General features: G+C 44.0%; 8 protein-coding genes and 1 long non-coding RNA gene across 13 annotated transcripts; 4 read left to right on the top strand and 5 right to left on the bottom strand.

Annotated features, from left to right (window-relative positions):
- Positions 1–2449: 2449 nt before the first annotated feature.
- Positions 2450–2856, bottom strand: LOC134074634 (uncharacterized). The gene is made up of 3 exons (XR_009937875.1): positions 2762–2856; positions 2598–2668; positions 2450–2494 (listed from the first exon to the last, which is right to left on the bottom strand). It is a non-coding gene; the product is annotated as an uncharacterized LOC134074634 (long non-coding RNA).
- A 9408-nt stretch (positions 2857–12264) lies between these two features.
- Positions 12265–23723, top strand: LOC134074479 (L-amino-acid oxidase-like). The gene is made up of 8 exons (XM_062530449.1): positions 12265–12291; positions 14262–14317; positions 15248–15477; positions 16846–16958; positions 17067–17271; positions 18532–18600; positions 19048–19184; positions 20881–23723. The coding sequence occupies exons 2-8, from the start codon at positions 14287–14289 to the stop codon at positions 21674–21676; spliced, it is 1581 nt and encodes a 526-aa protein (XP_062386433.1). The 5' UTR covers positions 12265–12291; positions 14262–14286; the 3' UTR covers positions 21677–23723.
- Positions 23724–33004: 9281 nt separating this feature from the next.
- On the top strand, positions 33005–40438 carry LOC134078134 (L-amino-acid oxidase-like). The gene is made up of 8 exons (XM_062533829.1): positions 33005–33030; positions 35055–35106; positions 35563–35768; positions 36052–36164; positions 36267–36471; positions 37023–37091; positions 37946–38082; positions 39664–40438. Exons 2-8 carry the CDS (start codon positions 35085–35087, stop codon positions 40436–40438), a joined length of 1527 nt encoding a protein of 508 aa, XP_062389813.1. The 5' UTR covers positions 33005–33030; positions 35055–35084.
- Positions 40439–49551: 9113 nt separating this feature from the next.
- Positions 49552–56129, bottom strand: srd5a2a (steroid-5-alpha-reductase, alpha polypeptide 2a). Its single transcript, XM_062542229.1, has 5 exons — positions 55075–56129; positions 52669–52832; positions 51714–51815; positions 50888–51038; positions 49552–49855 (listed from the first exon to the last, which is right to left on the bottom strand). The coding sequence occupies exons 1-5, from the start codon at positions 55347–55349 to the stop codon at positions 49789–49791; spliced, it is 759 nt and encodes a 252-aa protein (XP_062398213.1). The 5' UTR covers positions 55350–56129; the 3' UTR covers positions 49552–49788.
- A 7666-nt stretch (positions 56130–63795) lies between these two features.
- psen2 (presenilin 2) lies at positions 63796–81368 on the top strand. The gene is made up of 11 exons (XM_062542199.1): positions 63796–64023; positions 64326–64498; positions 65443–65657; positions 67546–67687; positions 69275–69342; positions 71584–71804; positions 72651–72749; positions 73974–74045; positions 74640–74756; positions 75056–75171; positions 79503–81368. The coding sequence occupies exons 2-11, from the start codon at positions 64367–64369 to the stop codon at positions 79656–79658; spliced, it is 1338 nt and encodes a 445-aa protein (XP_062398183.1). The 5' UTR covers positions 63796–64023; positions 64326–64366; the 3' UTR covers positions 79659–81368.
- Positions 81369–81583: 215 nt separating this feature from the next.
- On the bottom strand, positions 81584–83269 carry dpy30 (dpy-30 histone methyltransferase complex regulatory subunit). 2 transcript variants are annotated; one of them, XM_062542209.1, is made up of 5 exons: positions 83192–83254; positions 82568–82608; positions 82362–82409; positions 82080–82231; positions 81584–81697 (listed from the first exon to the last, which is right to left on the bottom strand). In XM_062542209.1, the coding sequence occupies exons 1-5, from the start codon at positions 83199–83201 to the stop codon at positions 81625–81627; spliced, it is 324 nt and encodes a 107-aa protein (XP_062398193.1). In that variant the 5' UTR covers positions 83202–83254; the 3' UTR covers positions 81584–81624. The 2 variants fall into 2 exon arrangements, with proteins under 2 accessions (XP_062398193.1, XP_062398201.1); XM_062542217.1 differs by lacking the exon at positions 82362–82409 and having other exon boundaries at positions 83192–83269.
- Positions 83270–83311: 42 nt separating this feature from the next.
- Positions 83312–102565, top strand: spast (spastin). Of its 2 annotated transcripts, XM_062542172.1 has the most exons (17): positions 83312–83812; positions 89221–89304; positions 89603–89686; positions 91227–91310; positions 92662–92843; positions 93121–93263; positions 93782–93875; positions 95008–95082; positions 95706–95777; positions 96077–96152; positions 96799–96890; positions 97240–97319; positions 97949–97991; positions 98349–98428; positions 98742–98812; positions 99012–99052; positions 99448–102565. In XM_062542172.1, exons 1-17 carry the CDS (start codon positions 83464–83466, stop codon positions 99571–99573), a joined length of 1776 nt encoding a protein of 591 aa, XP_062398156.1. In that variant the 5' UTR covers positions 83312–83463; the 3' UTR covers positions 99574–102565. The 2 variants fall into 2 exon arrangements, with proteins under 2 accessions (XP_062398156.1, XP_062398164.1); XM_062542180.1 differs by lacking the exon at positions 91227–91310.
- A 1073-nt stretch (positions 102566–103638) lies between these two features.
- Positions 103639–121419, bottom strand: ugp2a (UDP-glucose pyrophosphorylase 2a). 2 transcript variants are annotated; one of them, XM_062542190.1, is made up of 10 exons: positions 121260–121419; positions 119039–119163; positions 116498–116605; positions 108452–108643; positions 107378–107511; positions 106491–106788; positions 105850–106047; positions 105048–105290; positions 104456–104560; positions 103639–103917 (listed from the first exon to the last, which is right to left on the bottom strand). In XM_062542190.1, the coding sequence occupies exons 2-10, from the start codon at positions 119135–119137 to the stop codon at positions 103810–103812; spliced, it is 1485 nt and encodes a 494-aa protein (XP_062398174.1). In that variant the 5' UTR covers positions 119138–119163; positions 121260–121419; the 3' UTR covers positions 103639–103809. The 2 variants fall into 2 exon arrangements, with proteins under 2 accessions (XP_062398174.1, XP_062398168.1); XM_062542184.1 differs by lacking the exon at positions 121260–121419 and adding an exon at positions 120328–120549.
- A 542-nt stretch (positions 121420–121961) lies between these two features.
- mdh1aa (malate dehydrogenase 1Aa, NAD (soluble)) lies at positions 121962–136665 on the bottom strand. Of its 2 annotated transcripts, none has more exons than XM_062542154.1 (9): positions 136503–136665; positions 132488–132586; positions 132148–132244; positions 130047–130222; positions 127840–127962; positions 126664–126840; positions 125843–125956; positions 123094–123183; positions 121962–122518 (listed from the first exon to the last, which is right to left on the bottom strand). In XM_062542154.1, the coding sequence occupies exons 1-9, from the start codon at positions 136554–136556 to the stop codon at positions 122396–122398; spliced, it is 1053 nt and encodes a 350-aa protein (XP_062398138.1). In that variant the 5' UTR covers positions 136557–136665; the 3' UTR covers positions 121962–122395. The 2 variants fall into 2 exon arrangements, with proteins under 2 accessions (XP_062398138.1, XP_062398145.1); XM_062542161.1 differs by lacking the exon at positions 136503–136665 and adding an exon at positions 133349–133509.
- Between the last annotated feature and the right edge of the window lie 6779 nt (positions 136666–143444).

Genomic DNA, 143444 nt, shown 5'->3' with positions numbered 1-143444 from the left:
TCTCCTTGAGAACAAACACTTATGAGTCTTGGAAAGCTTTTCCATTTACATGGGGATTTTGCCAACATTTAATATCAGAGTCAATAAAATGAACAGAGCATGCATGAGTAACCTGTAACCTACCTAACCCTAATGTTGTGATAAGACCTTAGCAGAGTTAACTTGAGTAGACAGGCAAGCATAAACACGCACGCACGCACCTGCATGCACACACACATAAACACGTACACGCATGCACAAACACACCCACATGCATGCACGCACACACACACACACACACACACACACACACACACACACACACACTCACAAGTGAACATACACACACACAGACACATAAAACACACACAAACGCAGGCAAGTAGACGCACACACACACATCCCTTTACCCCCACCACACGCACACAAGCGAAATTTCTCAGACATAGAAGCACAAAAGCAAGCGCACACATGCACACACTAATTTACATACATAAAAGTTGCAGCAGGGGATGGAGTAGGAGATGGAAACAAATTGATTAATTAATTTTTGCGGAGAGAATGTGCAGGACTCCGCGGCAGTCATATTTTGTACCGCTTTGTGGTACATCTTGTTTGATTTAAACTGAAAGGAAAGGTCAGCGATATAGCGGTCTCATGCCACATAATCATTTTGCTGTAATAGCACCTGTAGTTATTTTTGCTGGAATTTTTTTTTTTTTTTTTTCGTGTTCAGGTGTTTCGGGAATAGATGTGAATGAGCTCCTGTCCTTACCCGACTGACCAGCAGAGCACATTCAAATTTTCTGACAGGCTCAGCTGGTTTCACCCAGTCTACATTTGAGTCTCCAGACCAAACCCTGTGAATACCCTGTTGTACCTTCAAATAAAGGCTTCAACCCCATTTTGATGATAAACTTACTCATAATCTATAGGATGGCATCATTTGTATTGCCAGTGCATGTTGTACCATGCAGGGACATTCATTCATCACCCTTCTTTGACACACAGGATATGGTAATTAATGCTAAATGAGTAAATAGTTCTTAGATCGGAAAGAGTAAAAATATAAATTCTTACATTATGATGCTCTGAGAGTGGGGATCACATTGATGATAGAAATGCGCTTAAAAATAGTTATTGTGTCTTATCTGCCATGCTGTTCAAATAATAATGATAATAATGATAATAATAAACATTTACTTGTCATTATGCCTCAAGTGTCCTTTTGTGTGTGTTCCTCTATGTGTACTGAAACTGTAACACAAACACCATGCAGCATCAAGGTAATTGGTTTGTGATAGTAGTTCGTAGTAGTTTGCTTTAATGCATGATTCAGACAATGGTTTTAAATTCCACCATTGGGCCAATGTGAATGATCCAACACTAAATCATGTATTGTAATATATATGGGTATAGATGGGTATATTGTATATGAATGTATGTGTGTACACACACAAGTGTATATATGTTAATATTGTTTACACAAGAATGATACAATAAATTGTAAATGTAATTAAATGAAGCAACATCTGAAATGACTTATTTGACACACAAACACTTCTGTAGGTAGTGGTAAAAAAAAAACAGATCTCCTTGGTCCCTAATGGTGCTCATTACATCTAGATTTTTGTGTATGCGCTCAACAAGCATGTCCTCCTGCGTACATACCACAAAATCACACCACTCTAAACCTGTTAGGAGGATCTGACCTTGTACTTGCCAATAGTACTTGTGCTGCCTCCTAAGCTGCAAAGAACCTTCCGACATCTTCAGGTAGGGACAGTCAACGTAACTCTTGATGTTTGGGCATTTAATTTCCAGCAGACCGAATGGTGGGATTTCAGAAGGATCGAACACAACTCCATCAGGGGAGCATCCCAGCCATGGAGCATCAGGGTGTATAATGAACCCGCAGGGTGAATAGTTGACATTTTTTAAACTGCAGTACTCTTTCACAGCAACTGGCTCCATATCAATTCCTTTCCTCATGTCCTTCGTCAAGACGGTCCCCCTCAAAATTCTGTGTGCCAGATTTTCAGCTGATGTATGACAGCGAACATGGCATGCCTCGTGAAAGCGTGTAGATGTAACTCGCATCTTTCTCAGTCGATGCCATTCCTGGCATGAGCTCTGCTCCCATGTTGCAGCTTCAATCCTGTGGGCCATGTGGAATGACACTTCTAGCGATTTCATATGTACATGTTCCTCCTCTGACAACACATAGGCGCATGTGGTTGGCTCAAGCCTATAGCCTTGGATGGGAAGGGAAGGTTGGGCAGAGGAGTCTGGGATGTTGATGATTTCCCGCATTTCTGGTGTTTTTTGCTGAAATGACAGCACACTCCCTGCCTGGACAGCCCCAAAAGCTGACTGAACTAATGGGACTTCCGCGGACATGCCCATGGTGGTCACCAGAGGTGCAAGCAAAGGGGGGAAGTCTTTATATGCTTCTGCCACTCTCAATGTGGCAAGATCTGGCATTTCCCCGTCAAGTGCTTTGTAGAGAGAACTTCTGAAAATGTTGAAGAGAAAAAATGAAAAAACAAACAAACATGCAGCATGTACATATTAACCACATCAACACATAGCTTAAACTAAAGGTAATATGATCTCACCTCACACATACAGCCGTAGAATTTTGAGGTTTGCGGACCTCCATGTCTCCCACAGGACCTGGCCTAACACCCTGACAGCAATGACAGCAATGACATATTTTGACATGGCATCACAATAGCTACATGTGCATAGGTACAATTCACATGACCAACAGATGACTTACCATGGTCCTTGGCTTATGCCAGCTCTGCTCAGTTTCTGTGCAACTGTGCACTGGGGGTACAGCAGGGATGCCTAGTTGTGATAGGTGTGCTGTTTGATACAGTAGTGCAACCAAATGATTGCATAAGGCACACCCTGCCACACATGAGCAGTGGGTGCTCACCAAAATGACAGGCTTTGAGTCTTTTAACACCATCTAGGAAGAAATTGAAGCTTAGATGAGAAACACCTCAACAAGAGATACATATATAAGCATTGTTTTGTAGATGAGAGCCACATAGGCCTACCCATTCACATCCATAAACAGTAGACTGTATCATATACATTTAAATAATGTTACTTATCAGCTGGGCAACTTATCAGCAGGCCTAACCATTACTGTACCCTAACATTGACCCTAGTCACCCTACTCTCAATTCGTGTGGCTTTTCATTTTTCCTCATCGATCTATGACAGACTGCCCTCACGCTGACCTCTCCTGTCACCTTGTTTTTCATTGACACTGTTAGGGAGAAAGATGAACATGCATTTTGAAACTGGGTTACACTCGTTCTTACACTGTGCTAGTTTGTCTGTTTTGTTAATAGCCGTTTTCAGACAGATTTAAGACAGTAAATACACACACTATGTCTGAAAACGGCTAAACAGTATCTTTAAAAAAAAATAGCGAACGTTAACAAGATTAGTCACGTCAGTTTGTGTTTACATCAGCATGATAACGTTAATTAGCTACTTACCCTCATAGATGTCGATGTAACTGCTTATGTACATCTTAAATACTTTTTCTCTCTTGCTGTTGGGAGCGGCACATGATTTGCTTATGAGTCGGTGTATATCGTTTACTGTTATACGGGGTAAATCCTGAAGACAACGAGTGTAAAAAAGCGCCATAGCTGTCAGTGTCAGAGGGCTCTATTATCAGGATCAAATGGGCATTGTCAGAAGTCACTCGCGCCAGTTTCTTTGGGGGCGGTCCTAGCGCAAAAGGCTATAATGACTGCGTGAAAAGTGAACATTGCGCTCAGCGCAAAGTGAAAAGGGGTTGTCTTAATTGAGTTAATTAGTCGTGGGTGTCTTTTGGGCGTAGCATGCAATAAACCAATTAGATTTCACACTCTCATTCCCTTTAAAAGCCTGGCGCATTGTTCAATGGTCTGTTGGTATTATCATGGAGGAGTTACCTGGGCGTCTACTCCAGAAGAGACCGACTTGCTCGTGCGTGAGGCATGATGGGCGGCGCGTAATGGAGGCTTGGGAAGGCTAAGGGCTCTATTATCAGGATCAACTGGGCATTGTCGCAAGTCACTCGCGCTAGTTTCTTTGGGGGCGGTCCTAGCGCAAAAGGCTATAATGACAGCTTGAAAAGTGAACATTGCGCTCAGCGCAAAGTGAAAAGGGGTTGTCTTAATTTAGCTAATTAGTCGTGGGTGTCTTTTGGGCGTAGCATGCTATAAACCAATTAGATTTCACACTCTCCTTCCCTTTAAAAGCCTGGCGCATTGTTCAATGGTCTGTTGGTATTATCATGGCGGAGTTACCTGTGGACGTCTACTCCAGAAGAGACCGACTTGCTCGTGCGTGAGGCATGGGCGTGAGGCATGGGCGGCTTCCTAAGCCTTCCCAACTTTTATGCTGGGAAATTGTGAAAATAATGTACATGATGTGTGAATATTTTTTTCTAACACGGATAGTTCCGGTCCTTGATGATGATTGGCTGAATCGCGTTCGATGCTGTTATAAAATCCAACACAAACATACACCTTGACCATTTCGTTAATGCACTACCACAACTTGCACAAAAGTTAAAGTGGCTGCGTCTCGATGTTGCATGGCAACCATTCATATGGAGGAAATATTTATTGGCGGAAGAATGATTATCTATGAATACGTCAACGTATAGTTACCGTTTTAGAAAAGCAATAAGCCACTCGAGTCCGTAGTTTAGGCTACACTGATTTTAGAACAGCTAAGGGGGGTTTTAGGCCCCTTGTGTGTGTGTGTATTCACACCAAATTGGCATGCCATACCGTACCCACCCAATATGCACAGCATCCCATTAGCTGCCTGCCATCAGGCTATTTACAATCTTCTATTTTAAGAAAAAGTCAGTCAACACGTTATCAAAATTAACTTAATGCGCTATAGAGCTATATCCACGCGCACACATTTCGTCTGAACAGGAGAGATTACGCACGCAGTCGCGCAACTAGGCTACGTGTTGTTTTCTTTTACTCCGCTATCAGCACACAATGTGAAGCTAATTCACTAACTCAATAGCCTACTCATCATGGATATTGCAAGTTCTTTAAACAAACAAAACAGAAAGGATGGAGGATGGAGGCAGCTAGAGAAGTTATTCCAGATGAGCAATAACAAGGTAGACAGTTGCCAGAACACTACAGCTGTTTAATGCCAGACGTTAAAGGTATGCTAGAACAAAACTAACTGAAGGTAACTTAGCCATAGGGCTGTGTAATGTTGTCTAAATGAGCAGGTCACTGTTAGACGTTATTGTTGTATTATTGCATGTGGATGTTGTTATGCTATGTATGCTACTTTTTGCTGACCAATACACGAACCTAAAACCGAGAAACGGACAAATATTATTTAATGATATTCGGGCTGCGTGCGCTCCTGCTGATGAAAGAAGTGCGCACTGTGCACTCTCGATCCATATCCCCAAGCCTCATGCGCTCATATAATAGCCTTTCAGCTATGCGCTAGTCACTAGTGATTTCCGACTAGGTTTTTCCTGGTCAGTGGCGCACTTACTTTCTTCATCCATATATTAGCGACTGGCGAGCTTTGCGCCGGACCACACCTCTTCTCTTCACTGACACGCCCGTTAGGGCGCAATATCATCTCCCATTTAGAGAACGTACATTTGCGCTGGAAAAATGAAGGATGCGCTCGCAGAGAATAGTAATTAAAGGTTGCGCCAGTCGCGAAAGCTCATAGGGATGGGCATATCGATCCTGAGTATCGATAGATCGATACTCACGCAGTACTCATTTGGAATTTATTTCCTTTAAAAAATATCGATACTAACTATAAAATAATAATTGGGGGTGTATGCATCACTTTCAGCTGTTTTGACGCCTTAATAAACTTACTATGTGACGGGACACCCCTGTATTGGCGACGTATTGAGCTGGTCCATGTCATGTGATAGGAGACGAGCGAATGAGCGTCAACGTTAGACACAGCCAGAGCCCGCCGCTCAGCACGAATGCAGAAACCAGAGGAAAAAACAGCAAGCGATATACGAAGCGCTGTGGTTATTTTTCACCAGTCGATAAACTCACGGCAAGGTGCCAAGTGTGTGATTAAAAAGGTTTCCCACAGCAGCAACACAAGCAGTTTATGAAAACGTTTAAAGACGACGCACCGTGACAGCCACAGTGAGATTGAAAAGAGACAGGCGAGAGTCTGCAAAATGCGCCTGTCCAGTTACATTTGACAGTGTGATAAAGTTTCTAAATATTCCGATCACAGTCTAATTTTAACAGACACTTTAAGCCTACCTTACACTGACAGATTTTGACTGGGAATTTGGAAAACTGTTCCAAACGCACATCTGAATCCCTGCGAGGTTTTGTCATATAAACATATATACGTGACACCATTAGAAACATTTAATCAACTAGTTTCCAAATATAGATGTTAAAATGATCGCCTATCGATGGCGCTTTGTAAAAACAATAAAAGTAATTCCTAGGATTTTCAGTCCTCTCACCTGCAGCTGACCCATTCAACTTAATTTGCATTTGAGAGAGCCATTCACCAAGAGACACATTTACTTATTCTTCTGACTTTCTGACTTTTTTCCAATTTGTAGTAAAATTGCTTAACATTTTTTATGTTCTTCTTACTTTTATGTAGCCAACACCTTTGGCCATACTATTTGTAAATGGTCTGTAATTGTCTTGTGATTTGTTTTAAATAATAATAATAATATTTTTTACTGACAAAAAATGCTAATAAGTATCGGTATCGGTATCGATATCGATGAAAATGCAAGAAAAAGTATCGGTATCGTATCGAATCCTAAAAGTGTGGTATCGCCTAGCCTGATTACCATCGACTTTCAAAGGCTCTGCGAGACTTTAGTCTGACCAACAGCCTGTGCTAACACGGTTTCTTGACAGCGCTGGTTGACCCGCCTCCTTTAAGTGCCTCGATTTGCTACTGGTAGATGTCAGAAAGCGGATTGCCGAGTTTAAACCAATAACAACACTCTTTCCGCTGCCTTGAACACGCCTCTACCCAGAGCCGTTGGAGCTGCTCAAAGTTGATTGGTTCTCGACCAAAGGGGGCAGTTCCGCAGATTTCGGGAACTCAGAAATCCTTCTCAATGAGCAGTTGACCAGACCAGCAGCAAAAGCCTGAAGGCGTTGCGTCACTGGGAGGGCGTGCCAGGCTAGGTATCGCCCATCCCTACCGGTTGGCATGATAGGGCCCAGAGTCTCACTCGTCACTCGTCAGTGAAGCTAACAGGAAGTTGCTAGCATAGTAGTCTCGAACCCGGAATTGTGACGTGCATGGAGGCTATAGTGGGGTACGAATTGTCATGAAATAATGGTCCCGTAGGATTTTTTTGCTAAAATTGATTTTTTTGTTTTATTTGCTTCATTTGTGGTCCTACTGTTGAAAAATGACGGGGTGCAAATTTTCTGACCCCGTTTTGCCCTTCCTCTGGGGGGCGCTTTCTCACCTTGGCCAGGATACTGACTGCAATCATACATCTACTAATAATGATCACATTTTCACAATCTTGGTGTCAATTTAGGGGTTATTGAGGATGCTGAGTCCATTTATGACAGTTTCATTGTGATCAGAAGTTGTTATGACTCATTTTTACATAACATTGCAGTAATAAAGGCAAATCCAATGGGGCAACGTCACCAAACAGTAAGTGAGCTCATATCTTGGGAACGCTTTGATGTATGTTAACGAAACTTGGTCACATGACAACTGACCCCCTCCCAAGGGTACACAACAAATTTGGTGTAATTTGGCCACTAGGGGGCGCTATAATTAGCGAACCTGCGTTTAGGGGTTACAGTATATCATGATGACGTTGGTTAGCAAAATTCCAATGGCTAGTCATACTCTTCATACTCATATTGATGATCATTGCAAATTTTACCCACTCATTATAAACAATTGCTCATTTTGGATTTTCCTGAAAGAGAAACTAGATCATCAGCAGTCAGAACTTTGTTTGGCCCCCTCATTGCTGCTTACCAATTTTTGTCAAAGATAACAATTTCAACACAAGATATGTCTTTTAATTCTGTCTGATGACACAAAGCTGAGAATCACATTGCTAAGATACAGACAGAAGATACAAGAAGACAAAATTATCAAATGATGCCATTTGTAATGGATCCCTTTTAACCCTATGAGCCGTATTGACCAAGTGCGTCAAAAAACACTCCCACTCTTCTCTGTTACATTGCTCCGCAATTATTAGTTGCAGCGAGATGAAGCCTTTATAACACGAAAGAGCAGAACTGGGGCTTTCCAACGAGACTAAACACTTGTCATTAAATTAAATCAAAGTATATCATTTTTATAGTCTGCTCTCTGCGTTCACCCGCACATCCATTACTCTCGCTTGAATTACTCACGAACCCGGGATCGCACAGACATGCACGCATATCAGATGAAAGAGGAGAAACAGAGCTTTCCATTGATACCAAATACATCCTTCTGTGTTATAAAAATAGACAAAGTGACAAACAAATAATAATGTCATATAGCTTAGGCTACCATTACTCTCGTTTGATTTACTCTTGAACCAAAGATCAGAGAGCTATGGCACACATGTCAGATGAAAGAGGAGACACAGAGCTATCCACAGATACCATGCAACCTTCTAGGTCATGAAAGAGACGAAGTGACAGCAAAATAATAACTTCATTTAGCTCCACACCCCATGTTTTTGTGTATTTTTTGTGGCATAATAGCTTATGTTCATAATCCAACATTATCATGTGTTTCTCTATGGCAAGGCACATTCATAATCCAGTTTTGAGATCCTAGCAAATTCCTGTATGGTATCCAATTCATTTGCATCCAAATTTGTTTGACAAATAAACACTTTTTTGCCTTTACTTTGTTCATTGCGATGCAGTAAAAAGTTATTATAGAGAATCATCATGTGTGCATGTAATGTGTGCCATGCAAACAAGTCAGGTTAGATCAGCTCGTGTCACAAATATGGAGCACAAAAAGTGTCAAAAAATAATTTCTCATCACTAAATCAAAATTGCCATTTATTTCTGTAAGGCACAAACCACATATTTCTGTAAATTGCTCAGCTCTAAAGTATCCCTCCACCATGGTTCTTGTATTATGTAGCATGTGTGAATGGCACTTACAATGACCAGGATAAATGCTTCTAACTAAAGGTAGTGGAAATGCCCTTAAAACAGCCTAGGGCTCATAGGGTTTCTCCTATCCTTTGGATTTGAAGAACCACCTTATTTAGAGAGCTAGAATTTTACATGTGATTTTTCCTCTCATCTCTCGGTTTAGATTTTCTTGCTCCAAATTTCAAATTGAAATCGAGACTTTCATATAACACACACTCTTCAGTTTACTGATAGTGAAACATTTCTGGGGTATTTTGTGTCATACTGCTTGTCACACTTAAGTTGTTTACAAGAAAAAGATAATTTTCTCATTTCATCCGATATTGATTTTCATACATTTTTACATAACAATTTTTAGCTTTCCTTCCATTACAAATGGCATCATTTGATAATTTTGTCTTCTTGTATCTTCTGTCTGTATCTTAGCAATGTGATTCTCAGCTTTGTGTCATTAGACAGAATTAAAAGACATATCTTGTGTTGAAATTGTTATCTTTGACAAAAATTGGCAAGCAGCAATGAGGGGGCCAAACAAAGTTGTGACTGCTGATGATCTAGTTTCTCTTTCAGGAAAATCCAAAATGGGCAATTGTTTATAATGAGTGGGTAAAATGTGCAATGATCATCAATATGAGTATGAAGAGTATGACTAGACATTGGATTTTTTTTGCTAACCAAACATCTTCATGATCTACTGTAACCTCTAAACGCAGGTTTGCTAATTATAGCGCCCCCCATTGGCCAAATTGCACCAAATTTGTTGTGTACCCTTGAGAGGGGGTCAGTTGTCATGTGACCAAGTTTCGTTAACATACATCAAAGCGTTCCCAAGATCAGAGCTCACTTACTGTTTGGCGACTTTGCCCCATTGGATTTGCCTTTATTACTGCAATGTTATGTAAAAATGAGTCATAACCACTTCTGATCACAATGAAACTGTCATAAATGGACTCAGCATCCTCAATAACCCCTAAATTGACACCAAGATTGTGAAAATGTGATCATTATTAGTAGATGTATGATTGCAGTCAGTATCCTGGCCAAGGTGAGAAAGCGCCCCCCAGAGGAAGGGCAAAACGGGGTCAGAAAATTTGCACCCCGTCATTTTTCAACAGTAGGACCCCAAATAAAGCAAATAAAACGAAAAAATCAATTTTAGCAAAAAAATCCTACGGAATTACAATTCGTACCCCACTACTATTGTGAAAGACAAAAAAGGATATGAGGATGTTTATTGCATAGTAATTTACTAATGTAAATAATGCAGTGAAATTGTCAGGTCCTCCACTTATTGTGCATATGGGGGTGTAGGGAGGGGCAGGGTAAGTGCAAAAAGCATTAAAGTGCGTGGGGGGGTAAGAGTAAGAGCTGCAGGGAGTTAATGATGTGTGTGTGTGTGTGTGTGTGTGTGTGGCGGGGGGTGGACACCCAGGACACCCAGGTGGACACCCAGGAGCAACAGGGGCAAAGACAAACTCCCTTGTCCAGGAAGAAACCTTGGGCAGATCCAAATGGTTGTCTGAAGCAAGCACAAGCTGGACAGACAGAATGATTTTTCTGTGCTCTAGTCTAATTGATTGCAGCCACTTATAAGGAACTTCTTCCTGTGCCTCCATTCAACTGGATCTCTTACTTCTCTCTTCCTGATCGCCTGCTGCAGTGGGGGCGTAACTGCTTTGTCCATTCAGGCAAGGAGTGTCTACAGTTACCAATAGTGCAAGATCATCACTGGAGGGTTGGCTCTATGCTACCAACCGCTGTTTGTTTATTTTTTCTCTCCTACCACAAAAAAAAAACAAAAAAACCTGTCCTGCACAATTAATACATTAACCCCCCCAAAACAAACAATCAAAGAAGTGGTAATGGGTGTTAAATATTCCATAACCACTTTATTTCCTGCGTCATGCATGCTGCCATCTAGTGGTTATGGAATATTTAACACCCATTACCACGATTGAAATAGATCAGGATCAGAATCAGAATCAGCTTTATTGGCCAGGTCTGCGTGAACAAACAACAAATTTGACTCCGGTTAATCTTTGCTCTCAAGTACAACACTCAATTACATAGAAAAACCGTAAGAATAGAATAAGGGCAGTGAGGATATTACCGGTCTTTTCAATTTGGTTGCATTCTTTGGGATGCCTTTGGATCCTGCTTGACTCCTGCCAGCAGAGCACTCCGTGACCCTGGCCAGCAATCTTGTCAAACAAGCTTCCCTTGTTTGTGAATCATATGCATTGCACCAATCCTATATCCCTGGGTACTGCCCTCAAGCATCTGCAACTGCAAGCTTTATCCCGTTGCAATGACACTGAGCTCTAATGGCAAGCTGTACTCCCCTGCAATGACCATGAGCTCCGTAATGGTAGGCAGTACTCCTTTGCACTGTCCCCAAGCTCTGCAACTGCAAGCTGTATTCCTATGCACTGGGCCCAAGCTCTGCAACTGCAAGCTGTATTCCTATGCATTGCGCCACAATGTCCCTGAACTCTAGAGAACTACATGTAGCGATCGCACATCAAAAACATAATGCTCAATTTACACTAGAGATCTGCGACGAGATGAAACTGTTGCAGAGGTTTGAATTAAATGGTGCATATTGTTGACCGCAGTTGAGGACTTCTGAGCCAATAGGAATGCTTCAAATTGGTGGTAGTGGTAATAAACATGAGCGAGGCCACATTTATGAATGGGAAATGTTGATTTTGGTAACAAACAACTGACAATCTTACAGTGTCCATTCAACACCAATGGACATACTGTACCTTTATAATGATATTGCTCTGGCTTTTGTCCTCTACAGTAACTGTGCCATTAGTTTTAATAGGCTAAATGTTTGGGATACAAAGGCTGATTTTCAAAATACAATAATACAGTATTTTATTTTGATACATAACATGGCTACTGTATTTTGTAGCTTATTTTGATACATTTAAAATGAGGCTATGAAGTATTCATTACAGTTCAGCTTGCCTGATACAGTATAAAACCTGGAGTAAGATGCTCCTTGCACAAGCAAGCAGGGTAGGTGGAGCTGGGAAGGAGGAAGTTGTGACGAAAACATCAGTAATGTCATTCAGCGATTACGTTCTGAACGTTCAGTCATTTGTGGACAGTGTGACACATGGTCCTTGAAGATCCTCAAAAGGTAAGAACTGTGGTTTAAGATAGAGCAGTTTTGATCATGGAGGAGTAGTACTTATGATACATGTATCTAAAGTATGTTTTTCAAATACAAAATATTTTGTCATTTGTATTTTATTGGGTTGAAGTTGAAAATGGCTGTGTATTAATGCATCAGAATACTGTTAGGTGTGTATTTTTGTAGTTTAAAATATTGCTAAATATTCTAAAAACAAATGTGAAGCAATAAATGTATAGCCACTGACTGGTGCTGCTTTACGCAATAAGCTCTGAGTAGCTGTAGGTTACACTCAATTCAGAACAGCGTGTTGTTAGGCACAACGCCCAAGTGGAGTTCAAGTTTCTTCATAGATAATCATTTGTCTATTAATAAATATATTTCCTCTCAGAATCAAATGTTATCTATCAGCATCAAACAACATCAGGATAGAGCAATTCTAACTTTCATACATTACATCTCTCGTATAGTATAGGGATAAGCTATGAGATGAGTAATGTGTAGTTTTGAGAACATCTCTCGTATACTGTAGTATAGGGATAGGCTATGAGATGTAACAGGCAAGGATAGATTAAATAGACAGACATGGAAGGTTTGCAAAGTGATTTTATCCTCCCATTAAAATGTAATTTTGCATTTTTCATTTTATTTTGATGCATAGCATGGCTACTGTATTTTGTAGTTTATTTTTGATACACTTAAAATGAGGGTATTTGACATTTTATTTATTTCAAAATAGTTTGCAATAATGTATATTTTGAAGCATCTGTAGTCCGAAGCCCTTTACTTGCGTGGGAAGAATACTGTAAGTAAAGATGAGCAAGTTTATCTGTGCAAGTTCATAGAGCGAAAAGCACTGATGAAGGCAGGCAAAAAAATGACTGGTATTTCAATGAACCACAATTACATCATGGCCAGGAGTCGAGTGTGTTAATATTCTCTTCCTTAGAATTCCCACCTACATTCCACAGTGGGGAGAAGTTCACTGTGTCAACAATTCTATTTCCTTATTAGCTGAATATACTGTATTTATCAAGCTTCTCATACTGGAACCTCAAGATACCTACAATAGCCTTTTGATTCTCTTGTTCAGTTCTGCACTGGATTTGACCTTGTGCACAGATATTGACCCATCCCTGCTCATGGACACTCTAAACCTGATAGAGCACATTGTATGCTGAAAATCGCCCTCTAAACCTGATATATTCTGATCCTGATCTGCTGGATGGGGTAAATCTGGTCATGATAGATTTGATATACAGTACAAACCATTCTTAGCTCCAGTCAAGGCCTCATTGTCTTCAGTGTACATGTAACAGCTGTGCTGCTACAACCTTGTTACTCTTTGATACAGTGGAATAAACCTATTAAGTATGCCAATTAACTATCAAATCTATCATGACCATATTTACCCCATCCAACAGGTCTCAGGTCAGCCCTTTGCCTCTGATGAAAAATGTAGGCAAATTGGCAAAGTTTTTGTAAAAGCAGTATTACAATGTAACAACTACCCACAAATACATAATGCAAGTACAATGATAGTACCTGATAGTACATGTTGTTACACAGGTTGTACACTGTGAAGGGCCGTTCACACCAAGAACGATAACGATAACGATAACTATAAACAAATATCGCTCTCGTTAATATGAATGACAACGTTCACACCTAAACTATAACGATAACGACATGAAGAACGATATCGTTGTTGATCACTTTCAGAGCGATTTTGAGAACGATAAAAAGCTAACAGCCAATCAGAACCCATAATATTCTAGCCATCACATTCATTAACATGAGGAGAGACTTTTCTTATCGTTGGCCAGTGTGGACACTTTTATCGTTATGGTTATAGTTATCGTTCTTGGTGTGAACGGTCCTTAACAGCGACACATCAAAATGTGTTACCAGAAAGGGTCATCCATTTTTATTTTCTCTGGTATTTTTCCTTTTCCTCTTCATATGTACCAACAAAGAAGAAACGAAGACAAACTTGCCCAAATGGAGCTTTGTGCTATGAAATGGACATTGTGTGAGTATGTTGTACTTGCATTGTACTGTCTAATTTGATTAAAGGAGAATTCAATTTTTTTAACATGGGTCTGTTTTTATTAACATGGGTCTGCACTGTCGGTACTACCTAGCTCGAGTTGCTGCAGCCAACAGCTAGTGCTCATGGGCGGCGCGTAATGGAGGCTGGAAAATTGTGAAAATAATTGTGATCATGATTAATTGATCATTATCATTGCGGATATTATTGTTTCTGAGACTCTTGCCTATAGTTAATTGCAGTTCCACCCTTGCACTGTGTATATAAGTACAGCCTAAGCCTTCCCAAACGTCAGGACCACCCACCGCCCATGCTAGAGCTGCCAGGCAGCTAAAGTGCTACACTTTGGGGGCATGAACATGGGGCTCATGAAATGGGATATTGAACATGCCCCTAGAGTAGGGAGGCACGTGTGGAATGGGATATTGAACATGCCCTAGAGTAGGGAGGCACGTGTGGAATGGGATATCGAACATGCCCCTAGAGTAGTGAGGCACGTGTGGAATGGGATATCGAACATGCCCCTAGAGTAGGGAGGCACGTGTGGAATGGGATATCGAACATGCCCCTAGAGTAGTGAGGCACGTGTGGAATGGGATATCGAACATGCCCCTAGAGTAGTGAGGCACGTGTGGAATGGGATATTGAACATGCCCCTAGAGTAGTGAGGCACGTGTGGAATGGGATATTGGTTTTCTGTTCTATAGTCCAGCGGTTTGGAGAATCTGATTCTGGTTAAAAAATGTTCAATCATCGACCGTCTGTGTTTTGTTTGTCTAATCCTACAAATTAAATTGTCATTATGCCATTCATTGTCATTATTAAATTGTCAATTGCCTCCAACACTGGTTATAATTCTGTATATTAAGTAAGGGATAATGTCTTGTGTTTTTTCCATTGTCGTGTTCACAGTTGTGGTCAGCATGGTCTTGTTTCCCATGAGCCACAGACACAGCTACTCTGCTGCCATCAGCCTCAAAGAACATCTAAAGGATTGTCTGAATGACACTGACTATAACGAGCTATTTGAGACCATGCAGAACGGCCTCCCCGCCACACAAACACCTCATCATGTTGCCATCGTTGGAGCCGGCATGGCTGGCCTAACGGCCGCCAAGTTACTGAAAGATGCAGGACATAAGGTATGCGAATTTGGGCTTGAATCGAAGCTCTGGATGTCTGCCAACTAGTGGTGGAGAGTACAAAGGCGATTTGTCACCCTACTCGGATCTACCGTCTGTTTTAATCAGTGATGTTGCTTGTCGCCGTACGGCGCCTTGGGCGGTTAGAGGGTTAAAGGTATTATAATTAACTATTCATGGCGTGTTGTTAAAGGTGTTGTAACTAACTCTTCATGCTGTGTTGTTAAAGGTGTTGTAACTAACTCTTCATGCCGTGTTGTTTAAAGGTGACCATATTAGAGGTGTTGTAACTAACTCTTCATGCCGTGTTGTTTAAAGGTGACCATATCAGAGGTGTTGTAACTAACTCTTCATGCTGTGTTGTTTAAAGGTGACCATATCAGAGGTGTTGTAACTAACTCTTCATGCTGTGTTGTTAAAGGTGACCATATTAGAGGTGTTGTAACAAACTCTTCATGCCGTGTTGTTTAAAGGTGTTGTAACTAACTCTTGATGCTGTGTGTTTAATGGTGACCATATTAGAGGAGTTGTACTGTGTTGTTTAAAGGTGTTGTATAACTCTTCATGCCGTGTTGTTTAAAGGTGTTGTAACAAAGTCTTCATGCCGTGTTGTTTAAAGGTGTTGTAACTAACCCTTTGTGCCGTGTTATTTAAAGGTGACCGTATTAGAGGTGTTGTAACTAACTCTTCATGCCGTGTTGTTTAAAGGTGACCATATTAGAGGTGTTGTAACTAACTCTTCATGCCGTGTTGTTTAAAGGTGACCATATTAGAGGTGTTGTAACTAACTCTTCATGCCATGTTGTTTAAAGGTGTTGTAACTAACTCTTCATGCCGTGTTGTTTAAAGGTGTTGTAACTGACCCTTCATGCCGTGTTGTTAAAGGTGTTGTAACTAACTCTTCATGCCGTGTTGTTTAAAGGTGTTGTAACAAACTCTTCATGCCGTGTTGTTTAAAGGTGTTGTATAACTCTTCATGCCGTGTTGTTTAAAGGTGTTGTAACTAACCCTTTGTGCCGTGTTGTTTAAAGGTGACCGTATTAGAGGTGTTGTAACAAACTCTTCATGCCGTGTTGTTTAAAGGTGTTGTAACTAACTCTTCATGCAGTGTTGTTTAAAAGTGTTGTATAACTCTTCATGCCGTGTTGTTTAAAGGTTATAACTAACTCTTCATGCCATGTTGTTTAAAGGTGTTATAACTAACCCTTTGTGCCGTGTTGTTTAAAGGTGACCATATTAGAGGTGTTGTAACTAACCCTTTGTGCCGTGATGTTTAAAGGTGTTGTAACTAACTCTTCATGCCGTGTTGTTTAAAGGTGACCATATTAGAGGTGTTGTAGCTAACTCTTCATGCCGTGTTGTTTAAAGGTGACCATATTAGAAGCCAGTGGGAGAGTTGGAGGACGGGTGGAGACCTACAGGAATGAGGAAGAGGGCTGGTATGCTGAACTGGGAGCCATGAGGATACCAAGTTTTCACCTGTGAGTATAAACCTTCTTTTAGAATAATATCGCTTTTCCTGATTACAGTGATTTAGTCTGTTGCCTTGGTGGACTACACAGTCTCAAACTAACTCTACTTCTCAACAGTATTGTTCTCTGGCTTGCTGATCACCTGAACCTCAAGTTGAAAGAATTCATCATGAATGACAACGAAACCTATTACCTGGTGAATGGAGGACCACCACGGAAGACCCGTGTGGTCAACGAGAACCCAAACGTCCTGAATTACAATGTGTCACCAAACGAGAAGTATAAAACCGCTGACCAGCTGCTCCAACAGGCGTTACAGAAGGTAAGTCTACATGGGAGAGAAGAGTGCTACTGGCAGACATTAGCAGGTAAAAAACAATGACTATAGGAAACAGTGAAGACGGTGAAAACACCTTTGCAGGGCCGGTTCTCCCTACTGTATACGCACACTACACAAGTTGCGTAGGGCCCCGCAAGTAAATGAAGGCCCCCTCCTCTGTCTTCCCTTGAGCCAAGTTAGTGACAGACAGGTAGGCATATGCAGACACAGCGACAGTGTTTCATAAGCTACATTAAGAAGATGAATGTCAATCCGAAAAAAGAAACTTAACGAGAATGAAAAGCAGGAACAGCAGTCGGGTAAACTTTCATTTCATGGTTTGATGTCTACATCTCTCCAGCGCATGTTGCTGACCTAGCTTAGGTCGACCACACAAGGAAGTGAATCCCCTGAATCTGAAGTGAATCTGTCTGCGGCTTGCTTGCCAGCCTTTCCCAGTCATGGCAAAGTTGTGATATACTGCATAATCCCGTGTTCCGATTTTGAATGCGGCGACTGGCTACATTAAAAGAAGAAAAACAAAACCCGCTTCTTTAAATGCGCTCATGATAACGTGCAGCTCGGGATGAAACAGTTTTTTCAGCAGACACATGCGAGAACAAGTCGAAACTAATCTGTGATTTCACTCTTCCCATACATTTAAATGGGAATTGTTTATGGGTTTACAATATTTTAGTCGAGCTTTACAACTGAACGTATGCAAAATGGAAAGTAGCCTTTAGGCCTATTAACTTTGATTTGCTGTGCCGCATGGGTAATAGATACATATCGTAAAATATTGAAGGGAATCAGGGGAGCCAGTTCAGTATGTCTTTGGCTCGTAGCCTACTGCAGACACACAGGTGAAGAACAGTCTAGACCCTTACAAAAAAGAACTGCATCACTTCACATGTAAAACCACACATTTCTGAGTATCAAAACCGTAGTTTTATTGTCCATTTATACATTATATTTACATTTGCTGTGAAGGTCCTTTATGGGGAAAAACATTATATTTGGTAATTTCTGTTTTGGGATGATTGTATTAGGAGCACTGTTATGTCACATAATATATATATATATATATATATATATATATATATTATGTGACATAACAGTATATATATATAGAAATGGTTATATTTTGGCCCTCAGGGTTCAGGTAGTAAGGAGGGCCCCTTAGCAGGATTTTGCCTAGGGACCCGTGGAGGTCTGAACCGGCACTGCACCTTTGTCAGGGTTCTTTATGTTGTATTTCTGTAGGTGAAAGACGAGGTGGAGGCGAATGGCTGTAGAGCTGCACTGGAAAGATTTGACCGCTATTCTGTGAAGGTAAAGTTCAATGTCAATGTGAATCAATTATTAACTTAAATGTTATGTATAGTATAGCCTGTTGCACCATTGACAATTTATGAGAGTATCCTAGACTATTTAAAAGAGTGCATACGAAAACAATTGGGGACGACCTTGAGCAGAACCCAGCTTCTGGCCGATCTGGGGTGCGTTTCCCCAAACTATATAAGTTAGCAACTATTGTTGGTTGCAATGCAATTTCCCAGTACCAACCAACTAAGTTGCTAACAGGTTAGCAACTATGGTTTTGGAAAATGCACCTCTGGTCAACAGGAAAATGGATCTGGTGATCAGAATTGATTTTGAATTGTGTGATCAGTTGAAGCAGAAGTTCCTCCACCACAAATTATTTTGTTTCTTGAACCAATGCTGAGCCTTCTTCCTTGTCCACCCTGACTGCACATATGTTCACTGTTTGTCTAATAGGAGTACCTGAAAGAAGAGGGGGGACTGAGTTCAGAGGCCATCAGGATGATTGGAGACCTGCTCAATGAGCAAAGCCTAATGTACACAGCACTGACTGAGATGATCTACGACCAGTCTGACATTGGAGACAACATCAAGTAAGGTGTTACTTGACACCTCCCCCCCCCTTCCTTTTGTGATCTGCGGTTGTGAGGCTGGTTGGATGTGCTTGAAGTGGGGAAAAATAAGTGCAGGAACTCTAATTTTCCGACATTTCACATTTGTGCGGTGAAAAAAAAAATCAGTTTTTAGGATGTGTTGGTTCAAAAACTATTTTAATGTAATCATTCTTTCAAGCGATAACCTATAGGCCTAGGCTACTTTTTTCTAATTCACAAATGGAATACATTAAAACAACATGAACCAGACCAGTGTGATGGCCTACTTAGGCCTAACAGACTGGGCTAAAGGCCCTAGAACCTTAAAGAAACATTTGGGCTAAAGGCCCAGTTGAAGAAAACTGTGAAATAGGCTGTAGCCTACTTGTTACATTGATTTAATTAACAATATTAACAACTGGCCAAGAACAGAGATTCAAGATCAAAAGTCAGAACAAGAGAGTAAAGTGACTGTAAGTGTTCTTTCTGTTGCTATTTTGGGTCCTGAAATGGCATAGCATCTGCCATGGCTATACAGTATGACAAGCACAGGGTCTTAATACAACTTCTGATATGAAAAATAAATTATTTTGTAGTGGTGGAAATGGGGAGGTATGAAAAAATGCAGAAATTTGATGTGATTTAAAAAAAAGAATCTTGTGATTACCGCTAATTACACAGAGACATTATATACGCCATTGGAATCAGTAGGATCTCCTGTTGCTATAGGGCAGTTACGAAATCGTAACACATAAACGTGTAGGCGGGGTGAAGAATAGGAAGCCAGAGTCAAAGTTGGCCCACGTAAATACTACGTTTGCATACTGTACTCGTTATTATCCTAGCAATATAGTTTATACAGTTACAGCTTTGCAGAAGTGCTTGAGCGTCAAGACCGTTTGATGCAACATGAGTTTAACAATATCATGCTCGTAATTTTGCAACAACGAAGACATGCAGTAAAACAGCTGAGAGGAGCTCTCATGTGTGTCCAACATGCTAACAGCAGGCATACGGAAGACGGAACGGGTAGGAGATGCAAAATCTAAATTATTGTTGCCAAAAAAGCGTTAGCCCACTGCTGCTTACAGCTGTTGTGCGTCACGGAGCTATCCTACATTTCCCATAATGCGCAAAAACTACGGGAGCTCGTCAAATCCAAAAAAGGTAGATTTCTGCAACTGGTCGGATCGAGGTCGGGCTGCTTTCACACCATAAACGAACCGCACCAGGGTTCGATAGGAACCGCTCCGAGACCACCTCCTCAGCTGGGTCTCGGCCCGCTTGTTTGGTCCGCACCAGAGTTCGAGTGATTGTATTCACTCCAGTCAAAAAGGTCCGAACCAAGCAAGAAACAAACTTGAGTTCGTTTTAATCGAACTAAACAAGGCAGGTGTGAATACGCCTTTCATCTCTGTTTGGATCCTAATAAATGAACTGGGCTAGCTACTGTAAGTGGTATCAAAGTAGCGCCCCGCGCCAGAGCCATTGAGTGCACGCATTGAAACACGAGAGATATGTATCAACTCGTCTTAGTTAAGGGAATAACGTAGTTTAATATGAAAAAACGTTGGCGTGTTCCTTTAAACATAAACTTGTTAAGTTTTACCTCTTTTAATTCATTGACTGTTTGGCAAGAGTGCATGCAACAACTAACTACAGTTATATATAAACTAATGGTCTTTTTGTTTTGAAGGTACTTTGAAGTGAAAGGTGGGTCGGACCTGCTTCCCAAAGCTTTGGCAGAAAACATTCGTGTCCCTATTTACCTGAACACCAAGGTCAAACGTATCAGCCAGTCAGAAGATGGGGTCGTTGTCTCATTTCAGAATGATTATCAGCCTGACCTTCATGCCGACTTTGTCCTCGTCACAACCACAGCCAAAGCAGCTCTTTTCATGGACTTCGATCCACCTCTGTCCATTCCAAAGATGGAAGTCCTGAGGACAGTCCACTACGACAGCTCGACTAAAATCCTCCTCACCTTCAGCGAGAAGTTCTGGGAGAAGGATGGCATCCGTGGAGGAAAGAGCATCACAGACCGACCCTCTCGTTACATCTACTACCCCAGCCACAGTTTCCCTGGAAACGAGAAGATTGGCGTCCTGCTGGCTTCCTACACCTGGTCAGATGAGTCCCTCCTCTTCCTGGGCGCGAGCGACGAGGACCTCAAAGAGCTGGCCCTGACAGATTTGGCGCAGATCCACGGCGACTATATCAGGCCTCTCTGCACGGGCGTGCTGGTGAAGCGCTGGAGTGCGGATCCTTACAGCTTGGGCGCCTTCGCGCTGTTCACGCCGTACCAACACTTGGAGTACGCCAAGGAGTTGTTCCGGAGCGAAGGCAGGGTGCACTTCGCCGGGGAGCACACGGCTTTCCCTCACGCCTGGATCGAGTCGTCGATGAAATCGGCAATCAGGGCGGCGAAGAACATCAGCCTAGCGGCACAGGAAGGCGAGTCTGTTGGACATGGAGTCCGAGACGAGCTTTAGAGTATTTAGTTGAGCTATAATCCTTTTCTTTCTTAAAACTTTTTTGTGGTCTCACAGAGCTCTCTCTGAAAATGGCTGTAGCCTACTTTCCAAATGAATTATTCCTTTTTGCTTTGGTTAATTGTAGGAAATATGTCAGTCACATTCTGTTTTCTTATGCCTTTTCTTTTCCTTTTTCAACCATCACTGCGTGAATATAATTTTATTTAAACTTAAAGGAATACGCCACCCCCAGGTGAAATTGGGTCACTCCCCGCAGTCCCTAGAGTTGGATGAGTGAGCCAAAGCGTTTTGTAGCCAACTCAGCCACTGTCCTAATCTAGAAAAGTTGAGGGTTTTCAGATGCTGCGTGGTGTCTTTGCGCCTGGCAGCGGTGCTTTGCCAGTGCTATGCCCGAAAATAGTTACAAATCTAAATTGGTCTAGTTACATTAAATCCCTTCGTGTTAACTTGCATTGATATTTGTACTCGATGTGAATGTACAGGTTACGATAAATAAATATAAAAAATCTTGAGTTATTTGATTCACTTTTGCAACGACATGCTAGCTGGACACGCCAGAATACAACGACTAAGCTAAAGCTAACCTGGCCGTTTCTAGCTTAGGACAGTGGCTGGGTCGACTACAAAACACTTTGGCTCACTCATCCAACTCTAGGAACTGTGGGGAGTGACCCAATTTCACCTGGGGGTGGCGTATTCCTTTAAAGGAAAGGTTAGCGATACTAGTAGGTATCTCATGCCACATATGTGACCGTTCAAAGCGAAATCAGTCGTTTTGCGCACAACGTTATTTTGAGAAAAACAGCAATAACAAACTTCCGGGTTAAAATGTTGAATTTCACGTTTTCGCATAATTCGATTGTATACAGTCTACAGTTTCATATCGTGAACGCATTTCACGGAAAAACATACGTTTTGACTGTTAAACCCGGCGAAGATTCAACACATTTGCTGTCATTCCCGTTGTGCACGCGCCGCTTAAAAAGGTGATTTCTCCTCTTCTGGCATATCGTGACAGGAGAACCATGTCAACTTTGGATGCGATTATCTTAGCGATAGTTTGTGTAATACCCTCGATACACATATAGTTGGAAAGCTTAGTTTATGGCCGTTCACGTGAGCACAATAACTTAATTTAATAAATAACACCGAAACGACTGGTTACGCTTTACAGGGTCACATATTTGTTTTGTTTTCCCTCACTGCTTCCCTCTGCCCCGTGCACCTCTAACAGCACCTGCAGTTATTTTGCTGGAATAAATTTTTTGTGTTCGATGCACCCATGTTGAAGGTTTGTTTGCGGCTTTCTGTTCAGGTCTCCACAGAATAGTCTCTGCAGGAGTCATTCTCTGTACGGCATTCTCCATTCTGTGCAGGTCTCTCTTTGGAGGATGTTCCTGAGGCAGGCTGGACCATAGTAGGGGAGACTGTGCAGAGTTGTCTACTAGCTTGGGTAAAACTAGTCAAGAGGGCCCATAGCCTGCGTGAACCCGGACGATCCTGACTTTTACTCTCTGAACCCGGGATGTCCGGATTGTCCGCCTCTGGTATCCTAAGAAGCAGTTAGACATATCTAGGCTATCTGGACATATCAAGGCTGCACAAAGCCTTAACTTGGGGTATTAAATTAAGTGGTACTGCGATAGCACTTGAAACATTTGTAAAACTAGGCTTTTAGCTCAGATCTGTGCATGTTTTTGGTGTTGGGATGGTGCTGGCCAATCGTGAAACGTGGAGATAGACATATGTAAGGGTTAATGTATAGAACGCTGCTCATTATTGGGAAAATAAGTACCGACAGGGCGAACCAGTTTCACCCCGAAGGTATTTTCCCGATAATGACGTTGAAATTACATAAATACTTAAATATCACTTAATCGATTACACTGAAACCACTAGATCAAATTGGGTTATCACAGCATGAATCAATCTAGTAAAACTAAGACATTTCATTCATGTGCAACCGGTGTACATGCTAAATAAATTCAGCCATTCTTTTTTTTTTTTTCAGCTTCAGCGGCCGCACCTCGGTGCTCGGGCCCTAATAAAAACATGTAACCTGTCATTATGCCTCCTGTCATTATGGAACTCACACAAAAGTGCCCTTTTGTCTGTGTTCCTCTATTTGTACTGAAACTGTAACACAAACACCATGTAGCATCAAGGTAATTGGTTTGTGATGGTAGTTCATAGTTTGCTTTAATGCATGATTCAGACAATGGTTTTAAATGTAGCAGACCAAGAGGGCTCGGGCACATGCGTTGCATTCTAGGAATATTGCCGCCATGTTGGTAGCTCTCCGAACGTAATAATCCATTCATTCAGATGCAGAAGACAAGTAACAGGAACACACTAACAGGTGGGAGTAAATCCTTACAATCGAATAGTAAACCAAGGAGTGACGCTGCCATGGCTGCCCGCGAAGTTTTCACGTCACGTGGATCTCTTACTTCTCTCTTCCCCACTTTCTTTCACTTCACTTTCTTCACTTTCTCTTACTTTGGTATCTCTCCATCTCTCAATTCCAATTGTTTTGACCGCCGCTAGCATAGCGGTCATATAGGGATTGACAATGTTTCTTCTTCTTCTTCTTCTCCCATCATCTACTTCCTGAATTTTTGGTCAACGATTCCCGGGACACCGTAACACTGGGTCCCTGGGGGCCACTCCACCCCTGCGCTGGCCCCCCCGAAGCCCCCCAAAAATGCAGGTTTTCCTAAATAACTACCTGAACCGTGGCACCAATGATGACAAAATGTTTATGGTATGTTGGTCTCAAGAGCCCGCATTAATTTAGCATATAACGAGTCATTTGTGATTTGCACCCCCATGGTAAAAAATGAAAATGCAATATTATACTGCTTTAATCACCTCTATTAGACCTTCAGATGAAATATTATGAACTACACCAAATGTCATGTGTACTGTATGATTAACCTGGCATCCTATGGGAGTATGTTGGTTGGTATGGTTTTGTGCAATTTCATCCATGGGGGGGCTATAATGATTTGTGTTTACATTTAGTGACTGTACACCCATCGTGGTATTGAGCGAAGGGCTGCTGGTTGCTGGATGATACTGTCACAAGAATATGCAGGAATATGCAGGAATACACACACACACACACACACACACACACCAGGGATGGAAATGAGCCACCCGCCAAATGCGTGTAGTTTTGCACGCTGGCGGGTGAAATATGTCAACACACCCGCCACTGTGGCGGGTAAGCAACTACCTCTACTTCAAGTTGTTTATTTCATCAGAATATATCTATCAACATCGATAGATAGCATGGACATGACGATCACAACAAACATTCTGGAACGGAGCGCCTTAGAATGTTGGCTCTCATCAGTCAGTAGCCATAAGAGCCTATAGCCTACTCCTCCAGTTAAGGTGGCAGCTAGATAGCCTACAACCAGTGACTGTATACATTAATACGTTTAGGTAGGAAATATATTGGATATATAACAGATACCAAACTCCGTGTCATGGTACCTAAGTTAAGCACCCAGCCAATTAAACATGACCACGGAAAAAAGTGAACGGGACAACTCACAGTGCCATACCACAGTAACCTAATAACCTAAATCATAGAAGTTAACATTGCAAGACACTTATCTTTTGACGCCAGACATATTTTCCTTACCTTCTTAGTTTTTTTGAACATTCATGTTATTTGATGAAAGCATGTGTCCTTGAACTATGCGTGACTATTTTTCTAAAACCGAATGAAGCCTTATGTTCACATACTTCTTAAAATGACAGGCACTCAATTAGACCTACACCCCACCCCTGAAATATCATTAAAGACAAGTGTAATCAATATGAAGTATTCGAATTACTGAATATTCTGAGAAATTATGCAGATCCTAAAATGCTATAAATTGTCAACAAAATATATAAAGTGTATGAATTCAAATATGAAGTAGAAACAAGACAAGCCATGTTCTGTGTGTGTGGAGGGTTGAGCAGAGACTAGGATTGCCACTGCTCTGAATAATCTGTATCCCGCTTAAGGCAATAAGGTTTCGACTATAGTTTTGTAATGTTTTAGACACGGTCACACTTAAAAACTATTTCAGCTTGTGTAGGCCTATCAGTGCTTTCCTAACATATTGAACACAATACTACGATAATAGCCTACCGAAAACAGTGATAATTTTGGTCACTATAACCGTGGGGTTACATTTTCATGCCGTTACATCCCTACTTGGCAGTATAATGTATGGAATGGTATATTGACTGGTAAAAATGTTGAGTGGCTGGTACAGCCACAGTGGCAGGTGGACAAAAAAGTTAATTTCCACCCCTGACACACACACACACACACACACACAAACAGACATATACATACATACACAGTAGGCATATGCACACACACACACGCACATAAAAACGTACACAAACACATGCACAAACACGCCCACACGCATGCACACACAAAAACACACATACACACCATTACCCACACACATTCACAAATGAACATAATACATACACAGACACATAAAACACACACAGAAAATGCAGGCAAGCAGACACATACATACACCCATACCCCTACCACACACACTCACTATCATGGGGATGGAGCAGGAGATGGAAACAATTTGACAAGTGTGATTTATTTTTGCGGAAAGAATGTGCAGGACTGAGCGGCGGTCATATTATGTACTGCTTTGCGGTACATCTAGTTTTTTAAACTGTTTTATCCCTCATTCAGTCAGACCCAACAGACTTTACAATCAGACTGCATTCTTGGCCGATTTGTTATTGTTGAAATCCTGTTTAATTTGGGCAGTCTGATTGTTTTTTTAGGCCTACTACAACATAAGAGCTCAGCAATGGTGGTTGACTGAAATGGACGTAAATGGACATGACTGAAAAAAAAAAAAAAAAAATGCAGTGTCAGCCCAGCCAGAAATCCAATGCTTTTAGTCAGAAAACAAAACTGAAACACGTTTTATGATCATGGAGTAGAGCATGGGTGCGTGCCCGAGGTCGCCTGAAGTTGCAAGCGTGGTTCTACCGCTACAGACCACTAGAGCGGCCAAAAAAGACACCGTTCGACCGGTAATGACTCATTTAATCATATATAACAGTATGGAACGAATTGATTAACTGAAAAACGTTGCATAGTATACCTTTAACAATAGCGGTACGTTCAAACACAACTGGCTCCGCCTGGAAATAAATGAGCTCCTGAACAGAATTCCCTGCATATTCATGGGTTTCATCAGAGCTATAGAAAGAGAGAGTTTGCGACACTCTTTGATGTTGCCGCCTTACGATCAAAAGTTCCAAAAAACCTGTGCTGCATGGCTGAATCGCAGTAGAGTGGGATGTACTTCTGGATGCTGGAAGGTGTAATCTATTAACTCATTGACAACTGACCAAGAGATTGGCTGTAAATAGTTCCAAAAGTCCCATAACGAGGAAAAAGCCTGGAAAAAGCGCTGCCATTTTTTCCTGTTAGTGGGGCGGCTAAGCGCAGATTTTCATCAGAATCGATCACTTTGCGATAAAAGCATGAAATTTGGTACAAAGGCTCACAAAGGGGGTCTGATCAGATTTAGGACCGTAGGCGCTCAAAATTTGACCCCTGGGGGTCATGGCGGCCATTTTTCAAAATGGCCGCCAAATATGGATTTCGTAATGGGAAAATGGATTAAAAGCTGCCAGAAACATAAAATGCAATAACACATTTCACCATAACACCTGTAAATATGAGCACACTTTCACATAGAAGGTCTTTAAACTCTAAAATATAAGATAATGTTAAAAATAAAATCAAAATAGCTGCCAAATATGGATTTCATAATGTCATAATTAGTCCATGGGCCAGATGAGATGTCCGTAGCCTACCACTGAAGGTGGCAAAGGTTGCTTATACTTTTTGAAAAGATACATGTCTATAGTTAACAGTTTTTTTATGAAAACCCTTCTGGAGTCACAGCTAAATTAGTGTTATCAGCTGTTATAGTTACCCTGCCCATTGAAAAAAAACACATTTTTGGTGCAGGTGCCTATCTTGCTATTGGCCTTTGTTAAAGACATGTTTACATATTTGATTTTATAATGTTAGGTATCATTTAAAGAGGGCAATCTGAGCTTTCATTCAAATCCTTTTGTCAACACTTTGGACAAATACAGCCGAACCTGGAGCTCTTCAAACTTTTAAATACACACATTTTCCTGCCATTTCTGCCTAAATCATATTTTTTCTTTTAATCATGTGGCATCAGGGAGCATCAGAGATACAAAATGCAAGCACTGCAATACTGGCATGACTTTTGGGAGTCAGAAAATGTATAAATACCCATATTATCTCATTCTGAGGTGGTGATTTTCAGCTTTATATCAGGCATGCCGTTTTTTCGAAGAAAGGCAGTTTTGCCAACCTCTGAGGTTTCCTTTTAGCCTAGAAATCTAGACGCACCCTAGCGGCAACAAATATTTTTTGCCTAGTGGGATGGTCTAGGGTCGCACCGTTAAGGCCAAGCCTGCGTTCGGCACCAAGTCAGCCTGTACAATCAGAACGCTCTATCTGAGTCCTTGAGCCCGCCTTAGCACGGTGACGACAGAGCTGCGAGACAGCGAGATAGCAGAACAACCCAGCACATTTACATTGATGTCTATGGCAGCCCCCTTTGCGTTGCATATGAACCCGTGGGGGCACCTTCGGCTTCCGATATTGGCGCCAGGGGGCTTGACCATGCGTCCTCGGTCGACGAGTTGGGTGTGAGACCGTGTTGAACAACCATAGAGAACAACGAAAGATGGATGAGGCTAACGAAGCGCACTCGTTGAATTGGCTTTGGAATTCATTTTAAAGAAGGATGTATTTGCCGTTTTGCCGACCGACTACGATTGGTCACAAGTGCTGGCCTATTGCGTGCAGAGGCAGTTTGAAAGACACCGGTTCATTCCACCCACAGGCTTCAGCTCTGTGAATGGTCCGACTCCAGACTATACATTTCTGTATAGTTTGGCTTGCCAGGCTAGTTTCCTTTGCTATTGGACTCTGACTTTAATTTATACTCAACCATCTTCTGGGCTTTGTGTTTTGTATTTATTTTTGCTCTTGCTGGTCCGGTGTCTGACCACTTCTATTTGATCTGCATCTGTTGCCTGAGCTTCAGACAGTGACAAATGTATTCTTGTTTGTGTGAAGTTGAACATAATTTCTTGTCCATAAAGAGGTTGAGACCAAACCAGGGTCAAAGCTGAAACTCAAAAAGCCTCAAGGCAGGGCCACAAACACTGACCCTGGTGCTTCACATGAAAATTAATGGGTTCTTTGGTTATAGAATTGTTGGCTAGTGCAGTTAGCTGCCATCTCTCCGGAGTTGGGTGCCAAATCACCATGCTCACCTAGGACAGCAGGTCCCTCCACGGCTCGCCGTGTAGCAGTGCCATCAGCACCAGACACCAAATCTGATCGGGCCAATGAGGGGCTATCAGAATCACTACGTGCCACCCTCTCCTCACTCTCTGCAACATCGCTGGGATCAATGCCTTTGGGGATAAAGCATACAGCAAGCCTTCGGCCATTTATGTGCCAGAGCATCCACTCCCAGCAGAGCATCTCGGTCAGGGAAAACCACTTCACACAGTGTATCATCTCACACAAGGCAAAGAGATCAACATGAGCTTTCCTGAGCTCTGCCACACCCCCTCCACCACCTGTGGGTGAAGACGCCACTCCTGATGATAGGGTACCAAACTCTGGTACATATTTCATCATGTACAGAGTCTGCCAAGAATTGACTTCCTTGTATGCGGGTACTCTGTTGATATTTAAAACGATTGAATCTGCCCAGAGCCGCTCTGGATATGCCATAACCAATCGCTAACATTTGGACCCAGGCGACTTACTGAAGGGAAATGAAAATGGAGGGGAAGTACGTAGGAGGGCGGAGCCAGGCTAGTGATTGGGGGCCTCTTGTGATCATATCTGCTGCCCCATTCTGTTCTCCCAGAACATGAACTGCATGGCCTGAGAGGTGACACCTCGCCCATAACAGCCAGCTTTTCACTGTTAGTTAGCTATGGGAGCGAATGCTGCCTTGACGATTCATATAGGCTACCATCGCTGTATTGTCTGACCTCACCAATACATCATGCCTAGCTGGTGAAAATGCTTGAGAGCTAGATGCACCGTTAAAAGTTCCAGCCCATGGTATTTGGTCATCTCCTTTGGTCTGCGTGTCCCTCGCACACCGCTCCCTGACCTAGGAGGGACACATCCGTTGTCACCACATGCCTGTGAGATACCCTCCCCAATGGAGAGGTTCTTGGGGACGCGCCAATAGGCGAGAGCCCTCCAGCATCTCTTGTCCACTTGAACGCGTTTGTTCCGGTCCCTGATAGGGTGTGCATGGAATGGAAGGAGGGGCCTGGAGCCTACCAACAGACCCCAGTCATCGAGGTCATCTTATATACTAATACCCCGTCTCCTGAGGACTCCGCTTCCTGAACGACTTCGGTGAAAGTGCGGGGTGATAGCGCTAGCCCGAAGCATAAGACAGAGAAGTCTCAAACTCTGCCCTCGGACGCAAAGCTAGATACTTCCTGTGCCAAGGGTGAAGGGTGAATCGGAACATGGAAATGTGCATCCTTTACTATTTACAACTATTGTGGCCATCCAATCCCCCTGCTGCACGCTCTGAACAATGCGCTGCAGCCTCAGCATCTTGAACGCAATTTGGGATACGTGCTGATGGGGGCGAGGTAGGCTGCCTGCGCCTCCTCCACCTCTGGCTCGTGGGTCATTCCCTGCTCCTCAGCCCCGTGTAGGCCAGAGATAGGCCCAAAACCCTGGACGGGTGATTGCGCTGAATAGGGGTTCCCCCCAAGAGCACTGCACCTCGCCAAGGAAATCAGGGAGGGCTGAGAGGGGGGTGGTGTCGCCTCTCTGGGCGCTGCTCGTAATATGACCTGTCCATGAGCGAGCTCTGATGCTCCGGCTGCTCAGGCCATGCAATACCCAGCACCTGGGTGGAATGTTCAAGCATTGTAGCTAATTCCCGGGAGAGGGGACAGACTCCTGCTCAGCATCGTCCCCGACACTCTCCTCCAGGTTCTGTTCCAGCGAGCTGCTCTCAGAGGCCATGAGAGATCTGGTCTGACCTGGTCATCATCGTGAGACCCCAGAGAACTGCCAGGAGAGGCCACGGCAAAATTGCCAGCAGGGCGCTCTGCAGCCAGCCCAACCGGCAAATTGGGCTCTGGGCTGGGAGGAGGATGTTGGGATGTCTTAACAGGACGTATTAGGACTTCAGTGGTGATCACGTGATCAAGGAGTGTATTCCCATTGATTGACGCTGAGTAGATTGACTGATAGAGAACCGTTCATTTTCATGTGAAGCACCAGGATCAGTGTTTGTGGCCCTGCTTTTTAAGTTAAAGAAGGGGTGGGTCAAAACAGAGAATGGCAGTTTTTAACCATACTGGATTTCACTTGCTGAACCATCTTAAGCCTGCTATGAACTTATTGTCAGCAAATGTACAAAAAGTTGTATTAAACAATGCAAATGCAGAGCAGCATCACTGCAGTGTACTGCTTTATGTTTCTGTGAGTGAGAATATCAGAGAGTGTAAAGCTGTGTTAATAATTTCTTTGCTTCTTGACCGAGACAAAAGTGGTCATTGAATTTTAGCATGGAATCTTATATGTTATGTTATTCATTGAATTGTGTAAATATACAAAGCTCAACTGCAGAATAGCTGAACTACTGGTTCTTTGTTTTGTTTCTTGTTATGCAGGCCTACATTAAAAAGACAAAAAAGAGAGGAAAAAGCTAAAACAATAACAAAAAAACGCCATATTTGGTGGCCATTTTGAATTTTTAAAAAAACATTTCTTATATTTTAAAGTTTAAATGCCTTCTATGTGAAAGTGTGCTCATATTTATGTGCATTCTGGGGACATGTGTTATTGTATTTTAAGTTTCAGGCAGCTTTTAATCCATTTTCCCATTACAAAATCCATATTTGGCGGCCATTTTGAAAAATGGCCACCATGACCCCCAGGGGTCAAATTTTGAGCGCCTACGGTCCTAAATCTGATCAGAACCCCTTTGTGAGCCTTTGTACCAAATTTCATGCTTTTATCGCAAAGTGATCGATTATTGCGCTTAGCCGCTCTACTATGTGGAGGTCTATGGGAGTGTCGCCACTCTGTTTTATCTACCGCTCTGGGTTTCATGAGGTCCCTTGCCAGTTGCCACAGGTGGGTTAATCAAGCACCTTGCAGTCTGCATTCTGGGAGGGTTGGACTTATGGATCCTGCCTTCTGTTTGGATCTGGGCAAAGTCCTTATAGGCGCGTTCAAGTTCAACTCCAAATGACCTCTTGCAGCAACGAGAGCTGCCGGTGACAGCAGGGGAGGGGATACAAACGCTGCTATGAAGTTGTACACTCTCTACTTCCCGTAGTCTAGACTTGACCATGTGACGAAACATGAGGCACGGATCCGCATGGACCCTTGTGGATATGAAGAGGCATCTAAACACCTGCACATACGTCAGGGATGTAAAAGCCAATTAGGCAGGGTCTAGGCTTCGCAGGGCTCCACAGTACCTAGAGGGCTGCTGCGCTGCTGCTCAGCAGCCGCCTTGCCACGCCTTGCTCCCGCGATAAGTTGAGGCCATGTGATATCAACTGCCGAGTCGAAAACACACCCATATAGACCATCGTGGACAGATTTTTAACCACGTGCATCTTGTGCTGCGCAGCCATCTTGAACGCGCCTCCTGTCAACATCATAGGAAACATTACGTGCGTTCAAGATTAATCTGACAGATTGTACATAAATAAAGTTGTCATTTTTTGATTCCCAAGAGTCATATCTTTCAAAAAGAGTATAACATTACTATGCTACATAGCAATATGGTGCATGCAATTGATTTAGAATGTGGGGGGGTGGGGGATTTGTACCGTAAAAGATCACCCGTCTCCTAACAGGTTTTAACCCTAGAGTGTATGTGTTAAAATTCCCATACAGTAGAGACAGGCAGATTTTTTTTTTTTTTTTTAAATGCCAGTTACCCTGATACCCTGATAAAGTCCCCCTGGCCTTTGGAATTAAAATAGCCCCACATCATCACATAACCGTCACCATACCTAGAGATTGGAATGTTTTTATGCAGTTAGCCTATATTGGCTGGTTTACTATTAGCATCAAATCCACTGCTCCATGAGTCAGGATATTCTCGAAACACCAAAGGAGTTCTTTGAAATCATGTGATGCTCTGCTGTATGCCTATAAAAACAGCATCACTGGAGACTTGGATCAGAAGAGTCGGAGGACCCACATCCAGCAAGACAGCAGCATACGTGAGGTAAGGAACTCGCTGAATTACACAGTGATTTTGGCAAGTAATTTGGGCAGCAGCAAAGGCTGCTGGAACCCTGATGAAATAATGAGGATAACGGATGACACAGCTTTAGGGTTTTTTTTTTCCTTTAAAGTTTACATTGTTGATATTTGACATTGTTGGTTGGTTATTACAATGCATGACCATTTCTGACAATTGTTCAATATATAGGACAGCAAGCTGAAATGTTGTAGCTCAAATACATCTTATTGTCAGATTTGGTGCTTACCTGTAAGAGACAGCGCAGCCTTCGGCTTTGTGTTGAAGTTATGTTGTGCCAGAGGTTAATCACAGCTTTAGCATTATTACGACTGCACTATGTACATATTGTACGGAGCTTTTTCTGCATAAAAGTGACTCTCAGTCTGACTCTGAAGAGATTGATTCGGTCGGACTAGGGAGTGTGCCAGAATTGTGACTCAGGGGGAATCAGCAGGGGGACAGTGCTACTATTTAATCCATTAAGTGGTCTCAAGGGATAAATGGGTACAATGGCATGAGTGGTGTGTAGGTGTGTGTGTGTGTGTGTGTGTGTGTGTGTGTGTGTGTGTGTGTGTGTGTGTGTACGTACACTCAGGTTGGTTGTAAGAGGGCTGCAACAGATTGGAATGGGCAAAAAGAGGGCTGCTACTATTGGCAGCTGCCACATATGGCAGGGGCATTACTACTTTTACTCAGAGGCGGACATCCCGGGTTCAGAAAGTAAAAGTCCTGCCAAGTACTTGATCCAACCATTTAGTGAGCCATCTCATCCTAGTTAGCTGCCAGGTAGATCAGATAATTAGTGATATCACCTGTGTTAAGTGCACAGGTAGAAAGAATATATGGCAGGACTTTTACTTTTTGGAACCAGGAATGCCCGCCTCTGCTCATTGGTCGTGACTCGTGACGTACTGTATGTGATTGGTCGTGACTCGTGACATACAGTATGTGATTGGTCGTGACTCGTGACGTACTGTATGTGATTGGTCGTGACTCGTGACGTACAGTATGTCATGCTCAAACTAGCGTGCGATCTCAGCGTCATCGCTCTCAGCTACTCCCTCTGTCCACTGATTAGACCTGCAAATTTTGGCCGCAGAAAACCTGTGAACATACCGCAGACCCAGGCGACGTACAGAAGGGAAATGAAAATGGAGTAGAATGTGCAGTAGGAGGGCGGAGCCAGGCTAATTTTCTTCATGTGGATATGAATGAATGGTTGTGTGTGTGTGTGTGTGCGCGTGTGTGAATGAATGAGATATTCAAATGCACGTGTATGTGTGCAAAATGACATATCACAAACATCTACTTAAAGTCCATCAGGCCTTTCACTGTTTTCAATGTAAACATTTAGGCCTCTATCATGATGGTCTAAAATGATTGGTCACCCGTGGAAAACTTACTGTACTGTATACTGTAGATCTTTTTGGGCGTGGCCAGTCCACATTCATGTTGATTCCGTCTGGTGCATTGTTCAAGATGGTACTATTCCTTTCAATTAACCAGAGGTATGTTTTGGGCATAACATCCTTTAAAGAGACCCTATGCAACTTTCTGCAGGAGACGATCGCTCCTTGTTTACATCTGGAAGTCTGAGACGAAGAACCACGCTTGCAATTTATATATTTAAATATAGCCTATACATGTATAAATATACACGCTAAAGCTGTCGGGGAAGCTCTGCAGAGAAAATGCAAGCATAAAACGAGCGAAAACTAAACCGAAAGATGAAATCGCCAATCCTGCATAGTTCCTCTTTAATGAGAGTGACATATGTCATTCCCTTTGACAACAAGCAGAGCATCTTAAAACAGCGCATCTGTATTTTGATGATCACCGGTGCGTTTGAAGTAATCTGCATGCATATGACTGGCAATAAGGGTTACAAGGAAATGTTTCATTTGGGGTACCATCACCATGATGCGCTGAGCAAGTCTACTTCAGCAATGAAGAAATTGGCATTGTAATGTATAATTCCCCTTCTCTCTTCTCTCTGTCTCTCTCAGTTAGTACCTGTGCCCTCTCCATTCTCTACCATGAACTTCCTGAAGTGTACGTGTAAGTACTTTCTGAGGCCCAGTGCTTTCTGGGTAATGGGTAAAGTAGTTTATGTAACCTTAGAGATGCACTCATTTTCACACTCCAGTGGCGGCTCTGTGGCTGACATGTGATACTACAGAGTTCTGAAATAGAGCTAGACTGTTAATGGCTCCGTAGAGTAGTGTAATGCAGAATAGAAAGGATCTTAATTCATTTAAGTAGAGTAGATATTCTGTGACCATCATGGCCGTGTGCAGGGTTTTATAGGAATACTGAGATCCAAAATGTAGTTTGCTATGGAGTAGGGGTGGTGGTAAACATTTTGTGCAAAATTCCCAAAATTCCCAAATTCCCAAAATAATGGCTTGATAAATTGGACAGCCCTGACTTTTCTTTTTTTTTTTTTTTTATTGCGTACAGTATGATGTCATCGTGCTATTTCTCATACAGTATCTTTACGATTTGTGTTTGCAGACATGTGTCCCCAGCCTGCTGCTGAATGTCTGAGCCCCCCCAAAAAAGAGCTCGCTGATTTTTTGAAAGATGAGGACTATAACGAGCTACTTGAGACCATGCAGAACGGGCTTCCCGCCACACAAACACCTCATCATGTTGTCATCGTTGGAGCTGGCATGGCTGGCCTAACGGCCGCCAAGTTACTGAAAGATGCAGGACATAAGGTAGGCTACATCTAACAGACCGATCTGTTTATTACAAAGGAAGAACCAAATGTCTTCTTTTTCTTCATTGTGTTAATAATAATAATAATAATAATAATAATAACAATGATAACAACAATATAACAATAATAACAACAATAACTTTAATTATAAAAACAATAATAATAATTCTTCTTAACTCTTAACTTTTCATGCCGCGTTGTTTAAAGGCGTTGTAACTAACTCTTCTTGCCGTGTTGTTTAAAGGTGTTGTAACTAACTCTTCCTGCCGTGTTGTTTAAAGGTGACCGTATTAGAAGCCAGTGGGAGAGTTGGAGGACGAGTGGAAACCTACAGGAATGAGGAAGAGGGCTGGTATGCTGATCTGGGAGCCATGAGGATACCAAGTTTTCACCAGTGAGTATAAATCTTCTTTTAGAATAATATCGCTTTTCCTGATTACAGTGATTTAGTCTGTTGCCTCGGTGGACTACACAAACTAACTCCACTTCTCAACAGTATTGTCATCTGGCTTGTTGAGCACCTGAACCTCACACTGGACGAATTCATCATGGACGACAAAGAAACCTATTACCTGGTGAATGGAGGACCACCACGGAAGACACGTGTGGTAAACGAGAACCCAAACATCCTGAATTACAACCTGCTACCAGAAGAGAAGAATGTATCCGCTGACGATCTTCTACAGCGAGCATTGCAGACGGTAAGCTTACATGAGAGAGGAGTGTGTCATCTGCAGACTTTAGCAGCTAAAGCCTATACCTTACACTGACAGACTTTGACAAGATTTGGGAAAGATTCCTGAGAGACTGTAGCCTGACTAGCGTCTACCACTTCTCAAATGAGACGTGGTCTGGCAACCAGACGTTCATTTTCTCGTATTTGAAAAAATGCCCAGATCCGTTCATTGGGCGCCACGGATGTCTATCAAATGCGTCTGTGCATTGCTCATCATGGTCTTGCTTTCTCCCCTGTTCTGTGATTGGTCGCCAACATCCGGCGAAAATGTGGGCGTTAGTTTCCAGACTGCCTTAGCAGCGTGAAAGAAATCACCTCGCAAGGCAGTATGGGAACACCCAGGCTAGAGAGACTGTAGTCTTTTGAGTAAAGCTTGAATGGGGGGCAATAGTTAAAAGACGACAATCTTTCAAGAATCTTCCTCAAAATCTTGTCAAAGTGTCAGTGTGTATGGTAGGACACAGTGAAGGCGGTGAAGACATCTTTGTCTGATCCTTTGTGCTCTATGTCTGGTAGGTGCAAAAGGAGGCAGAGACAAATGGCTGGAGAGCTGCAGTGGAGAGGTTTGACCGCTACTCTGTGAAGGTCAAGTTCAATGTCAATATATCAATAATTCATTTTATATTATGTACATTATAATAGCTGGATTATAAAGTGGCTGGATGGTGTGGGTCTTAAAAACGTAATGCTACTCACAGAAGGTTCAATTCAGACTCACAAAGATTGGCTGTGAAAAGATTGGCTTAAATCCTGGGTGAGAATTGGCTAAACAAGTCACATGGCTGATTAGAGAAACAGGTGAGTCAGTTAAAAGGTTAATTAGTAGGAAAACCACGGCAAAGGGAAAATCCGATTTGGCGACCTCTAGGGGTGAACAGAAAAAAGTCCAAAATCATAACAGGACCTCTAATGCAGTGGTTCTTAACTGGTCTGGCTTTGAGACCCACAATTTCCCATGTTCATAAAGTCGCGACCCATATATTTATTTAGCGTTCAATCCAACGGATATGGTAAGCTACATGCTATACAAAGTGCCAGTAGACCTACTTGTCTGGAACATGTGGATGTTTGGCATTACATTTGCATTTACCACTAAAATGATGTCTAACATGACCGGTCATATAAGCATTGCTTACTGTATGTCCATGGTAATGACTGACATTGGCTACTAATAAAGCCTTTTGAAATAAAGGCACAATATCAGATCTGATAAGGTAGCATTTTGAATAAAAGCTCCGCAACCCTACCAGAACGGTTCCGCAACCCATTTTTGGGTCCCGACCCACCTGTTAAGAAACACTGCTCTAGTGAATAGTGTGGTTACTGTTATAAGTAGAAGCAGACGTTCCTCTACCACAAATGATTTTGTTTTTCAAGCAATCAAATGTCAAGCCTTCTTCCTTGTCCATTCTGACTGCATAATTATACATTGTTTGTAGGAGTATCTGAAAGAAGTGGGGGGACTGAGTTCAGAGGCCATCAGGATGATTGGAGACCTGCTCAACGAGCAAAGCCTAATGTACACGGCAGCGACTGAGATGATCTACGACCAGTCCGACATCGCAGACGACATTGTGTAAGGCTAGACAGCTATTCCAAACGGCTGCTATCACCGTAGAGTCCAAAGGCACATCTCACAGCATCAGCATTAATGAGAGACCATATTTTCATTAGGCTACTGGAACATAAGGACATAGTCATTCTTCTGGGTCCTCATCTCAATGTGCTCTGTTAAAGGAATAGTTCGGAGTTTTGGACATAGGACCTCATTTCCAACTTTACCGAGGTGATATAGGTCGGTGGAGACCGTTTTTATCGCGTTTAACCCCTTCCTTCAGTTGCAGCGTTCCCCTTTGCTAACGCTGGTTCTGAGCTTACGCATTTCAACGGTAACATCAGTCTGACAGCAACAACAGTCTTACTCACTCCACAGCACACCCGAGACAAGTCAATTAAAACGTCAGACTATCGATATACATGTCCGTGTTGATAGAATAATTTTAGAAATAAAACTAACCTTGCAACTCAATGATTCATTACATTTTGAGGGACTAGTTTCTCAATATCAATCCGCCACTGCCATACAGGGAACTAAGTAGGCTATTGCAATGCGATGCAAGGTTCGTTTTATTTCTAACATTGTTCTATCACCACAGGCATGTGCATCGATAGTCTGACGTTATCATTTATTTGTTTTGGGTGTTCTGTGGAGTGTTTTCAGTGGCAGGCTGGATGTTACCGTTGACTTGCGTTATCTTGGCACCAGGTTAGCACGAGATGAACGCTGCAACTCAAGGAAGGGCAGAAATTCACTGAAAATGGTCTTCACCGACCTATATCACCCCGACTAAGTTGGAAATGAGGTCCTATGTGGTCCGAACTATTCCTTTAATGCTATATCAACATGGACTTAGCCCTGGCTCAACGTTTAACATACAACATACACTTGTTGATGAACACAACCATTGACCTGCTCACCTTTCTTGATGTGAGGAATGCCTCAGTTACCATTTAGCTTTCATGTGCCAGAGGTTAGCTGGTACATATAATTGTTCGGCAAAAATGTGTGGTATAGCAACATTATTACATTCACATTCATATTCATAGGTATTATGTTTAGGAAGGAGCAGACACACAGAGTGTATTTTTCACTTTTAAAACTTGTTCACTCGCACTACATTGCATGCGAAAACACGTAACATCAAGTAGCTGTTTCCATAACAACCAACACTGCTTGTCTCTAGCAGTCTAGCTTCATAATACCCCCCCCCCCCTCACTATTTCAGTGCTGTGTAGATAAATAGTTTTCATTAATAATGTGTACACAACAATAGGTTATTCACATACGTGGCATATTTAATAGAGTATTAAAGTAGTGTGTGACTAATAAAATAGGCTTTTGGCAAGACAACAGCTCAAGTAGCCAGGCAGCTACAGTATAGCGCTACACTCTGTAGCTATGCACAGGCTCATGAACATGTCCCCAGAGTATAGTAGGCTACTGTGGCTGCCTGGAAGCTCTAACTGTTGGCTGCAACAACTTGAGCTAGGTAAAAGGATTTTGTATGTTTTCGAAGTTTGGTTTCACCTCTGCTAATTTATTGAGCGCTTGGCAAGAGTGCTAAAGTAATATATTATTGGTCCTTTTGTTTTGAAGGTACCATCAAGTGAAAGGTGGGGCGGACCTTCTTCCCAGACGTTTGGCAGAACATCTTGATAAATCCGTTTGCCTGAACTCCAAGGTCAAACGTATCAGCCAGGCAGAAGACGGAGTCATTGTCTCATTTCAGAAAGATGAGCAGTCTACACTGACTGACCTTCATGCTGACTTTGTCCTTGTCACAGCCACAGCCAAAGCAGCTCTTTTCATGGACTTCAACCCACCTCTGTCCATCCCAAAGATGGAAGCCCTGAGGACTGTCCACTACGACAGCTCGACTAAAATCTTCCTCACCTTCAGCGAGAAGTTCTGGGAGAAAAACGACGGCATCCGTGGAGGAAAGAGCATCACAGACCGACCCTCTCGTTACATCTACTACCCTAGCCACAGTTTCCCTGGAAACGACAAGATTGGCGTCCTGCTGGCTTCCTACACCTGGTCAGATGAGTCCCTCCTCTTCCTGGGCGCGAGTGACGAGGACCTCAAAGAGCTGGCCCTGACAGATTTGGCGCAGATCCACGGCGACTATATCAGGCCTCTCTGCACGGGCGTGCTGGTGAAGCGCTGGAGTGCGGATCCTTACAGCTTGGGCGCCTTCGCGCTGTTCACGCCGTACCAACACTTGGAGTACGCCGACGAGCTCTTCCGGAGCGAAGGCAGGGTGCACTTCGCCGGGGAGCACACAACCCTCCCTCACGCCTGGGTTGAGTCAGCGGTGAGATCGGCAATCAAAGCAGCCAGGAACATCCATCAAGCGGCACAGGAAGTCTAGCCAGTTGGTCAGTTTTGAACAGTGTAAAACAAGTCCTGCATGACAAACTAGGTCATTTCCGATGTCCATAGTACTCAAGGTAGCATTTTAGTCTCGTCTCGATAACCAAAACAAATACAGTATATATGTTGTCACTGTTTCATTACCAAATATAGCCTACTATATATATGACTTAGTCATGGAAAAAAAGGTCGCTGAAGTTTTTTTATGCAAGCAAACCGCTTACAGAGAAGAATCACAATTTTTCCTAACAATAAACCATGGGTGACAAAAGAACTCAAAGCCCTTCTCAATAGGAAAAAGAGAATATTCTTCACTGGTTCTGACGGAGAGAAAAAGGAGATCAACAAAGAGGTGAAGCGGGCCATAAAAATTGCTAAGCTGAGGTACAGGGACAAAGTTGAGCAAAAGTTCAAGAGTGGGAACCTGCGCGCAGCCTGGCAAGGCCTTAAAAACATGGCAGCTGTGAATACAACCTCCACCTCCCAAAAGGCCATCCATGTTGACAGCAGCAGTCCAGCGTCACTGCCCAACGATCTCAATTTGTTTTTCACTAGGTTTGAGACTGACAACAGCACCCAGCTGGAAACGACCATCACTTCACTGGAAACTGGTGGCTCTGCTCTGAATATTAGTACTGAAGAGGTGGTGAGTGTCCTGAAGAGGACCAAAGTCAACACTGCACCTGGACCCGATAAGATCTGTGGCCGAACTCTGAAGTACTGCGCTAACCAGCTAGGGGGAGTGTTCCAGCTCCTCTTCCAGAGCTCCATTGCCAGCTGCACAGTTCCCCAGCTGTGGAAGCACTCCACTGTCATCCCCCTCCCCAAAAAAAGCACTATAAAGATGCCGAACGATCTCAGGCCTGTCGCCCTGACGTCCCTTGTAATGAAGGCCTTGGAGAGGGTCGTTAAAAATCACATTGTTACAGTAGTGGACTCTGAGCTGGATCCGCTCCAGTTTGCATATCGGGCGAGGAGAGGGGTGGACGACGCAAAAGCTTTTATCATGGACACCATACACAAGCATCTTGAAGCCCCGAACACAACAGCCAGGTTGCTGTTTGCTGATTTTTCCTCTGCATTTAACACCCTGCAGCCACATATTCTAGCTGAAAGACTCACCACCCGCTTCCATCTTGATAACAGTCTCATTCTTTGGATCCTGAATTTTCTAACTAACAGGCCACAGAGAGTGCTGGTTAACAACATTTTTTCCGATCCCATCTACACTTCAACTGGTTCACCACAGGGCTGCATTCTCTCCCCTCTTCTGTTCATTCTCTACACTGATGAATGCCGATCTACCCATCACAACTGCCATCTTGTTACGTTTGCCGACGACACGGTCCTCCTGTCCCTTCTGTCTGGCTCCTCCCAGCACCACAGGTCGTCTTTAAGTGACTTTGTGGACTGGTGTGACAGATCATGTCTGGAGCTTAATGTGACCAAAACCCAAGAGATGGTAGTGACCTTCTCTAAAAGACAGAGGGAGCTGGCTGAGACTGAAGTCTCCATCATTCACGGCGAACCAGTGGAAGTAGTGGAGAGGTACAAGTACCTGGGTACAGTGTTTGACCACCAGTTGAAGTTTGACCACAACACAGATGAGATCATGAAAAAATGCCAGCAACGTCAGTACCTCCTGAGGAAGCTGTACTCCTTCAGTGTGAGCAAAAACATCCTCACAACATTCTATTACTCCTTCATAGAGAGCATCATCACCTTCTCCTTCACATGCTGGCTTCATTCCATCTCACTCCAAAATAGGAACCGGCTGTCTGGTGTTGTCAAGCTCTGCTCCAGAATCATTGGTCTTCCTCTAAGACCTCTCTCCACCCTCTGTGAGCAACAGACCTTGAGGAAAGCCAGCAGGATCCTTCAGGACCCAACTCACCCCCTCTTCTCCACATTTGAGTGGCTCCCCTCTGGGCGTCGTCTCCGATGCCCGGGCTGCAGGACTCAGAGAAGGAGGGCAACCTTTGTGCCCAGGGCTGTCCTCCTGCTCAACTCGCAGCCATCGCTGGCCCAAGAAGTGTGTGGAGCCGCACCCAATCCCAGCCCCGCCCCCAGCCCATGCCCATCCAGTCACTTCAACCCAGCCCCACCCAACCACCCATCACCCTCCACCTACCACTCACCTCCTATGAACTGTGTGGAGGGTTGGACTGGACTTGATTGGCCTGAAGGACATGAATGCATTGCACTTTAAAGTTGCATTATTTATTATTTATTTATTTCATGCTTGTGTGTGTGTGTGTGTGTGTGTGTGTGTGTGTGTGTGTGTGTGTGTGTGTGTGTGTGTGTGTGTGTGTGTGTGTGTGTGTGTGGGAGTGTTTGCTGTTTATTGTGATCTGGACTGCTCAGCGTGCTTCTTAATTGCCCCTTGGGGATGAATAAAGTTTTTTGAATTGAATTGAATACAAAGGGACTGTATTATTGAGGTCAGAATAATAATCATCCACACATCTTGGACTCACTTAACCTTTTACCTGTGTAGCCTAGATGCAGTTCTGCCAAAAACTCTGCTTCCTCTCTCGTAGTCTAGTGCTGTATGAGAGAGGGATGAGCTATTCTGGGCAGCGTGGATACCATGGCGACGATGTCTAATCAACACACTGAAGCTTCAAATAGATACATTTTTCTCACGACTGAAGGTTAATTTATCAAATGTTATTTTGAAGTATTAAAACTCTCTACATAGGTCATCTGGTATAGGCTAATTGATACAACAGGCTAGCCTATGAGCTACGCACAGGCCCATTTGATAGGGTCCAATAAACGGCTCTGTGCATTCAGTAAGCCATGCCTCAAATACGAGAAAAATGAATGCTTGGTTCCCAGACCACATACACTGCAGGTCAGGTATTTTTGGCGACTGTAGAGCTCCCTCTAGAGTTGCAATATATATTACTGTGACGTAGTAAATAACTCTCATGCCACATAATGCCCTTAGTGTAGCCTAGTGTTTTTGCAGGCAGTAAGACCCAAGTGCACGACAATGACATAGATGAGCTTTGACATTTGGGAACCTCTACTCAATTGAGCAGTGTAAACACTAACGAAAACTGACCAGGCACAGAGGGAACATGAGGGTTTAAAAAATACACTGGTGCTTGTCTCAATACTATCATTTTGCTTTCCCTCACTGCTTCCCACTGCCCCGTGCACTTGTTGTTGTTTGACTTGAATTTGCGTGTTGTGTAAAGGTAAATCCCCTGTTTAAGGTTTCTTCTGGGTGTTATTTTTTGTGTATCAAGGACAACATAGTAGCTGCAGTTTCCAAGGTTTGACAACATTTCTGTTTTATTCCATTGCTCTTGCAAAGCAGATGAATAATTCTCCACAAAATAGGAAGAGGTCTCCACAGAACAGGCAGTCTCCGCAGGAGTCACTCTCTGTATGGTGTTTTCCATTCTGTTTGGGACTCTCTGTGGAGGATGTTCCTGAGGCAGGCTGGACCATAGTAGGGGAGACTGTGCAGAGTTGTCATTTAGTCTACTAGCTTGGGTATTATTAGCCAGGGTGAAGGTTGCTTTTTCCAGTAGGCCTATTAGCCTGTTTGGTTTGCATTGAGCTCAATGAGCATCAAATAGGCTAATAGGCCTACTGGAAAAAGCACCATGCCAATCTCTAGCTATGGTGAAGGGTATGTGATGATGTGGGGCTATGTTAATTCCAACGGCCAAGGGAACTTTATCAGGATGCATAATATCCTGGATCCATGAAATAGCTGGCCTTAAAAAATAAAAATCTGCCTGCCCCTATGTTAACCCTACAGTATGTGTTAAATTCCCATAGGTTTACATAGGGGGTCAAATACTTGGTAACGCTTTAGAATAACATGTGCTTATTAGCTATTAACAGTGCATAATAAGCAGTTAACAATTAGTTACTAACAGTTAGTTAACTGTTGTTATCCTTTTATAACATTAACTAACTGTTAACATACAGCTTGAAAGTGTTAATAAGCAGCATTTAAAGGTGCTTACAAACATATTTGTTAACAGTTAACGTGCAGCTTGTAAGTGTTAACAAGCAGCTTGTTAATGGTGAAAAAATACATTTCTTACCTACTTGTAGTAAATTCTGCACCCCCCCAATCTAAAGTGAGAACTATGTAACTAACAGTTAACAAGCCACTTCTTACCTGCTTGTAGAAAATTCTGCAGCCCCCCAATCTAAAGTGTGAACTATGTAACTAACAGTTAACAAGCCTAACATTCTATCTTTAAATCGGTTAAGCTGTGAGAAATGCACCTTCATTGCTCATGCACTGTTAATAGCTAATAAGCACATGTTATTCTAAAGCATTACCAAATACTTCCTTCCCCCTAGCATTTAGGACGAACATTCTTCAATCACAAAGAAAATTGGTGTACTTGGCGGTTTTATTTTTACTCATTTTTTGAATTAAGACATTAAGATCAAGTATCAAATGATGATTTTAAATTCCTCTTTTTAGGCAACTTTTGCATGGTATCAATTCAAACACATTTTCTCCCCACTGTTCATTAGCATTAAGACAGTGTGCATACATTGGAATACATTAACACGGCATACCATCACGTACATGAGTAAAGTGATCTTACCCAATGGACAGTCAGTGTTTTGTTCCCTCATCATGTCCTGTAAACCAATCAAATGTTCTGATGTGAAACAGATTTACTAAAGGCTCAACAATGACAGGAATAAGAGGATGATATATAGCCTGACTCTCGCCAGACCCTTGTAGTTCCGCCATGCTCCACCAGAGGCGTTTCGCTGAGCTCCACACAAGGGTCTGGACGCGAGGGCAATCCAAACTCGTTCCAGTGATCAAAAAATGAGCAACCAATCAGGAGCGCAGAAGCGAGTGTTTGATTCAAATAACAATGGCGGCACGCAGCGAGGAGTCTTGTGCTGACATTGATTCTGCTATTTCAACCGTTTTGTCGAATCTATCGAGTATTCATTCTTTAAAAGATTAACAGAGAATAGTTTTGAAGACATTTATTGGTGGCAAAGATGTTTTTACTCTTCTTCTGACCGGGTTTGGCAAGAGCTTGAAGAAGCCTAGCACGTCATTCAAGATAACAGGCAAGTGGTTTATCGAATCACATGCGAGGATGTTTTACAAGGACCCGCCTTCATAAATACATCTCCTATCGAGAAGTCCCAGATCCTTGAGTGAAGCAGACAGCGCACTACAGGATCTGGCGAAAGTCAGGTTAGATGATATAGGCCTACAGTGCACTTTTTAAAGTCAAACCAACTACACAAGACAGAATAATCAAACTAATTCAATATCAAAGAAAAATAATATATTGAAAATACAACTGAAATAAATAAGACTTACTTTGTTTCCAGTGTTGTATGGTGTATTCCCTAACAACAACAATAGTTGAAGTATTACGTGTGTCACTTTACAGTAGGTATTTAGGATTTTAAAAATGAATGAAATAGAAGCACTTGGGTGTAATGGGAATCCTCTTCACCCTGCTTTATGACATCACAGTCAAGTGGCCACAATGGCCGTGTCAAGGGCGCACGCTGGATAGAACCGTTCTTTCCAGTAGCGTCTCAGTCAGCCTCGGTATGCGTCCCTACAATTGGACAGCACAAACTAGTTGGCGTCACGTGACTCGGGGGGTGGGGGGGTGTTGCTTGACGATTTGCATGACGTGGGGAGCTTGACCTGCGCTGCGCAATGGATTATGGGATATCTAAGGCCAAAAAAGATGCATTGATGCACACTTGGAAATCACACCAAACGAAGTACCCATCTAGTAAGAGTGCTTGATTTTCAGACAGTCTATTCTGACGTAACTTCCGGAAAATGCACGCTGCCCAGTGTCTGTACTTATGATTCAGACACAGCCAATGTCATGGCAAAGATCATTGATTACTGACCACTGGCCACTAGTGGCCAACATGAGCAAACTTCTGGTTATATTTTCTAGTGAACTCATTTGTTCTTCCAAGAAATCACCCAGAAGGTTGCTGCAAATCTGCAAAGTGTAAGGGTTGACCTAGCTGCTGGTCTGCACAATAGATGCTAATCTTACTTTAGAGCATTTTAATACTTCACAATAACATTTGATAAATTAACCTTACATTTTTTAAGTAGTGATAGGTGTACAAGCTGGTTTGGTTCTTAACCAAAATACAAGCTTCCAATACAAGGTGTGTCGTTTAGAAGTCGTCATCGTCTTGCTCTCCTGAGACTTTGATGCCGGTCCCTCCCAAGACACAGTGAAAGAACGCCCAAACCAGCCAAGAGCCAACCGCATTCAAACCAGCCAAGAGCTTTCCCAGAAATTCCCAGTTCAGATAGTGAGCTTTCCCAGAAATTCCCAGTTCAGATAGTGTCGAAAGGAGAATATCATGGCTTACAGTATAAAAGTGCAGATAAGTCTAGCAGAAATAATACTGATGACTAAGCAGAGGGCTTAGTTACTCTCAATGCTTAAGCCACCAGACACAGATCATTGCAGATCCCTCTCATGTCTTAAACACAGAATATAAACTACTACCCTCTGGCAGACGTTACAACATTCCAGTTAAAAATAAGAAAATGTATTTGAACCGGTACAGATTCTCATTTATTCCACTCTCTGTTAACCTCTTGAACTCAGGCCGTCAGCGGAGGTTTCCTGTTCTGTAATGCAATGTATGTACTGTATGTATGTACTGTATGTATGTACAGTATGTATGGAATTTATGATTGCACTGTCAGCACTTTCTGGTGTTACAGTATGTTATACGTATGTGATGTAGCAGCCTGTTTGTCCAAGGCAAATTTCCCTTGGGACACAATAAAGTAATCCTATCCTAAAACAGTGTCAGTGGAATTAGCATTCTTAGACTTGCTTGAAGAGCACTTTCTCCAAAACCTTTAACAAGAAAGGAAGAAACGAGACAGGTCTGTAGTTGGAGTTGGAGTAAGTGTACTTTTCTTTAAACAAAGACATAACCCTTGCCTTTAAGGAACTATTCCAAAACTGAGTGTATTACTAAACACGTACAGTATGTGACGACTGGTAGAACAGCATGTGCGATAGAATGTAGAAGAATAGACAGGACAGGATCCAAAGGGCATGTTGTTGAACGTGTGTGAGAATAATCGAGTTTACTGTAATCAGACCTTAATGTGAGTGCCAGACAGCAGTGTTGGGTATGACTTTGAAAATATATTACACTACACATTACAGAATACATGCCTTAAATGGTATTATGTAAATTATTATGATTGATTACTCAAAGTGAGTAATGTATTTTGAATACTTTGGATTACATCAGCATTGTTTTAGATTTTATTAGCAGTGGATGAAATATGTGAGCTTGTAACCATTAGTGTCACCAACAACCCAAAACCTGCTTTACCATGAGTATTGACTGATATATAAACCTAAGTGCTGGAACACTTAGGGCTCCATTTGGGTTATCAAAAGCGCATATAGCAAAGTGACGCAAAGCTTATTCTTATCTTACAAATTTTGTGCCATGCATTCCACTTTCATTAAAGTTTGTGCCCAGGGGTGTAAGCAGAAGGTGTGATCAGGCGCATGATCCAAAAATTGCATCCCTGTAAAAATCATTATGCCGCTGACTAAGAAAAGCTTAAAATCTATAGCGAAAGGCGCGTGTAAAGCACAGCTGAAGACAAACTGTCAGGAGATGGAAGCAGCCCCAAACAACTTCTCTGCAGGATATACAGTATATTCTCAGGATTCTCAGTCATTCGAATATTAGGCCAAATGTGGCTGGCCACGACCCGTCATTTTATGTGGCCCGCGAGACCTTAAAAGGTCTGATAGAGTTTGTGGCCTGCGAGAGCATAAAGGGTCTGATACAGTTTTTGCGTCTAGGCAATACAATGCACATGTCTGAGACTGACAGGGAGGCCACATCAACTGCACTGTGATCAGTGCAACTGGCCACATCAGATGTGATAATGCGTACTGTAGCCTATGTGTGATAATAGACCAATATTCAAAACTATTTTTAGGCCTAGGCCTACATGTCGTGACCGGAGCGGCTAAGTTACGCGCTCGGTTTAGCCTTCCTTTGAAACGCTTGTTTGTTTGAAGTGCATGTGTATAGTATACTTATGTGAGAGGGGAATCGATGTAAGTTACTTTGATTTCAAATTGGTAGTTGTAAACGAAGTGATTTAAAAAGCATATACTTGTGTGTAGGCTAGTCCTATTATCCAAAAAATCCAACTCCAAATCTTACGAATCGAGTGATATATACCGATGCTAAAGATTTTGTGGCTGGTGCAAATCTTTAAAGTTACATCTGGCCCTTTGAGGGGCAACTATTGTGCTGATGTGGCCCTCTGTGAAAATGAGTTTGACACCCCCGGGTAAGGGTTGCTTCTCTCAGGTTACGTTTTCGATTGTAGCCTACCCATTGAATCTTGATCTTGAATTTCCCTTTGGGGATCAATAAAGTATCTATCTAACTATCTACAGTATCAATAGTGAAAAGAAATAACTGTGTAGAACTGTTTTGCTTGAGCCAAGGTGATGATAGTTTTTCTTTGCCTTTGAGTTCAAATAATAAGCAAGTGCAGAATGCATGTAGTCTCGAACAGGTTTCGGTAAGGCAAGGTTTAAGTTTTGTATATAAAACACATATGGCATATAAGTTTTTTCTATAGGCCTATCTTTTCCGTATGGGTATAGCTAATCCACTGTTGCAATTTGGGGCTAAAATGTACGCCACTGCAAGCTCTGTACTATCAACAAAGAGTACACTTTTAATTTGCAGTTACACTTTTCACTGCTAGTAACACCCCTGAAAGTTGTAAGTCAATGAAACAGTTCCAGACAGACTCTCAATTTTAATTGAGAAGGTCTGCAAGCTAACCAGGCTAAGAACACCCTGTCAAGAAATGAGAACCTATACTGACCTAAAACTTGCTTGGATATACTGTAGGTCTTGTTGACCAACAACAAAACACATTCTACATTCCCTGAGAGGTTTTTCATTTCAGCTATCAATAAACAGAGAGGAAAAGTGAAAAGAGCTACCTTAGAGATACGTACATAGGGTAATACATAGTGCTGTATACACTAGTTTGGATTAGGAAAGGATCAATTTGGTACAGAAGACTAAAACAAACACTTATGGCAATTGTCTTGTTTTAATATAAATAACTGATTTTTTTAACAAAGGATATGAAAAACATTGGAAATCATGTAAGAAGTATTTATGTAAGACATTATGCAACTCTGTACAGAACAAATCAAGTCAGTTCTAATTCCATTTACATTTAATAATATATATTTTTCATTTAGTTATTGATCATTTTACTGTTTTCTCTTTAAATCATTCAGATGATAAATCAAACACAGGTCAATCTCAAAATACAAAGGGGATCAGGGCTTTCCTGGTTTTGGGGTAATCGCTGAATTTCTCAGTGTAAAACCTGCAACAAATGGAGAGAAAAAGAAGAACAAAAAAAAAAAAATGTTTTAGGCATCTTGAGGAGACAGTGACAAATATCATTAGTCTGGGATACCAGACACCTCTGCTGAGCATTCTGAAGTTGTCATGGGCCCAACGAAAGGGACAACCCCAGTGAAATGCTCTAATTGTTCTTTGGTTGATTTGTTGGTGATACAGTTTTTGATGTTGGCATTCGTTGAGTCAAACGTTCCCATCTGCAGACCACAGCTGGTGCTCATATTTTCTCATCTGACATTGCTTAGCTCGATCAGCGAAGCGCTGAGCTCTAAATGGCTATGATAGCAAAGCCTCCCACGGCACAGTCATTTCATCCGTTTCCCATTAAGTTAGTTAAAGGCATTACGGGAAACCCTTCCTATGCGGTATTCCGCGGAACTGAGCATCCAGTTCTGAACATAGGCCACCCCTTATTACGCAAGGGACTCGGCACTGGGCACAGAACGAAAAGCAGCCCTTATTACTGACAGGTAAGAACATGTGCTGGGACATATTTACATGTGTCTGATGGGGCTCTAGTGAAGTGTCACTGCAGAAGTGTCATGGTGATACCTATCCTAACTCAGAGCCATAGAGAGAGAGAGAGTTGTGACACTCTTTGATGTTGCCGCCACACGATCAAAAGTTCCAAAAAACCTGTGCTGAATGGCTGAATCGCAGGAGGGTGGGATGTACTTCTGAATGCTGGAAGGTCCTAACTATCCGTCCTTTTTATTTCCTCTACCACTTAGCTTGAAGTGGCCTTTTATTCTATGCAAGAAGGCTACCTTAATTCATTAATATGTTCTAATTGCACTGTATCTTGATCATTCTCTTTTTGAGAGTTGTTTTGGATAAAGGTAGCATCTAAATGTCAAAATGTATGTAAATGTACCTATGGGGGGGGGGGCTGTATTCATTTTGTCATTGTGCACAGGATAGCCCATGTTTGTGTTTGTCTGAAGTCAGCAAAGTGTCTTGTGTGAGGTGTTCTGCTGGCTGCCGTATACAGTACCTGTGGTGATAGTAGGCCCGCGGTCCAATAGAACACATGGTGAAGAATGCCAAAGAGAAGGCAGGCAGGGTCCATGTCGCTATGGCAAAGCCATACCATTCCACAATCTCCCCAAAGAAGTTTGCTCCGGACACATACTCAAACAGACCACCTACAGAAACAAGACATAATTGTTTTTGGAGTCAGTGTTTATAATGGCCTGACATTTTGGACGGGAGAACACTTTGAAATGTGCACGATTTAAATGTGCACAGATGGAATCCAGATGGCAATGAGGGTGTTTGTAGTGGGAGTGTGTAAAGGTCAAGGATTTTTTTTTTAGGTTGTCAAAAGAGACAGATGGAAACAAAGATGTTTACTTCAGATCTCTTTCCAAGGTAGCCTATTGTTGTCGTTATGAGTCATTTACACTGGAAGTCTACACTTTCACATTCTGCAGATGCACACACATGGGCACGCACACATACACTCTCTCTCTCTCACACACACACACACACACACACACTCTCTCTCTCTCTCAGTCACACACACACACACACACTTCTTCATATCCTCATAATGATAGGATTACACTCAAGGTCTATCAACTTGTAAGACAGTGATAAGATGTACCTTCAGTATATCAGGCTGTATGATATAGTAGACGGGGGACTGGAGACCATGGCCATTATTTTGAACAATACCCCAACAACAACAATTAGGTTATTATAATATGAAAACTTCCCTCAAAAACTGAAATATTCATGTGCTTGGCTTGGCAAAATGAACGTGATGTCGACGGTGTCATGTGTTGGCTTGGCATGAAGTGGGATGCAAGCTGAAGTACCTCTGGGAATTTTGTAGGCGGTTTCCCCGGGTCTTCTCAGGCCTCGTAAAACGTGATCACTGTGAACGTTGATGGCCATTCCGAGGAAAAACATGAGCAGTCCTACAGTTAAGGAAGACCAGCACATGTGCAGTTCACATGTCAATAAAACAACTACTGCTTATATATCTACCACCATCTAGCATTGCAAATAACACAACACAAAACCTTAAAACAGACATCATGTTTATGCATAATGGGCCTAGCACTAGAAAGTTAAAGAGTCATTCATTCTAATAAACATGTGCATTGGTGTGTAACTTTGACAAAAGGCCAAGGTTATGCTGAAGATAACCAAAGAAACAATTCTAAACCTGGTATGAAAACAAAACAACTGGCAGTGGGCCCTTGTACTGTAGCTTCAGTTCAGTGTCAGTCTTAATACATGTTAGACATTCAAATTCCATCCCCTGAGTGAAGGATCGGAGCGGAGGGAGGGCTGGTTGTGGTTGTGGTCTTGAGTCACACCACCTACTCCTCCAATCTCCCTCCCACTCCTTTCCCATCCCTCTGGACTGAACTTATCGCAACATGAAATCTTATGAGTTATGGTTTGTTTATTATGGTATTTGTTTATTTTCATTAGGCTATTGATCATTGCTATTGCATTGGCATTGTTGTTTAATGTTGTCATTTTCCTTATTGTAGTCGTACCGACATTTTAGAACTGTCCACTGTTCATTTCTAACGACTGTATTGTTTTTATTTGTAAGTTGCTTTGGACAACAGTGTCTGCTAAATCATGTAACCAACTATAACCATAAAGGTCATAATAGAAGAAGAAGAAGACATAATTTAACTCTTCCTCCTCGTCCTCCTCACCTGTTACCATAACCATAAATGTCACAGAGGAAGAGGAAGAAGAAGAGGACACATTTCAACTCTTCCTCCTCTTCCTCCTCCTCCTCCTCCTCACCTGTGATCAGACGTGGGTCCCGTGCCCAGGTGTGGTCGTACTGGGCGCAGTGCAGCAGGTTGTGCCCCTGCAGGGCTCCGCACACGGTGCAGAAGATGGTGGCAGACCGGACCGTCTGCACAGGCATGGGCTTGCCCCGCGTCAACAGGGAGAAGACAAACGTCCTGAGGGGAGAAAAGAATAACAAACACATGCGCACACACGCACACACATGCACACACACACACACACACACACACACCAGACACACACACACACACACACACACACACACACACACACGCACACACACACACGCACACACACACACGTGCACACACACACACACACACACACACACACACACACACACGCGCGCACACACGCGCACACACACACACACACACACACACACACACACACACCATAAATTATGGCACATACAGTAACTCTCTGACATTTAGCCTATTTTTACATTTGCCTGACTTCATAAGAATAGTGTTTGCATTATTACGCACATTTGTGCCACGCTTTTTTAAGTACAGCACTTGATATTGCAGGTTAGGGCAGGGTGAGGGGTTGTTAACACATACCAGCGTGAAGTTACATAAACAGTGTTATTTATGACAAAGTGCCGGAGCCTGCTGTGCACGCAGCGCTGCAAGTCAGAGAGATTAACATCAGCGGGGGGGCGCCACCGATTTGGCAAGACGTGAATGGCAAGATGTCTTCACCATTACTTAACCGTGTCAAAAACCATCAACGGTTGAGGAAGAGGCATGAATGGCAAGATGTCTTCACCATTACTTAACCGCGTCAAAAAGACAAAAACCATCAACGGTTAAGGAAGAGTGTGGATCTGAAGCAAGAGGACACCAGAGCACAAGGGGCTTACAAGGCTCTAATATATCAAACCACACACTACTGTAGGTGAACTGCACAACAATATTGACTATAATGACAACACTATAAAGATACAAAAAAAAAGTTAGATTTAGAAGTGTTCGATAATTTGTCTTGTTTTAAGTGTTAAACTTTACACTATAATCTTATTTTTCATATATTTCTTATATTCCATGCAGCAAGATAATCTCACTTGACAAGATTTCTTGAATAAAGATAATTAAATCTAAAAATAAGATTATTGATTTCAGACACCCCTTTTTTTGCAGTGAGGGTGAAATCAAGGGTTGAGTGATAGTAATAGTAGTAACTGCCAACCAGGATGAACATGTATGATGGAGGTTGACTTCAAATGAAAGTCACTAGTCTTTTTGTTTTGTTGAAATAGTGTGGTCTTGAAGGAATTTATTTAGAGAACTCTGTTGCCTGTGTGCGAAACACATCCTAGCACCCATATTTTATTGTATATCAAATTAGCTTAATTATTGTTCCAAGTCATGCACCGACGACAGCCCGCCTTAGGGTATTATCTGTCATAAGAAGGTCATAAAAATTCAGAGCCCACAGCTGAAGAAGCCCTTCATCTCACACATACACAGACACACATGAACACAGTGGAAGTACCATAAAGAGCCAACAGCTGAAAATGACACCATTCATCTCACACAGACAACAGACACAGACAACAGACACACACCAGCACGGTACCTGCGGAAGCACCAGCAATAAAGGGCCAACAGCTGAAGATGCCATTCATCTCACACAGACAACAGACACAGACAACAGACACACACCAGCACGGTACCTGTGGAAGTAGCGTAAATAAAGGGCCCATATAGCTTAAGAAGTCATTAATCTTACACAGCCAACAGACACAGACAACAGACAACAGACACACACCAGCACGGTACCTGTGGAAGTAGAGTAACTAAATGGCCCATAGCTTAAGAAGTCATTCATCTCACACAGACAATAGACCACAGACAACTGACACAGACAACAGACACACAGCAGCACGGTACCTGTGGAAGTAGAGTAACTAAAGGGCCCATAGCTGAAGAAGTCATTCATCTCACACAGACAACAGACACAGACAACAGACAACAGACACACACCAGCACGGTACCTGTGGAAGTAGAGTAACTAAAGGGCCCATAGCTGAAGAAGTCATTCATCTCACACAGACAACAGACAACTGACACACACCAGCACGGTACCTGTGGAAGTAGAGTAACTAAAGGGCCCATAGCTGAAGAAGTCATTCATCTCACACAGACAACAGACAACTGACACACACCAGCACGGTACCTGTGGAAGTAGAGTAACTAAAGGGCCCATAGCTGAAGAAGTCATTCATCTCACACAGACAACAGACAACTGACACAGACAACAGACAACAGACACACAGCAGCACGGTACCTGTGGAAGTAGAGTAACTAAAGGGCCCATAGCATAAGAAGTCATTCATCTCACACAGACAACAGACAACTGACAACAGACAACAGACACACAGCAGCACGGTACCTGTGGAAGTAGTGCAGACAGTAGGTGCAGAGCAGCAGGCCTGTGCCCAGGCCCGGGCGTGCGTCTGTGGCGAGGGCGAGGAGGACGGGCACCAGGAAGGCGGGCAGCTCCTGGATGAACCAGCCCAGGGCGGCGGGCAGCAGCTTGCGGTCGTAGCTCGCCGGCACGTAGCGGCCGTACGGCCCCGAGACCTGCCGGTCGGCGAACAGGTACGCCACACCTGCGGCCATGAACGCCCAGCTGAGCCAGAACACAGTGCCGTCCAGACACTGCATGCTGCCTTTGGTTTCCCTTCTTTATCCTGTGTGTGCTCCCTCGCTCTCTCTCCCTCTCTGTTTCCCACTCTATCCCTCTCTCTCTCTGTCTCGAGCCCTTTTTTTAAAAAGCCCTGTTCCTCCTCTTTATTCTGTGTGCTCCCTCGCTCTCTCTTTCTCTCTCTATCCCTCTCTCTCTCTGTCTCAAGTCCTTTTTAAAAGCCCCGTTCCTCCTCTTTAGTCTGTGTGCTACCTCACTCTCTCTTTCCCTCTCTCTCTCTCTCTGTCTCAAGTCCTTTTTAAAAGCCCTGTTCCCCCTCTTTATTCTGTGTGCTCCCTCTCTCTCTCCTTCTCTCTTTCCCTCTATATCCCTCTCTCTGTCTATAGTCCTTTTAAAAAGCCCTGTTCCCCCTCTATATTCTGTGTGCTTCCTTGCTCTCTCCTTCTCTCTTTCCCTCTCTCTATCTCAAGTCCTTTTTGAAGACCCGGTTCCCCCTCTTTATTCTGTGTACTCCCTCCCTCTCTCCCTCCTTCTCTCCTTCTTCTCTCTAGAGACCGGTCTTTACTACCTACTCCCCCTTTTCCTCTCTGACTGCCTCCCTCTCTCCCTCCCTCTCTCTCCGGACTGGCTGTATAAACTCTATCACTCTCTATGCTCTTATCTTTCTTTCTTTTTCTTTTCTTTCCCTCTCTCTCTCTCTCTCTCTCTCTCTCTCTCTCTCTCTCTCTCTTCTTCTTCTTCTGTTTCTCTCCAGTGCTGTTGCTGCCCCACCAGAAGCAAACAGAAAAGGGAACACTGACTGGGGTAAAGTCAGCAAAAGTCCGGTGCCTGAGACCCTGACCCCACCCCTCTTCATGTTTTGCTGCGTGTGAATGGTCAAGTGGCTGGGCCCGCCCAGTTTCCAAGGCTCCTCCCATGTTATGCAAGTTGGCACTCTAAAGCGGAATCCCCATGTAGCTGGGCCAACTAGGGAATGCGCTCTCTTTCTCTCTCTCGCTCTCTCTCTCTCTTTCTCAGGTTCAAATTCAAAGGTGCTTTATTGGCATGACAAATAGTTAGACATTTGTATTGCCAAAGCAATTATTACATTGAATATACAGGTAGGCCTATAAGACATGGACATAACAGACAAGTAATCGGAATGTACATCTCTCTCGTTCTCTCTCTCTCTCTCTCTCTCTCTCTCTCTTGTTTCAATTTACCACAGGGAATAATCTATTAACATCTAACATGCACTGGCAAGCACACACAAACACACACACACACACACACACACATACTCTCTCTCTCTCTCTCTCTCTCTCTCTCTCACACACACACACACACACACACACACACATACACTCTCTCTCTCTCTCTCTCTCTCTCTCTCTCTCTCTCTCACACACACACACACACACACACACACATCCACTGTTATATATTAGGGGCTGAAGAAAGAAGAAAAGGGAAATGGAGCGATCCAGTGAGTGGGAACACAGAAACAGGCCTGTGCAAATTTGAATTAAAGTATAACGTCTGAGTAAAGTGAAACTCCAGAGTATAAACAACCTACAGTATGGGTCTATTTACGGTAGTTAACAACTTAACAACCTTTTGATTGAGAGCAAAAATGTGTTAATTGGTTTCGTGACCAGTTTATTTGCGTCAACAGGGCAAGGTGCCATGTCACTATCGTAACACTAACAATGCTCAAAATACAAGTGTGGTGAGGGCTTCTACAGACAAACCAGTAGTACAGTAAACTTGAAAGTGAAAGTGAAAGTGTAGACAGAGGTTATCACAAGACTGTATCTGTAGGAAGAAAATTCCATGGCTTGCTGATCCGGTATCGTCATATCAGCAGGCGCATTTGATCCTGCAGCGCAGCGCAGTGCAGATCTGTCTGAATCTTTCAGCACAAACACGTCTTGCGTTTAATCAGATCTGTGCAGCGCTGATCCGATCGAATGCGTCCGCTGATTTGAGGTCACCAGACAAGGAAGCTCAAGTCCGCCACTCACTCAACCGGCTCCAGTTTGCATACCTGGAGAAGGTGGGTGTCGAGGATGCTCACCTGTGCCGACTGCACAGAGCGCCATTTCACCTGGACAAGGGGAAAAGTTCTATAATAATAATAATAATAATAATAATAATAACAATAATAATAATACATTCTATTTATAATGCTCTTTTCATCACTGATCTCAAAGTGCTACAGGTTAAAAACAAAAAATATGATGAGCAGTTTGATGAAAAAAAAAAGGTTCTGTGAGAATCACGCTCTTCCATTTCTCCAGCGCCTCTAACACGTTTCAGTCTGTCAGACTGAGAGACAAGCTTGCGCAGATGGGGGTTGATGCTCTCCTGGGATCCTGGATCACAGACTACCTGACGAAGAGACCACAATCCGTCAGGCTGATGGACTGCTTCTCAGAGACGGTGATCAGCAGCACCAGAGCACCCCAGGGGACTGTGCTGTCCTGTTCATCCTGTTCACCATGTACACAGTCTGGCTATCACCATCACCACTCATCTCGGTCATACTCCATCACATGTAATAAAAATGGGGTAAGTTCTAATATTTCAACAAACAGCAGTGTTAGAGCACACACACACGCACACACACACACACACACACACACACACACGCATACACGCACAGATGCATGAACGAACCCACACACAAACACACACACACACACACCAATCACTTTGTATTTGTATTCATGAAATGTTTAGCTAGTCTGGCTATCAGTATCACCACACTAAGCTCAATCTTTTAAGATCGAAAATCTGGTCTGGGGAGTCTGCGCTTTATTTCTACTGCACAAGAGGCAAGATCAATGGGCATCGTTCAAATGCCTCTGTACGTTTGGATATAGTCCTTCAACCAATCAGACCAACGATACGGGTGCATCTTTTGGATAAGTTTGTGATTGGACCCAAAGGTTGTGGACAGGAAGCAGGAGATAGATGTGCAGGTTTCCAGCCTGAGCTGCCAGGCGAAATCCAAATTTGCAGGCAGGTCAGGCAGGGTTCACCCAGTTTATGTCCACATCTGACTTCAGCTGCAACTCTGAGTCAGGCCACATGCAGAAGTTATTGGATGACACTGCAAATGTGAGGGCTATCAGGGAAGGTTAAGCACAGGAACCTGGTTGATGACTTTGCACAATGACTCAACCATCTGCACCACAACACAACAAAGACCAAGGAGATGGTGGTGGATTTCAGGAGATCTAAGCTGCCAGTCTGTACTGAAGGGGTCAATGTGGAGGTGGTCAGCATATAGGGCTGCACGATTTGGGGAAAATATCTAACTGTGATTTTTCTGTAGAAAATTTTGCAATTTGCAATTTTCGATATGATTTTTGAATGTCAATGAACTGATTCAGCTCAATATTCCAAATGTCTCTATATTTTGAAACTGACCATGAGCTGACACATTAACACAGTAGCAACATCAACGTCAACAACGGGTTTCTTTCTCCATCAAAAAAACAAGCGCTCTGGAGGGCATATTCTCTTCGCTTCCTCTTGGGGGCGCTAAAAGCATAGTAGCTAAAGAACTGGGCCAGCATGCAGAATTCTACCATATGTGGAAGGGTACGAAAGGGGGCGCAAGCATAAAAAAGTTTGTAACTGAAGCGCGTAAACAAATGGCTTACGCGTAGCCTGGCTATCACCAGATTAAGATCAATCTGTTAAGATTAAACATTAGCCTGGGGAGTCTGTGCTGTATTTCTACATGCACAAGAGGCATGATCAAGATGGGCATAGTTCAAATGACTCTCTCAGGCCCATCTTGTCTGCCTCATGCCCAACTTCTCATCAACTCATCAAAAGCCTTAAAGGGAGAGTTATCACACACTGACAGTAAACTCCGTCAGAAGCTAACCACACTCACGCCACAGCACACTGCCTCGGGCCAGTCTGCCCAGGAAAACAGCTTCCTAACGGGCACGTGGTATCCTGCCATGCAGATGTGTCCACAACGTACTGCAGATGCTCAGCTTGGAGACACTCACTGGCTCAGGAAGTCATTTCAGCCAGCTAACGTCACAGCAAAGGAAACAAATTAAGGCATGCCTCTCATTTGGTCTTTCATACATGTCCTTCCCTTCCTTCCTCGATCCTTGTCCTCACTGATCTAGATAAAGAATGATGGGGCGGCAACAATGGGTCTGTCTGTCCAGTGTTGGTTATAGATCAGTGGGAGCGCCCCTCGAGGACCGAGCATCGAGGAGAGAGTTTGAGAGCCACCCAAAATATGAAGTGCAGATGTGCCCGTGGGGAACTGCAGTGTAGATGTTCATCTTGGAGACACTCACTGGCTTATTAGAGAGACACTTCAGCCAGCTACGTCACAGCAACGGAAACGAACTCGAAGTGCAGAATTTTTCCCCTCCAGGTCTTTTAAAGTTGACATTTAGTCATCTTTCAGCGCCTGTGTGTTTCCACTGGAATGCAGCCAGGTGCTCTTGCGTCAGCACGTTCCTGCCTAGCTAAGCAGAGGCAGAGAGTAGCGGAACAGCTGGAATGACTCTGGCTCTGATGTGGCGAGGATGGACTCTCGGACCAGATCTTTTCACACACACACACACACCACACACACACACACACACCACGCACGCACGCACGCACGCACGCACGCACGCACGCACGCACGCACGCACGCACGCACACACACCACGCACGCACACACACACACCACACACACACCATGCACACACGCACGCACGCACGCACGCACGCACGCACGCACGCACGCACGCACGCACGCACGCACACACACACACACCACGCACACACACGCACACATACACACATGCACACACACACATCGCAAACATCTTTCTCTCCTTCACTCACGGCACGCACAAACACAATTTGTGCCACCCCGGATTGGTGAGCACACCTGATGCACAAGAAGCCTATCACCCCCAACCGACTATGAGGCTCACCAATCAGAATTTCCGTACCCCTCCCTCACACACTACACACGCCCACCAACCAGAAGTGGCCCTCCACCCACTACACAGCAACTCAATAAACAGAGGAGCGTGTTCAGTGGCAGACTCAGTCATGCTCTATACAGACAGGTTGAGGAGGTACTTTGTCCCCAGGGCTATCCAGCTTGGCCAATATTAGCCCTCCTACAAAATCAGGACTCAACACTTTTAGAGAAGTATGCTGGCGAACATGGACAATGAACGAACATGAATTTTTACATTTCTGTGTTGTTATGGAAGTGAGATATAATGTGTGTATGTATGATTGTTGTGTTATAGTTGTATAAACTAGATGCCTAATTTCCCTCAGGATGAATAAAGTAGCTTATCTATCTATCTATCTATCTACATGTATCTATCTATCTATCTATCTATCTATCTATCTATTGTATCTATCTATCTGTCTGTCTGTCTGTCTGTCTGTCTGTCTGTCTGTCTGCATGGCCTACTTCTGTTAAGTGACTGTCAGTGAAACATGTGGAAGAGTGGTAGAGCAACTATCTGCAGATTGAAGCAGGTCAGCGGAACTGTCTCGTTTTGGACACTGTCTGCAGTGAGAGACGTTAATTTGAACTTTCCACCCATTTAAACTATGAATGTAAACTATTGCAGGCATTAGATTAGATAAGATTACATTTTATTGTCATTGTGCAGAGTACACGCACAGAGACAACGAAATGCACTCACATACTGGGTCAACGTGGGCCAGACGAATTTTGCTATCTTTTAATTGTGTGAAAACTATCAAGTGCTGGGTGCAATAATATGTGATACAAAAACCTGATAATCTATTTGTAGAGATACTCAAAGGGGGAAAAATACACTAATAATAGGTCTTGCCTAATTATAGGCTTTTCTCAATGCACGAGCATTGAGAATAGCCGAATGGCTGAAACGTCTGCTCACCCAGTAAAAAGAGTTTCTTCAGCAAAGACTTTGTCTATTTTTTACAGAGTGCGAACCCTCACTACCTTTTTCTGATATCTTTTGGTTTAACGCACCTGACTAAAAATAATTTCATCAAGAGCGCAACAGTATCCCACCTTCTAATTATAGGCTTTTAGAAGTCAACTATAGGCTTGTTGCAGTCTCTTTAACATCAAGGTCATTTAGGAGCTTAAGCTACGGCACATGTTTGGGGTTCCGACCTACAAAGAAAAATATCTGTAGGTAGGCCTATGGGATGAAAACGTTGTAGTTAAAAGTAAAAGTAGGCCTATAGATAGGCAACAATATCCTGGTTTAATAATCCAGGTTTGATTTCAGGCCTGGACTGGAGGAAAGAACACATCTCCAAGTCGGTTCGATAATGTACATTAGGCATCGGTCAACGTGGCTTTTGTGATTCACAGGCTAAAATCATTGAACTATTTTAACTAGCGTTAAAATGATCTTCTGCATGACTTAAATTACATTTTTTTCTCAATCGCTTTGGTAGGCTACATTTCTCAGATCAGAATTGAAATTCTCAAAACTACCTGTTCAATCTTCAGATCATTGTGTCACTTGTGCACATCAAAAAAAGCAGTTTCTCATTCCTTTGATCAAGTTGCAAATGCGTTGGTACATCCATGCAAATTATCAGCCTACAATTATCGGCTAATAGTCTCACCCACACAACATTTAGGCATTAGTTCATAGTATAGCCTAAGTCTTTACATGCAAAATGGTTGAACATGTTGTCATATGAGAATTTCTGGCCCAAAAGACAGGAACATCAGGAGGTGTAGGAAGACTGTAGGCCTAATTCCTACAACACTGAATTTACAGTTTCCCTATGAGATTGTCCTATGGTCACATTCCTACTTCCCCCCCCCCTTGTTTCCCCTTTGTAGGCTACTTTGCATAGTCTTTTCCTTTCTTTATCGCAGTGATATGGTCTGTCAACAAATTACAGTAAGAAACAGTAAAAGCGTAAATGTGAATCTTGTCCAGTCTCTTGCAATCCAACTCCCACATAGACTAGGCTATAGGTGTAACCTACAGTACAATTTACAGAAATTGTCATCAAAACGTCAGCCATATTGCTTCAGATTCAGAACATCCCTCCAGAGGGGTAGACTGAGTACAGTTGGGACAGTTTTTGCTTTCCCCATTACCACTTGACAGTTTGACTGTAAAAAGCCATTGAAAATAACTGTTTTTTTACATGGTATATCTTTGATCTGTGCACTAAAATAAAACCCAAAGTATATATCCGTAAATTGTTTAGATTTTTCACAATTAACTCATAAACACAAGGTGGAATTTTGTCTCAACCGTACCCTAATATATTGAGTACAGTTGAGACATGGTACAGTTGAGACGCCCATTCATGATGCCGGAAGGCTGACTAGCCATTCACTGCAAATGTAGCAAACTTTTTAAAATGTGTAATCTGAGTGTTTCTTTTTATTTTAATCCATTTTTTAAAATCTAAATTCACATCAGATAGACATGCAGGGACAAATGTTTAAAGATGAAAATATATTTTTTTTCCCTTGGTTTTATCATGGCTAATTTTCAAATTATGATGTAATCCTTAAAATCTTCATGTTATAAGATATATTCATTAAAAATACATAGATTAAATATCAAAAACATTCATTTTATTGACATTTGTGTTCTATATTGCCTAAATGCCATCATAATATGCACAAATAAACACCATGCAATCCAATGGGATTTTATCTGGGTACAGTTGAGACAAAGTGTCTCAACTGTACCCTTCTGACCATCTTGCACATTTTTCTAAATAATGCAACAACCTTGCATGAAAGGATGTCATGAAATATGTCAGTTTGTAGCACAGAATGACCTTTGCAATGATGTAAGAAAAGTATAGCCTAACAGTCACATTGGAGTAATAAGATATTCACTGTGGAAGGAACATGGTTAAGTGAAATTCTCACTATGGTAAAAATACTTTTGCCAATATCTTTGGACAGGAGATATGCAGTGTCCAAATTTCCCATGATTAAATATGTGTAACAAAAATCATAGATCTTGGTTTGCAGGCAAGATATTTAAGGTGTCTCAACTGTACACATGACCCAACTGTAGCCTACTCAGTCTACCAAGTACACTGACAACATGACTAAGCCATTTGACTGTCTTATCCGTAGCCTACACAATTTTTTACAGTCTATGGTATAATGACACAAGGACTTGTCATTCTGATGCACTGACATGTTCACATGACCCAAATTTAGTTTTGAGAGATGAACTAAGGATTTTGGGCAAGAAACTGGATTTTGCAGGTAGGCTAGCCTAATCCATGGCGTTTTACCATTTGTAGAAATTGTTTTGAGAAATGCAGCCTACTGTTTTGCTAATCTCAAGGATGATTTGAGAAATGTTCCAAAGTCAGGAGGTGTGAGAGGATTTGTGTCCAACCCAGACCTACAGAGAACAATTTAAAGTGACGTAAGCTTTGGTGTGACCGTCACGTGGTCATGCAGAGATCAGCTGAGCAGCTTACTTCCTTCTTGGCATTTGTTGTTTTTTCAGAGAGGAAAAATAGCCGGTCAGTCTGAAGACTGACGCATTCTTTGCCTTTATTGATGAGAAATTATAAAAGCGTCAGGCGGGGACAGCTATAATTCGCTTCTTGAGCATATAGACTCCATCTGTCCAGTTTTTGTGCACGGCATTTAAACTTGTAGTCGACGATATTTGTATGTTACCGAAGCGAGCTAGCTGAGTGGATTGGAAAACATCAGTGAGTATTGTATTTTTAAGCTTTTGCTGACGAAATAGGCTACGTGCTTTACTCTCATAGCGATTTCCATCGTAAGTCAGCTACATTGTAGGCTGTAGCCTACATACACGGGAATGTGACGGGGTGAGTTGTTCACCCCATTAGCAAACACGCGTCTGTCTGTCAATGGGACAGTAGACAGGTTTTTCTTCTCTGTTGACCTGATGCTGGGTGAATCAGTAGATAGAAATATATGGTTACGCTTGGTGTCACCTCACGATATATTCACACCTAAGGTTCCTCTTGGTTTGATTTTTCCCTAGCTGTGTGCATGTTGATCTAGTGGCTGCCAACGCCAGACTACATGAATACTTCGGACAGCGAGGAGGAGGTGTGCAATGAACGGACAGCCTTGGTCCAGCCCGAGAGTCCGACCGTACCGAGCTACAACCGAGACTCTGACATGGACCTTCCTCAGGATGGAGAACTAAAGAGGGTTAGTAGGCCTGTAGGCTACAGTTCCCCGCCAGACCTTACCAGTTTTAGGAGCAATACAAGTAGCCTAATACAAGTTTAGGAACTATGGCGCATAGGAACTGCGAAATCTGTATCACACGACACGTGACATATCAAAATGTGAGTCTGTGAGATGGTTTTTTTTATATGATAGGCCTATCCCTCAAACGGTTGGAACTTCAACTTCAACTGTATTTATTTGTCCCTCAATGGGAGGAGGAGTGAGGAGCATAACAACATACAACACAAACCACTCACATAAACAAGGGACAGATCACAGATGACAAAGTCAAAGGCAACATAGTTGGACATTGTGATGCTTATTATGGTCTGGTCTGCTTGTAAAAACTGTTCTGTATATTTTGTTCTACTCATCACTGCTAGTAGAGAAACCCAAGGTCAATAAGCTGTTTCAGGTGTAATCTAGACATTCCCATATTTGTTGTCAAATTGCTATTGGGTTATATTTGTTACCTTTTTATCATGAAAAGGCACATTTTTGAATGACAATCTAGTCAGAACACATGGAACTGGCTATGTGGTTGCCCAGCAACTCCAAAAGTTGCCCCATGTAATCACTTTAGCATTAGGCTACAAGTAGTGGTTTCCCAGCTTGTCCTCTAGTTCGAGAATACATCATCAGATATTCTCTCAATCACTTTGTTTGGAAGGATAATTTCCCATGGTCAACTGTCAACGGTCAACTGCTATTGTGTATCAAATTGCTGTAGAAAATAGATTGACATTGACATTACCAGCTCCTTTTGAAACGAACAACAACAAAAGAACAAATGCAGGGGAGAAAAAGCTAGTTCCATAAAGAACATTTTGATATGTGGAAAAAAAAAACTGCAGGGGGCGAATAAAGGGGCGAAAAGGTGAAATCTGATTGGTACGTTCTTTTTTTTTTTTTTTCTTGTGCAGCGGCATGTGGTGCGGACGCCAAGTCCGACCAGGCGGCCGGCGCGGCCCGTGTCCGGCCGCGAGTCGTCGACGGAGACGGACGAGGAGGAGCTGACGCTGAAGTACGGGGCCAAGCACGTCATCATGCTCTTTGTGCCAGTCACGCTGTGCATGGTGGTCGTCGTGGCCACCATCAAGTCCGTCAGCTTCTACACGGAGAAGAACGGCCAGCAGCTGTGAGTGGCATCGTCTGGACACACACACACACACACACACACACACATATGCTCCTCACACAGACAGACACCAAGTGTTTTGGATAATGATAGATACAAGACCATGGTTTCTGACGCTGCTTTGCATGTGGTTGCCCTCATTATAATATGGGGACGTTACATCTGGTGTCATTTTGCACAGTGTCTTGTTGTTGATCGGATTATCTTGGCTCTGTGGTGCGAGTAACTGCCCTGTCCCATTCGTTGGAAATCTTAGTTGAATAATTCTGAAGTTTATTGGGGCCACTTACACCAAACAACTTTGACAAGATTTGGGAAAGATTCTTGAAAGATTGTAGTCTTTTGAGTAAGGCTTGAGGCTTGGGGGGCACTAGTTAGAAGACTCCAATCTTTTAAGAATCTTTCCCAAATCTTGTCAAAGTTGTTTGGTGTAAGGAGGCCATACGATGTCTTGAATGTTTCAGAAGGCTGCCCCTTAGTCTATCTTATGTTATGATTCGTCATCCTCCTTTTGTAATGAATTTAGGATATTGGAAGTAAGGCTTAAGATGTCGTCTCCTTACAGTAGGATGTGATATTCAGGTGTTATCCAAAGGAGTATGTTAGTTGATTGGCCTCAACGGACTTCCTCTTGCTGTGCCCGGTGGTTTATTTGGTCATCATCAAGTGTGTCAGCTTCTGTAGAAAAGAACACACACACACACACACATACACCCACCCACCCACACACACACACACACACACACACACACACACACACACACACACAGACACAAACACTATCTCTAGGGGGACAGACTTCCTCTTTCTCTCCACAGTCATATATCTGGTTTCCTTACATGCAGTATAATGTCATACTGAGATGCCTTTTATAGTGTATCATTACAGAATAGCTATATGAGCTTTACATAGCTTCAGAATAATCAACCCAGATCTGAAGCAAGACTCTGTTATGTGATGGTGTGTGTGTGGGTGGGGTGGGTTGTGGCTCGAGGGGAGATTAGGTCTCTGTGAGTCTGTCTTCCGGTCCTTACATGCAGTGTAATGTGATCCTGAGGTGCCTTTTGTAGTATAACATTATGGCGATGGGGAGATTAGGTCTCATTGGCCCATTCTCAACCTCTCTCCTCGATCCTCGATGCTCGGTCATCCAGGCTCGTTCCCACTGATCTATAACTAGCACTGGATAGACTATCCCATTGTTGCCGCCCCATCATTCTTTATCTAGATCAGTGGGAACGAGGACCGAAGTAGGAAGGGAGGATAGATAGGGTGCCTCTCATTCGGGGGTTTAAACGTCCTCCCTCCCTCCTCGGGCCTCAATCCTCACTGATCTACATAAAGAATAATGGGGTGGCAACAATGGGATAGTCTATCCAGAGTTAGTTATAGATCAGTGGGAACGCCCCTCGAGGATCGAGGAGAGATGTTGAGAGACACCCATAAAAAAGCGAATGAGAGTAGGTGCCTCTCATGCAGCGTTTATACGTCCTCCCTCGCTCCTCGGGCCTCGATCCTCACTGATCTACATAAAGAATGATGGGGCGGCAACAATGGGATAGTCTATCCAGAGTTAGTTATAGATCGGTGGGAAGAACGCCCCTCGAGGATCGAGGAGAGATGTTGAGAGGCACCCATAAGGTGCCTCTCATGTAAAGTTTATACGTCCTCCCTCGCTCCTCTGGCCTCGATCCTCACTGATCTATATAAAGAAAGATAGACGAAGGGATAGACTATTGTTGTTGCCGCCCCATCATTTTTTATGTAGATCAGTGAGGATCGAGGCCCGAGGAGCGAGGGAGGACGTATAAACTTTACATGAGAGGCACCTATGAAAAGACGAATGAATGAGAGTGTGTGAGTCTGACTTCCTGTTCCTGTTGCTCAGCATCTACACGCCCTTCACCGAGGACACGCCCTCCGTGGGCCGCCGCCTGCTCAACTCCGTGCTCAACACCATGATCATGATCAGCGTCATCGTCGTCATGACCATCTTCCTCGTGGTGCTCTACAAGTACCGCTGCTACAAGGTGAGGACACCGCCCCCCCCCCCCCCCCGAGTCTCCCTCACTGATCTATAAAGAATAACTGGGATAGCGCATCTACGTCATAAACCTGAAGCCTCAGCGCGGCGGCCATATTGGGACCACTTGCCAGTCGAATGCATAGACAGTAAAAGAATGTTGCCGTTCGGCAACAATGGAACTTGAACACTGCGCCGCCATATTGGGACCACTCGGGACAGTTCCATTGGCTTTCATTGTTGATGGGGCGGCAACAATGGCATAGTCTATCCAGTTATTCTTTATAGATCAGTGGTCTCCCTGAACTGACACCGCCCCGAGTCTCCCTGAACTGCTATCCACCTCTTTAACAGCCAGGACTATGCACACAACTGAAGCGTTTCCGTTTGTGGAGTGTAGAGGCTTCAGTCAACAGTCAACAGAAGTGCCTGCTCTACAGTAGATGCGACAGAGCCAAGTGCACATCCACCTCTTTAACAGCCGGGCAGGGAACTGAAGCGTTCCGTTTGTGGAGCGTAGAGGCTGCGGCGATTAACTTCCACTACAGTCCACAGAACTGCCTGCACCAGATGCGAGAGAGAGCCGAGTGCACATTTGAAACAAAATTAGAGCAGTCTTGCAAAAACTATGTTTAGGTGCCATGAGTGGAATGCTTCAGTGTAGCCAGCCCAGCTGTAAGGGGAACAACCTGGGGGTGCGTTTCCCAAAACCGCACTCGCTAACCTGTTAGCATCTAGGCTGGTTGCCTCCAACAAAGTTGCTAACTTTGTTACAACTACAGTTTTGGGAAACACGCCCCTTGCTGCTAGTGGGTGCTGAGGTGCAGTTGTCAGCCCTGCTGATAAATACAGATAAATACTCATTTCATACAGGTATTAATTTTGTTTGGTTTGAAAATGAAGCTTACTCTAATCTCTAATCCCCCCCCCCCCACCCCCCCACACACATTCTTACTAACATTCCCATATAGCAGTACAGAGTAAATGCTGATAAGGCTGATATGAAACGATTGCACAACCTTCATTTGAGTACCTCTGCAAAGGCAGACTGGCCTTTAGTGACCACTTCCTCCTGTATTGTTTCATGTGACATCCACAACCCTATAAGGCACAACAGAGTTCATGTTTTAATGAAAGCCATATTTGTTATCCATTCAACACTCTGAGCTGTCCTGTTGTCTAGGCCTATTATATTACTTGAGGTTTTAATTACCATGGTATTGTTTCATTATTGGTAGCAAGATTCTTAGACACAGTATAAGTCATAAATAATTACTTGGTTTGGATACAAAAATATGGCCCTGTCCCGACACTCTAAAACCGATGCAGTGCTCTCATCCCACTGTAGTGCCTGAAGTGATTGTTCTCTGTGAGCGTTTAATTTCCCTGGAGGTCTGTGGTGTTCCACACAGCACTGAAAGACACCAATGGCAGTAAAAACATGACTGTGTGAACTTCAGTTGACTGTGACTGAACACATTTGGATGCTGTTTAATGCAGTTGTATGCATGAGGACACCCTGCTAAGGACTTTTGTTTCTGATTGTTTGTTTGTTTGTTTGTTTGTTTGTTTGTTTGTTTGTTTGTGTGTACAGTTTATCCACGGCTGGCTGATCCTCTCCTCCCTCATGCTGCTCTTCTGGTTCAGCTTCATGTACCTGGGGTGAGTCTCACTGGAGCTACTTTCTCTTTCTCTCTTCATCTCTTTCTCTCTCTCTCTCTCTCTCTTTCTTTATTTCTCTCTCCCTCGTTCATCTTTCTTACTCTTCCAAGACTCATTCTCCATATCTCTTTCTTTTCCAACTGGTATCTCTCTCCTTCTATCTCTCTCCCTCCTTTCTCTTCCTTTTGCAGCTGGTCTTTCTCTCTCTCTCTCGCTCTCTCTCTCTTGCTCTCTCTCTCTTCCTTCTCATTTTACTTCTATTCAGTATATCTTTGTCATTTTGTATTCTCATATGACACTCCCGTAGTTGTTGTTCTGCCAGTTGATTTTCCAGAGGCCCTCAGGCCAATCTGGACACTGTGACCAGACACAAGTGAATACCAGCTCTGGTGCTGGTTATTACGTTGCTCTTTTCTCTGGGAATTTAGAAAATGGTTGTATGAGGTCACATGTTAGCCCTGCAGAAGCTATACAGAAGAACCATATCATGAGTGATATTCCCCAACACTGCCACTATTGTTTGCATCTGCGCTGCACGTTGGCCCTAATAGGCACTTCTCATCCAAAGTGACTCAGTACAGACTAAAAAAAGAATCTACCGGTAACTTGTGTGCATTTCCTGGGAATGTAACCAACGCTTTTGATGTTTTTGATGTACCTTTGTGCTACTACCACTGCAGTAATTCTAAACTAGGTACAGGAACATGTGGATGCACACATGTGAATGTGTCTCTCTGGACACTTTGTCATAGCATCAAGGCCCAACTGTCAGGGGGGGAAATAAACAAAAAAGAACGTATACAAAAAAGGGATATACAAAACAAAAAAAGGATAATTGGCTTTAGTTACATTTTCAGTCTGTTACAGCAACAGCAATGCCTTGAGAGCTGATTGAGTGTTGATTGTTTATACTTGGTGCACTGGCACAGTCATGTTGGAACAGGAAAGGGCCATCCCCGAGCTGGGCTTGGTCCCTTAGTTCCAGTCAAAGGAACTCTGAATGCTTCAGCATTAACCAAGAGATTTTGGACAATTCCATGCTCCCAACTTTGTGGGATGTTTGGGGATGGTCACTTCCTGTTCCAACATGACTGCGTACCAGTGCACCAAGCAAGGTCCATACAAAAATGGATGACAGAGTTTGGTGTGGATGAACTTGACTGGCCTGCACAGAGTCCTGATATCAACCCAACAGAACACCTTTGAGAGCCAGTCTCCTCATCTAATATCAGTGAAAAAATCCCATAAACACACTCCTAAACCTTCTGGAAAGCCTTCCCAGAAGAGTGGAAGCTGTAATAGCTGCAAAGGGTGGACCGACGTCATATTAAGCCCTATGGATTAAGAATAGGATGTGACTGAAGTTCATATGGGGGTCAAGGCAGGTGACCCAATACTTTTGGCAATATAGTGTATACCCCCTACTGTTCAGATCACAGCTGTTATGCTTTTTCATGTGTTTTTTGAACGTATGTTTTATTTTAGTTAAAAAAGTTGGCAATTTGTTCCATGCTGCAATTGCTCTATATCTGACTGTGCGATGAAAGGAGTTGGAATTGACCTTAGGTACAGTAAATCGCCCCGCAGCTGCATACCTTGTGTTATGGTAATGGGTATTAGAACTTTTGCAGAAGAGGTTATATTGACTCAGTGGTGTTTTGAATGTGTTTAAATGTGTTTAAAATGGTCCATGTTGATGTTAATATGGATGCATTCAGCATGCATGCATCTTCAACTTTCAACCAGTTTACGTGTGAGTGCATGTGGTTAATGTTTGTCCTGTGTGAACATCTAAGAACAAGTTGTGCTGCTTTGTTCTGGACACGCTGAAGTTTTGCCAGATGTTCTTTGGTGGCATTTGTCCAGACAATGCTGCAATATTCCATCTGAGAAAGGGCCAATGTCTCCGTAACCTTCTTTTTTATATCCGTTTTTAATCAGTGAGACGTTCAAGACGTACAACCTCTCTCTCTCTCTCTCTCTCTCTCTCTCTCTCTCTCTCTCTCTCTCCTTGCCTCCCTCCACCTCCCATTCTCTCTCCATTGCCTCCCCATTCTTTCTATTGCCCCCTCCATTGCCTCCCTCAATATCAACCTCTCTCTCTCTCTCCTCCTCCTCCACATTCTCCCTCTATTGCCTCCCTCCACCCCCCATTCTCTCTCTATTGCCCCCCCCCCATTCTTTCTATTGCCCCCTCCATTGCCTCCCTCTATTGCCCCCCCCCCCCTCCCCCAATATCAGTGAGCTGTTCAAGACGTACAACGTGGCGATGGACTACCCGACGCTGGTGATGATCATCTGGAACTTCGGGGCGGTGGGCATGGTGTGCATCCACTGGAAGGGGCCGCTGCAGCTGCAGCAGGCCTACCTCATCATCATCAGCGCCCTCATGGCCCTCATCTTCATCAAGTTCCTGCCCGAGTGGTCCGCCTGGGTCATCCTGGGAGCCATCTCCGTCTACGGTGAGGAGGGAGGGAGGGGAGGGAGGGGAGGGGAGGGGGGGTGAGAGAGAAGGAAGGAGGGAGGGAGGGAGGGAGGGGGGAGGGAGGGGGGAGGGAGGAGGGAGGGGAGGGTGGGAGAGAAGGAAGGAGGGAAGGAGGGAGGGAGAGAGGGAGGAGGGAGGAGGGAGGAGGGAGTGAGCGAGGGAGGGGAGGGAGGGAGGGAGGGAGGGAGGGAGGGGGGAGCCTCCTGCATCCAGACAGTGATACGGATCACTCCCACAATTTAATTGTTTCTTCTTTAGGTCATTTCAGACCTTCCCTGAACTTTAATCAAAATCCATCCATAAGTTTTTGAGTTACCTTGCAAACAAACAAACAAAAAGACAGACAGACAGACAGACAAACAAACAAACCCCGATGAAAACATAGCCTCCTTGGCGGAGGTAATAAAGGAGACAGACAGACGGGAAGAAAGAAAGGAAGGAAGAAAAAGGAAAAAAAGGAAATAAAGGATGAAGGAAGCAGAGAAGGAAGAAAAACCACAGTTTTTAAATAATGATCAACAACCAAAATGGCCAGTTGTCTTATTGAAGCATAAGGCCCCAAGAGGCCATGCATGGTTTAAAATGATTTTAGAAGCTACAGAGTGTTGATGATAAGCATGAGACCCAAGCCAGCAGCTTCAACTGCAACTCAATCATAGTCAAGGACTGGAATCTTTGTGTTATGTCTCTGGTTTCACTGACCTCAGATGCACTCTATCCCTGTGCTCATTCTGAGACTAACGTGTGTGTGTGTGTGTGTGTGTGTGTGTGTGTGTGTGTGTGTGTGTGTGTGTGTGTGTGTGTGTGTGTGTGTGTGTTTCAGATTTAATTGCTGTGCTGTGTCCGAAGGGTCCTCTGAGAATGCTGGTGGAGACGGCGCAGGAGAGGAACGAGCCCATTTTCCCTGCTCTCATATACTCATGTAGGTCTCATTAGTGCTCATAAGGGTAGGAGCAGACTTCACTCAAGAGTTATAATATTTTTAGAGTGCTGACCAAATGATAAGCTACAATTGGAAAAACAAGAAGAAAGGCTGCACTATGCTAGCCTGGCTAACGCCTCCCACTTCTCAAATGAGACGTGGTCTGGCAACCAGACGTTCATTTTCTCGTATTTGAAAAAATGCCCAGATCCGTTCATTGGGCGCCACGGATGTCTATCAAATGCGCATAGCTCACCCAACTCGTTCGTATGCAACGCTAAGGGCTGCCGTAAATCCTTTGGCGTCGAATGTAGACGCAAGAAGGCAACGGAAACTTCTCGGATGTTCTGTGATTGGTTCGCCAACATCAGGCGAACATTTGGGCGTTAGTTTCCAGACTGGCTTAGCAGCGGGATTGAAATCACCGCGCAAGGCAGTATGGGAAAACCCAGGCTAGCACTATGCATAAATAATCACCATTTATTCCACAGACGCGTTTCTGCGTTCTGCCTTCCTCAGTGTGTATGACATTAATGTCACATCAACTTATGCATACATAAGCAACTTACTCCTATGCATACATACTTATATTTAGTCAAGTCACATCACATTTATTTACTTATGTAGCACATGTAAACACAATTGAACAATTGACCCAAGGTCATCAAAAACATAGATATAAAGATCCTGATAGATAGTGGGACAGGACTTCATATCTTTAGGGAAATTATTCCAGATAGAGGCAAGGAACAACATAAACATGCTGCTGTTCTGATACAGATAGATGTTTACATACTCTGTCTCATTTGTTGTATTAATCAACACTCTCACATCTACAAAAGTTCCCCATACTTTAGTATTTATTTGTAAGATATGTCTTGATTTCCCACATGCTCTCTCGTTTCTCATAAACTGCCACAAGCATTCCGTACTTCTGAGATGGGAGCATCAGGTTCCTCTTGCTTTGCACTGACTACTGTAGATGATTAGTCCTTTGTCACAGCATGCAGCTGAAGTGAAACCTGACTATTTCCCTATATTACTTCTATACTATATCTCTATATACTATACTATTTCCCTATATTATTTCTATACTATATTTCTATATACTATGCTCTTTCCCTATATTATTTCCATACTATATTTCTATATACTATACTATTTCCCTATATTATTTCTATACTATATTTATATATACTATACTATTTCCCTATGTTTTTTTAGCCGCCATGGTCTGGATGGTGGGGATGGCCAATCCACCTACAGCAGCAGCGGAGCCAGTGTATCATGACTCAGGTGAGTGCAGGTGTTGTTAGTCTGGGTCCTTTGAAGGTGAAGTGCGTGTTCCGCTTGCTCTTCGGATCGTTGATAGTTTGATGGAGTGTTTGGCAGCCGAGCGGCGTCATCCCGCACACCCAAACGTGTCGGGTTCTATCTCGTCATCTTTCTCTCTGTTCCAGTGTTTTTCCATGAATGTGAGTGTTTTTCCTCCAAATGATATCTAAAACCTATTGAAAATATCAACTTTATAGTGTAATAGATAGATAGATAGATAGATAGATAGATAGATAAATAGATAGATACTTTATTGTTCCCAAGGGGGAAATTCAAGAAATTGAGTGAGCATGTCCTCTGAAATGGCCAGTCTTTACTAATATCATTTGAAAAAAAAACAACCTTTTAAAGGAACAAAGTCAGCACTGACTCACAAGATGTTTTGGACATGAGCAATTGCTTCTCTTTTTTGATACTGTATATGTCATTCAGACATACTTGGATACACAGCTCTGTTGAAAAATGTTTGAGGTTTGAGGGATTATATCAGTAATGGCTGTACATGTATGTTGTTTTTTTTTAATATATGTTGTTGTTTGTTGTTTACTCCTCCAGATGAGGAAATGCATCAGAGTGATGGAGGAATCCTTGAACAGGAAGGGGCGGGCAGAGAGAGCCCATCACTCAGAGGAATGGGGAGGAGCTACTCGGTAGAGGAAATGGAGGAAGACCGTGAGTGGCTCTAACATTTCCATGGTGATGCGTCATGCACTCACAAGTCCACAGAATTTCTCTCAAGGCTGCTTCTGGAGATATCTATTGCCTGTGGAAAATGTACCATTTGTGGAGAGTCTATTGCTCAGTGCGTTAATGCATATCGTAATGTTTTCCATCGGTTAAATCAGTGAAAAAAAGGCATACACGAAATATTAAAGTAAACTAGCATGAGCAATGGGGATACAGCCCACTTGAGTTAGCGTCAAGGTTAGCGTCGCTAACACCCCTGTTCTGTTGCCCCGTGCCCGTGCCAGGGGGCGTGAAGCTGGGCCTGGGGGACTTCATCTTCTACAGCGTGCTGGTGGGGAAGGCGGCGGCCACCGGGGGCGACTGGAACACCACGCTGGCCTGCTTCGTGGCCATCCTGATCGTGAGTACAACAGTGTTTCTGTTCCCAATAGCATTGCAGTAGCTGAATCCATAGCATTCCTGTAGCTGAATCCAATAGCATTTCAGTAGCTGAATCCCAATAACATTTCTGTAGCTGAATCCCAATAGCTTTCCTGTAGCTGAATCCCAATAACATTCCTGTAGCTGAATCCGTAGCATTCCTTTAGCTGAATTCCAAAAGCATTTCAGTTACTGAATTCCAATAGCATTTCAGTAGTTGAATGCCAATAGCATTCCTATAGACGAATCCCAATTCGTGGCCATCCTGGTTGTGAGTATAACTGGTGCTACCAGGGGAGGTAAAAAAGGTGTGCCTTTAGTTCAACACTGACGGTGGTTCATATGGCCTAGTGCTGCCACTACTGCATAGATCAAGGTATTTCTTAAAGGAGAATTCCGGTGTGAAATTGACCTTAACTGTACCGAAACATGTTGAGGAGTACTTACGTTTGTTAAAGAGCCACCTTCGCTCACCCCCGTGCATTCCAAACTCCGCTGTTTTCAGCCGAGCTTGCAGTAGGCTTCAATCTATTAGATTGGGCAAAACGTACCCTATGCAGCTAAATCGCTATTTTTAAACCATTAAAAAGGTTCCAAGTAACTCCACCCTGCATTGGTAGACTTCTGAGGGTCCTGACATTTAAAACGAGATACTTAGAACTTTGGAAGTGCACAGGAAGTTTATTAAAAAAAGACTGTTTATTCAAGCAGTACCTTCATAGAATCTCTCCGCTGGGCGCCATCTAGTGGTGAGTCGCGATAAGTCGACTGACGAGCACAAACGAACAGGAAAGACAGGGGGACATATTGAAAACATTTTGAGCTGTGTTACTCATCATGCCAATGTAGACAGTATAACTATATATTTCCTATGGAATTACTTTTGCAATATGTTCCCTTCCTGTTCGTTCATGCTCGTCAGTCGGCTTATCGCGACTTGATGGCGCCCAGCGGAGAGACTGCACTATGAGATCCTGCTTGATCTTAGCGAGATTTCATTTGTATCTCAAATCGTATGTTTCTCCCCTTGATCAGCTTGCTGTCTGTCCACTGAATACGATGTGAAAAAACCCGATATCAAAAGACAACACAGGGGCTGTGATCCTCAAAACAAACGTTAACAACAATAGGGGCGCAGGATGTGCACCAAAACAATAACAAACCAAAGATTCTAGAACAGAGCCAGATTGATCAGTTATTACGTCAAAAGAATGAAGCTCTGAGTTCGACGTCAGGCGCGCCACTAGTAAACTCAGCGCAACATTTCAGACACAGTTCAATCATAAACCCACCTAAACAGCTGTTTTTGCCGTTGTCAGCGGTTTTTTTTTTTTTTTGTTTACTCGGTAATGAACTGCAAGATCTGGCCGTGTGAAAGGCACGATTTATCATTTTTTCAACTTTCCACTGAATAAGGAGGTAATAGCCTAGGCCTTTACTTAGTCAGATAGGCTAATGTAGGCCTATAAATGCGCTGGATAGATCACATCAATTCCCATTGGGATATTCTGTTAAGCTAGCTAGCAGGCAAACTAACTTAGCTACGTTATATTATCATCTTTTTTCTTATTTTCTATCCATAGGCTAAGTTAACCTTTGTTTACGGCCACTGGCGCATTACCAATCACTATATAATGTATAGGCTAAGTCAAGTAACATGGTAGGCTACGACAACCACTATAAGCCTACTTTTAAAACGGGAGTCCAGAACAGGACCGAACAGGTGTTGTGAGTAATGAAGAAGCAGTGATCATAATCAAAATTGTAAAACACGCTGCATATGCTGCTTCCAGTGAAAGCTTGTCGTGCAGTCTGTGAAAGCACAAAAAAACACAAGCTTGATGCCTGTAGCGGTCGTTTGCAATGCCATAGCTTAATTTAAGACCGATCCAATTGCATCATGTTGTAGCCTATCTTTCGTTGTCGACTGACTTGAGAGAATAGGTTCATTGTAGGCCTAGCCCATATTCTCTTATTTCTCTCAACTGCAACATTGACAGACAGCCTAGCCTACTAACCACGACAGCCTAGCGTATCCTTGAAGTTAACTTGGTCTAACGGTATTCGTCTTTTTCATAATTGGCTGCTGTGCTCTGTCGCTCATAGACAGTAGGCTAAAGATGTCGCTCGCTCCCTTTCTCTAGGCCCAGGCTACTGTGCGCAAATTGTCGAGGCCACATACAGTCGAGTCGGGACATAAAATAGTTTGACGACGTTTAAGGCATGTTTAGTAGGATATGGCAGCGCTATCCATAGACTATCAGACTGTTTATGTAAGGATTTCCGATGTTGTGGAAGGAAATTCGTTGGGGTCCTCCTCGTCATATTTTAATAACAAATAAAGCTAATTTCCCTCACTAGACCTAGGCCACTGGTATTTATGGGGGATTAAAAGGCTAAGGAAATTAAGCTGGCTATAACCAGAGACACTTGCTTGAAAAAGACTTTGCTATAACTCAGCTGACAGTCAGTCCGACAGAAGGGGGAAGCATAGAACGCTGATGTCGGATTTGCAACAATTTATTCCGACTCCACAACGAACATTCTAAAATCCTGCGCCCCCGTTTGTTTTGTTTTGGTGTTTATGGAACGTTAACAGAAGTGACGTCAAAAAGGATCTCATAGTGCACCTTTAATCCCAGTATCATTCCTGTAGATTAATCTCAGTAGCATTCCTATAGATTGATCACAATAGCATTCCTGTAGGGTAATCCCAATAGCATTCCTGTACAGTTGGTTAATCCCAATAGCATTCCTACAGCACAACAAGCCCGACACATACTTAAGCAATATAGCACGAGTGGGAGTGGGTTGTTGCTGGATATTCCCACGGGTGTTGTTCGGCCGTAGCCTCGAGGCCGGAGGCCGAGTGGCGCAGGCAACAACACCCGTGGGAATATCCAGCAACAACCCACGATCACGAGTGCTATATTGCTTTTATACAACAATTCTACCACTTGTTTTTTGCGCTAATTTCCCATTATAATGTAAACGTTTAAATCGCTAAAACTGTCTTGTTTGTAGAACTACTTCTCTCCGCCACGTTACTAGTTCTAAATGGTTGCTATGGCCAAAGGCCAGTCGTTAGTTCCAAAAGCCAGTTCTATCTCTCCCGTTGTCAAGCAATGTAGCCTAATAAACGTTAGCTCGCATTGCGTCTGGTTAGGACATGCTTTTAGCTTTGAAACATCACTATTTTACTTAGCCTACATGCCATCCAACTAGCTAATATCCACCTCCGTCATATTTTATGTTGTGAGCGTCTGTATTTCAGCTTGGATGCAACGTGACAGTTCGTTTTTCACTTCACAACTTGACATTGTATCGCGGAGTGATTTATTATTAGCTGTGAAAAGTACGAGTGGATTATCGTGGGATATTTCAACTCATGGAACGTCTCTCGGCCAATCAGAATCAAAGAAACAGCTTCATAGAACCCAATTGTTGTATAATGTAGAATACAGTATGCCTGAGTAGTTTTGGGTGAATTCATCACAGTTAAGTCAAAAAGGAGACGTTGAGACAGTGCCCCTAGCAATCTAGGGGGAGTCATTTGTTACCTCTTTTGAGATCGCTGTCTTTGGCTGTTGCAATGATCTCAGTGTCATATGAGATAGTAATGAATAGTTGAATTGTTTGCAGTGTTTTTCTGTAGCCAGAGGGGATTGAAAGCATGCTTGTTGTAAATGAGGTTTAAGGAGAAAACAGAGTGATTTATTTTGTGTAGTTAGTTAAAGCTTTGACTCTCTGCTTTCAGCAGCTGACTTGGAGGTATTTGGTGAGATTTGTCAGGCCTATTAGGCTTATTTTTTATGAAAATACCCACTAATGGAAAGATGGCAAGAGAAGATTGTGAAATTTTACAACAGTACACTACAGTTTCTTTGAAGCAATGTGTTTTATGATGTCAAGTGAGTGTCTTTGGCTGTACAGTGACATGGTAGAATGTCACCAGGATGGAGACGAAACTGAATAATATGTTTTAAAGGATAAAATGGCTTTATATTGGCTAAAAAGTGTTACTAGAAAACTACTGACTAATACTTACTAAAAATACTAAAACTTAACAATGCTAAATAATTTGACATCAAAATACCCAAAAATATTAACTAGAATATGTCAAAAGCTAAATGGTGTCAGGACCACCATAGGTAGGACAATATACCAAAAGGTTAGTAAATCAAAAGATACGTAGACACTCTAATGAACAACTCCAGAACAAATATATTGGTAAATGAGTGATATTGCATATTCTATATCAATATTGTATAGTTCTGTCAAATTAATGTTGTTGTTGTTGTTGTGTGTCAGGGTCTTTGCCTGACCCTCCTGCTGCTGGCCATCTTTAAGAAGGCCCTGCCGGCGCTGCCCATCTCCATCACCTTCGGCCTGGTCTTCTACTTCTCCACCGACAACCTGGTGAGGCCCTTCATGGACAGCCTCGCTGCTCATCAGTTCTACATATGACCTATGACCCCCCCCCCCACCACCCACCCCACAACCCCAAAGATTAACAGCGTGTACACACACACACACACACACACGTGTGTGGGGATGTGGGTGTTGTATGGGGCTGGGACGGGTTCTGGAACTGGGACGGGTTCTGAATCACCCAAAGAGTCCTCGCAAGGCCCTGCTGTTCTGTTTCTATTTTCTTTTTTTTTACCCTCTGTTGCCGTGGCTTCATTTTTGTTTTCTTTTTTTTTGCCCCCTCCCTCCTCCATTGACTTGTGGCATTTCCTGTTTTTTATGATTATGTGAACTTTCCGGCACTTTGCAAGGCCTGAGAAAAGGAATTGTTTCGGTGTAGAGCACTGCTATGATTTTTTTTTCTTTTTTGGAGAAAAACAAGCAAGCAAACAAAAAAAATGTGCCATATATATACTCACGTTTTTTCTTGATCAGATTGAATGAGTCTTTTGATTGTCAGATGTAGCTGCAACACGTACAGCAATGTTCTTTCGGTGTTACTGCATACGCAACCTAACAGTCTCGCTTGCCAATGCTGTAAATGGATTGTGACACAACGTGATCTTCAACTTTCCAAACCATGAAATCCTTCCTCCCATCTATCTCCCCTTGGGCGATAGAAGAAAAAAAAAACAGAACCTTCTCTTTAAGAGAAACCTTCTTTTGTTTTTTGTTTTATAAAAGAAATTTGAAACTCCGAGTATCTCAACCTTCTTTAGGCTCCTTGTGATGTCCCTCTAACTGGAAGATTAGAAATTAGTAGGAATTTACTACTCGATTGAAAATATTAAACAACAAAAAAAGATATATATACTTTAGACCACTGCAGCATTATGCCATAAAAAACGTCTCATCCTGACAAACATATTCAGTGCAACAACTGAATGTCTGCAACACCGCAACGGCTCAGACTGCCAAGATATTGAACTATTCTCAGTATACCTACATATTGAGATTAGTTCACTGTTACCGCTTTTTTCAGGTTGACTAGTGTATTTCGCCTAACATTTCAATACACTTTTAATCTGAAACCTTACAGGGCTCCAACAACAGCGGCAAAAACTTTGTAGTCCATTCTCTAATAATCATGGCGGAAACAATATCCTGAAGGCCATATCCCTTAATTGTAAGCATACCGAACAGCAACTAAGATACTACGTAATTTCATTCTTAACTTTGTCAGTTCTGTTTGATCAAGATCCATCGCGTTTGACCAGTATAATATTCAGTATCAATGACATTGTAATATAAAAAGCCCTTTTCTTGAACAGGTTTTTTTTTTTTTGCTTAAGTCTTTTTCAGTACTTATAGCATTGATTTGTCTCATTTTCAGGTTTGCGGCTGAAAAAAAAACTCTTAATTGAAGGCTAAAGGCTAATAAGCTAACAGGGAAAAGTCTGGTCAGGTTTTGTTTGCATCTGAAAACAAAAATAGAAAAACTGTGACGAAGATACCCCTGTATCTTAGGAGTGGTGGGCTACTGTTTGAACGGAGTGCTTTAACTTAGAGTAAGTAGACTTTGTATTGAAGAAGAATTATATATATTTTATAGAATGTAATACAAAAGGTGTAATATTTTAATTGATTTTATATCCAAACACTTGTTGCAAATGAAGTGTCCCTGTAAAAGGGAGTTCCTTTTTTGTCTGTCTTGTAATGATGTCAAGTGTTACATGGTGGAATAAATCAAACTCAAGTGTACTGTAAGTGTAGAGGTTCTGTCCACTTATCTTTCATTTGCAGTATTGTGTACATTTATTGACAAAAGCTACAGCACAGAAGGTTCTTCTGGAGGAAGGCAAGTTTTTTTTTGTATTTTTTTTTTATTATTTCGATTTAAAAAAGAACCATACAGTCTGGAAGGAACTGGGGGGGGTAAATGATGTGCGTCATTCCCTCGTCAAAACAAAACAAAAACACCACTCAGTCATCTTTTTATTAGGCCGATACATCCTGATCCATGTTAATTCCGATCTTCAAATTGCGACTTGTTCTTCAGAAGGAATGCGGCGAGAAACTCGATAGGTTGTGGAGGTCTGGATTTAGGGGAGAGACAAGACAAGGAAGAGGTGTTATAAGTACAGCTACTACTGTGTAACAAGATCGAGTGAATGATACTATGAAATCACTTTGTTTTAAATGGAAAAATACAGTTTGATCAGAGTAAGGCAACAACACATGTGCAGTAGTAAACCTACAAACTTATTTTCATGTGTGTGGGGGAAACAAACAAACAAGTTATTGCCTATATATGGTTGAGTGACCATAATGTCTCTCCATCCTTGAAATGCAAAATGATGACTGAAAATTAGAACACAGAGAGAAATCTGGGAGTAAAAATAGCTTTGGAGAGCTCTCCCATCAACCTACATTTTCCAAAATGGGTCAGTTCGTAGCAGGCGACTCTTTTCAACATACCTTTCCTTGGCCAGCACCGAGAGACCCTGGAGGAGGATAGGCACCACTGTCTGATCCAGGTACGCTCGCGTCGGCAGCGTCTGTAGGGTCTGCAAATCCAGCTTCTGTTTCGCCATCTTCTCGTGGTGAGCCTTCTCGTTTTCCACTATCCTCTGCAACAGAAACGGAAGAGCATGAAGACATCCCCCCCGAGCACAGATCTATATGCACAGCGCGCAAAGGATCGCTTGAAGGCTCAGCTGATCACATAATATCAGCACAGAAGTGGTTGCTACACCTCACCTGAATGTTTTCTGTCAACCCATATTCTGCATGAGGGTTCTCAGCCACCTAAACACCACAGTACCAAGTAAGACACATTTTACAATAGTATCTAATTCACGATCAAAGGGGGGGTCGACCGGGTGATTGTGTGTACTTAGGTGGACGACAACCTAACATGAAGCAGAATCTCAAGCACTACACTGTGATGAATTAAATGTTCCTACCGGTGTGCTGCCTTCCATGCTCTGATCGGCATCTGTTTGATCTGTTAAAAAAGAAAAGCCGGTTGTAAGTGAAAGCAGTGAGAATATAGCTACACACATTAACAAACAATTGTGATATTGGCTGTGCTACTTAACAGCTAACGTTGTTCTACTTTCGCTCTATCCGTTAGCTTTGCAGGCTAGCTGAATAAAGCTAGCAACTTCTCTAGAAACACAGAGAGGTCAACTACTACGCAAGGTTAGCTGTAGCAGACATGGATGACATGCTGAATTTGGCACGATTGCAAAAACTGAACTGCAGAGGAAAGCGAGATAAAGGCGAAGACAGGCTGATCTCACTATGCTAACAATACTGTTAGCAATCAGTCCAACTCGCTAACCACTTGTCTGTAGTAGCGTTACTCAAAGCTGGCGGGATTCAATGGGCTAACATAATCAGCCTGCTAGCTTGCATGCTATCCAGGGAACAAACTACAACAGGCAAAGGACGATTGCGGCAATGCTGCCCTGAAACATATTTCAACACTCGTTTCATGTTAAGAGAGTAATACTACACGGCACTATATCAACCTACAATTGCACTAGAGCATATAAAAATGCTTATGAAAGGAATAAGGCACTCACCGTCTGCCATGTTTGTTGTTGGTTTCTACGCAATTTACGTAGCCTACAGTCACGTGACGAGTACACCTTCCGTCCAATGACGTTTACCCTAACAGTTTTCACTTCCGCTTTGAATGTGGATCGCTCTACAACAACCCAAGGTGTAGCGGAGGATTTGAACTTGGTTGTGTCATTTGAAACTGATTATTACAGGCTGTGAGGACGTTTGTCAAGCACAGCATTTATTAAAAGTTTAGCCAGTTATGGTATGGAGACGAATTCGAGCCAGGTGAATGAGTTCTACAGGAGGAAGAGGCAGAAAGAAAAAGGGAATAGCCGAAACGGGGCCCTCGCCCGACGGCGACACCTGCATGCAGGTGCCGCCTCATAAGCGGAATCTGAACTACTTTTCAGTACCAGTGCTGGCGTTTTTTACTTTTATAAGAATCTTGACTTTAAATTTTGGTGGACTCTTCGTCCGACTTTTCAAACGGATACCCCGTGCTATGGCGACAAGACCGAAACGGCTAGAGGATCAGAGTTGCAAGGAGCACGATGACATCGGCGAGCAAATTCGAAATCAGCATAAACAAGCTTTCGAGTACATCTCAGTAGCGCTCAAAATCGACGAAGATGATAAAGGTATGCATTTTTATACTTCCTGTCGACTCGCCACAAGTGTACTTGTACTTACTTAAGCCCATGTTTAGGTAACCTAACGTAAACATGACCTCACTGTCACTTTCACTTACAGCTATGCTCGCGACTACAGTGCCCCTCCAGATAACGTTAGATGAGTACACTACGCTCGATAGCCAGCGTTAACCCCTTAATAAGAAACTGAACAACAATGTTATTGTTTTCTGTCAAGAACGTCATCTGCCTTTGGTTGGAAAACAGATACAATTTTATGAACCATGCTAATGATTTTAGACTTTAGGAAAACGTAGTAGGCTACCCCCCACGTTAGTGAGTCTCAGTTGTTTACGATAACTAATTATCTGTCATGTGCCTGGCGATGAAGTATTGCGTTGGAGTCTGTGTGTTCGAGATTTGAGACGTGGAGCGACTTTGCTGATCGACAGGTAACGGTAACACAAGAGAGATAAGCTGACAACTTACTGTCTCACTTCTGGGATGGCAGTCGCCCTCGCTTTAAAGTGCTGCTGATCCTATTTCCGATGGCCTAACTCAGATTTTAGTCGGTCTTTGTTTTTTGTGTTGTATGTTTGTTTGTAATGTTTCTAGACATCCATTGAACATGCATGTGTTGTGTATGCTATGCATGTTAATGCTTGAGAAGCATATAGTATAGAGGTTCCAGCATAATTGACACATATTATGTACATATATCATGACGCTGTAGGTGCATAGCCTTGTTAAAGTTCACTCTTGAATCATGTCCGTTCTTGATTGAAACAGCTGGGCCTGCTTCTTAATGTTTGTCACAACAACAAAGCAATCATGCCTCAATGAATGTATAGGGAAGAAGCTACACCATGATAGTGGTGGTAGGTGAATCCTAGGTGATTGGTGTTTTTACTTTGTACTGAGTTCTTTAGGGTTCGTTGGAATCAAATCAAAATTGCTACAACGATCCCTGAAGAGTGCATGTTTTGAGGCAGATAAAGATACCTTTAGTTAAGATTACACATAAATACACATAAAACCTCATTGTCTATACAAACTCAGGAACAACATGAGAGCAAGTGTTAGTGACTGAGAGAGTGAGTATGCTAGTTAATTAAGTGAATGTGTGAGTGGGTGAGTGAGTGAGGCGTGTGAGTGAGTGTTTGTGAGTGAGTGAGTGTTAGTGAGGCGTTTGTGAGTGAGTGTATGAGTGAGGTGTTTGAGTGAGTGAGTGAGTGAGTGAGTGAGTGAGTGAGTGAGTGAGTGTTAGTGAGGTATTTGTGAGTGTGAGTGAGTGTTTGTGAGTGTTTGTGAGTGAGTGAGTGAGTGTTAGTGAGGTGTTTGTGAGTGTGAGTGAGTGTTTGTGAGTGAGTGTCGTGTTAGTGAGGCGTTTGTGAGCGGTGGTGGTGTTCAGCTGGACTCTGGGGCCTTTTTGGTTAAGATTTGGTTAAGATTACACCCAACGTGTGAGTGAGTGAGTTAGTGAGTGAGAGTAAGTGTTGGTGAGTGAGTGAGTGAGTGAGTGAGTGAGTGAGTGAGTGAGTGAGTGAGTGAGTGAGTGAGTGAGTGAGTGAGTGAGTGAGTGAGTGAGTGAAGCGTTTGTGAGCGGTGGTGGTGGCGGCGTTGAGCTGGACTCTGGGGCCTTGGCAGAGGGAGGGGAGGTGGGCGGATCAATAGCTGGACATCAGGGGCCTGATGCGCCCTGACAGGGATTGTTCCTGTCTGCAGCAGAGTGGAAAATGTTTCCCTCCTCACCAGTCAACACACACACACACACACACATTCTCTCTCCCTCTCTCCCTCTCGCTCTCTCTCTTTCTCTCGCACTCGCTCTCTCTCTCTTTCGGTCCCTCTCCATGTTCATCCTCTATAGCACTGCTTTCAAAAGGCTGTTTCCACCCCCCACCTCCTACACTTGCCAATCATTTTCTCATTTCCCAAAGTGTGTGTGTTTGGTTCACTATGTAGCAGAAAAAAAAGCCTTAGTCAGCATTTTAATTTGTCCTTTTTTTGTTGTTATGGCATCTACGGCACAGGGCTGTTCTCTGTGACAGCCAAGAGAATAGCTTAGCTGTGTAGCTTACTTATGCTGCCGTTGTGTTGTGCCGTCTTATCTGGAGATTGTGTTTGAATGTTGGTCATGCACTAGATGATGATCCGTATCTCAGTCGCCAGTGTTGCATGTGGACGTTTGTACTGGACTGGCAGAGAGAGGTGGACATGCATCCACACGGTCATGCTTTGTCACTGGAATTCAAACATGCTGACACCCTCTCTCCACCTACACACACACACACACACACACACACACAAACACACACACCCACACACACACAGATACCGACACACACACATACAGACACACGCACACACAGTCTGTTTGAACTCAAGCCCGGGGCGTGGAAGAAGCGTGATGACCTATTAACCGAGAAGACTGCGCGTTAATGATTATTATATGTAACTGTTCATTGTCCCTGATGACCTACTGTAGACAGTGCTGGAGTGTTGTTGACTGCTGTCCACATAACAACAGAAGGAAAGGAGACGGGGCCTTAGTTACAATACAGTCCTCACTTCCCTGGTCATTTGACTTCAGGAAGTTCCTCCCAAGCTCTCTGTCCAACACACACACACACACACACACACACACACACACACATATTGGGGGACAGAAACAGCCGCTAGTCTAATCGCTGTACTGACTGTTGAGTCCCATTGTGTTCTTGCAGTGAGGGACTGTGGTTTGTGACATCACAGAACAAAGAGCTTAGAGGCCGTAGGGCCCCATTCTCCCTCCAGAGGCCATGTAGGCCAGGAGAGGCCCACACACACACACACACACACACACACACACACACACACACACACACATGCACACATCAAGCATACACTTAGACACTTTAGACATGCACACACACATGCGTGCACACACATCAAGCATACTTTGACATGCACACACACACACACACACACACACACACGGACAAGTACACACACACACACACACACACACACACACACACACACACACACACACACACACACACACACACATCTAGCATAAACGTCCACATGCACACACACACACACACACACACACACACACACACACACACACACACACACACACAGGGGACAGGGGATCCGCTCATTCTGCTCATCATGACCCACTCATGTTTTGGCATTGCAGTGGCCTCCGGCTCATTTAGGCTTTCAGGGATTCTGTTGAAACTGTAGCATCAGTTGTTGTTAGTGCCATAAGCCTTAAGCCGTAAGAATCAAGTGCAATAAATGTGGCCCTGGGCTGTAAATTGAAACTATACACTGAAGAGACATTGAGACCTCAAAAGTTGCATAGTACAACACCAGACAATTGGGGTGCAGAGTGGCAATGACTGAGATGCCCTTCTCCCTGAGTGAATCATCAGAGATTTTGAGGCTGTAATTTTAAGGTACAATTGCTGCGCTGCGATTATGTTTAAAAAGGCTGTTTGGGTTTTCAGACTGTCTATAACACATAGACTGGGTAACCCAGTCCAATCTGCTGGCGATTGGATTTCGCCCTGCAGTTCAGGCTGGAAACCCGCACATTGATCTCTCCTGCTTCCTGTCCACGTTTGCTGGAACCAATCACAAACTGGTTTATCCACCAGGGGCACCCAGATCGTTGGCCTGATTGGTTGAAGGACTATCCAAATGTGTCCAGAGTCATTTGAACTATGCCTGTTGATCGCAAGTAAAGTGCAGACTCCCCAGAGACTAATGTTCAGTCTCAAAAGACTGAGCTAAGTCTGGTGATAGCCAGGCTATATAACACAGTCTCAGAGGATTAGTGTTGGTGAACACGGAGACACAAGTCTTTTGGTTTTAGGCCAGTAAGTCACCACTGAGCACGTATACTTTCCCTTTGAGCCACACACACACACACACACACACACACACACACACACACACACACACACACACACACACACACACGCATCCTCTGTGTGCCTTCCCTGATCACTAACGTAAGTCACCGCACACTTCCCCCTGAGCTACGCACACACACACACACACACACACACACACACACACACATTCTCTCTCTGTCTTTCTTCCTCTCCCCTGATCACTAAAGTGAATCACTGCACACACACACACACACACACACACACACACACACACACACTCACACTCACACACGCGTCCCCTTGAGCTTGGCTCGGAGGGTAAAGTCATGCGGACAGCACTGCTGCCGCCTCTGGGGCTTAAGCTGGATCTCTCTCCCTCCGAGTCTCCGTTTTGCATGCAGATGCAGCGAAAATAAAAAAAATAAAAAAAAGAAAATAAATATAAAAAAAAAATGCATTTTTTAATCCTCTTAAAGCCACACAAGCCCGTGTTGCGCCACCAACTTTATTCGTGCGGCTGTGCTCGCGGCGCGGCGCCAAGCGCTAGCTCGCTGTGGCTGCACTGGGTCTCTTCCCAGCGCTAAACATAGGCAGATGTGAGCGGCTTTGAAAATCACGTTGTATAATATCTGTAAGCGATACCACAGTGTTGCGTCACAGCAGCACACACGATCACACACACACACACACACACACACACACATGCTCGCTCACACACACACACACACAAACATGCTCGCTCACACACACACACACACACACACACACACACACACACATGCTCGTACACACACACACTCGCTCTCACACACACGCACACACACACACACACACACACACATACACACATGCTCGCTCACACGCACACACACACGCTCACACACTCACACACACACTCTCAGCCTCAACAGACATCACTTGTTGCACACGACTGCAATAATGTAACGTGTGTCGTATTGTGCAATGCCAGTTGGCCTACACTTGTGTCTTGTGTCTTGCCAGTTGTTATGTGTGTTGGGGTTTTGCTTTTGGCAGCTGCCACTGCTATGATGTTTTTCTATTGATCTTTCTGGCAGAACCGGTCCTCTGGTGGACAGTGGAGATGTGTGTTGCGTAATGTGGAGATGTGCTTTCTGTTATTATTTAGTAATATTTGTAAAAGCAGGTGTAGTGGTGCAGCGGTAACGTCATCGTCATCGATCACTGACAATCGTTGACCCGGCCGGGTCCGACTCCTGCCGCTCCCCAGTCTGTGTGTTGCTTTGGATCAAAGCGAGTGTTAAATATCAGTCAACTTCAACTTCAGCCTTGACTTTGACTTAAACTTAAACTTAAACTTAAAACTTCGACTTTGACTTTGACTTTGACTTCAACTTCAACTTCAACTTCAACTTCAACTTTAACTTTAACTTTAACTTTAACTTTAACTTTAACTTTAACTTTAACTTTAACTTTAACTTTAACTTCGACTTCGACTTCTGTTATATATTCTGTAACGTTCTAACTGGTTGTCTGGGCTTCCTCTAGGGCACAAGGAGCAGGCTGTCCAGTGGTACAAGAAGGGCATCGCTGAACTCGAGAAAGGGATCGCCATCGAGGTGACAGGAAATGGTCAGTTCAACATGCTCTCATCAAGACCTCTCTACCAATAGCACAAGATAATTATAAAATAATTATCATTACGCACTTATTTTTGTCTACTTGCATTGATAGGAGTTTGTAAGTTTTTGTAAAATTGTGTTTTGGTGAAAACAAGATTGAACGGACTATGTGTTAAAATGTGGATTTTGTTCAGTTTTGTTTGAAAGTACTGTACTTGTTCTAGATTCTGTCCTTTGGATCAGGTTCTGTGTTCTACTGCGTGTGTATTTCTGTGTCTTATTTCTGCCTGTCGGGATCCTTCCTTTAGGGGAAACGGTGGAGAAAGCGCGCCGTCTCCAGACCAAAATGAACAGCAACCTCCTCATGGCCAAGGAGCGCCTGGAGCTTCTGGGTAAGACCGTCTGCAGTCACATCTCAGCAACACCTCATCTGATTGGCCCTCGTGTCATTCCTCACAGCAGTTACAGCTCATCTGCTTGGATGACTTTGGTTTGTCATGGAGCATCACGTTCCGGTCAAAGCAGCGGAAGACTTAGCATGCAGTTTTCACATCATAGAGTGCAGCCAAGAAGTTCAAACTGACTTGGTTTAGACTAGTGGTTCTCAAAGTGGGGTCCGGGGATCCCTTGGGGTCCGTGACCCATAGCCAAGGGGTCCGTGAAATAATTTGCTTGAAATGATAAAGTTAACATTTTAAAAAGATGATGCTCTTTTCACCCATAAAACAAGCAAATTGTGTCTATTTGGTCCTACCCACATTAACTTGGGATAGTGGACCCGGCCACAACTTCAGAGATTATGAATGCTTAACTGTTACGGTTACAAGGGAAAATATTATCCCTAAAAGGGGTCCTTGGAACCAAAAACATTGAGAACCCCTTTAGACAGTTCCATCTGGCTCTATAGGAGACAGTTGTAAGAACCATGTTAGAACGCTACGGTGAGACGACGGCACTGCATAGATCATAAAGATCCATTCACTGAGCACCGTCGATATTTTCACCTTCAATCTCACCGAGCCGCCTGGCGCGTGTCTGCTCACCTCGAGCATGCTGGGAATGCAGCACGATTCTATTTCCTTCCTCTCCTTCCTCCTCCTCCTCCTTCCTCCTCCTCGTCCTCGTTGCTCGGGTATGATTCAGAGCCTTGGCTTGGTGTGAAATGTTGCTCCGTGGTGTGGAGTTGGGTCGGCGTCACCTTCCAGCTCGCTGTGACCGGCACAAATCCTCCTCCCGTCTTGGTTGGAGCCTCTCAAACACTCTCCTCGATTCTCGATGCTCGATCCTCGAGGGGCGTTCCCACTGATCTATAACTAACACTGGATACTAGACTATTCCATTTTTGCCGCCCCATCATTCTCTATCTAGATCAGTGAGGACGAGGATCGAGGAAGGAAGGGAGGATGTATAAAAGCCCAAATGAGAGGCACCCACAGAACTGCCCTCCACTGACTCAGCAGAAGGATGGAAAAATGAGAGGCACCGTATGAATTGCACAGACACATTGATTTGTTTGCTGCCCTCAACCCAGAAAATCCTAATTCAGCAGGCGGGATTATAATCTCTGGTTCTGAACCCTGCCTATGTCACCTTCCCCAATACACTGCTCTCAGACCTGATCGTCAGACCATTGCATGGCCAATATTTGCAGTAAAACTTCATTTCAGTGTTCATTTCTGCTTTTCAGTTTTAATGATTCATTATATGGTCATTAGTTTTGTTTGTTTGTTTGTTTATTTATGGGTTGCTTGTGTAAGCTTTGGCTTCTTGCCCCCTTTGTGTTGCTGGTTGATGGTTTATTTTTCATCTCTCCTCTCCACTTACGGGTTCCATTATCTATCCCCATTGTGTTTCTTCTCTTCCTCTTCTTCCTCATCCTCCTCTTCCTCTTCCTCCTGTCCTGGGTGTGCTTTGCCTCACCCCCCCATGTAGCCACGCTGCGCTCAGGGCCCTCTCAGGGAGACCTGTACACTGACAATCTGAACCAGCCCTACCCCAACGGCCATATACACTCAGGTGGGTCTCCGTACCAGGGGCACGTTCGGGAGCATCTGGCACACAGCACACAGCACACAAACCAACACAGCACACGTGTACACACACACACGACACACACACACACACACACACACACACACACACACACACACACACACACACACACACACACACACACACACATAGGACACACACACACACACACACACACACAAACCAACAGCACACACACACACACATACAGTACACACAAACACACACACAGGACACGCACACACACAAACCAACACAAGGGTAGAGCATGCATGCATTCAGCACACACACACCCAAACCAACACAAGGGTAGTGCATGCATGCACAGTATACTGGTGTAAGGGTGATGCTCAAAAGACAAAAAGCTAGCAAAGTCCACATGGTCTGCGATTGATGCAGTGTATTAAGTATGCATATGTAGTACACTCACAAGTCAAAGTATGCCACATATGAAGTGCTGCAAACGACTCATCCCCTAATCCACCTAGTCCACAGGTGATATAGTATTTATATTTTCAAATGGATATCCATAAAACAAACGACTTGTCTCCATACCCATACAGTGGGTTATGTGGTGTTTTGTGGTATGCAAAAGATGTCCAGAACGCTGTTTGAACGTTTGGTAACACTTTACTTGTAGGTATCTACATAACACATGAAACCTAATCCTAACTTGTCATGACAAAAAACAAATGGCACTCTATGGCGGAAGTGTCATGTCACTTATGTAGATGCACTCAAGTGTAACTGAACGTTTGAACTTAAACGTTTTCTCACCTGCTTTACTGCATCTGTATACCTCAAATCAATCAGCTGCCAAATACACTGTGATGGGGATTTCTGTCACGCAAAATATGTTTTCATTTGATTTTTGCATCATTTCAGTACAATATTCCTCTACATACACTAACTAATTAGGCATCTGTCTTGATTAAGGCTTGTAATGAAAATTTTATAAGGACCTTCAGATTATTTCAGTAGGGCTATATAAATGACAATAACATTTAGTTGCAACATTTTTAATGAAGACTGAGAATGATTGACTGATGATGAACCACCTGTGCGGTTGACCTCCTCCTGTGGTTCCCGGGGCAATGTCAATATATACATTATTGTAATGAATACTGAGAATGATCATGAGTGAAGGTGAACAAATTCTCACTTCTCTCTTTTTCTCTCTCTATCTCTCTATCTCTCTCTTTCTTTTGCTTTCTCTTTGTCTTTGTATTTGTCTTTCTCTCTCTTTCTCCCTCTCCCTCTCTCTCTCTCTCTCTCTCTCTCTCTCTCTCTGCCCCCCCCCCCCCCCCCTTTCCCCCACATGGCTGTTGTCCTGTAGTGACGGGGGCGGTCCCCAAGAAGAGGGAGCCTGTGTCCCAGCCCAGCAGCCAGGCTCAGCCGCGGCCCAAAGCCCAGCCCAAGAGCCAGCCCAGCGGCGGGGGGTTCTCTGGGGCCCAGCGCGGCCACAACACCAGCGGCTACAACGCACGAGCAGCCTCCCACACTGCCAGCAACCACCGGGTAAAGGGCTAGTTCTATGGAGTAAAACTTGTGTCACCTTAAACCGAATTTGAATATGTATTTGTATTTGAATGGCTGAATTTGAGGAATTGTATTGGAATTCGTGGCAATGTAGGAATCACTTACATACGAATGCAACAAGTACACAAGGAGGATAGAAGAATCAGAGACATGAGGAATGTTCTGCAGACATTGAAAATGTTGAACGTTTTTTGACAAAATGTGATTTAAAGAACTGTATGTGTGTGTGTGTGTGTGTGTGTGTTTGTGTCTAAAGGGGACTGCGGGGAAATCAGGTAACCGTGGAAACGGCAAGCAGGCCACACCCACATCGACGCCGGCGAGGAAGCGAGACATGAAGAACTTCAAGAACGTGGACAGCAAGCTGGCCAACCTCATCGTCAACGAGATAGTGGACAGGTGAGAACAAGTGAAAGATGCTGTCGCACTGAACAGAACTGAACTGACCTGGAGATTAGCCTCAAACAGCTTAGTAGGCTACCAGGGCCTCCAGTATAATGAGTACAACGATACACCACAATATCCTCACTCATATGTACACACTCATGTGTGTGTACATTAAATCAAACAAATATATATGTGTGTGTGTACATTAAATCAAACAAAGATAGAATAGATAGAAATAGAAACATAGAAACATATATCGGGGCGTCACCTTGGCACCTCAGTATTCAGAAATCCGGTGTTCTATTTCTGGGCGGCGCTGCCTTGTATTGACGTATCCTAAGCCCTGTGAAAGCAGACTTTATACATTGTTCTGTCAGTCATATTTTATATAAAGCATCCATATTTAGTGCAGAAAAGTCAACATTTGGAAAGAAATAGCCTGCTGAGACAACATTAAGTTAGGATGTAAACAGAGTGGGTTGATGTGGGATATGTGATGGTTGTGTATTGATTCTGTCATGGTTGTGCAGCGGCTCCTCGGTGAAGTTTGACGACGTGGCCGGACAGGAGCTGGCCAAGCAGGCCCTGCAGGAGATCGTCATCCTCCCCGCGCTGCGGCCAGAGGTGAGGGAGAGGGAACGCAGCATAGACAGAGAGGGAACGCAGCATAGACATGGGCTCAGAGAGAGAGAGAGAGAGAACGCAGCATAGACATGGACTCAGAGAGAGAGGGAACGCACCATAGACATGGGCTCAGAGAGAGAGAGAGAGAACGCAGCATAGACATGGACTCAGAGAGAGAGAGAGAGAGAGAGAGAACGCAGCATAGACATGGGCTCAGAGAGAGAGGGAACGCGCCATAGACATGGGCTCAGAGAGAGAGAGAGGGAACGCAGCATAGACATGGGCTCAGAGAGAGAGAGAGAGAGAGAGAGAGAACGCACCATAGACATGGGCTCAGAGAGAGAGAGAGAGAGAGAGAACGCACCATAGACATAGGCTCAGAGAGAGAGAGAGAGAGAACGCAGCATAGACATGGGCTCAGAGAGAGAGAGAGAGGGAACGCAGCATAGACATGGGCTCAGAGAGAGAGAGAACGCAGCATAGACATGGGCTCAGAGAGAGAGAGAGAGGGAACGCAGCATAGACATGGGCTCAGAGAGAGAGAGAGGGAACGCAGCATAGACATGGGCTCAGAGAGAGAGAGAGAGGGAACGCAGCATAGACATGGGCTCAGAGAGAGAGAGAGGGAACGCAGCATAGACATGGGCTCAGAGAGAGAGAGAGGGAACGCAGCATAGACATGGGCTCAGAGAGAGAGAGGGAACGCAGCATAGACAGAGAGGGAACGCAGCATAGACATGGACTCAGAGAGAGAGGGAATACAGCATAGACAGAGGGAACGCTCCGAGCGAGAGAGGGAACACAGCATAGACATGGGCTCAGAGAGAGAGAGGGAACGCAGCAGAAGATGGGGATGGGGGATTGAGTGTCTGTGTGTGTGTGTGCGCGTGTGCATGTGAGAGGGAGAGAGAGAATGTGTGTGTGTGTGTGCAAGGGAGAGTGAATGTATGTGTGTGTGTGTGTGTAGATGTGTGTGTTTCTGTTTTTTTGTTTTCATTTCTGTTATCTGCCACAATGTCTGGACATTCATGATTATGTCTCTCTGTGCGCCTGTTTGTCAAATCAGCTAGATTCCTGTCTGCATTTTGGATTCTTCAACCTTGTTTGTTTGTTTGTTTTGTCTCCGCTCCAGTTGTTTACAGGTCTCAGGGCGCCCGCCAGAGGCCTTCTCCTCTTTGGACCTCCTGGCAACGGCAAGACCATGCTGGTAAGATGGCCCTCAGTTTGGTTCAGTGACACAAGCAAGGAGGAGGTGGTGGTACTCAGAACAAGCATGAGTTTGCACCAAAAGTGGGGGCAAATTGAAGTAGCAACCCCCAAGAGGCTGTAGGTTCTGTAGTCTCGTCAAGTCAACATTTTTTAGGAAAAATGCTGTGTCCAAAATCATTCCTACCCTTTTGACATTAAAATGATCAATAGAAACACCAACGAAGACATTTGTATTTGCCATCACAGCTCTCCAAAATGGTCCTTAGAATACCTACCAAGGAGAGGCCATGTTATGTCTCCACAATGATTCTAGGCCACACCTTTTTAGCAGCAATCCAGGTTTTGAGGCAGGAATGATTCTTTGCCATCACACTGGCCTTGTGCTCACTTTTTATGGATTGAGGCTGGGCCACTGTGACGATCAGAGCTGTTTGAATCCCAAATATGGCTGCTGAAGGGTGCTTGATGTTTTACACTTACACAGGCAAGGGACCTGACGAAACCTGATAAATAGCACATGATCGCTAACAGTTCTGGAACCACCCTTTAACGTGTCCAGTGAACCCTTTTGTACGTGATAATTTAATCTAAAAGTCTTCCCTCTTCCTCTTCTACCACCAGGCCAAAGCAGTTGCAATGGAATCAAACGCCACCTTTTTCAACATCAGCGCTGCCAGTCTTACCTCAAAATACGTGAGTCTTCTTCTTATGTTATTTTGGACGTTTTTTCCATTTCACTCTTTTGGTAAGGCAGTCACTTAAAAAGCACAACCATGATTCACGTAGAACTCTGTGATTTCATGTGGAACTGCGCTTTTTGAGACTCCTTACTCACTGGACATGTGATTTATGGGGAAGTAAATTAAGGTACAGGTGCAGCAATGTTTTTTTGTCCAGCTGTCACTGAATGTCTCGCTGCTGTTTGTCACTGTTGACAAAATTGGCAGTGCAAATGACTGAGAGTAAAGCCGTGCACTGTGATTGGCTCCTAGGTAGGGGAAGGGGAGAAGCTGGTGAGAGCCCTGTTTGCTGTGTCTCGGGAGCTACAGCCATCGATTATCTTCATCGGTAAGCACTTCTTTATTTTTCTTTCACTCTTTCTTTCTTTCTTTCTTTCTGTCTTTCTTTCCCTTTTTTGCATTCTTTCTTTCTTTTCTATTCTTTTTTCTCTTTCTTTCTTTCTTTCTTTTCTATTATTTTGTATCTATCTTTCTTTCTTTCTTTCTTTCTTTCTTTCTAGGCAGACGAGGATGGCATCCATTTATTATTCAGTGTCTGTGGAATCTTAAGTTTGGAATGCAATACTGCAAGATTCTAGGCTATGAGAGGCAGATTGCTCGTGGCCAAATAGCTTCATTTGAATGCACTGATTTGCATTAGGGCAGAGCTCAGCATAGTTGGCACTGGAGGCACTCTTGAGTTGCTGCTCTTGATGTGTAGCCGAACCACAACTGCATAGAGACTCCTCATGCTGAGCTCTGTGTGTGTTTACTCAGGCCTGGCGTTTGCGTTCGATTGCTTCGGTCTGACGTGTTGTTGTGTTATTGCTAGGAGACCTGTGTTGTGTTTTTTAGTCGGCGAGCACACAGCGGTGGTCTTTTTCAGAGCGCTCTCTCAGTGTCTGTATTCAACCAAAGAGGGTTTTTGGCAGCTCTGTGTGCCATTGGTTGGCACTGCTCTGTGAGCGATTGCTAATGTCTGTTGTGACCTGCAGATGAGATTGACAGCCTGCTGTGTGAGAGGAGAGAGGGGGAGCACGACGCCAGCAGGCGCCTCAAGACAGAGTTCCTCATTGAGTTTGATGGGGTAAGGACACTGTGTGCGTGTGTGTGTGTGTGTGTGTGTGTGTGTGTGTGTGTGTCGGTGTGTGTGTCGGTGTGTGTGGATGGGCGCATATCGGGACAGAGTAATGGGTTAGTGATAAAATAGTAGCATTTCTTTAGTGTTTAGTCAATGTTCGTGTGTGTGATTACTGTCAGTCTTATGTGTGTGTGTGTGTGTGTGTGTGTGTGTGTGGGCGCGCATTTGGGGACAGAGTAATGGGTTAGTGATAAAATCGTAGTATTTCTTTAGTGTTTAGTCAATGTTGGTGTGTGTGACTACTGTCAGTCTTACTTGTGTGTATGTGTGTGTGTGTGTGTGTGTGTGTGTGTAGGTGCAGTCGGGTGGGGATGACCGGGTGCTGGTGATGGGGGCTACTAATCGGCCGCAGGAGTTGGATGAGGCTGTTCTCAGGTACTGGGGATCTCCACACCCTCACCTTGACCTTAACTTCTGAACTACCAAACATGTTCCTATGCACCTACCTACAGTACACACCATGGGCATGGAAACGTTGACAAATTGTTAATATGTGACCATTCAAAGCGAAATCAGTCGTTTTGCGCACATCGTTATTTTGAGAAAATCAACAATAACAAACTTCCGGGTTAAAATGTTGAATTTCACGTTTTCGCCTAATTCGGCTGTATACAGTCTACAGTTTCATATCACTAACGCATTTCACTGAAAAACCTACGTTTTGACTGTTAAACCCGGCGAAGATTCAACACATTTGCTGTCATTCCCGTTGTGCACGCGCCGCTTAAACAGGTGATTTCTCCTCTTCTGGCATATCGTGACAGGAGAACCATGTCAACTTTGGATGCGGTTATCTTAGCGATAGTTTGTGTAATACCCTCGATATACATATCGTTGGAAAGCTTAGATCATGTCCGTTCACGTGAGCACAATAACTTAATTTACTAAATTTTACCGAAACGACTGGTTCCGCTTTACAGGGTCACATATAAGCTTGACATTTGCTGCATACGTCTAAACACACGTTGCTCTTTAAACATGAAAGCTGTCTGTTTTGTCCACAGGCGATTTGCAAAGCGCATCTATGTGGCGTTACCAACTGAAGAGGTATGTTCTTACTTCTGTCACTCTTTTTGACTGGGTGTTTTATAGAGATAAGAGTCGGCATTCCATAAGCACAAACATGCATTGGTATTTATCTCCATAATGTGTACATCACATGCACTAAAAACTAGACTTATATCCATCATTGATTTGGTTTTATTCCTGACCCATCTTCCCATATGCGACACTGTTTTAGAACATCCAACCCACCTACACTCATAATTACAGTTGTTTGATTGCGGCTTTACTCTGTCTTAACAATGGGTGTATTGGGTCTTAATTGCAGCTTTATTCTGTTCTAATTGCGGCTTTATTCTGTGCTAATAGTGGCCTTATTCTGTTCTAATTGCGGTTTCGCAGACACGTCTGAAACTGCTCAAGAACCTCCTGGGGAAACATGGCAACCCGCTGATCCAGAAGGAGCTGTCCCAGCTCGCCAGGTAACGGCCGTCCAGACGTCAGACAGGTGTCGAGCAACAGTCACACTCACGCAGGCTCTCACTTCCTGTCCGTCTCTTGCCATGTCCCCGTGGCTTGGACACGTTTTCCAGAAGGATTGTTTGATTTCTGTTCGTTGTCTGTACGGCCCTCTGCTGTTTCAAATGTCCACAATACCTCAATTTGCTATGTTTGTTTGTTTTTGTTTATTATTAGTACGTTGTTTTTGTTTTCTAGTTAGTTGTCTATACAAATGAGATATAATATATCAGGTGTGTTTGCCATTTTAATGTGATTGGCTCTGGTGTGTTTCAGATTGACAGACGGCTACTCAGGGAGTGACCTGACGTCACTAGCTAAAGACGCTGCTCTTGGGCCCATTCGAGGTGACCACTGGCAATCTATTTATCGTTTATCGTTTCTTTACACATACTTTGCTAACAAGTTCTCTAGCCTGTCAAATTTATTTAATTCACTTCTATTTTGCCATTGTTTCCATTTATCTTTTTCCGAATTTGCCCACCATAAGTGACCTTGTACTGATCTTGTGAACAATGTCTTACAGTCTAATTTCCTCTGTTTCAGAACTACGACCTGAACAAGTCAGAAACATGTCTGCAAATGAGGTTAGTCTCTCATTTAGTCGTTTAAAGGAGTCGCCCTGTAGTGTCAACTTCAAGCTTCGAATATGATATACAAGTTGGCTGTTTCAAATGTTTTAGGGTGAAATGAATTATTTTGGCGTATTAAAGGGTATAATCCATAGTAGCTGACCAAGCAGTAGGTGAATTGTTAATGTGGCAAACGGCAAAAGAGTAAATATCCTGAAGTTATCATGTGTAAGGTAAAGTAAAAGGTGTTTTTGTGATGATTTTTGACGATTTCCTCCGTAATGTGCCCTTTACTCCAGATGCTTAACATCCGCGTCAGTGACACACACACACACACACACACACATATTAACGGTGATTTTGTGATCATTCCTGACGATTTCTCTCCGTGATGTGCCCTTTTGCTCCAGATGCGTAACATCCGCTTCAGTGACTTTGTGGAGTCGCTGAAGAAGATCAAGCGCAGCGTGAGCCCCCAGACCCTGGAGCAGTATGTGCGCTGGAACCAGGAGTACGGGGACACCACCGCCATCTGACCTGACCCCCCCTCACACTTCACCTTTGACCTCTTGACCCTGACTGACATCTCACCCCGCCCTTCCTACTGCTGCTGCTGCTGCTGATGCTCACCCTTACCACTAGGGGGCAGCGTGGGGGAGATGTAGAGACTAAAAAGCTGGGCTGGCGGGGGAGAGGAAGCGTGCTTTGTTTTTGTTTAAAGAAAAACAAACAATAATAATAATAATAATTAAAAAAAACAATCAAAACGGGTTCGAAGGAGAAAAGGAGAAGGAAAGATGGAGGTGCGTTGGACTTTTTCAAACATTTAACAGCTATTTCCAAAATAGGCTTCAGTTGAAACACACACACACACATACACACACATACATACATACATACATACAGTATACATACATATGCATGCACACACACACACACACACACACACACACACACACACACACACACAGATGCACCAGTTTTGTTTTTGTGTATTTTAATGTATATAATTTGTCTCTCAGTAACCGTTTAGCGGTAAAGTTGACCTATCCCTCGAAATCACACACTCCTCAGAAACGCCTCATGCTGACAATGCCTTTGGGGTGAGGCAGAGAGGGCAAACCGATTGCTTTCGTTCCCACTCTTGCAAAACTAAAGAAAAAAATAAAACACAGTCACCTTCACCAGCGTCACCCAGTTGAACTAGAATATTCTACTACAACAGCCAGTGGCACAGAGGTGCCTGGTTAACAGATGGCAGTGTGCAGAAAAGACTTGAACTGTTTGAACTTCTGACATCCAAGCAACGGTCCTTTAATGCTATAGTACAGATGCATCCAAACATGGGTCCTTACTGAAGTACAGGTGCATCCAAGCAAGGGTCCCAATAGTGCAGGTGCATCCAAACAAGGGTCCTTCCTATAGTGCAGGTGCATCCAAGCAAGGGTCCTTACTGTAGTACAGATGCATCTAAACAAGGGTCCTTTAATGCTATAATACAGGTGCGTCCAAGCAAGGATCCTTACTGTAGTACAGAAGGTTCTAAACAAGGGTCCTTACTGTAGTATAGGTGCATCCAAACAAGGGTTCCTCCCTATAGTACAGAAGGTTCTAAACAAGGGTCCTTACCGTAGTACAGGAGGTCCTAAACTAGCGCAATCTAGTGCAGGTCCTGGAGGTTCCCACCTCAGTAGGTGTGGCACTAGCCTCTGTGCCTTAGTGCTTGGGTGGACATAGACATGCACATGACAAACTCCTACTAAATAACAGTGAATGTGGGTAAACGTCGTCGTCGTCGTGATTGGGGTCGTCCGTGTGTTTTTAGCCGCGTTCACACTTTAGATGTTCTCAGAAGTGCACACATTGGTAACAGTGCATTTGGTGTACAGCTATGAAGTGGTTTGAGGAAATCTCTTTGTACCTGACACTTGGTACTTGCACTTGCCCAGTGCAGACAGGACGCCTGTCTCTGGACTAGAGCCGGCACTTCCATGGGAATAAGGCACCAGGATTCAGGTTGCCTAGGTAGGAGACATACGGGAGTATTGTGCCAATGGAGGAGAACGTTTATCACTGTACTTGGCCTCCCTCTCACATTCCCAGCTCAAGTCCAAGTTTCGAGTGAAATTGTTGTTGTTGTTTTTTAAGCACTTCTTGTAAAATATGACTATAGTAGTTAATGTGTCTGTTTGCGGAGTGCAGTTTGCTGTGAGTGAAGCTAGATGAAGTTAAAAAGAAAAAAATAAATAAACCAAAAGACTAGAATGCTGCTCTGCTGGCATATTCGCTGTGTTCTGGACTGGTGGGTCAGGAGCCACAGTGCTTTTTGAAGAGATGTAGCATGTTTGAAGTGGAAGTGTGATGTTTTTCACCCCCCCCCCCCCCCCCCCCCCCCCCAAATGCGTTCATCCCCGATTTGCTTCTCTATGGTTTGCGTAGATTAATCCTATAGAAGTATACGTGTACAGTGTACAGGACTGACAGTGCATGCAGTGCAGCGGACCGCACCGTGTAGGTTATTAGCGCCGTTTACAGTAGGTATTTACTAGCTGCAATCATCTCATCCAATGAGCAGTGAATGGTGTGTGTGTGTTGTGTGTGTGTGTGTGTGTGTGTGTGTGTGTGTGTGTGTGTGTGTGTGTGTATATCCATAGACTTAAACAAAAAATCTGTTCTGCATCAATTAAATTTTATTTGGGGGAAAAAACACAATCTACATCATACTATTTGTGTAATGTTAAGTATCTTTAAATCAGGACAAGAAAACGTAAAAACTTGATATATTGAATCGAAATCGAATGGACACATCAGCGCTTAACATCAGCTGATATGGCGAGGCCTTTGTCGAGGACGGATTATCGGACCTCTGACTCTCTCCCCCCTCGCTCAGACGTAGGAGATGACACAGTGTAGCGCTGTCGTGATTCAGTAGCGTGACTACGGAGAGATCTTGTTAATTTATACGACACTTCCTAAGTGCAGTCACACTGTCTTTGTACAGTTCCCTTGGTGAAACTCAAAGCAAGTTACTGTGCGCGAGCAAGTAATTGGGTTTCTTGGGCAAACTCAAAGCAAGTTACTGTGCGTGGGCAAGTAATTGGGCTTCTCCTGTAAACCCTCAGACTGTTTGAAAACACTCCAGATGACAAAGACGTGAATCAGACAAAACAACACCATTGTTGTGGGCTTCTTGTTTTCAGTAAATATTTTCCAGGTTTAACCTTGACGATGCACACATCCTTGACCTCCTGCAGTTCCAACTCTCTAGGCAGGCTTCGGCGTCTTCTTTTAAATCCATGTCTTAATCCGTTGTTGAGTCTTCCTAAGGACTTGTCTAGTATAAAATGAAGTGTGAATGTACAGTATGTCTTGTACACGGTTTATTATTTTTTTTTCAATCTTCAATCTTTTTTTTTTGTCTCAGAATGTGGAATATGATTGTAAAGTTGTGGGTACCGAATACGCCTTAACTGCCGGTATGACTGGTATGTAAGCAAGCATGGTATTCTAATAAATCTATAAACAATTGTCGGCGTCTGTCTTTTTCCTGTAACTGCTGTTTTGCAAATGTTGGGTGTTCTTTCAATTAATGTCCTTATCAAGGTGATAGTTGAGTATGGTTTTTAGACAAGTCCTCTACACAGCTCCACATTCATTCAAAAACATTCCACGCCCATTCAAACATGTTTAAAAAGTATACTGGCAACTGGTAGTATAAATATTAGCATAAATAACTCACAGCAGAAATGCACTTGTAATTTCAAACCCTAACTGCAAGTGATTATAGTCTGAGTAGTTTGTCAAGAGTCAAGAACAGGGACACAGACACAGGGATGGGTTTTCGAGTCCATATATGGCACCTTTATTGATGTCGCAATGAACTCAGGCACCAGTGGGCGGAGCTGGGAAGCCTAGTAACAGCACTGAGCTCTGATTGAGCTCAGACAAATACAGTCGGTAGGTCAGGGAGGACAGAGTCTGGGACAGCAGAGGTCACACCTGCGGTCATTCATTCTCTTATTCACTTCCTGGGTCACACACTCTTACCGGTGGTAAGAGCGGAGGGTGCACACTTATTCGTTCGTTCGTCCATTCTATCGCACACTCATTCACTTCCTGGGTCACACATGGTCTCAAGTTCTAAAAAGGAACTTGCGCCTGTGCGAGCGCATCCGAGGTAGTCTTGTTAATTCATGCAGGCATGACGGGCTCAAAGACTACCAGTCTATTATTATTGCAAGTTCCGAGGTGTGGCGAGAAAAACAAAAAACAAAGGCCCCGTTTCCCCAAAGGGGACTGTAACACTTTTCACAAACACAGTATAGGAAATGCACACTTTTGTTTCTGTTTCTGTTGTCTGTTTTTTTTAGGAGGGGCCAATGCTAGTAGTGACAGGAGAAGCAGCTGTGCATCAACAGATGTGAAAGTTGTTGGAGAAAAAGAGGGTTACACACTGCGCGTTTCTTAAAGGGCAGCATGATTGTAACACAGATTTTTTGGGACGTTGAAGGAGACAGGTCAAGATAACACGAAGACACAGACGGGCAAACATCAAACATCAAACTCCGAAGGTCTAGACACACACACACACACACACACACACACACACACACACACACACACACACACAGGGGGCGGTGGTATCTGGGTGTTTAGGGTCATTGTGATCGTAGAACTGCTGCGTGTGTGTGGTTGAATTTGTTGTTGTTGTTGTGGTGATGTTTGCTTGTTTGGTTGGTTGGTTTCTCGTCTTCGTCGCTGCAAAGACGACCTCAGTGGTCGAGGATGCGCAGGTTACCGGACACGATCTTGTTCTCCAGCATCGCTCCTGCAGGGATATCGATCCGGTCTCCGTGATTGGCTATAATGATGACGGTGCCCTGAACAGGTGACACCACACAGCAAATGAGAACAACAACAGACAACAGACAAAAGGCCAATATAACTTATTCTTATATTCTAGAGATACATTTTACAGTGCTGTCTTATAACACTAAAATTGACTACATATAAATGCTTTGTCAATTGTAACATGGCAACTATGACAGTTCTCCTGGTATACGGGAAAATAAATTAAAATGTATATACTGTATCATTTTATAGTATTTGCCAGTTGTGGTGCTTAGTGTACTTTTATTTACTTGTATGCTCTTAGTATGATAGGTATTTGATAGAAGCAAGAAATCTAATTAAAACACACATACACACAATTATTATTATTATTATTATTATTATTATTATAACAGTACAGTCCTGCAGGTGATAATGGTGATTCAAGGTCATTACATGCATAAATGCACAAGGGCTGGACTCATGGCTACTCCCAACTGACTATATTAATATAAGGGCGTCCATTAGGAGGTTTTCTAAGCACCAAGTTGAAACTTTGGGCAGCTGTGTTTAAATGACGGACTTTACCTTGAGGGCGACTTGCTTTCCAAATGTGACGTCTCCTGACACTGTTAAGTGATCCAACTCCAGCATGTCTGGTATACTCTCAAATCTCTTCAGGTAGTCTTGGACCTGTAACACACACATACACACAGACCTTAGCAATGTGACTCCCTTAAACACGGAGAAAAAAACACACACACACACACACACCTTGGTGAAGGAGCTGCCCAGCTTAACGTGCAACACACACACACACACACACACACACCTTGGTGAAGAAGCTGCCCAGCTTGACGTGCAACACACACACACACACACACACACACCTTGGTGAAGGAGCTGCCCAGCTTGACGTGCAACACACACACACACACCTTGGTGAAGGAGCTGCCCAGCTTGACGTGCAACACACACACACACACGCACACGCACACGCACACGCACACGCACACGCACACACACACACACACACACCTTGGTGAAGGAGCTGCCCAGCTTGACGTGCAACACACACACACACACACACACACACACCTTGGTGAAGGACCTGCCCAGCTTGACGTGCAACACACACACTGCCCAGCTTGACGTGCCACACACACACACACACACACACCTTGGTGAAGGAGCTGCCCAGCTTGACGTGCGGCGTGGTGCGGAACTCGCGCTTGGGGCTCATGGTGAGCGAGCCGGCGTCCAGGCTGTACAGGTTGGACATGACCAGCAGCAGGTCGGAGGTGGTCTTGACCGGCAGGAAGCGGCTGCGCGGCACGTTGATGCCCAGCGCGTTGTCGAAACTCTTGATGGCCGCGCCCACCGCCGTCTCCAGCTGGATCACGTTCAGACCGCCGTCCAGTGTCTGGAGAGGAGAGGGGGAGAGAGGGAGGGAGGGAGGGAGAGAGAGAGGGGGAGGGAGTAATGAGAGAGTGACTACTTTAAATTCCTTTGGTTATCACTGTTTAAAAGTTACACCCATAAGTAAGTTAATAAGTGTTAATTAAAACATCCATTCGTAAGTCATTTAATAAGTAAGTAATTAAGCATCAATTAACGCACGAACACACATACATAAATAGCTAACTAAGATGGGTGTAAAGTAAGTTAGTACATAAGTACATAACGCATCTACATACTACCGTAAGCATCAATTCACTGATGCTGGCATAATTCAGAACACAAGTGACGCCACACTTGACGCCATGTTGTAATTGTTTTGACAGGGACAACAACAAGGAGGCGGACATTCTGACAAACAGCACTCACTGATGCGCGTATGCTTACTCCACTCTACTTTTAAATGTTACTGGAATTGTTGTGAGAATTGCTTTAAAAAGCTAAAAATATTTACCATGTTGTTATGTCAGCCAAACGTAACGTAACGTAACGCTAATGTTTTTCTACCGCGACCGGTGCCTCACCTTGGGGTTGACGATGATCTCCATGTCCAGGGCGTTCTTGTCCTGCAGCCGCTTGATGGCGGGCAGGGAGATCCACAGGTTGTTGGTGTTGAAGATCTTGAACTTGGTGACGGACTTGAACTCGTCCACGTGGGCCTTGGGCACCTGGGCGATCTCCAGCAGACGCAGCTTGCCGTCGTACTGGGTGAGTGTACCGCCCTGTTCATGACAAGACGACAACAGGAGTCAGTGGCTGTCTACAATGATTGATTGTTGGAAATTACACTTGTAAGGCCAAACCCTAAACTGGCAGATTATCTTGAGGTCTAAACTATTCCAGGTTGAGCATACCAACATCTTAACACAGACAAGGCAGACTGTACTTGCAATGTAAGCCCAAACTTACAGGACGTGCCTTTCATGGTACCCAAAGACGCTTAACTAACAAAAAGGGGGGGGGGGGGGGGGGGGGGGTGCTTTTTGTTTTGAAGTGCTTATTTGAACATGGCCAGGGATGGGGCAGAGTGGACACAGAGTGTGGGACAGGAATCTACGAATGCATGAATGTATTTGATTATTCCTTCGTTTAATTAACGATTTCGTTTAGCATCGACACCATTCCACCTCTCCTCCGTAACACCCCTTCCTCCCGTCGTCTTCACCTTGACGTCGGCGCGGGTCTTGTCGGTGACCTCCATGACGAACTCGCAGCGGCGGTCGGCGGGCTGGCTGATGAGGTGGTGCAGGATGTGCAGGTCCACGGTGGCGCCCAGGTTGTCGATGTTGGACACGAAGATGTACTCCTTGCCCTGGGCGATGAGCTGGTCCAGCAGGCCCGAGTTGTGGAAGCTGGCGTAGATGTCGCCGTGACCCGGCGGGTACCAGGCCTCCGCGTTCTCGCCCGTCAGGCCCAGGTCGGTCGCCACGGGCAACAGCGACTCTTTGTTGATGCGCGGATACCTGGGGGGGAAAAATACAGTACATTGAATGTCATGCACTCATGCATGTACAAATATTACAGGTATTAAAGCAACACTAAAGCACTTTTCCTCTGTCGCACGCACGCTATTTGTTTATCCAGCAAATAACGATGTGTCCACAGACAAGGTATATTGCATGATTTTACAAAAGTATGATGCATTGCGACATCGAAGCCAGTCAAATTTGTAGTTTCTTATGTCTCATTTCATCGAACTACAGGAAGGCTACCCGATCTGATAAAGTTACTTAGTGCGGTTATAGCCAATAGAGGGCCACAAAGTGAATGCAGAAGTGCCGTTCACCCTGTTACGAGTTGATGACCCACTGAAATGATTTTGGAAACATTATTTTAAGGTACCAAAAATTCTTTAGTGTTGCTTTAATCATACACACAAGAATGTCTCTCACTCTTGTGAGGGGAATTAATTATACATACATCAGAGAGAGAGAGAGAGAGAGAGAGAGAGAGAGAGAGAGAGAGAGAGAGAGAGAGAGAGAGGGGGGGGGGGGTGAGCTGGAGCAGAATGGAGGAAGAGGAGGAGGAGGAGGAAGAGGGAGGGTGCCTTACCTGCTCTGGTTGAAGGTGTGGATCTTGACGCGGTGGTGGGTGTACTTCTGCAGGATCTTCTTGGTGTCCTCGTCCGTGTTGAAGGAGTTCATGAGGACCAGAGGCACGTCTGCGTTGTAGGTCTTATTCAGGTGCTGCATGTGGGGGGACAATGTGGAGGAGAAAAAGGCAGAAAAGAAAAATGGATGTATGGATGAGAACATTGGAGATAAAAGCCAGACAGGTAATATGAATGGATGGATGGATGAATGGATGGATGGATGGATGGATGGATGAATGGATGGATGCTTGTAGCATTCCCAAGGTTCTTGTGTCGACATAAAAAATGGTAGTGTTATTATGACCACTAGAGGGAGACCTCCGTCGGTGGCAGGAGTACACTGGCTACACTTCTGTCCTGTCCCAACTCAGTCAGTTCACTGACATTCAGCATTACTTTGTCAATAAATACAACACATTTGACTTATATAAAAAAAACTTGATCTTTCATCATCAAGATCTCCTTGATTGTTTGTATTGTACATGCACAGAAATAAAATAACATTTACACAGTTTAAAGGTCAAAGTTGACCCACCTCTCATGGCAAACATAGCAACCTAACCAAAGGTACTTTATGGAGCGGAAAATCAATGCTAGGCCAAAAAATATCAACTACACTTGCAGTGTGGCCTAAAAGAAAGCAATATAAAAGAACACAGATAAAAATATAAACTTGAAATCCAATCAATTTTTAAATGAAAGTCCGTAATGCTGCTTCAACAATATGTTGACTGGAATAAGGAGTCAATAAGGAGTTAAACTGGATCAGAGCCATCTCAGAATATTACCAACTAGTGAGCATTCTCGTTTTACCCATGATCCTCTAAACCCCCCTTTTGCTTTTGCCTCACATTATGTCTTCATTTACAGTGAGGACATACAGCTGTGATGAGCATTACATCCCATAATACTCATACGAAAAACATACGATTTCTACAGAAAATATATATATAAAAAAAAAGAAAAACGTGATTGGTGGACACAGGCCCACTGACCCGTCCTTACCCCGCCCCTCCCTCGGCCTTGTCCCGTACCTCGATCTGCTGCACGGTCAGGTCCAGGAAGGTGTTCTCGTTGCGGACGCTGATGAGACTCTTGGGGCCCTTGCAGCCCATGCTGGTGCCCAGGCCTCCGTTGAGCTTGACCACCGCCAGCTTGTTCAGGGCCTCCTTCTCCGGGATGCCCTCCGGCAGCCCCTTGGCAGCGATCCGCTCGTACGGCTGGATCTGTCACCGGAGGAGAGGAGAGGAGGAGAGGAGGAGAGGAGAGGAGGAGAGGAGGAGAGGAGGAGAGGAGGAGAGGAGAGGGGAGGGGAGAGGAGATGCAAAACAATGGTTATGAAATGCAGATGGAACGTACATCATCACACACACACACACACACACACACACACACACGCACCTAGGTTAAACCTTCTCACACAGGTTACACACACACACACACACACAAGAATGGAAAGGGATGTGTATGCCAATGTCATTTTGTTCAATTCCATCCCATCATTTTTCTTATTCTAATCCTACCTACAGTTCACAAATTACAAATTTAAGCAACACGAGCATTAGCGCAGTACTTAAAAAAATGGTTGCATAGCCACTGTACTAGACTGTAGAGTATACACACGTACATATCATATTAAGAGTAGAGAGGAGAGAACGAACCTGAATTTAGAGTACCTAGATATCATATTATGGTTATGGTTATTGCTATTTAGCAGATGCCTTTGTCCAAAGTAGAGTAGGGGGTGGGGGGAACCTGAATTTCCCACTGAACAGAGCACACAGTGATACCATGCTTTGTTCCAGAACTGAAAGAGTAGGACATTAGTGAATCCCTGGAGGGCCTCTTTAGGTCATTCATAACACGGTCACCACAGAACTGGGGATTTTCCTACAGTAGGCTAAGCAAGCACTGGACATCGCACAGTTCATCATTGTCCGGCAGAGCTTAACGACCCTGACCGCAAGCGTAGCTGGCTTGTAGACACACATAGTTGTACTTAATCACATATCATTTTATCACTTAGGTGGCTTCTTTCTCTGCAACGGTAGCCATACCACTAGCACGGAATGACACGGCGTTGCCATGGCAGCCCTTTCGAGCCCAACGGGCAGACACACAGACCCAGTTGGCAAAGCCTCTAGCGTGTGTCCAATAGCAACAGGGGGGACAGCCGCCTCACTTCACCGCACAGAGTCAAAGCTAAACCTGGACAGACTGACCACCAAGGGAGTCCACTCGCAAAGAGACCCACAATGCAACAGAGTGAATGAGTGAGTGAATGAATGAATGAATGAGTGAGTGAATGAATGAATGAACAGAATAGAACCGAACCAGGCCTGGCCTGTTTCCCAGAATTCACCACGGCAAAGCATTAGAGGGAAATAGACCCTGGGTGTCATGGCAACTTGCTGCACTGCCAAACAAGGAGGGGGGACAAAAACAATCAAAAAAAAGAAACAACTATTCCAATGGAATAGTTTTCTTTTATTAGGCCAGCGTTTTGGTGCCTGTCGACGCATTCAGAAGGGTCAACTCCTACAGCTCAGGACAGAAGAGAGAGAGAGAGAGAGAGAGAGAGAGAGAGAGAGAGAGAGAGAGAGAGAGAGAGAGAGAGAGAGACAGAGAGAGACAGAGAGAGACAGAGAGAGAGAGAGAGAGAGAGACAGAGAGAGAGAGACTCTTATTTGTATGTGTGTATGATTAATCAGGGTCATCATCAGGGTCAACCGCTACAGCTAAGCTCAGCACAGAAGAGACAGAGAGAGAGAGATAGAAATATAGATAAATAGAGAGAGAGAGACAGACAGACAGACAGACAGACAGACAGACAGACAGGTGGACAGCAGAGGGCTGGGGGGAGGTCAAGGGCTTAGGAGCAATGAATCACCGGTCAGCAGCAACATCAACCCCAGCGACAAGGCTACAGTTTGGAACCAGTCAACATTTTCAGCTCGAACAGATGGGGGAGTAAAAAAAGGTTGCTAGAAATGCAAACAGACTTCTTAACAGGGTGAAAGACCTGAAAGTATAAACACATATAATCTCTCAAAAATGTACTTATAACCAAGAGACCAGCCGTTTGTTTGTTTTTTTTCCTTCTTGTGAAACATTTTTATAATGTTTACCATGTCTATTTGACATTCTTAAAGTTCTTAAAACTTTATGCGTGGACACTTGTAGTTCAGAGCCCAGTGCTGAGTACTTCTTGTGAAACATTTAATCATGTTTACCACGTTTATTTGACATTCTTAAAGTCTTGGGTCAACATCACACGTTTTTCTGCGTGGACACTGTGCAGTTCAGAGCCCAGGGCTGAGGACATGTTTACTGCGTGGACACTCTGCAATTCAGAGCCCCGGGCTGAGGACATGTTTACCGCGTGAACTCTCTGTAATTCAGAGCCCCGGGCTGAGGACATGTTTACCGCGTGAACTCTCTGTAATTCAGAGCCCCGGGCTGAGGACATGTTTACCGCGTGGACACTCTGAATTGCAGAGTGTCCACGCAGTAAACATGCACGTCCTCAGCCCTGGGCTCTGAATTGCAGAGTGTCCACGCAGTAAACATGCACGTCCTCAGCCCTGGGCTCTGAATTGCAGAGTGTCCACGCAGTAAACATGCACGTCCTCAGCCCTGGGCTCTGAATTGCAGAGTGTCCACGCAGTAAACATGCACGTCCTCAGCCCTGGGCTCTAAATTGCAGAGGCCGAGTATGTTTACTGCGTGGACACTTTGTAGTCCTGCGTTGAGGACGTGCCGAAAGGCACAGCTGCATTGTGGGAGTTTCACAACGTGGGGGGGGGGGGGGGGTGGGTGGGTGAGCGAGACGGCATGTCTCTGACCTTTAGGAGCCGGGAGCACTACAGCTGTGGTGTGGGGGCTACGGAGAACAGGGTTAAATATAGAGCGGGCTCGCATGATGTGCACCGCACGTGTTGGTTGGGTGTGTCTGTGCGCTCGTGTGTGTGTGTGTGTGTGTGTGTGTGTGTGTGTGTGTGTGTGTGCGTACGTGTGTGTGAGCATCACAAATCTTACGCTGTGGCTGACTTAAACTACACCATTCATCACCCACTGGTTCTACTACACGTATTGGTTGGGTGTGTGTCCTGTGCGTACGTGTGTGTCTGTGCGTACGTGTGTGTGTGAGCATCACAAATCTTACACTGTGACTGACTTCAACTACACCATTCACTACCCACTGCGTTCATTCTGAAATACTCAACTTCATTCACCCCAAACACTTGTGTCTGTGTCTGTGGTGGAATGGGAGAGAGGTGTGGTCTCAGACAGGCCTCTTCTAAAGATGCGGCTCCATGTGAATCAGTTTGCCTACATTTAGAGTTCATGCTTCATGCCATTTCTATGGCCTGACAAGAGAGGAATGAGTGCTAGAGAGAGTGAGAGAGAGAGAGAGAGAGAGAGAGAGAGAGTGCGAGAGTGAGAAACTGATAGACAGACAGGCAGGTAGATATCAGTGATGATAACTTGGGCTAGTGTTGTGAAACTGGGATAAGGTAAACAGCCTTGTGGGCCCCAATACAAACTCATATGTGTGCCTGCCTGCCTGCCAGACTATGTGTGCTTGTGTGTGTGTGCATGCATGCCTGCCTGTGTGTGTGTGTGTGTGTGTGTGTGTGAGAGTGTGTGTGAGTGTGTGTGTGTGTGTGTGTGTGTGTGTGTGTGTTGAGCAAACACACTCTTACTCAACAAACCCCATTCAGCAGTGCCTATAAAATGTACACGCAAATCAAACAGGAACGCTCGACTTGGAGCGCTGTGTGCTTGCAATGCAAGATCATATATTTTGCATTTTGTTACTTTGTGGACACAAAGGGAACGTTCACGAGATGTACTTTAACACAAAGTCAACAGTCAATAGCCAACGAGCACCACAGAGCTGAGCTTTTCATGAGCCCAGATGAGAGGGAGCCATATCTAGCATTTAGGCCTAGTAAAGGACGCACATCTAGCATATAGCCTATATAGGATGCACACTATGCAAAGGGAGGTACAACAAGGATGCACACAATGCAAAGGGAGCTACAACAAGGACGCACTCAATGCAAAGGGAGCTACAACAAAATGCAAAGATAAGATAAAATAAGAATCTTTTTTTTTAGGGAGGGTTCCTCAAAGAAGTGTATTACGAAACAAGATATCAGCCATCAGGGGAGAAGGCCATTAAGAAAAAGACCACCAGGGTCAGCTCCAAGAGCACGTGGTCTTCTCAGTGCTCCAGAACACCGGCTGGCAGGATTCTGTGTTCTACTCCACTCTGGGCTCTCAACGTCACCGTTAGCTTTAGCACTAGCGTTCGGGATCGAGATCATATTCCACACTGTGACTCAGTTGACCTCTAATAAGCCTGATGCACACACTTTCTAAACAGGCATATGAATGATATAGGCACATAGCGTCTTGCTAGTGGGCACACGCTAATCTATCAAGGGGCGAGATATAAAGATCACATTTTTTTTCCCCCTTTGGGATTTTTGTCAGGCGTGTACTGTAGGTACCAGCTGACCTGGAAGTAAAGGTTAACTCCGGCAGCGGCGGGCGTCTGTGGGGAGATCGTATTGCACATGGCAGCTCGATCAGACCACTGTGGCGTGAGCATTGCAAGCCAGTGAGCGAGCGACCGAGCGAATGAACGGTGGTGCGATTGAACACCTGCTCACATAGAGTTTGCGACACAGCTTCACAAAAATTAACCCTAAATCTCACTGTGCGGAACTCTATCGAGCCCCTTAGAGGAAACCTACAGCAACCTAAAATAAAACTAAACGAAGGTAAATAAAACCATACAATACTAAATATCACATAAAGTCACCAGCATTGATCAATCCAGTGGTAACGAACACAAATGAAAAGTATCTCCCTGTGATTGGCTAATTCAAACAGAATAACTCGGTCACAATAACGTTACCCGAGATAGTATATGCCAATGACACGTCACTATCTGAACAATTTTCGACACACAGCATTGCAAACGAGTGACATAGGTCGATTGATCAGGCTGAACCTCCACTCGAGGCATTCACATATTTACGTCATATCTACATCGTATCTATTCGGTCAGCGGATGCTTTTCTCCGAAAGGCGAGCGGCTGACCCTTGCTGTAGCGGACAACGGGCGCCCGTGAGCAGGGCAGTCAAGACTGTGGCGCGGACGGACCTGCTGCGGCTGCTGCCACTGCCCGACGTGTGCACGATGACCTTCCTGTGTGTGTGTCTGTGTGTGTGTGTCGGGGAAAGATCAGCGCAGAGATTGGGTTTCACATTCCCCTGCAAGCCAAGGCGAGCTGAGCAGAGCCGAGCAGAGCCCAGCGGACTGTAGTGCGAGCGGAATGTCTGTGGAGCGTTGCGGAGTCCGAATGGCACAACAGGCCGCCTGCCTTCCTGCGAGGTCACCAGACACAGACACGCCCACTCTGCCCAACACAGGGGAACGGGCCACCGGCTGCAGGGAACGGGCTGATGAGGGAAATGTCAGCCAAGACCGGCTCTCTCTCAGCTCACTAACGCCAACACACCCCGTCTCATTCTGTCTCTCTCTCTCTCTCAACATTATCACTTTACTTCCTCATTTGTTCTCCAAGATTAACACTCTTATTTTCTCTCTCTCTCTCTTTCTTCTTTGTGCTCTCCCTCTCTCTAGTTCTTCCCTCATTTGATGTAACACTTTATTCTCCCTCATTTATTCTCTCTCTTCTCTCTCTTTCTTTCTTTCTTTCTTTCTCCCTTGCACACTCTCTCTCTCTCTTTCTTCTTTGTGCACTGTCTCTCTCTAGTTCTTCCCTCATTTGATTTAACACTTTACTCTCCCCCTCCTCTATTCCCCAAGATTAACTTTCTCTCTTCTCTCTCTTTCTGTCTCCCTCTCTCTCTCCCCCTCTCTCTCTCCCTCTCTCTCTCTCCCTCTCTCTCTCTTGATGTAAGGATGCTGGAGAGGGCAGGCTATTTATAGTGTAACCTTCTACTCACAGGGGTATTTCAAAGCGGAAAGTGGAGGCAGATTCTACAGAAATGGGGGGGGGGGGGTGAAGAGACAGTGGAAATGTCATGGGTGATGCATCACAATCTCATTATGCACATTAACATCTTGCCGTGTGCGGACACACACACACACAGAGTTCAGGAATAAAGTTCTGTAACTATTCTGCAAATCCAGAGGCTTTTGACACCATATATAGAAAGCTTCATTGGTAGATAAACTATGTCAGCTTGGCTCACTGGGCATGCCATAAACCTCTTCATATATCACTGTGGAGACCATCAGCAGGCACACCACTCACACTCACACTCACACTCACACTCACACTCACACTCACACTCACACTCACACTCACACTCACACTCACACTCACACACACACACACACACACACACACACACACACACACACACACACACACACACACACACACACTCACACACTCACACACACACACACACACACACACACACACACACACACACACACACACACACACACACTCACACTCACACTCACACTCACACTCACACTCACACTCACACTCACACTCACACTCACACTCACACTCACACAGCCTGGTTTCTATAAATCACCTAGTACATGCAAAAATCCTCCTCTCTCCCCCTCTCCTTGTCTCTTTTTCCCCTCCCTCCCTCCCTCCCTCTCTCTGTCCCCCTCCCTCCCTCTCTCTCTCTCTCTCTCCCTCCCTCTCTCTCTCTCTCTCTCTGTCCCTCTCCTTCTACACAGGCATGCCGCCTGCTGCCATTCCAGAACCCCTCACACCACCACACCGCACCCCACCTCTTCACCCGCTGCTCCGAAGTCACATGACACTTTGTGCCTCTCCAGACTGGGACTCACAGCCACAGGGACTGGGACACTCTGCCCACAATGAAAGAGCACTCAATCACTCAGCCTCTCCACTTCTCTCTACACACACACACCCTCCTCTCCCCTCTCTTCTCTTCTTCTTCTCTACTCCCCTCCCCTCTTCACTTCTCTCCTCCTCTCACCCCTTCCACTACTCTCCTCTCTTCTCTTCTCCTCTACTCTACTCTACTCCCCTCCCCTCTTCTCCTCTCCTCCTCTCTCCTCTTCACTTATCTCCTCCTCTCACCCCTTCCACTCCTTTCCTCTCTTATCTTCTCCTCTACTCTACTCCCCTCTTCTCCTCTCCTCCCCACCTCCTCTCTCCTCTTCACTTCTCTCCTCCTCTCACCCCTTCCACTCCTCTCTTCTCCTCTCCTCTACCCCCCTCCCCTCCCCTCTCCTCTCCTCCCCACCTCCTCTCTTCTCTCTTGTAGCAGTAGCAGAGACGACCCACTCAAGAGTGGCCCCTTTTATCCCTCTTCTAGAACACTCTACGACGGTGGAGATGAAGACGGACACCAGACGTACCCCCCCCCCCCCCCCCTCCTCCTTCTGTAACGTCAGAGTCAAGGACATTATTCCTCTGTCCTCGACACCGTTTCAAAAAGGACATTTTGTTCCGACTCACACGCTCCTATCGGCTCTAGCGCGACACGATTGTGTGTGGGTGCTGCACACTGGCCATTCTGAACGGCTAAAATAGAACACTTTCAGTTCTGGGTAGCCAACAGTGAGAATGTGTCTAATACACGTGTGTGTGTGTGTGACATGTCTGACACACATTTCACACGACTGATAAAGTTACTGTCTGCAACAACATAACACTTCTATGTTCTACATAATACCACTAGAATGTCGTATACAGTAGTAGGCCTATACGGCTAAAATAGCCTATAGGTATTAGCACCAAAATTAAATGACAAATAGATAACAATGAACACCATCACTATAAACAAGGCTCACTATCCAACTAGCCCGCTGTACAAAACAGCACCCTATCCAAGCCTTATCTGGTGGCTGTCATACTGAGTGATGAAACTAAATGCAAAAATCATTTTTGGCCCAAAAACAATCCCACTAATCCGCTACACATCCTAACGCACCCTGCCCAATGTCAGTCATAGATTGCTAGATTGAGGGCTGGGGCAGGTGAGGGCTGGACAGGTGAGGACTGGAACAGGTGAGGACTGGGACAGGTGAAGTTACTCACGGATTCCTCTGGGGGCCTGTGGATCTTGGCCCAATCCACCGAGGGGCCCTTCACCTGCAGGAACCTGTGGAAGAGCTTCTTGAAGCCCTCAAAGTCCTTCTGGGCCACCTGGAGAACACACAGAACCAGAGAGAGCACAGGAACAGGTGAGTTGAGGAACACACAGAACCAGAGAGAGCATAAGAACAGGTGAGTTGAGGAACACACAGAACCAGAGAGAGCAGGAACAGGTGAGTTGCAGTGTGTTTGGAATTTGGATACTGCGCACGGCCCTAAACAACAACTAGCACCTGCCTGCCTTGTGTAAGCCGTATGAAGTGTGACCATACCATATAACAACAACAACAATAATGTTAATACATTTAACGTATAGAGCGCTTTTCTAGATACTCAAAGTTGCTTTACATAACAGTAACAGGTTAAAAACACACAAAAAAATCACAGAAGAAAACATAACATAGCAATGATCAACATTATGTTATACATTAAAAGCCGTTCTGAAGAGATGTTTTGAGTTACTATGGACATGTCACAGTGCAGTCCTCTCTCCTGAGGGAAAGGGCAGCAATGGAGAAGGCTTTATCACATAGGTGTTTGGTCCCTATGGGGTTTACATTTCATTTAGTAAGTATGTACTGTAAGTAAGTAAGTAAGTAAGTAACTAAGTAAGTACTACTTACTATTTACTTACTTTATCACATGGGTGTTTGGTCCCTATGGGGTTTACATTTCATTTATGTACACGTCACTTAGCTGACACTTTTATCTAAAGGGACTTACAACGATCACGGTACAATAAGGGAAGGAGTCCCAAGGTCACTAGGGGGAGAGGAGTTTGGTATCAGGGGAGCAGAGGCTGTTGGAAGGGAGTGTGATGATGGAGCAGGTCATGGAGGACTGTGTTAGTCTGGCCTAGTATCTCCACTCGTTTTCATTTCACTGAGAAATTCTCCCCTCTACGCGTTTAAGGGCCGTTCACACCAAGAACGATAACGATAACTATAACCATAACGATAAATGCGTCCACACTGGCCAACGATAAGAAAAGTCTCTCCTCATGTTAATGAATGTGATGGCTAGAATATTATGGGTTCTGATTGGCTGTTAGCTTTTTATCGTTCTCGAAATCGCTCTGAAAGTGATCAACAACGATATCGTTCTTCATGTCGTTATCGTTATAGTTTATGTGTGAACGTTGTCATTCATATTAACGAGAGCAATATTTGTTTATAGTTATCGTTATCGTTCTTGGTGTGAACGGGCCTTAACTTTGTGGGTGGAGTAAATCAGAATCATTATGAGTAGTGAGAAGATTCCATCCTTTCATAATGCCATTCTAGACTTTCAGTGTTTGTTTGTTGTGTTGAAAGACCCCGTAGCATTCAATGTGTTCCCGACGTGTTACTTAAATTACTAATTACATTATATATTATGACTAACTTTCACTTAACAATACATCATGTACATACTGTATGAATTATTTGGAAACATTTAAGCTCTACTACTACAGTAAATTCCAAGATGGCAGTATTTACAGTCCAAAGGCTTCTTATATTCAGATCTTTGCTGTGCATAGCCATTTCCACATGTTGGACAATAACTTCTGTGTAAATATTGCATAACCGGTCCCTGTGACCGAAATAGACAGCTTGAGTGAAATATTCATGAACCTCTGTAACCAAAGACTGTTGTCCATGGCAGAACACTCAATGAGCTTGGTGAGTGAGTGAGTGAGTGAGTCCTTCATAGTTGGAATGGGCAATGTCAGGGGTCAGTGTGTGTGATCTATGACCTTACCATGTTGCCCCCCCCATCCTTGACCCGTCCAAATTACTGAACACACACACACTCACTCACTCACTCACTCACTCATCCATCTGGACACCCTGTGTCTGTCATCCCACTGCCAACAAAGAGACGTCTGTCCTTGCAGCTCAAAACAGCTTACACCCTGTGGCCTGACATATCGCTAGAACTCTCCTCATGATACGTAAGGGATAACGGACTTCATGGCGTTCGGGGTATCAGAGAGATAATGCACGTTCGAGGTGATAATGTGGCTACGGCGCCTAGCGTAGCAGATGTTTAACCTCGAAGTGCATTATTTTTCTGTTGCCCAATCCATTATCAGGCTTAAACCACTGTTGTTACACTTGTGTTGGGTGAATTTGCTGCTATAATTCCACCTTTTGTGCGTAGAACTACTTCATGCTTGTAGAACTACTTCTTTCTGTCACATATTGACTGATTTCTCAACTTGCAGGACAAGCGGTCATCATTAGTTCTAAATGGATGGTTGCTATGGCCAAAGCCCAGTCGTTAGTTCCATCTCTCTCGTTGTCAAGTGGGCATATCCCAGGATTCTGATGAACCTCAGCTTCGTGAAATCACTGTTGGAGCTAAGTGTGTGCATGCATGCGTGTGTGTGTGTGTGTGTGTGTGTGTGTGTGTGTGCGCGTGCATGTATGTGTGTGTATGTGTGCGCGTGTGTGTGTATGCGCGTGTGTGTGTGTGTGTGTGTGTGTGTGTGTGTCTATGTACCTTAGCATCGTTGCCCTTGCCGGTGGTGACCAGCTTGTCCAGCTCCGAGTGCAAGGAGCTCTCCAGCTGCTGCCGCATCTTCTCCTGGAACTCCGTCATCCCGTCAGTGCCCTTACCCAACCCTCCTGAGGAGCAGAGGAGAGGAGGAGGAGAGGAGGAGAGGAGGAGATGGAGGAGAGAGGAGATGGAGGAGAGAGGACATGGAGGAGAGAGGAGAGAGGGGAGAGGAGGAGAGGAGAGGAGGAGCAGAGGAAGAGAGAGGAGGAGAGGAGAGAGGAGGAGCAGAGGAGAGAGGACATGGAGGAGAGAGGAGGAGAGGAGAGAGAGGAGAGGAGGAGCAGAGGAGGAGAGAGGAGCAGAGGAGGAGAGGAGAGAGGACATGGAGGAGAGGAGAGAGAGAGAGAGTGGGAGAGAGAGAGAGAGAGAGAGAGAGCAAATAAAAGAAAACGTAGAGAATCACAGACGGTAGTGAGCAACAGAGTCCACGGTGTTTCAGCTTAAACATTGATCAGGACATTCAGCCCAGTCAACACGATCAGGCAGAAATGCCACAATGTGTCCAACATTCATCACACACACACCAAGTAAACTTCCTCAAACTCACTCCCAAAACTGCACTGCGAAACTGAAAGCAACATCAGGATTAATAAAAAAAAAAAACAACGCAATAATGTTAATCCAACTGTGACATTTGAGTAGTAGTCAGTCCCAAAAGTGCCAATACTACGCACAGAAAATGTCAACAGATGGCCATCTACCTTCCAACTGTTAATGAAGACCATTTGCTCCAGCGTATGACACAGAGCGAGAACAGTGTTATTGGTTTTATGTAGGCTAGCCACAAAATTGGTTTGTCAGCACATTTGCTACGTCCTTGCAGAGTAATATTCTATCATGACATTGATCAAGAAGACCTAGGCCTAACCTGTACGACGATACTACACAGTGTTTCGGGATGTGTGGTCGTTGTGCCACGAATTTGAGCTAAGACTTGTGCATTAGAGAGGGACAAATATTGCCACACGTTGCACAGAGAACCATTACAAACAGTCTATGTGTTACATTCAAGAATATGTCCCATCTTGGATCCCAATGAATACAATGTGTTCTGCAATGTAATCTGCATGCTATTCATGTTAGTCTCAAGGGTTGCATGTGAAGGAAGTGACCTTACTCCTTCAAGTCATTTAAATGTCAGGCACGTTCTAAGTGTGTCTCTAAACGCCTGAGCATGGTTGTGAGTAATAAATCGTAATGGAAAACGTCAGAAACTTAAGTCATCATCTTACCTGGAACGTAAGCCATTTCTATCACCTGAGCTATGAGTTATGATGACGAACTCAACTGTCAAACGCAACTCAACTCTCTTGCAGTGGTCCAAGAATTGCAATGGAATTGGTCCTCCTAGATGGGACTTTTACTTCACCCCAACCCGAGAAGCAAAGAATCTAACGGGACACCGAGCAGGTGATAGCTCGTGTGGGGAAGACGAAATCAAAGAGACTGTGGCAGAGGACTGTGTGGTCAATTCATCAGTAAGTCCAGCCCTTTGTCAACATCCAACTAGATGGACTGGCATTCTGCCTGATTCTCCCCTCCCACTTTTTTCACCGAGTACAGAGATATCCACAGCGATAGTTGATTGAGTCAGACGGACAGTGAGAGAGGTAGCTCTTATCTTTACAAACAGGGCTTACACGTTTTAACCGATGCGCTATGATTGTGTTAGCACTGTCATGTCCATTTGTGGGAACAAAGAGGGTGCAAGGTAGTTGTCAGACTTGGAGCCATATTCAATTGCAGGCAAAAATCCACGTGACAACAAGCGCTTTTGACAAAGACTTGTGTGGCATGTTGAATGGCGCTAGATAACGTTGGTTGAATCTCTTCAATAGCAAGTCATCCTATTGCAGACATAGAGCTAAACTTCACATTTCGTGTTGCCTTCTTTAGAGGCGGGTCGCATTGTAGCCGCGTAGACAGCCAAACAGTAACACGACAAAACAGTGTCATGCTCGGCTGTGTCAACTCAAGCTAGTGCTAGCAAGCTGACAGGTGAACAGTTGCAGGAACAAAGCTAGGAGCACGTTTAAGAAATGACAAGCGACTTTTCATCCGACCTCAGTTCTACAATTAAATTTCTGTTCATGAAGGGCCAAGCAGCACACGAGCAAAGCTGCAAATGAGACACTCCATGCACGGAGCCAGTTTATTTACCCACCTTGTACAAATTACTTTGGTTTCCACAAGAGAACTCCAAGGACAGTGCTTGGCTACTCGGGGCGAGAGGGCTCACCACGAAAGTACGCAGACTTTAAATACGTGCACACTAAAAGAGTAGCCACATAACCTGCTGCCTGCCTGACCAGAACTCAGACCTTACATGCATAGGTCACCCATCAAACACTTTCCCCAGCCAATGCGTGCGTCATTTCAACCTGCATCAGCCAACTTCCATGCGGAAGTGTGATTACACGCAGACGTTTAAGCGTGACACGTGATTGGTTGAACACTAGCCAGTGACACTTGAGGCTTCATGACCTGCCTCTGCTCAACAAGCATGAGCCTTACACAACTATTTATAATATCAACACCATCTTTTATAACGTGTAGTCATTTACAAAAGTGGAATAAAATAGGAAAAAATAAGAGGGGGTTCTTAAATCGTGTCGCTTATTGAGCGTATTCCCATGGTTTGTGCGGCAGCTCTGTGATTAATGTGCAAACAGTGCCTCCTACCGGCATAAAGTCACTGTGACAGTTTAAAACAGAACTAGATAGAGATAGATAGATAGATAGATAGATAGATAGATAGATAGATAGATAGATAGTTAGATAGATAGATATACATTATTGATCCCCAAGGAGAAATTCAAGAGGGGAAAGGGAGGGAGGTAAACAATAACACAACAGACAAATGAAATTGTTTTCATATTGTTTTTTATTATTATTGTTGTTGAACAACAGGTATTGTTACAGTGATCGGGACAACTATGTGCGTTCTCATCTTTCACAGGGACATTCCCTATTGTTGTGTCGCCCGATTGAAACCTGCAGGAGTCGGAGTCTTCTCGTTTTGTGTCTTCTGACAGATCTTTAATGTTACGTCTGTTGTCTGGTAAGTGAAATACACACAAAAACAAACACATGGAGAGAGAGAGATGAAGGAACACCTTCCCTCAGCTCAACACAGACACACTCATCCACATACATACAGTTGATCTCTCACACACACACACGCACGCACGCACACACACACACACACAGGCAGCAACATGACATGGAGGTTCACAGCTGTGAGCGGGGAGGCTTCTGGGCGTCTACGGGGCGCTGCGGAGCCGTGGTCGGCGGAGGCAGTCACACGCTCAGGAAGGCGACGGCAGTGTCGCGCTCGTCCACCAGCTCGGCGGCGGTGGCGTCCATCTTGCCCTTGGAGAAGTCGTTGATGGACAGGCCATCTACCACCGTCCAGGTCTTGTTCTGGACCAATGAGAAACAGGTCAGTAAAATGGCACTTTATAATATTCTCTCTCTCACACACACACACACACACACACACACACACACACCTGCATGTCTGGCATCTCTCTATGGTGTTTTAATTGATCAGGTGCCACGTCAATCCGTGTCCAATTCAAATCAGCCTCAGGTAAATCAATCAATGGATTTATCTCAATGTTCGAGGAACTAACAATAGCCTATTTAATCTAATAATGGCATATTAGAGATTTGGATCTTTTGAGCCCCTTCGGGGACAAAAGTGGGGTTTTCTTTTTTTGTTATGTCCGTTCAGTGACTCCATACCAATCAACTATCAATCAAGAACACACAAGCAAACCTACAAGTCATTAATCAAGTTAAAACAGAGGCTTCACCGTGTTCACTAGAACACACTGAGTTGTAGAAATTCTATTCCACAGGAGTGTGACGGCTCCTTTACCTTGATCATGACTGGGAATGAGTACATTATAATATTCACACACACACACACACACACACACACACACACACACACACACACACACACACACACACGAGTGTAATGTCTCCTTTACCTTGATCATGACTGGGAATGAGTACATGAGGTCTTCAGGGACCCCGTAGGAGTTTCCACCAGCATAGACACCCATGGACACCCACTCACCCTGGAACAAGAACACATGATGGGAGTTAGTCCATCTTTTTGTCTTGCTTTTAATGCCTCATCACCTCCTTACATGTTTGTGTTATTGTGTGTGTTTTACAGCCATGGTTATGATGATACGGTTATGCAATATTGAGTAAACAAGGAATCTTTCGGTCCTGTTTGTTTAGAGAGCGAGAGCTCTTGAGAAGTCTGCCATATACACTTCCACTTATAACCAATGGAACTGACTACACCAGGGGCAAGAGCAGGGCACGCATTGTGTTTGCGTTTGCGGACAGACTGCTATTGGCTGCATGTCTGGTGTAGCCTGGCTGTAATGTCCACATAGAGCCCCTGTTTACATGACTCTGTGGACATTTTGCAAATGTCTAACTCGATGAAAGGCGAGAGTCTATTATGGAGATTATAAACTATAAACAGCCGCATTTACATCCTAGCACACCCTCACATGCTCGCGGACGCTAAAAACACAGACAAAATAGAACATTGTCCGAACAGATATAATCCGCATCCTACATGAACAAGTCAAACACACCCACCTAAACAGAGTGCCAAAAAATTAATTATATAACGAGACAATAGGCATCTTAAAGAGTGAGCTTTTTAATTTGTTTTTAATTATTATTCTAAGCATATTTTCTGGGGCTTTTTTTGCCTTTATTAGGACAGATTGGATAGGACAGAAGAGGTCCGACGAAGAGTAAGCTTCTTTTTTTTTTCTTTTAAACAACGCACAAAAAGTCCTCTGGAGTGATACTCTGTGACGCTTCTCCTCCCCCCCCCCCCCACTCTCCAGTGCTGCATATACTGGTAAGCAGAGTGCTCTACAACAACACGGGGTTTATAAAAGGATCAAGATAATCTCCAGCTTTGTGCGAGTCGCTCATGTTGATGGTCAAGCAATGGAGTTGGGAAGTGCCGGCTGGATCAGTTGCAGCTACAAGAGATGACAATGGAGGACGACCATAAAGAGCGCACTTAGAGAAGATGGACACCTGCTAAGCCAAAGTTTTCCCCCCTCGTAGCTTTAAGCCACTACAGTCATCTGCGGTTATCCACTTTATTTACTGCTTATTGAAATAAATATTTCCAATTTTGTTTTATTTTTTCATTTTACCATCTTAATGATGCCATTGTATAAATCACTGAAGATAAAATAGAATTAAAAAGAATAAATGAATAAATAATCAAATAAATAAGTATAATAATAATACGCTAATACACACATTTAAATTGAGTTAACTGCCACAATAATAATGTTCTGCTGTCGTAAGAGCAGAGACATGGCCATAAGATGAGGACATCTCTGAGAGTTGGCCAGCAAATATACAACGACATGTGTGATTAGGAATGTGGTGATTAGGAACGTGGAGCTTTTGCGTTCCTTTTTCTGCACTCTCTTTTCTGCTGGATTACATGAGTGATGCTCCTCATGGCACCAATCCAATGACATCGTGTGTGTGTGTGTGTGTGTGTGTACATTTGATGTGCTGAACTGCTGTTATAAAACACACACACACACACACACTCCTTTATGTCAGACTCAGGACTGTCACAACAGCCGTCACAGAGCCACAGAGTCATGATGGTCGCTCAGAGTACACATCGACTGAGGTAATATCTGTGTGACTGTTCATACAGATATTAGGTGGGTTAAACCAAAAGACATGCCTTACCCTGATCAGAGCGATGGGAAATGTCACAAGTGTATCACAGGCTGCTGAGGGGTTTGCCTATACGGCTATGCAGATACTGAATTTCCCCTCACAGGATCAAAAAAGTATACGTATAATTAAAATGTACGTATAAGTATACATCAAATTGTGGCTTCATATTGTACTGTACGGTCATGGAAGCCACCCTCCCCTGTGCTGATGAGACTAAGAGTGGGTGATTATGATGGAGTGATACAAGGCGGCATGTCTGATATCTTTAATTTATTGTTATAGGAGCCGTCCTGCTCTCTGATAAGACTAGGAGCGATTACGAGGTAGCGATGCGAGACAGGGTCTCTGTGATGTCTTTAATATACTGTACCGTCATAGGAGCCAGCCATACTGCCCCTGTGATAAGACTAGGGCTGGGCGATATGGCTAAAAAAGAATATCTCGATATTTTTAGTTTATTTCACGATATACAATATATCTCGATATTTTTAAATTTTCTCAAAAGAACTTCATAAATTCTCCCTTCCACCCTGTGATGTTTTAAATCATGTCAGTATGATGCAGCAGGCTAGGATAAATCAAAAGACTATTTAGTGACTATGATATACCGTCATAGGAGCCAGCCACACTGGCCCCTGTGATAAGACTATGGTTGTGTCTCTAACCACATACTTCCATCAGTACACTGCTAGTGTGCACTGAGTGCTTACTTGTGTTGTGCCCACTTTGCCATGGTTAGTATTGTCCCAATATCTGCACTATATACTTAAACTGAGTATTTGAAGTGTGCAAGTAGGCGGTTTGAGACACAGCCTACGAACTTTTACTTGTGTTGTGCCCTACTTTTCCATGGTTATTATTGTCCCGATATCATGGTTAGTATCGTCCCAATATACTTAAACTGAGTATTTGAAGTGTGCAAGTATAGGCGGTTTGAGACACAGCCGTATGAGTGGCTCTGATGAGGAAGCGATGTCTGTGAAGTCTCACCTCGGGGGTGCCGAACCAGATGTCCCTCATGTGGTCACAGATGGCCTTGGCGGCAGACATGGCGCTGGACAGCTTCCTGGCCTTGATCACGGCAGCACCACGCAGCTGCACCGTCTGATGGACGCAGAGAGAGGAGGGGGGGGGGCAGAGAGAGAGAGAGAGAGAGAGAGAGAGAGAGAGAGAGAGAGAGAGAGAGAGAGGAGAGTTAGAGGGGAGAGGAAGAGAGAGGAGAGGAGAAGAAAGAAAGAGAAGCGAGAAGGAGGTGAGAAAAGTGGCAGAGAAAGAAAAGGGTGAAAGGAGAGAGAGAGGAGATGAGAGGAGGGGAGGGGGGGCAGAGAGAGATAGGAGAGTTAGAGAGAGAGAGGAGAGTTAAAGGGGAGAGGAAGAGAGAGGAGAGGAGAAGAAAGAAAATGAGCAGATAAGAGAAAAAGCGAGAAGGAGGTGAGAAAAGTGGCAGAGAAGGAAAAGGGTGAAAGGAGAGAGAGAGAGGAGATGAGAGGAGAGAAGAGGGAGATGGAGAAAGAATGAAAGAAAGAGAGAGAGATACAGGGTAGGAAGGCAGAGGGGGAAAAGACAAGAGAGAGGAAGAGAAGAAGAGGACAAAAACAGTAGAGAAGAGTGAGATCAGCATACAGAAAAGGAGAAATGAAAACAGGCCTTAAGCCTCAGTCTTAAAGGTGCAGTCCAAACGATTGATATTTGAGCTAACAGCCAATCAAATACACCCCTCGCCTATGGATAATAATGGATAAGGACTGCCCCTTTAAGGGTCTCCCACTGCTCCCGTGATGTCAGTGTGGGCTTGGGTGACAGCGTCTTACCGAGATGAAGTCTCCCTTGAGCCAGGCGTCATCCTTGATGGCGTCGAAGGCGGCCATCTCTTTGCCGCGCACGTTGACCTTGCAGTGGTGGACGTCGGGGTACTGGGTGGAGGAGTGGTTTCCCCAGATGATGACGTTCTTCACCTCATCGGAGGACACGCCGACACGGATCGCCACCTGGGGGTGTGGAGGAAAACATCAGTTCTGCGTCCCACTGGGTAGCTCATATCTCATATCTCAAACACGGGTATTTTGGACACATAGGGTGGCTGGCTCTCATAACTCTCTCCTCGATCCTCGATGCGCGGTCCTCGAGGCTCGTTCCCACTGATCTATACCTAACACTGGATAGACTATCCCATTGTTGCCGCCCCATCATTCTTTATCTAGATCAGTGAGGACGAGGACCGAGGAAGGGAGGGAGGGAGGAGGTATAAGACTACTGTAAATGAGAGGCACCCCTACAGTATTTTGAAGATGAAGGCTTACAACACTGCATTTACAGTAAGATGATGTCTCATATGTTCCTTAAGGCACAGATAAACATAATCGAGCTGTTTGGTATACTGTCTGTCTCAGCCCCTCATTTCATCAATGATTGTGTGCAAATGCACCAGTGCTGTTTAAACCTCTAACTAACCAATAGGATATGAAAGAAGAGGAATGCCGGTGCAACACAGATGTCTTCTTTAAGATTCATTTTAAAAGGTGCAAAACATGACAAACGTTTTGACGTTACAAATGTCTTCATCAGAGTCCTTGACTCTAGGACTCTAGGACTCTGATGAAGACGTTTGTAACGTCGAAACGTTAGTCATGTTTTGCACCTTTTAAAATAAATCTTAAAGAAGACATCTGTGTTGCACCGGCATTCCTCTTCTTTCATGCGCCTCTGTCCTGGCCTGGTTGCACCAGATTGTCGCACAACTGCAGAAGCGCGGAGAACTTTCCTTTGTTTGCTAACCAATAGGATACTTTGATTAAGCTCATAGGAAAGATTCACAGCACAGAGACAGACACACAAAGACGCAGAAAAACCCCCGTGCACACACACACACACATACACAAATACACGCACACAGACACACACACACACAAATACACAGACACACACAAATACACGCACACAGACAGACAGACAGACAGACAGACAGACAGACAGACAGACAGACACACCTGGGAGCGGGCTCTGTTGTGGTCCAGGCGGGTGAGGCAGGAGAAGTTCTCCTTGGGGATGGAGGGAGCCGACTTGGAGGCGATGAGGCAGTTGGTGTTAGCAGGATTTCCCACGACCAGAACCTGGAGACAAAACACAACAGTCACACACACACGTACACACACATCAGGTGAGAACAGTCCTTCTACACTACAGAATACTACAAAATACTACAAAGGACATATTGAAATTTGTCTAATGGTCTAATAATATCTGAAATATACTTTCGTATTGAAATTTGTTAGGATTAGAATTTGTGAATTCCAAATATTTATTTTGCCAAAATGACAAAAACATCAAAAGAAAGCATAATCCTAAAACAAGCACACATAAGAGTGCATGGGTGGTTTACTGTAAAGTGGTGGAATAATAAAAGTATGATTTCAGTTTTAAAGAATGATTAGATCAACACAAAAAATGGAAGATATAAAGTGGCAAACATATTATGATAAACATAATAAGGAAACCCTTGTTGTGTGTGTTTCTAGAGCGTGAGAGACTATTGGCTTCCCCAGGGGAGTGCACGACACGTTTAAACAAACACGAGCCTTTACTTTCACAGTCTAAACCAGAGGGAGTCGGGTCAAGGTCGTTATAACATTAAATCGCGCCATGAAACTACGTCACCACAGTAATGGACTTCTGAACCTTTGTTTTTCCAGCGATTCGGATCACATTGACCAACGGTCTTACATTACACCGTAAAACCAAACTTCCGTCCCATATTGTGCGCGTTCACCGTGCTTCAAATCAGGTTCGGCATGCGCCTCGGGGTAGTACCACTATAGTCCCACTATGTACACAACATTTCACAAGGACCATTCCGGAACTTTCCAGGCTGAGCCATTCCATAAGTGATTACCACTGGAATGCCAGCCAATCAGGGACCTCAGTTTGACTTACAATTCTAACTCATGTTCCAGTGACTAGGCCCTATTTTACTCACCAAAACCAAGTGCCATTGAGCAACAAGTGGCAGTAATGTCGCCTACTGTACAACAAATCACAATTCAGGTTTTGATGATCCAAGACAGGGGCATATATTAACTATGTGTGTGCAGGAATTCCCCAACTATACACAAATAATAATCAATCAATCAATCTATTTAATGAACTGAATCGGATGGCAAAAGGACTTCACGACTAAGCTGTGAAATAATCTCTGACCATTTCACCCTAAACTTGAACAGAGTGCAGAACAAAGCTTGAAGAAAGACTTCACTTTCCCATATAGAGAATGGAATACCCGCTCCTTGTGTCTGATCGCTTCAAACTCTTGATAATAAACTTATACTTTTAATAACTCAGAATGGTCTGGCCTACTCGTGCACTGTACTGTATGTGACCCCCTTAGTCTATTGTGCAGGTTACCTGAACCTCCACACTTTTACGTTTACCTATTAAGTGGCTGCCAATGAAATTGCAAATGAGTGTGCATGCAGGGTAATGGATCCTTGGACACAAGGCTCTTGTATCAGAGCCACTTAAAGGATTGAAAATGCCTTTCTGTGTGTTTAGACTGATTATATTGTGCTGTCGGCCCTATGAAGACATTGCAATAACATGCCGTTCCCAACTGCACCAGTGTTCTTCCCCCTAAAAACACCCTCTTGATTGTAGGTTGTTATTGTAGATTAATCATGTACTGTACATGAAAATCCAAACACTGATACCCAGCAATAGGCTGGAACATCAGCACACACACACACACATACATACATTCTCTCTCACAAACACACACATTCACATTCTCTCTCTCACCCACACATACATTCTCTCTCTCTCTCTCTCTCTCTCTCACACACACACACACACACACATTCTCTCTCTCTCTCTCTCACACACACACACATACATTCTCTCTCTCACACACACACACACACACATACATACATTCTCTCTCTCACATACACACACACACACATACATTCTCTCTCTCTCACACACACACACATACATTCTCTCTCTCTCTCTCTCACACACACACACACACACACACTTCCTCTCTCTCACACAGTCTCTCTCTCTCTCTCATTGATTGCACCCAAGCAGACTGCAGTCACACGTTGCACCCTCTGCGTTAATGCCCGCAGGCAGTCAGACCGCTATGCGGACGACTGGGCGGGCGGGCGAGGCGGGTCGGGGCGGGGCGGGGCCGGGCGGTCACCTTGACGGTCTTCTTGGCGTACTTGTCCAGGGCGGCGCCCTGGGTCTTGAAGATGGCCACGTTGGCCTTCAGCAGGTCCTTGCGCTCCATGCCTTCCTTCCTGGGCATGGAGCCCACCAGGATGGCAGCATCCAGGTCCTTGAAGCCCACCTCCACCTTGTCCGTGGGAATGACCTCTGGAGGAGCAGGGAGAGGGAGGAGGGGCTGGGTTTAATAATAGATGTGCGCACGGGCGCACACACACACACACACACACACACACACACACTCACCAACTCTCTCTCTCTCTCACACACACACACATTCACTAACTCTCTCTCTCTCTCTCTCTCACACATACACACACACACACACACGATCAGGGAAAAGTAGCCATATTGTTGGGATTGTTTACATGCACACACAAACACACATTTCAGAAATAAATAAACACATTTGATAAACAAAAGACATTTAATGGATTGGTACGCCATCACTTGTGTAACGCCACACTGCACTCTGGAGGCGAACGATTCAAAATGATTGATCGTCGCTCTCTTAGCCGTGAGACAGAGCCAGACCACAGGATTCCTCCGCATCAGAGTTGCTGAGTCACTCCCTGTATGGGTGGTTTGCTGAGTCACTCCCTGTAAGGGTGGTGGTGGCTGCTGCTGCTCACTGCACTATGTGGCTGCTGCTACTACTGCTGTTGCACACTCATGCACAGGCTCGCTCCTTCCCTTCACTCACTCCCTCCCTCACTCAACACCACAACCCTGTGGTTGCCTGGACTAAATAATTAAAACCCAACCTCTTAAAGAGTGGGAGGATTTTTTTTTTTGGCGAGAGGCGCCACTGTTTACAAAACAAGGCCTGGAAGAGAGAGAGCTGGAGGAGTGGAAGAGGAGAGGAAAACTACTGAAGTAACAACCTTGTGCCCCCCCCCCACCCCCCCTACACACACACACCCCTAAAGGTCAAAGGTAAAGGTTCGGAGGGAGGATTCACTCGCAGGCATGTAATCAGGGGTCAACCACCAAAGTCATAGAACGTGATCTGCCTGCGGCTATCTACCTGATAAAAAGAAAAAATCTTGTTGCAACCCTTTGTGGTGCCTTGCAAAAAAATACTAGAATGCTAGACCAGAGGCTTTTTAAAAGATAACGGCTTGTCTATCTAACGGTGAATCCAATGTTATCAGCATTGAACTTCAGCCAAGGTTCACATGATGAAATAGACCATCACCCTGCTTCTCTCTTCTCTCCACTCTTCTCCTCTCCTCCCCTCTTCTCCACCTATCCTTTCTCTCCAACTCTCCTTTCTCTCTCCTCCACCCACCCAACTTTCTTTTTTTTTCCAATTCTTCCCAGACAGACACCACCTCTTATTGTTCTTCCAGGAGCCTCTGTGATTGGCTGTTTGCACTCTATAGAACCCCCGAGAGCTGTCCAATGGGGTTGCAGTGTGGTGGCCACACCTCCCCGCCTCTCCCCGGTTCTGGCCAGTCAGCGCACAGCGCGCGGTGAGTCTACAGAGCAACTGCCGCTCGCTCACTCGCTCGCCCGCCGCATTGTTCACAAGTTCAAAGACAATTTCCTGCATTGCAACCGAACTCAATATAGAACGTGGTGAGAGGGGGACGGTAAAGACGCACGTGCAAAGAAGAGAAGACAACCGGAACTACAGAGAGAGAGAGAGAGAGAGAGAGAGATAGAAAAGAGATGATGTAGCAGAAAGAGATAACAAAGACAGTAGAAAATATGCAAGAGAGTCGAAGACAGAATCACAGAGAGAGAGAGAGAGAGAGAGAGAGAGAGAGAGAGAGAGAGAGAGAGAGAGAGAGAGAGAGAGAGAGTGTGTGTGTGATTGTACGATTTTTATCACTCTCTGTGCAGAACATGAAGATCCCAGGGGCATGTGAGATAGATTGGACAGAACAGCACAACCATATGCTGCTGCTGCAGCTGCAGTTGCTGGTAGAGAACTGGGGCAGACCGTGAATGTGTGTGTGTGTGTGTATGTGTGTGTGTGTGTGTGTGTGTGTGTGTGTGTGTGTGTGTGTGTGTGTGTGTGTGTGTGTGTGTGTGTGGTGGAGGCGGGGGTTAGGGGATGGAAGCCTCACCCCTCAGAAGCGGGAGAGCACAGTCCTGCAGCTCCATGACGACCCCATCCAAGACGGGCAGCATGGGCGGAATGTCCAAAAGCACCAGGATGATTGGCTGAGAGAGAGAGGGAGGGAAGGTGGAAGAATCCATCATTCTCCTGTGCTCATTCATCACACGAGCTCGCCAAAAATACCACCGAACATGTTTCAATCACACTTGTTATGCAACACCAATCTTATTTCACAAAAAAACAAACGCTGCCGGTTATTTCCAGTTGAAAAGCAGCAAGCCGAATCGCACTACTACGCGGTGCTTTTCGTGTTACACAAAGGAGTCAAAGCTGTTCCACAGTCTTACCTGGTCTTTGCCGAAGACATCTCCCTTGGCGATGCTGTACAGCAGAGAATAGGCAATCTGCCCGGCGGCGCCGGTGACCAGGACGCGGATTGGTTCGGGCTAAAAAGTCAAGGACAAAGCACAAATTCATCACAGAGCCTCGTCAATCTGACCTACTTAGCGCCGTCAAGGGCAACGAAGCGGCAGCGATCAGACGCGACCGATCGGTGCCCTTCGATTACAATACAAAACAACAATCACAACAATGACCATTCATACTTATTAGGATAAGATGCATTGGACAGTTAAGCTGCGCTGGTTAAGCGGCTGAGAGCACTACGAGAGGCCGTAACAATGTTGCTATTTATAAAGTCTCGGCTGTGAATGAAATGATTCATGACGCAACCGAATGAATGATGCTTGAGGTGCCACGCGACGGATTGCAATTGTTTGAACAAAGCCGACTATAATAGCGAGCTTGCGCTGGTAGCAGGTGTTTCATTTTGGCCAGTGCGTTCGTAGGCCCTCGCAAAAACAGTTACATCGCGATTATTACATAATACATGGCATAATCAACATCCACGGCAGACGTCTGTGCCAACACGACAATGCCAGCTCGCTAACCTTGCACGTCAGCGCACCAAGTTACTAACGATGGCGTGGTACAAATAGGCCTACAATCTGATCTGGGTAGAGATGCATTTGATCTGCAAATCATAATGGAAGACAATAGATTATAAAATCAACCTTAAACAACTTCCTATTTAAAAGAGGCTACAACATTGGACCTCAAATGAATGATGGCTGCTATTCTGCACGATCCATCGATGGATAAACCATCTCCATACTTTCCGCAGTAATAACACATTCGTTGTTCCTTACCATGTTTCCAAGCAAGTTATCCTCGTACGTCTGCAAGCTATGCTTTCCCACCACTCAGGACTCAACGGCAGGGTCACCTCTATACTTCTACTGAAATGTCATGCGGCAACACCAAAGCGTTTCGAGCGAGCACCGGGATATGTAGTTGATTTCCTCAACGATGCTGGCTCTCCCTTACAACCAGTTCGAGAGAAAGAACACATTCCCCATGAAGAACCGCTCTGACGTCAGCATTTCCCTCTAGCTGACGTCCCTCCCACTACCAAATATGGATAACTGTACTCAAAAGCCCGATTAAAGGTCGAGTTTTGAAAGAGAGCTGGTTTGACGCAAAGCGTGCAGAAATAAATACAAACGGTTGTTACGCGCTAGTGGCAAGCCCAAAAGACTATAGTAACATGCATGAAAAGACTCTATATCCATAAATTGAGTTTGAATGCAAGTGAAATCACACATGCTCATGGACAATACTGTACGTTTTCTGAATGACAGGCCATTGAACAACTTGATCATGTCTAGAAACAGAAGGGCTGCATTAGTTATACTTCCTCTTAATTTCCGTCTTCCCTCTCTCTCTCTCTCTCTCTCTCCTTCTCCCTCTCTCTTTGTTTTTCTTCCCCTCTCTCTTTATCTCTCTCTCTCTCACACACACACACACTCTCCCTCTCCCGTGACAGGTAAATGGAGATTAGCAGCCTTAGTCTGCTAAGATGACACATGGCCTAACCCATCTACTGGCTCAGTTTGTGAAATGCAAAGAAAGAGCCACTGTTGGCAGGGGATCCCAACCTGTTGGAACTAGACAGTCTTTGTGATGTAGGACAAACAGTGGATAAAATAAAGTTGAAAGTACAAGGGTTATATAGTCTCTCTCTCTCTCTCTCTCTCTCTCTCTCCTACTTAGCCACATAAGCACTGCATTATGCTCATTGAGTGCTATTGAAGTGAGTGACCCTGTGACACTGATTTATACGTTTGTATAAGTGTTGCCATCTTTAATATTTGTGTCCCTGCACAAGTTTTTGTTTTCCTCGTGTGGACATAAGTAAATGGTTCAAATGTATGAGTGGTGTGTTATGTGTAAGTGATCCCACTGAACCTGATCAACAAGTTACCTCCAGCATACTGGCCACTAAAACATGATGATTAGAGAAAACAACCCCAATTCTCAACTCAGTCCCTCAAACAGAGAGAGAGAGAGAGAGAGAGAGAGAGAGAGAGAGAGAGAGAGAGAGAGAGAGGAGAGAGAGAGAGGATTAAACTAGTTTACTTAAGACAGAGGTGGAGGCGGACATTCCTGGTCCAGAAAGTGAAAGTCCAGCCATATATTCTTCCTACCTGTGCACTGAACACAGGTGATATGTCTAATTGATCTGATCAACCTGCATGGCTGCTAACTATGATAAACTGCTTCTTCAGACTTGAAGAAGAGCCACGCGGCTCGAAACGTAACGTCTTTAATAAAGTAAACTAAGTGAGAGCAAGTGTGCGGACCTTTTACTGATCAGATCTCAACCAACAACGAGGAATGACTGAAAAATGTGTCGGTATTTGTTGGTAGAGAACCCACCGTGAGAACCCACCGTGAGAAGTCCTGCCATCTATTGGTTCTACCTGCGCACTCAACATAGGTGAATTCACTAATTACCTGACCTACTTGACGTAAGATCTGTGTTCATTAGAACTAGCTAATTAAATGGTTGGAACAGAAATGTGGAAGGACTTTTACTTTCTAAAGCTGGCCTTTCTTACACCTCTGGTGAGGAGGGTGGTGGGTCTGGGGTGGCAGACAGACATCACTGTTGAGTTTTCTGAAGGTGTTGTGAGTTAGAGTCTGAGGGTGTCGTAGTGTTATTTACACAACACTGACGAAGGCAGGGGCCTGCTTGACAAAGTGCTCCTGTGGGCTGTTTGTTGGTGATGTTTTCGCCCATAGATGTTGCTGTGTTGATGATTTTCCTATTGATATTGAGAAGGCTTAGTTGTTATAGAGCTGCCTTTGGATATCCCCTACTACAGCACAAGGAATTTGAAAGCTCTCCTGTGTTTATCTGAAATTACAGATAAATACATCAATATGTTGTATAGTTTTGTAGTCACAGACACATTTCTTGCCCTTTATCTCCCTCATTATTTGTATGAATGGACTGCTGTTTGGGCAACACTGTGTGTGTGTGTGTGTGTGTGTGTGTGTGTGTGTGTGTGTGTGTGTGTGTGTGTGTGTGTGTGTGTGTGTGTGTGTGTGTGTGTGTGCGCGCGTGTGTGGGCATGTGTGTGTGTGTGTGTCTGTGTGTGTGTGTGTGTGTGTGAGAGAGAGAGAGAGAGAGAGAGAGAGAGAGAGAGAGAGAGAGAGAGAGAGAGAGAGAGAGAGAGAGAGAGAGAGAGAGAGAGAGAGCTATCTTAGTTTGGGAGTGGCAAAACAGGATGAGACAAAAAGGAGAGAGGCACGGTAACCTCTATGAACCTCTATGAATTCACCTGCGCAGGTCTACTCTACTCAGCTTAAATTGTGATGATTGCATGTCAATGACGTGCATCGTCAAAACAACCACGCAAACAGCCTGCCGTCATAGCCAGGTCAGACGCCTAAAGTGTAGCCTCATTATTCTGTGAGGGATCAGCCTTCGACATTCCGAATTCTCTGCCAAAATTGCCATTACATAAGAGAGGGTGTGGATTGCGCACTGTTACCAATCCCCTTGACTGTGAGCAGGGCTATCACGCTACCGTGCATGGGGCGCTCTCCATGGTACCACTCGGAGGGGTAGCAGCTCCCCTACGCAGCGTCAAAGTTAGTGAATTAAAGATAACGCGGTCGTTGAAACCCCATGATGTCCAATTGCGGTACACCAACACATTTTGCATTATGGATAAGCCCCTCACTGAATGATAAGATGAATGCCAACAGCGAATATTCAACACAGCAGAAATTACGCACAGGACACGGTTGTCCTCAAAAAACCCTGTGGTAAAGAAGTTGCCTAGCAACATTTTTTTTACAAAAGATTTTTCAGAGGGAAGGAATGACACAAGTATTTCCCCTGCAGTCAAATACGGGCTTTGTTGGAGGTAACTGCAAAGCACGTCGCTTTTATGTTTGTTCAACACACAGCCTTACAGCGTGCTACCGTTGTCAAGGAGAGGCGCGTCTTACCTCCGACGAAGCCGCCCGCACCACCAAGTACATAGCTGTCAGCAACGTCAACATAGTGAGTCCGTGCCTGTCCTTCTCTTGTCCGTGTGACTGTCCTCACCAACAGAGCAGAGTTGCAGGGCTTTTGGAACACACAAAAGTGCGCACCACAACCTGGTAACGTGAGCGTACCGGAGGGAAACGCGAACCGTTATGCAGTTGCTGTCTCTGTAGTATAGGCTAGTCTATCTCTCTCACCAATCAGACGGTCGCCGCCTATCTACTGTACATCAGGTCGTTAATGAGCTTTAGTGGACGAAAATAGAGTGAATGCGAGTAATCTTGCCGCCCATTTCTGATTATATCCCTAAATTAAAAGACGATGGCGAGTCCTGCTGTTAAATGACGTCACTGGATTTGACACTCTGCAGCAAAAAAGGTAGCCTATATCGCCTGCTGTCGAACGCCAAGGAAAATGTGTGGGGTTACTTGAGGACAACGTGGGTTGGAATAGGCTACAGCGCGTTAAGGCTTGACTCATAGGCAGATACGAAGCAGTGCAGGAACGTTTGTGCGGCGCCAAGTAAGTATGTCAAATCAGTTGCACGGAAAGTATGAGTGAGTGCTTAAGGATATCATTGAACGTTCCCACGGATTTATTATCGTGGAGACTAAACCGCAGGCGGCGGCAGCCAGACCTTGCACCGTCGGTCAGCCGTGGCCATAAGGCTTAACTTTATTGAGGCAGCATTGGAAGCGTCTTGGAGTGTTGAACAACGATTTCTTGTCCGACCATACTTTTAAAAAGAATGGTGAAAGAAGTCCATAGAAACTTTTCGTAGTGCGTCAAAGCGAACCCTCAATGCACTTTAGGAAAGGCAAACGCGGTAGGCTACGAAAATAGTCCTTCTTCAGGGCCACTTCCAATGTGAAGAAGCTTTCACTTGATGTAGGGGTTCGACACAAAGGCAGGGTTCTTCATGGAACCATATGGCGATGAAAATAACCATTTAAGCACCTTTATTTTGTAGTGCACTCTGAAGTGCACTCTCTTCTAAATGTAAACAGAGACATTGATCAATAGATAGACTGATTGATGAAATGTCTGGTTGGTAAATTAACTTGAGTTCCATGTAGGAGTGTGGCAAAGCACAAATACTGTTTTTTTTTTTTAAAGGAACACACCTTCTTGGGAAATAAGCTTATTAGGCGTCTACCCCAAGAGTTAGATAAGAGGATACATACACCCTTTAGCCTGCTCTCTGTGCGGGCAACAACCAAGTCTGACACTGTTAGCCTAGCCTAGCATAATTCACTGTAACTGGGTTAGACCAGTTAGCTACAGGCTTTTTATGGGCTAATTGGTCTAACCCACTTCTAGTGAATTATGCTAAGTTGGCGTATTCCTTTAACTACCTGATACAGTTTCCTTGTGTGGATGGCTAGGCCTCCCAGGGACAGTTGTAACACGGGACGGTTGTAACACCTTGAATTCCTCCAATCAGAAACAAGCTAGAGTGATGACACTCACTTTTGCAAGAAAGGAGGGAAACTAAACTACTAAACTACAGTGAGTGTCATTGCTATGCTTGGCCTGTTTCTGATTGGAGGAATTCAAGGTGTTACAACTGTCTCTGGTCTCCTGTGTGTTGTATTTGCCGCAGTGTTTTGGGCACATACTGTACCAGCACACTAACCATGTGCCCTTTATCTTCCTATAGACCCACTGGTAGGGAAGTGTGTGGTGACATATATGGGGAGTCATCCTGTACTTCATTTATGTAGCCTATATATATATATATATATATATATATATATAGACACAATGATTAACAAAAAAAAAATGAAATAAACAAATATCGGCTTGGTTTTCGGCCAAATTTATATTTTGAACATCACTATTGGTGGCTTTCATGGACTTTCTTGATGTTTTTTGCTTTAAAAAAAAAAAGAAAAAATCCTGCAACACACCACCAACCAAAAAATGCACACACACACACTGGTACTAACCTAATACAGCAAAAACAATGACAACTTAGTCCCTCCATTTGTTTACAGTTCAGTTCATAGCCTGCATTTTCCCTTTTCAAGTAGGCCTGTTTATCCATTGCTGTTTTACGTGATGTACTTGCATTGTCCGTCAAGTTCTATTAAGTGGCATAGGCCACGTGAAGGCGGCCGTCATATTGCTTATGCTTTGTGTTGCTTTAACACCTTCAGGCCAGTTCAAACCGAAGATTCGCGACGGTCTGAGACGGTTGCGGAGAGCAGTTGCGGCGGTGTGAATCAAAAGTTGCAAGCAGTTGCAAGCAGTTGCAAGCCGTCGCTAAACATTCAACATGTCAAATCTTAGTTGCAGAGTTTTAGAACGTTGCTGGTTTTTAGAATGTTGCAGCTCGTCTCGTCGCAGATCTTGTGTTTGAACTGGCCTTTACTGTCTGTGGGCAACACTTGCTGACAATCAGAGACACCAGCTGTCTGATCTCCTATCAGTTGTTTCTCCATTGGCCTCCTGTGATTGTTGCCCCCACTATGATGGCAGCGCTATTTAAGTACGCCCAGGCCGTGTCCAATTGTCAAGGGCGCACGCTGGATAGTACCGTTCTTTCCAGTAGTGTCTCGGTTAGCTTGCTCCTCAGTATGCGTCCTTACATTTGGACAGCACAAACTAGTTGGCGTCACCTGACTCGGGGAGGGGGGGGGGGGGGGGGGGGGGTTGCTTGACGATTTGTATGTCGTGTGGAGCTTGACCTGCGCTGCACAATGGATTATGGTGGGATATCTGAGGCCAAAAAAGATGCATCGATGCACGCTTGGAAATCACGCCAAACTAAGTACCCATCTAGTGAGAGCGCTCGACTTTCGGACAGTCTTTTCTGACGTAACTTCCGGAAAATGCACGCTGCCCAGCGTGTGTACTTATGATTCAGACACAGCCCCAATCTAGCTTTCTAATAGCTCTCCACTTCTCGTGCACATCACTGCACAAGGTCATTATTGTGCTACCTAGTGCCACCCACTGACATGAAGGAGACATTGCAGGCAGAGATGCTCAACAATGGCATAATCTACTATTTGCAATAACTAAATAATATATATTTTTGGACCGATTAAGTGAAATTGGACAATTTCCCACAACACGCGGAACAGTGGTTGAAAATCACTACCTGTTTTCCATTCACAGCTTTGCAGTGTGAGCAGTGTGATTAGTGTGCATGACTGATGAGGTGTTTAGTAGAGATGCACCAGTATATTGGCCTAACGTCGGTATCGGCCAGTATCAACCTTGCTGACTGATATCGGCTATTGGCAAAATTATATGACTTTCACCGATTCCAGTGGCTGATGTATATCCGCTATGCTGCATGAAGTTAAATGTTGTGTTATGCACTGACTGGGGCATTCAGAGGTGGTGCAGACTAGAAGACGTATACTTAGAAGATATTAATGAATATTTTCCGCTAAATGGAATGATTAACAACAGAAATGAAGTAAACAAAGAAATAAACAAATATCGGCATCGGTTATCGGCCAAATTTATATTTTAAACTTCACTAGCGGTATCGACCCAGAGTTTCACAAATCGGTGCATTCCTACTGTTTCGTAAGGTGTGTCATGTCTGTGTGTGTGTGTGTGTGAAAGAGAGAGTTTGTGTGCAAATTATTGCTCATGACAAGTATTAGAAAGAGAAAGAGATAGGAGAGTTAAAGGTGTTTGCTTGTGCCTAGTCTATTGTATCAGTGTGAGTGTGTGTATGTCTCTCTGTGTGTGTGTGTGTGTGTGTGTGTGTGTGTGTGTGTTAGGCTATCACCTGTGGGGCGTGTAGGCCAACTGGACAGGTTGGATGTCAGATCCCATTCTAACACCATTACAATTTGGATGATGAGATTATCCGATATGGTTTTGACTGATCTATAACTGGCTTGATAGCCGGCGATTGAAGAATCTGAACTGCACTTCTCTTCGCCACACTAATCCCCCCTCTGGGACTCGGGCCCAGCACGTTTTTGTGGCGGTAACACGGTGTAATCCCTCTTCAAAGCGCTAATGCTCCACAAGGTGGGAGAAGAGCGTCGCATTTGGTGAGGTAATGACAGACCGCAGAACGCAAAAAAAAAAAAAAAATGGAGGGGGAAAAAAGTCAACACGTGTAGGTGTTTTAGTGACCACTAGAGGTCGCACTCGGCACGTGTATTGAAATAGGACACATCCACGGTGGCTGGGAGAGACGCAGTGCGGGGTTCCGGTCCCAAAAGCGATTGTCTCATCATTGCCAACCACGTGGTGCAAAATGCCTCCAGAAATACTCTCACAGATACGGTGACCTGCAGCATTCTCTGTTCCCTTCGTCTCAAAACAAAACTAGGCAAGCTATCCCATCATCAAGATCTGGGTCACCATGACCCAGAAAAAGTTACTACGGTACCACTCGTGCAAAAATGCCCAGTGCTGGCCCAGATCCCACACGTGTGTTTGAAGAGCACAATGGGAACTCAAGGACCCCAATGAGAACTTGAGGACCCCAATGGAATTGACCCTCTGGGGCTTTACTGGGTTTTCGTGTTATTTTTCTAATGTATATCATTTCTGTACTCTCTATACAATCGTAGTTATTGTACTCTGTAATGTATGTAATTTCTGTACTCTGTAATGTAGATAGTCTCAGTTCTTGTTCTCTGTAATGTCTGTAATCTCTGTACTTGTACTCTGTATATAATCTCAGTACTTGTACTCTGTGTAAAATCTCTGTACTTGTTCTTTGTAATATATGTGCAATGTATATAATCGCTATACTTGTAATCTGTGATGTACAGTGCCTATAGAAAGTCATCATACCCTTTTGAAATAGTTACTTTTTTTGTCTTACAGCCTGAAATCAAAACCCATTTTTAAAAAAATCTTTTCCAGTTTTATTAACAAATTTAGCTGTACAACATCAAAATAATGAAAAAAAAGTAAACAGTTCTGAAAATTAATAAAAAATGAAAAACTAGAATAACAGGGTTGCAAAAGTCATCATACCCCTTACTTAATACTTTGTAAAGCTTCCTTTTGCTTTCATTGCAGCCATCAATCTGTTTGGATATGTCTCTATTATAGCTTTGCACACCTAGATAGGGGAATATTTGCCCAATTTTCCGTACAGAAATGTTAAAATGTAGTCAAATTCTGTAGGGAATGGCGATGGACTGCTCTCTTCAAGTCAATCCACATATTTTCTATAGTATTTAAGTCAGGGCTCTGACTTTGCCACTCAAGGATATTCACCATCCTATCCTTAAGCCACTGCTTTGTTCTTTTGGCAGTATGTTTAGGATTATTGTCGTGTTGGAAGGCGAATGACCTCCCCATCCTCAGCTGTCTAGGAGAGGGACGCAGGTTTTCCTTAAGAATGTGGGTGTACTTGGCAGCATCCATTTTCCCTTCTATCCTGACCAATTGCCCAGTTCCCGCTGAAAAGAAACATCCCCACAACATAATGTTGCCCCCACCATGCTTCACACTAGGCATGGTGTGTTTTGGGTGGTGTACTGTGTTGGTTTTCGCCAAACATTGCGCTTGGAGTTCAGTGCAAAAACACATCTGGAATATTCTGCTACCATGTAGAAAAAGCTTATATGGTCAGATGAGACTAAGATCGAACTTTTTGGAGACTAAGATTGAAGTTTTTGGACTGAGCTCCAGGCGCTAACCAAACACAGTATACACACCCAAACACACCCAAAACACACCATACCTACTCTGAAGCATGGTGGGGGCAACATTATGTTTTGGGGATGTTTCTCTTCAGCGGGGACTGGGCAATTGGTCAGGATAGAAGGGAAAATGGATGCTGCCAAGTACACCAAAATTCTTGAGGAAAACCTGCGTCCCTCTCCTAAACAGCTGAGGATGGGGAGGTCATTCGCCTTCCAACACGACAAAAATCCTAAACATACTGCCAAAAGAACAAAGCAGTGGCTTAAGGATAGGATGGTGAATATCCTTGAGTGGCAAAGTCAGAGCCCTGACTTAAATCCTATAGAAAATATGTGGATTGACTTGAAGAGAGCAGTCCATCGCCATTCCCTACAGAATTTGACTAAATTTTAACATTTCTGCACGGAAAATTGGGCAAATATTCCCCTATCTAGGTGTGCAAAGCTATAATAGAGACATATCCAAACAGATTGATGACTGTAATGAAAGCAAAAGGAAGTTTTACAAAGTATTAAGTCAGGGGTATGATGACTTTTCCAACCCTGTTATTCTAGTTTTTATTTTTTTATTAATTTTCAGAACTGTTGACTTTTTTTTCATTATTTTGATGTTGTACAGCTACATTTGTAAATAAAACTGGAAAAGATTTTTTTTAAAATGGGTTTTGATTTCAGGCTGTAAGACAAAAAAAGTAACTATTTCAAAAGGGTATGATAACTTTCTATAGGCACTGTATATAATCTATGTGTTCTTATGTGCTTTTGAAAATCAAATAAAAATCAAACAAACTCAACCAGTCAATCACCTTAAATGACTGCACAGAACCACATTCACATTCGCATTCACCTGTGTGACACATCAGAAAGAGAGGCTCTGGCCCCTGTACTTCTCCAGGTGTATGCACACATTCCCTGTGTGGTCTTGGCATCACCCATTTGTCTGCTCTTCCTTGTTGCTATATTCCTTCAGCCAGGTAAAGCACCTGCAGTCTGTATTTTACGTCTGTACTATACCAGGGAATGAAGAACCAAGACCAAACCAGCCTGAATTTGCATCAGTGAGTGTGCGGATCAGGGAGACACAGCACCCTGGAGTGGTTCCTTTGACTTTGAGTCACTCCACTTTCTAAAGACTCTTCACTAGTAAACAAGCCATGGCGAAGGGGGAAACAGGAAGGAGCATGTTAGCCCTCGCCAAACATCACAGAGCTCAAACTTCTCCCAACAGCTGCGATGATGGGTGTCGATCCAAATTTAAAAAAA

This window comes from Sardina pilchardus, chromosome 1 (assembly GCF_963854185.1).
Source record: "Sardina pilchardus chromosome 1, fSarPil1.1, whole genome shotgun sequence".
Taxonomy (NCBI): Eukaryota; Metazoa; Chordata; class Actinopteri; order Clupeiformes; family Clupeidae; genus Sardina; species Sardina pilchardus.
Note: the sequence above shows the minus strand (reverse complement) of the source record. Positions and strands in the feature narration are given on the sequence as shown.

Excerpts from the sequence above, each read along its gene's own strand:
- LOC134074479 (XM_062530449.1), top strand. The coding sequence starts at position 14,287 with ATGGAGCTTTGTGCTATGAAATGGACATTGT. Across the intron at positions 15,478-16,845 it reads TGAAAGATGCAGGACATAAG|GTGACCATATTAGAAGCCAG; the intron begins GTATGCGAATTT and ends TGTTGTTTAAAG. Across the intron at positions 18,601-19,047 it reads TTGACCGCTATTCTGTGAAG|GAGTACCTGAAAGAAGAGGG; the intron begins GTAAAGTTCAAT and ends TTTGTCTAATAG.
- LOC134078134 (XM_062533829.1), top strand. The coding sequence starts at position 35,085 with ATGAACTTCCTGAAGTGTACGT. Across the intron at positions 36,165-36,266 it reads AGGATACCAAGTTTTCACCA|TATTGTCATCTGGCTTGTTG; the intron begins GTGAGTATAAAT and ends ACTTCTCAACAG. Across the intron at positions 37,092-37,945 it reads TTGACCGCTACTCTGTGAAG|GAGTATCTGAAAGAAGTGGG; the intron begins GTCAAGTTCAAT and ends CATTGTTTGTAG.
- srd5a2a (XM_062542229.1), bottom strand. The coding sequence starts at position 55,349 with ATGCAGTGTCTGGACGGCACTGTGTTCTGGCTCAGCTGGGCGTTCATG. Across the intron at positions 52,833-55,074 it reads TGTCTGCACTACTTCCACAG|GACGTTTGTCTTCTCCCTGT; the intron begins GTACCGTGCTGC and ends TTCTCCCCTCAG. Across the intron at positions 49,856-50,887 it reads CGGGCCTACTATCACCACAG|GTTTTACACTGAGAAATTCA; the intron begins GTACTGTATACG and ends CATTTGTTGCAG.
- psen2 (XM_062542199.1), top strand. The coding sequence starts at position 64,367 with ATGAATACTTCGGACAGCGAGGAGGAGGTGTGCAATGAACGGACAGCC. Across the intron at positions 69,343-71,583 it reads TTCAGCTTCATGTACCTGGG|TGAGCTGTTCAAGACGTACA; the intron begins GTGAGTCTCACT and ends CCCCAATATCAG. Across the intron at positions 71,805-72,650 it reads GGGAGCCATCTCCGTCTACG|ATTTAATTGCTGTGCTGTGT; the intron begins GTGAGGAGGGAG and ends TGTGTGTTTCAG.
- dpy30 (XM_062542209.1), bottom strand. Across the intron at positions 82,232-82,361 it reads GGTTGACAGAAAACATTCAG|AGGATAGTGGAAAACGAGAA; the intron begins GTGAGGTGTAGC and ends TTTCTGTTGCAG. Across the intron at positions 81,698-82,079 it reads TCGGTGCTGGCCAAGGAAAG|ACCTCCACAACCTATCGAGT; the intron begins GTATGTTGAAAA and ends CCCTAAATCCAG.
- spast (XM_062542172.1), top strand. The coding sequence starts at position 83,464 with ATGAGTTCTACAGGAGGAAGAGGCAGAAAGAAAAAGGGAATAGCCGAA. Across the intron at positions 93,264-93,781 it reads GTCAACGAGATAGTGGACAG|CGGCTCCTCGGTGAAGTTTG; the intron begins GTGAGAACAAGT and ends ATGGTTGTGCAG. Across the intron at positions 97,992-98,348 it reads TGGCGTTACCAACTGAAGAG|ACACGTCTGAAACTGCTCAA; the intron begins GTATGTTCTTAC and ends GCGGTTTCGCAG.
- ugp2a (XM_062542184.1), bottom strand. Across the intron at positions 116,606-119,038 it reads GCAAGGGCAACGATGCTAAG|GTGGCCCAGAAGGACTTTGA; the intron begins GTACATAGACAC and ends TGTGTTCTCCAG. Across the intron at positions 104,561-105,047 it reads TGGGCAGCTCCTTCACCAAG|GTCCAAGACTACCTGAAGAG; the intron begins GTGTGTGTGTGT and ends TGTGTGTTACAG.
- mdh1aa (XM_062542154.1), bottom strand. The coding sequence starts at position 136,556 with ATGTTGACGTTGCTGACAGCTATGTACTTGGTGGTGCGGGCGGCTTCG. Across the intron at positions 130,223-132,147 it reads TGCTCTCCCGCTTCTGAGGG|AGGTCATTCCCACGGACAAG; the intron begins GTGAGGCTTCCA and ends CTGCTCCTCCAG. Across the intron at positions 127,963-130,046 it reads ACGCCAAGAAGACCGTCAAG|GTTCTGGTCGTGGGAAATCC; the intron begins GTGACCGCCCGG and ends TTTTGTCTCCAG.